The 144179-nt window shown below is 37.8% G+C and overlaps 10 protein-coding genes across 11 annotated transcripts in view; 6 read left to right on the top strand and 4 right to left on the bottom strand.

Moving 5' to 3' along the window:
* The window catches only part of LOC583435 (annexin-B12), a 41639-nt gene extending 34549 nt beyond the window's left edge, over positions 1 to 7090 (bottom strand). The window contains exons 1-4 of one of the 2 annotated variants that reach the window (XM_030979724.1): positions 6960 to 7090; positions 3926 to 4150; positions 2900 to 3093; positions 1749 to 1832 (exon numbers count right to left, since the gene is read on the bottom strand). In XM_030979724.1, the coding sequence (XP_030835584.1) occupies positions 1749 to 1832; positions 2900 to 3093; positions 3926 to 4079 (432 nt within the window). In that variant the 5' untranslated portion in view covers positions 4080 to 4150; positions 6960 to 7090. The remainder of the gene's footprint in view (positions 1 to 1748; positions 1833 to 2899; positions 3094 to 3925; positions 4151 to 6959) is intronic. The other variant, XM_030979725.1, reaches the window with a different exon arrangement.
* A 7209-nt stretch (positions 7091 to 14299) lies between these two features.
* On the bottom strand, positions 14300 to 17934 carry LOC100890862. Its single transcript, XM_003725659.3, has 2 exons — positions 17112 to 17934; positions 14300 to 15297 (listed from the first exon to the last, which is right to left on the bottom strand). The coding sequence occupies exons 1-2, from the start codon at positions 17393 to 17395 to the stop codon at positions 14649 to 14651; spliced, it is 933 nt and encodes a 310-aa protein (XP_003725707.2). The 5' UTR covers positions 17396 to 17934; the 3' UTR covers positions 14300 to 14648.
* Positions 17935 to 26686: 8752 nt separating this feature from the next.
* On the top strand, positions 26687 to 30637 carry LOC586595 (surface protein). The gene is made up of 2 exons (XM_795307.5): positions 26687 to 26905; positions 28875 to 30637. Exons 1-2 carry the CDS (start codon positions 26843 to 26845, stop codon positions 29814 to 29816), a joined length of 1005 nt encoding a protein of 334 aa, XP_800400.1. The 5' UTR covers positions 26687 to 26842; the 3' UTR covers positions 29817 to 30637.
* Positions 30638 to 36541: 5904 nt separating this feature from the next.
* Positions 36542 to 37830, top strand: LOC100892260 (putative surface protein SACOL0050). The gene is made up of 2 exons (XM_003727764.3): positions 36542 to 36687; positions 37228 to 37830. The coding sequence occupies exons 1-2, from the start codon at positions 36625 to 36627 to the stop codon at positions 37828 to 37830; spliced, it is 666 nt and encodes a 221-aa protein (XP_003727812.2). The 5' UTR covers positions 36542 to 36624.
* Positions 37831 to 43055: 5225 nt separating this feature from the next.
* On the top strand, positions 43056 to 54233 carry LOC100892333 (RPE-retinal G protein-coupled receptor). The gene is made up of 6 exons (XM_030979723.1): positions 43056 to 43448; positions 46843 to 47013; positions 50744 to 50854; positions 51557 to 51736; positions 52264 to 52529; positions 53979 to 54233. The coding sequence occupies exons 2-6, from the start codon at positions 46938 to 46940 to the stop codon at positions 54195 to 54197; spliced, it is 852 nt and encodes a 283-aa protein (XP_030835583.1). The 5' UTR covers positions 43056 to 43448; positions 46843 to 46937; the 3' UTR covers positions 54198 to 54233.
* A 3435-nt stretch (positions 54234 to 57668) lies between these two features.
* Positions 57669 to 64772, top strand: LOC586672 (CDGSH iron-sulfur domain-containing protein 2 homolog A). Its single transcript, XM_003727766.3, has 3 exons — positions 57669 to 57821; positions 58857 to 59065; positions 61674 to 64772. The coding sequence occupies exons 1-3, from the start codon at positions 57725 to 57727 to the stop codon at positions 61767 to 61769; spliced, it is 402 nt and encodes a 133-aa protein (XP_003727814.2). The 5' UTR covers positions 57669 to 57724; the 3' UTR covers positions 61770 to 64772.
* A 14440-nt stretch (positions 64773 to 79212) lies between these two features.
* On the top strand, positions 79213 to 92979 carry LOC100892518 (prolyl 4-hydroxylase subunit alpha-1). Its single transcript, XM_011662139.2, has 14 exons — positions 79213 to 79321; positions 79909 to 80124; positions 81009 to 81163; positions 82185 to 82337; positions 83033 to 83208; positions 84067 to 84118; positions 84777 to 85015; positions 85929 to 86102; positions 89544 to 89693; positions 90260 to 90313; positions 90730 to 90780; positions 91383 to 91451; positions 91964 to 92060; positions 92779 to 92979. Exons 2-14 carry the CDS (start codon positions 79943 to 79945, stop codon positions 92847 to 92849), a joined length of 1623 nt encoding a protein of 540 aa, XP_011660441.2. The 5' UTR covers positions 79213 to 79321; positions 79909 to 79942; the 3' UTR covers positions 92850 to 92979.
* Positions 92980 to 96675: 3696 nt separating this feature from the next.
* LOC578205 (enkurin domain-containing protein 1) lies at positions 96676 to 104315 on the bottom strand. The gene is made up of 7 exons (XM_030979722.1): positions 104195 to 104315; positions 101268 to 101535; positions 100410 to 100582; positions 99764 to 99886; positions 99079 to 99245; positions 97878 to 98014; positions 96676 to 96877 (listed from the first exon to the last, which is right to left on the bottom strand). The coding sequence occupies exons 2-7, from the start codon at positions 101470 to 101472 to the stop codon at positions 96717 to 96719; spliced, it is 966 nt and encodes a 321-aa protein (XP_030835582.1). The 5' UTR covers positions 101473 to 101535; positions 104195 to 104315; the 3' UTR covers positions 96676 to 96716.
* Positions 104316 to 104334: 19 nt separating this feature from the next.
* Positions 104335 to 117968, top strand: LOC578284 (uncharacterized protein C2orf81 homolog). Its single transcript, XM_030979160.1, has 10 exons — positions 104335 to 104565; positions 105532 to 105783; positions 106314 to 106476; positions 106892 to 106961; positions 107610 to 107950; positions 108356 to 108613; positions 112612 to 112715; positions 116059 to 116237; positions 116996 to 117120; positions 117666 to 117968. The coding sequence occupies exons 2-10, from the start codon at positions 105647 to 105649 to the stop codon at positions 117945 to 117947; spliced, it is 1659 nt and encodes a 552-aa protein (XP_030835020.1). The 5' UTR covers positions 104335 to 104565; positions 105532 to 105646; the 3' UTR covers positions 117948 to 117968.
* A 3450-nt stretch (positions 117969 to 121418) lies between these two features.
* On the bottom strand, positions 121419 to 142784 carry LOC100892796. Its single transcript, XM_011662137.2, has 6 exons — positions 140145 to 142784; positions 126631 to 126772; positions 125966 to 126027; positions 125344 to 125446; positions 124639 to 124792; positions 121419 to 123489 (listed from the first exon to the last, which is right to left on the bottom strand). Exons 1-6 carry the CDS (start codon positions 140809 to 140811, stop codon positions 123313 to 123315), a joined length of 1305 nt encoding a protein of 434 aa, XP_011660439.2. The 5' UTR covers positions 140812 to 142784; the 3' UTR covers positions 121419 to 123312.
* Between the last annotated feature and the right edge of the window lie 1395 nt (positions 142785 to 144179).

Below are 144179 nucleotides of genomic sequence, written 5' to 3'. Positions count from 1 at the left end.
AAATTAATAAATTATAAACAAAACTTCACTGATGTGCATTGATCACAATGAACATTGTATTTTATTTTTTAATATTATTAAATAAAATATTGTTTTTAATAACAAAAATGCTTAAAACACCAATTAAAAAAACATCGCTGTCAGATATTAAATCACCATATACATCATATCTGATTTACATCACTTCTTGAGTATGCACTGATTCAGACCAGTAATTATCCAAGCTTAAGAGTGTTATTTTCTGGCCCAAATTACAAAATCTTGCTTTCCATTTATCCACGATTCTTGCACAAACGACACGCTCAATTGCTTTCACCAACAGTAGAATATTGACATACACCACTTTTCAACAAACAGACGTGAACCTTGTACCTGGTAAATCTCCATACACATGTAGCAATTAGTGGAATTAGTGTTTGCTACATGGGTAGCTGTATGATCAAGAGTAATATTTATATTTTTTTTAATTACATGTACAGAAAGGTTCACCGTTCACACAATGTTTCAGACTATATCATTTTAACAATCAAATATATTTCTGTAGTTAAATCCTTATAGGCAAGTTTTTTCTTATTTTATCTTACTCATCTGACTAAACAAAGATATCTTATTTTTATTTGCTTCAGAGTTTAAAATATGCTTTAACCACTTCTTCCAATGGATTGATTCAGCCATGGAAAGATTTGTGTACTGGTGTGAAAGTTCTTAACACAATTTCCATAGAGTAGAATTAACAGTGTAGGGACAAAAATGGAAAATTATTTTTGGCATACATTTGTTCTCAGTACACTCAATATACTTTTCTTATTTGTTTTGTCGAAGACGCAGTTGTATTCGGGAGCTTTTGAATAGCTTTTTTTAATTGTGCGTCTGTAAAGTAGCACTGTTATGAATATTGTTTTTCATGACAGCGCAGTAGACTAGTAGAGTATATTCATTATTAAAGTAGCTGCGCTATATCAATTGATCTAATAATTACTATTTTAATAATATGTGAACCAAAGAAATACAGAGTGTCGGCATTATTTCTTTCTTCTTCTTTTTTTTTTTTGGGGGGGGGGGGTAACTCTTTTCCAATTTGTATAACTTTTCACCCTATTTTACTGTATAACTGATGTCCTAAGGTACGCTGCTGAATCAGAAAGCCCTGATTGACACTGAGCAAGCAGTGATCTTTAAAAGCGACCGGTAATGTACATCTGATTAAATATGCATTAACTGCTGTACATCAAGACACACAGAACTGGGGCTAATCAACCACATTACTGCCAGTGTAATAACATCAATCCTAGGCAACATCTGTGTACCTGTTTGTAACCCAATGCATTACATGGGGGGTATATACTTACAGGCAGCATAAGCCCCCATATCAAAATGGAAAGGGAAAACAGACTGACCACCCTCCCATAACTGGATTAGTTTTAAACCACTGGAAGGACAAGTTTTTATCTGTATTAAACTCATGATTATTATTGTACTTTTTACTTGTTGAGAAAATCTACAAGAAAGAATATATTTAGAGAGATTCATCACATTATTTTAAGGCACAGAAAAGGCAAAGTCAAGTGAGAAAAAGTATTAAAAATTGGAGAAGAGGTGAGAGAAAGCAAGAAAGAGAGAGAGAGAGAGAGAGAGAGAGAGAGGGTAGAATCATAGCATCATAGATAAAAACAAACAGACAAACATTTTTTTTTTAAAGTGAGAGTACAAAATTCCACTTTTTCATGTAGAAAAAAAAAATTACTTACTGCAAATCCCATGTTTGGTTGAGCGCCATACGGTAAACCACCGCCGTGCATTGATCCATAGTCTGATGGCATAGGCATTCCGGCCTAGAATTGAGCAGTTATAATACAGTAACATGAATTTAGATTCCAAAAACAATTTTTCTAGGATACTAGCCTGAATGAATCTAGAGGCTATGTAACAATAATTAATCATATAGCACAATCAACATATATTTCAGTATGAATTAAACCAAAGAAAAACTTCAAATAATAAGGTTAAAGGTAATACAAAGTTTGGGGAAATTTTGAAAATTGGGTGGATAGTGAATCTTTACAATTTTGATAAATTTGGATGCCCCAGTGGATGTATTTTAAGCACTAAAAAAATTAACCCCTAAAACACTTCTGTTTTCGAGAAAAATTGAATATAAAAATTTACCGGTGCTCTCGGTAAATTTTGATAAATTTCAAATAGCGCCTACGGCCTTATAATGGTAGCTGCGACCATGAAAATCTCAGAACATGTAGTTGTGATATATAATTTCCAAACGGGAATAGCTAATCGGTCGATTTTAGTCAAGAAACATCGTTTCATAGCTAAATTAATATCTTGACCTTGAAAGGGAGCTATACAACATAAAGAGTTTATTATTTATAATTTCATAACTTTAGACTCGATTTCAACCGGGACAACGATCAATGAATATTGTAGGAACGCATATGCTTCCAATATGTTAATTTGAACCAAATTCATGACCCCATACCAAAACTTTGTAATACCTTTTACTAATGAATCCAACCTCTAAAAAAATGCCCTCTTGCAGGTCATACAACCTAAAATTGCAAAACTATTGACATCTTCCTGAACGTATAAACAGACATAAGTTCTCAAAGAATTTAATTCATATTTTGTTCAAAAAAATTTGGAGGACATTTACAGAAGCACTTTGGATGTGATTTCTTAAATGCAGTAATAATATGAGAAACATAATTTCTTTTTCACTGAAAGTGAGGCTTCATTTCACATGCTTCTTAATTCAATAATTATGACTAATTCAATCCAATCCAGTTAAATTCTTAAATGTCTCTATAATTTATCATGTTTGAGGGCCCTTGATATGTTTAATTGCATTTGTTTGTCAGAAAAGTCTTAAGGGTAATGAGTTGCCTACCTGTGGTGGTGCCCCGTAGCCAGGCTGTTGAGGGGGGTAACCTGGTTGTGGTGCTGGGGGATAGGAGGGTTGCTGTGGGGGGTAACCAACCCCTGGAGCCGGTGGGTAGCCTGGGGCAGGTGCAGGGGCGGGAGGGTAACCCCCTGCTCCAGCCGGGGGTGGGTATCCGCCTCCTGCTGCTGGTGGGTAACCCCCTTAGATCAAAAATTTATAATTGATTGATTAATTGATAATGGTTTTATTGAGAATAAAAGAACAACAATGCATCGCGGCCTAAAGGGCCGAATTGGGCAATGTTTTACAAATGTAAAATACAATATATAAAAACACTAATTCATATAAAAAAAACATCAAAATTAATGAACTGAACTTGAATGAGTCAATTGTTAAGAATAATATTTTACTTTGGAATTCTTATTTCTTATTATTTTATCTCCCTACCTCATTTTTATAGTAATATTAAAGCTCATCCTAACTAATGAATATTTTCATGGGCATCTGAGTGCTTCTTAAATGTCTTGAAATTTGTGCGATTTATGATTGTTTTTGTTTAATTGAAATTTGTGAGATTTATGATTTTTATTGTTTTATTGAATAACACTATTATAAAATGCCAAGTCTTACATGCAATTTCTCAAACTCTGAAAAATTTATTAATAAAATTAATAATTGGAGACAGATACGCAGAGCATTAATTATTCAATTTCTAATTAATTCTAAAAATCCACCCAATATTTGCTCATGCTTTTTCCAGTTGTCAATGGGTTGAATAACACTTAAATTTTTTATGGGTTAGTTTTTGCAACAAAAAATCATTTTTTTCTTCCCTTTATTATTAAATATTGATGAGTGAATTTTCATAAAAATTTGTTTCTACGGAAATGCAATGCGATGTAACTTTCTAAATATTTAACGAAAGGAAAAAATTGCACTCTGCTTTATAAACTTGTATTCCCTTTTTCATCAAAATCATATCAATAACAATAAAAACAACTCAAAATGTCATGGTGTCCCATTGTATCTTACCTGCTGCTGGGGGGTAACCTCCTTGTGGGGGATATCCAGCAGGTGCCGGAGCCTGAGGGTAGCCTCCTGGCTGAGGGTAGCCCCCTGCCTGGGGTGGGTAGCCGCCCCCTTGCTGGGGGTAGGGTGCCCCTCCGGTTGGGTATGGGTAGCTCATCTTTGGTGTGTGGTGGTCAACGAGCGATCAGTTGGGAAAATTTGAGATGCTGTTTTGTATGTGTTATGAACCTGTGGGAAGACAATGTACAAACTGTCAACAACAGGGAACTACACAAACTACATGTATAAATCATATTCAACATCTCCTGTGGCAATTTATGTTCTCAAATGTGCCTAGAGCAAGCCATTTGTAATGATAATAATACCATCTATTGTACCATACATGTATTTTTGTCTGGAAAAAATGTCCATCCCTAAATGTATCATTACGGCCAGGTATCGAGAATATAGGGACTCACCCATCCTTATCTTCAAATTTTTTGTCTTCATTCTACCCTGTTCTCTATTCTCCTAGCTCATTTCCTTTCAGTCTGAGTCTGTTTCCCTCCCTCTCTTAGTCTTTGGTTATTTTTTGTACTTTCTCCTCCTTCTCTTTCTCCCCCTCTCACCCCATCTCTTTTTCTCATTCACTCCCTTCCCCTCTCCCTTTCCCCCTCTCACCTCTCCCTACAAGTATTTAGCCTCTACATGTACCACCTAATTTGCATAACTCTTGATTATCCATTGTTACTCAGTCAAACACATTTTCACAAAGAGAAAATCAAAAAAATCACACTCCTCCTTGATACCAGACTAGTGTTTACATGGACCTGTTCCAGACAGCTTATAGGCCATCAATACCATTCTTGTCACAAATCAACAGTTTCCTGGATTGTATCTACTTAGCTACTGGTCTTGAGATATGATTGCCCACCTGTCTTCACATTACACCTGACTCATTCTAGTTTTATCACTATCATAATCATAATCATGATTCAGCTTGTTGAATTAAAGGTAACACTTTTCTATACAATCTACTAATGTAGGGTGACACAGGTTATATGATTTTCATAGTTATAAATACAGGGCAGTAAAAAAAAAAAACAGAATAGTATCCTTCCGAGTTCCAATATTTCAGAGTCAAATTCACTGGTACCAGGGGAAGGAGAATCTTTCACAAGGAAAATGATACCAACTTAGCGAGATTCACAAATTTAGTAGAAGGAATTTATTTTAGGGAACATTTTTGACATATTAAAGGTAAGAGCTCATATTTGTCCAGTATCAATGAAACAGCATTAAATTAAAATATAAAAACCATTGGTATATTTTTATGTCTGTGGTTAACAAGTTATTTCAAACTCCTGAAGAAAAGAAAAATATGTGTGAATATCATGTTTGTGTTCAATTTGACATTTGACCACACAATGATACATTATTCTGTAAGGAGCACTTACGGTGGACGTCTTAAACATTGTTTCACAAAAGAAATACTTGACCAATTTTGGCCAACTTGGTATCGCTTCTCTTACTAAAATAATTCCCCATTTTGTATAGGCCAGCCTGTATATCAGGCACGGCACATTTAGGTCTTACTCTTTGTTAAGGCCTTTCTATTGTAAAATGGTTCTTGGGATGAAACTAGATCATGGTATCATTAAAAGACAAGCTCAGAATCCCTTTCTCCAGGAGCTTTGCCTAGGGAATATTTAAAAGTGTCAAAGGCTCTTGACAACGTATTAATATGTATATTGCTTGATGTTTTAATAACTCAAGAAGACAAGAACATTAACAAATCTGAAAATACAAACATTCCATAACTTGCAGCAGAAGTAGCAGAATAAATAACTTTACATTCCCCAAAGAAAGGGTAATTTACATTTTGTTATGCTAAATCAAAGAAATATTATGATTATGATAAAAATATCAAAGACCAATCAAGAGATTGTTATATAAATATCTTTTTCACCTGATAAAAACTTAAATTTGTGCAGCTGACAGCAAAATCATACTATTCTTTCTATTTACTAAATTCTTTTAAAAAAATTATTAGTGCATTTAGCATTACAAAATATTTCAAATAGATGATTATACCAATCATAATTAAAGTGAAACACTTAAAGAGATTGGAAAATGACAAAAAGTGGTTTTTAAATCAATTTCTGTCTTCAACAATTTCATTCATTTTCTTTGCTTTTTGTTAAATCAATAATCATCAAACTAACAGTAGACATCTAGTCTTATTCTAGAGTTATGCAGTAATCTCAAAATGAGCATGTGAAAATAAAACGATTCCATGACATTTGCTCCGGCGACAATTGCTCCGCTGTAAATTTCATACACTAATCGAATGGCTAACTTCAACCCTGGATTCAACACTATACCCTACCCTAAACCTAACCCTAAACCTAACATAAAACCCTATTGAAACCCTAACCCTAACCCTACATCTTAGACGAAATAAAGCCCGGAGCAATTGTCGCAGGAGCTAATGTCGTGTCACCAATAAACCATCTATTTTTCTCATTTCAATGTCAACCAAAACCCAATGCTATATATGGGTAGTCATAAAAAGTAAAAAATTGTTATCATTTATTGTCTGTCATCATCATTTTTGTATATCACCATCATCCCCATCCTCCTCGTCCTCCTCATCACCATCCCGTGTCATCCTCCTCATCTTCATCAACATCAATTCACTATTGATTCATCCTGACCTTGATCCATTCAGTCACCATTTCATTTAATCCAAAACAACCCCAATTATGGCGGCAATAATGATCTATTTCTTTGTCTCTTTCTCACATATTTCTCCTCCTCTTCTTATTCTTTCTCATACCACTCTCGTTGGGTGTGAATATTGACAGCACTTTACGTGATAGGTAAAGCGAAATTTTTCGCTCGATTATTAATATTAGTCTACATTATTAGAACCGTTTTAAACACATAAAGAACTTACATAAATACAGGTATGTGGGACAACAGTAAGGTAAAACTGAGCCAGTATTACTCGTGCGTTTGTTCTATTAAACAACAACAAAAAATATCAAATACTTACCAAGTCAACCAAGAGATAGTCAATGTCTGATCCTAATGAGAAAAATGACAAGAACTACCAAAACTTTTTATTTGAAAATTATATATCACAGAAGTGAATTTCTGAGCATACGCCCTCGTCGAAGCTAACTTAATCTTATCGTTTTAGTTGACGTTTAGCGCGTGAGCGTTATGTTTGGCATTTAATCGTACGTACAACGCACGGCTACCTCTCGCACACAATATCCTGAAATATTCTATCTATACATGACAAACGGGCAAAGATTTAATAGCGCCTATACTCTATGGAAGATTTTGTTGGATTTATTTTTGTTTTCATGACTCATTTCTGCCACTGATAAACCGTTGACAGTTCTACGTCATACCACCGACAGATAGTACACACGACTCTTAGGTAGAGTTCGCTTTTGACGTCATACATGAGTTTCTTCGTATTTTGGGCCTACATTTTTCGAAATATATATATATCGATGACTGTTATATAAAAAGAATGAAAAGAATAGAAAAGATATGATTGGACAAAAATGACGTAGCTATAAAAGGCAACTTATGATCGTTAAAACCCCACACTACAGTGTCATGATAAAGGTAATCTTTATTTAGGCTTTATAATAGATCAACCATAAAATAACTTCCGCAAAATGCTTATGCTGATTAAATTTATCGAATTATATGAGTTTGATGTGTGTTTTTTTTTTTTTTTTCCTTCGGGGGGGGGGGGGGGGCACATACATGTAATTGATCGCCGGGTAAAAAAAAAAGGGGGGGGGTCTAAAAAAGTTCAACCGAACCCCCCCCCCCCCCCGTGGCTACGTACCTGATTATATTTAGACCTACTTATTAAACGAAGGCAAATAATAATAAGAAGAAGATGATGAAGAAGAATGAAGGAGATCGAGAAGACGAAGAAGACGAAGAAGAAGAAGAAGAGGAAGAAGAAGAAGAAGAAGAAGAAGAAGAAGAAGAAGAAGAAGAAGAAGAAGAAGAAGAAGAAGAAGAAGAAGGAGGAGGAGGAGAGAAGAAGAAGAAGAAGAAGAAGAAGAAGAAGAAGAAGAAGAAGAAGAAGAGGAGGAGGAGGAGGGGGAGAAGAAGAAGAAGAAGAAGAAGAAGAAGAAGAAGAAGAAGAAGAAGAAAAAGAAGAAAAAGTGTAGGAGACTGAGAGAGAATGGAGAAAGATACATCTGTGCCTTATCAAGTGACATTTGGGACTAGTGAATTTATTGTTGCCGTTTTTTTTTTGTGTGTGCTTTTGGCGTTATAATTCGTTAAGAATATTTACGCCTTTGATTTTTCTTTAAATTTTGTTTGATAAAATCAAGTGACATTTGGGGCTAGTGAATTTATTGTTGCCGTTTTTTTTTTTGTGTGCTTTTGGCGTTATAATTCGTTAAGAATATTTACGCCTTTGATTTTTCTTTAAATTTTGTTTGATAAAATTGTGGTTCATGCTCTTCGCAATTAATACATACATAACTCATAACTATATATATATTTATAATTTGGGGAGGATATACAATTAAAGAGAGTGAGATCTTAGATCCACAGTCTCTGCTAACTATTCTGTCGGACGGACCCCGGTTTGGTACTGAATCGTGTCTTTGGGTTGATGAAATGGAAAGGTCGGTCCTCAGAGACAGATCATATTTCTCCCGTTATTTCGCAGTCTCTCTCTCTCTCTCTCTCTCTCTCTCTCTCTCTCTCTCTCTCTCACTCTCTCTCTCTCTCTCTCTCTCTCTCTCTCTCTCTCTCTCTAGGCTTTCTATCTCTCTCTCTCTCTCTCTCTCTCTCTCTCTCTCTCTCTCTCTCTCTCTATCTCTATCTCTCTCCCTCTCCCTCTCTTCCCTGAGTTCCCTCTCCTTTTCTTTCCATACCCTTTAATGTCCCCTCTCCGATCTACGATTGTGTTCAATCCAATGAATTGACTTTATCGATCTTGTTTACGAATATGCCTAAAATCATATAAGAAACGCGTAGGCCTACAGGAAATAAGTGTTACCATGCATTTAAGAAGAGAAAAGAATTTATGAGACTTCTAAAACGTCTGATTTGTAACAACACAAATGGTTTACTGATGAAATGACTTGCGACTGGCAGTACGTATCTCCAAAACACAGATCACAGATATGGGTAATTCCATAAATTAAAGTAACCTACTATGTGACATTATTGGTGTCCCTTTACATAAGGAACCCACACTATTTGTGGCTCTGAGTAAAGACTTAAACAGTGGAGTTTGATTGTTAAGAAATTCTAGGTATGAGGATGCAATATTATGCTTAGAAATCATTTTACAATCTCACTCCACTATTTAGGTCTTTACTCAGAGCCACAAATAGGTGTGGGTTCCTTATGTAGCAGGGACACCAAAAATATCACAAAGTGGGTCCCTAATAATGGATTACCCATCGATGCGAGCCCATGGCTGGTCTTTAAAAAAAAAAATCGTCTCATGGTGGCGCTCTTCTCAAACCACTCTTCTGTATCATCAACAAATTACAAAAATAAACACTGTATTATCAGGGAACACACTTCACTTGGTTCTTTTCTGTGCTCGTATTTGGAATAACAGATGGTAAATTAGTAGCGTACCCGGAATTTGATCTATAGAAGGGGCTCAACATCCGAGCTACAATATTCTTGTACGATTGTCGTTCTGGTGAGGGGTGGGGCTTATATGGGAAGAATGAAAAACAAAGGATGACTGGAATAGGTGATTTGAAATATCATATATTTCTTTGCGACATGATAGTCTGAGAAGCAGAGGCGGCCCTCCCGGGAGAGCAGAGGGGGCACAGTGCCCTCCACTTTTTTAAGCACCCGAAATGTGCCCCTTTTTACATAGGAAAAGTGCCCCTTTAACTTTGTAAGAAGTGCCCATTTTAACATATGAATAGTGCCCCTTTTACATTGACAAGTGCCCCTATTAATTTTTAAAAGTGCCCTTCCTCTTTTCACCTCTGATAAGTGCCCATTTTTTTCACACGTGCCCCTTTTCCTTCAACAAGTTCCCATTTTCCTTTGCAAAAAGTGTTCATTTTCCATTCTCATAAGTGCCCTTCTTTATCTCTACAGTAAGTGCCTCTTTTCAGGTACGAGGAGTTACTCCTTTTCACTTCAGATAAGTGCCCCCTTCACCTCCGATAAATGCCCCTTTAAAATCTGATCGGTGCCTTTTTTCAGATAAAATAAGTGCCTCTTTTCAAATCTGATAATTTTCCTTTTAACAATGATACGTGCCCCTTTTCCTTTCTAATAAGGGACCTATCCCCTTTTCATAAATGTCCTTTTCACCTCTTATAAATGCCCCTATGAAAATCTGATGGGGGTCCCTTTTCCGTCGACAAATGCCCATTTCCTATTCTCATAACTGATTTCTTTCATCCCTGGTGAGTGCCTTTTTTTTGAGGGTGTAAGAAGTGCCAATTTTAACCTCTGATAATTAATCTTTGTACTTTGACACGTGCTCCTTTTCTTTTCTGATAAGTGTCCCCTTTTCTTCTCATCATTAAACGCGCCCCTCATTTCAAGCGACTAAGAGCAATTTCCCCAAAGCTCGCTCGCTACGCTCGCACGCAATTATAGATGATATACTTATGTTACTTATCAAAGGTCCTTTCGGTCTTCCGTTATGAGAATGTGCTTATAACCCCATCAGGATTGGGTTTTTCCTCTTTATGAGATGTAATTTTTCGCACTGCGACCTACCAAATCTTGAACTTTTTCCTCGCTCGCTTCACTCGCTCGCAAATAGATTTTCAGACCATCAAACCCAGCTGCAAAGTATAATGCTTAAGCAATATCTTGTATGGTGTATGAAGTGAAACAAATATTGAAATCATCCCTGATAATGTAATCACAATGTAGGGGTATATACCAATGTCTAAAAAACGTATATTTGTGGGTGCCTTTTTTTTCTTCCAGAAAGTGCCCTTTATTCTTGGTTCCCCCCCCCCCCCCCCCCCCCCCCACTTTGGGAGTCACTCAGCCGCCCCTGCTGAGAAGTATAATTCTGTTGTCATTAGGCTGAAGATGAAGACTCCAAACGTGTATCTCTCTTGTATATATGTAATGCTTTCATAACCAAACCTTTTCGGGATTCCTCTCACAAAAGAACATCTCTCTCAATTTCCCTACATCTATCCATACATTACCAAATAGTCCTCCATAATGACGAACCTGAAAAGAAAATAATACCCTTTCTCACTTTTTTTCTATATAGCCCCCTTTTAAACCCAACATTGCTTTTCATTACCATACTCACATGGTGAAACAGCAAACTTATGAATTTCATGTATCGTTCTTGTACATACAAAAATGCACTCTTGATGTACGTTCTGTGGCGCAGGGTAAGTAGGCCTATAGGGGGGGGGGGGGTGTACTGACATTATTGGCGGTCTTATTTAGTCGCCTTACAAGATACTCCGCTGTAGGGGAGTGATTGTATGGCTATCATCTCCACCCCTCCCCCTTTTCGAATCTCTCTCTTTCCCTCTCTCTCTCTCTCTCTCTCTCTCTCTCTTTCTCCCTCAGTCTCTTTCCCTCCCCCCCCCCCCCTCTCTCTCTCTCTCTCTGTTGTATTATTCTTTCCACCATTCAATAGCTCTCATCCCTCGGATGTGTTGACTCTCCTTGATCTATAAAAAACAGGAATGACACATTTTTCTACCTCAATAAAGACAGCTTTATTTATGATACATGTGTTAAAATAAGACCCTCTAAAAACATAATACAACACGTTTTAAGGGCACAATATGGCACACAAAAATGAAAAGCAGATTATAATCGACCCAACACCAATCCCGGTGTTCATTCAGCATTACAATAAATCACGATTGTTCGAGGGTGCAAAATTAGCCCCTTTTAGGTGGACAATTAAAATTGAGCAATAATATTATTATTATATTGAACGTGAAGACGAGAAAATAATGATTTAAACAAAATATATATATACATATACATAATTTTATAGAATTTCCAGAGAGGCATGATAAGGAACCCGTATTATTGGAGCATAATATACACCTATATACTCTTTTATTTTATTTTTAAAAACTTGCAAAACATGAACATTAATAGCATCACCAAACATCTTACAAAACGCTTTTAACCAACATACTCTCACTGAGAGATCTGGTGGGGCAATCAAGTGGGTTACTGCATCTCAGAATGGGTAAATGATTACAATACAGGCAATAAAAAAGAACAAACTAATACCGAAACGATATAAAAGCAAAAACAAAATTATATTTCACATCAAGGAGGTATCCATGTTTTCAGATTCAGATGATCTTAACTAGAAGAGCAATTTTGACATGATATTTCAGAATTTCGTTCCATACCAAATGAATGTAGTCACAAAAATAGATAACAAATTAGGACACTTTGCTTCACATCAATATTATTAGATTGATTTATAATAATAATAATAATAATAATAATAATAATAATAATAATAGGCATTTATATAGCGCCGTCTATCTAGACAGTTCTATTCCGAGGCGCACAAGAAAAATAGAAAGAATGAGAAAGTTTGGATGAGTGTCATAATGCCAAGTACAGGTATTGTAAAAAAAAACATAAGATTTCAGCTTTGATTTAAAGGAAGTTAAGATTCTCAAATTAAATGGTAAATTAGTCCAAAGACAAGGTTCTGCAGATGAAAAAGCCGTTTCACCGCAGGCTACTCGTGTCTTGGGGATATTTAGAAGATGCTGGTGTGATGACCTTAGGCTACGAGCTGGTGTATAAAACAAGGTTTTGTAAATAATTTGGTGCTAATTCATTTACAGCCTTCCACGTGAGGAGAAGGATTTTGAATTCTATGCGCTTGCGGATTGGCAACCAGTGCAGCTTTTTGAGAACAGGAGAATTGTGATCATATTTAGATGTCCCTGATAAAACACTGGCAGCTGCATTCTGAGCATGTTGAAGTTTGTCAAGATTGCGTGAAGTAATATTGAAAAGAAGAGCATTGCCAATATCTAATCGAGATAAAAACAAATGCATGTATAAGCAAAGCAGCAGACTTATGGTCAAGGACTTTTCGAATGCTATTAACATTATGGATGTTATGATACACTGATTGACAGATCTTCTCCACGTGTGCATCCATGCACATGTTCTCTTCAAATATAACGCCGAGATTTCAAACTGTGATTGTCAACATCAGGGTCGGCGATCCCTGTATACCATTAACAAGACCACTATTTCGTAACATTCGAATTCGCGGATTTTGTTACAAAATTAGTTTCGACAGTCGCGTCTGTGGAATTCATGACACAGTAATCATACATAAATTGCGCATTGTTATACTAGGTGAACACATCGGGATAAATATACCAGAACAATGAAATAACACAATTCGTATAATAGGTAAATAAGAATAAATATTTAATGTGTTTGTATAACTTTCATTCTTTCTCCTACATTGTCAATACAGCAATGTCTATCAAACCAATGAGTCCTTGATCAAACATAACTGTTCAATGGTTCAGTAGAGGCAAAGAAATATTTGTTTGTGCAAATTTAATGTTCTTTTATGACAGAGTAAATAAAATTGACACAATGATTGGCAGCAATGACTAACTGCATAACCGTAAAATTCCCATAAACGTTATAAAATAAAACAATGGCGAGAGATACGTGGTAGTATGGGAAGATACGCGTCAGTGTGACATTAAAATATGCAATTGTCAGGATGATGATATCAACATTTTCATTGAATACATCTGAGAGTTGTATATCATAATATTCTCTTTAAAATGGGAGCACCATCATTTTTATAGCTGTACATTACGAAAATAGGCAAAAAAGTACACAATGCAATACATCAACGTATAGACTATAGACATACCAAAGGAATAGTGGAACCTATATTCGATAGACGGCTGCAAAGTGTCTCTCACCAAGTTTGTTTTATTTTCCAACTTAAAATAACATGGAAGGTTTCCGTCAAGAGTGTAGTGGCAGGCGCGTACGCAGGGGGGGGGGGGGGGGGGGGGGGGGGGGTGTTTGGGGGTTTAAACCCCCTTTGGTATTTTTATGTGTATAAACCCTGCTAAAAAAACCCAACCCCCCCCCCCCTTTGGTTTTTTTTTGGTTTTTTGGCTGACCTAAAAAAGGTGACCTTACCCCCCCCCCCCCCCCCAGCGGAGCAAAATGTCAAATTTTCAAATTTCGAGACCAAAAAAAAAAAGTGTCCTCCTACCCCCCCCCCCCCCCCCCCCCCCCCCCGCTTATTCAGCGGCTGGCTGAGTCGAGTGCGAAATTATCGGCCCGATTTGAAAATGTTAAACCCCCCCCCCCCCTTGAAAAAATCCTGCGTACGCGCCTGTGTAGTGGTGTTTGCAGAATTTGATAAATAAACAACGAAAATAGGCTTTAATCATGGAGATTTTCTATAAAATAAAGGATGAAAATATGGTTTCATCATGGTATTCATCACACACTTCCTCCCTATAAACTGAGGCAAATGATTGCTTTGGTCACCAACGAAAAGACTAGACCTCAATCTAATGTTGTGGGTTAATGTATATTTTCCTGGAAATGCAATGGGGCGGGGCGGCGGTGTATTGTGATATGAAAGTTTTACAAAGTAACCACACTAACCCTTGAAAGACACTAAGTCGTAATCCCACATCATCATCTTTCCCAAATATTCCATCCTCATATAAGACAGTATAAACGTAATTTAAGTAATTCGCGCTGCATACATTTCTTCGTAACATGCCATAGAGGCGTCCGAAGCTTTAATGACGTCACTGGTCAGTTCATCACGTGACGGTATTTCAGATGGCGGCATGAAACCCGTCGTTTTCATCAAAGTCCCTACGAAGTTCTCCGCGTTGTCCATGATGTTGTCACCTGCGAGTTTCCATGTGTGGTACGAATCCGCCGTCGCCTCCCACGTCAAAAGCGAGTCCGAATACGGCAATCCAACGGCGTCACAGTACTTCGACATGATCCGGGCAGGGTTTTGAAGGAGATCGCTGGAGTCAACGACGACGGGATTCGGATCTATGTTCTCGCGGACGTACTTCCACATTTCGTGGTTCTTCAGGAAATAGTCCTCGACCAACGCACCGGGAGCCGCTCCCATGAGTGCGAGGTCGCAGTTCTCGTCGTCCTCCCCGCTCAGACGTCCGATTGCAACCATTTGCGCGCATAGTGCCTTGCGGTAGGACCGGTAGGCGAGGTACGGATGCCGGATGAGGAATGTGTGCTTGTAGCCGACAGGCAGATACTGGCGGAGGACCTCGGAGTTCACCGCAAGGCCGAAATCTTTGACGAATACTTGTTTACTGGTTGAATGCTCCAGAGAACTCTTCACAGCGGCATACCTGTCAAGATAGGAGAAACGGAAACTATTTATTACTTTATTACGGATTTAATTAGGAGTAATTTAAATAGGCCCGATACCCCACCCGATGTGACCGGACGATTCCATGGATTCCATGACATTTGCTCCGGCGACAATTGCTCCGCTGTAAATTTCATACACTAATCGAATGGCTAACTTCAACCCTGGATTCAACACTATACCCTACCCTAAACCTAACCCTAAACCTAACATAAAACCCTATTGAAACCCTAACCCTAACCCTACATCTTAGACGAAATAAAGCCCGGAGCAATTGTCGCAGGAGCAAATGTCGTGTCACCGACCGGACCATACAAAGTCATACAAGACATTAGTTACGACTCACGGAATAAATAGCACCGAGTCCGAATGACACGAATCGGTCAGTTTTGGTGACGGTATGGAGTCGATTTGACCGTGTCACACCGCCAAACCGATTCCACAAAGACCTCGATCTTTGGCCAAACGGGTCACAAGTGTTCGGTCTGTAGGAGGTCTGGTGTCGACCTCTTTAGTGTGACTGATGTCCAAATCTTCCCTTGGCTTGCCCCCGCCCCCCCCCCCCCCACTCAGTGTTATTTAGGGTACGCATATGCTCGTACCCTCTTTTTGAAAGCACCCCCTATCTGAGGATTGAAAGCACCCCCTATCTGAGGACTGCCAACATTTCCAAACCCCCCTTTCGCGGGCTTTTCACAGGCTTTTCCTGCCTTGGAGAACCCCCTAAATCAGGAAAATGCTCAATGTACCCCCCTAAATTCGGAATATTTTCTCAGGAGTCCAAAGAGATGAGAGAAAAAAAGAAAAACACCCCCTTTTTAAAGAAATTTCAGGGTGGAAAGTCAAATACACCCCTTTTTTTACAATTCTCGGGCCGGACTTTGTCGCACGAAAAATACCCCTTTACCGGACATTTTGGCAACACGCATGCGGTCATTCCGACCTCTGAGTGGGGGGGGGGGGGGGCGGGGGCTTGCCTCATAATTCTGAACAATCTTTTTTTTCTCGGCAATTGTGATGATTGCCGATATAATTCTATTAAAACCCTGAAGGCTGTTTTCCATGGCTATTTCTGACAATTTTGATTAACCTGTAGAATCAAATTCCAGAATGTCATCAAACCAATATAAAATTGAAAGAGTTCTGTTAAATAATACCGAATGCATCTTTTCCCCAACAATATTTACCCCCAACAGACAGACATAGTGTATTAGTTTACTTTAGCCCTCTCTCTCTCTCTCTCTCTCTCTCTCTCGAATTGGGAAAATTAACAGGATAACAATTTCAGGGCATTTCACTTGTTATAGTTATTATACTTGCAAAACAGTTATTAAACTTCCTTAGTGTAATTTAACTACCCTCTAAGAAGCCAAGGAGTCTGTTTTAAAAACCTTGTTCCGAATTCCTCTGCAAAAAAAGCCCCAATTCCAAGCCTAATCATATTGTCACGCTGCTAAAGCAACATCTGACCGAACAAACCGACAAGAAAGTATTGTTTCACCAGACTGTCGTAAGCACAAGTCTGCCGACAACCCATTGCAATGTGTACATTTAACACGCGTTTCAATGGGATGTCGGTGAAATTGTACTTATTACGGTTGCGTGGAACGATTCCCTGGTGTCCGTTTTGTTGTCGACTGGGGTATTAACCTCATTGAATCCCGATCAATACCAAAACGAAAACTCTAAAGAACATTTTCATCATTGCTATGAATTCAATTTATAAGCAGAAACTCTCCGTATTGTTGTATTTTTATTCGAAATTGAGAAGCGGGCTTATATCCCTATTCTTACGGCAGACGTTGTGGCTTTATCTCGGAGCCTAGGAACTGGGCGATGCCTCCAGCGGCCTTCTCGAATAGATCCTCGTTGTCTTCATACGAGTACGGCAGAGGCCCGTCCGACTCGATCAGTCCCATACGTTTCATTTCGTTGTGGGCAAACTGCGAGTACTGGAAGGGTTCAATCCATACTTCGTTCCCCGGGATAGCCGTGACACATTTCGCGAAGAGGTTGGATGTACAGCGAGGGGCACACCACAAGATGACCCTAGCAGACGATATATTGTTCTTCTCCATAATTACGTTACACAAACAAACCGTATACGCACGCCCCCTGGCCCTGCTAAGTATCCACGACCGTGCTCCAAAACAAAGCACACTGTCTCTTCTTGGATTAATATCTAGAAATTAAACCAATGACAACATAAGTATCACTGCATTATAAATTGCCGACATCAAGATGCGACTGGTTCACAATAGCGCTGAAAACATCGAGTTACCCTTCAAAACAAATCATTCATCTCGAGGAAATATTATGTTCAAAGCCTAGATCACCATTGTTTTCTACGTGTGATTCAATCACTCGTATCGTCTGCGCAGCGCGAAGTCACCGAGTTCCTCTGAAATATACCGCTCCTCATAACCTTCCTGAACCCATTCTGTGCCATCAAAATAAATCAATTCTGACTAGTCGATGACAAATCCAAGTTGGAAGTAAACTCAGCATCCGTGGGAAATTCAGGATTTCTTTCCATGCACCTCGATCTACACAGCCCGCGGTTTCCCAAAGCAGTACAACTAAACAGGGACAATGACGTTCAAGCCAGCATCGCTTGCCGCACTTTGCTATGGTCGAAATACGGGTCAATGCCCCACGTCCATTCTTGTTTACGACCAGTAGTCTGCTGATTCAGTCACCTTTCCGCATTCAGTTAAACAGCCTGTAATTCCTGAAATTGGTAGGCTTATATTCAGTGGCGGATCCAGGAATTTCTTACCGGGGGGGGGGGGGGGCACACAATCGCATAGATAGATAGATAAATGGTATTTTATTGCATCTTTCATAAATGGCAGTTTCACAACTGAATTGCACATGAATTACACGAATTGGATATATACATTGTAAAAAACTTACATAACATTTAGTTAATGGGGTGAAATATATGAAAAACGATGAAACGAGGCGTCAGCGGCGAGGAAGCGGAGCGACCAAGCGGGGGTGGGTCTGGGAGGGGGTCAGAACCCCCTCTTTGAGTAGGAAGCATTTGCAATTTTAGAACCACATTAGGTGCATTTTCAGGCACTTCCTGGAGTAATATGACGTAAAATTGCTTTCTCCTACCCCCTCAAAGAGTAGGGATCCAGGGGCGGATGATGGAATCTGGCTTTTTGCTAAGGGGGGGGGGGTGTTGACCCAATGACGACACGGAGCATCGTCCACGAGCCGCGAAGCGGCGAGGCGAATTTTGTTGTTGTTGCTATTTTGAACCCCCGTAAGTGATGTTTTCCTGGCATCTACTGACACAATGGAGACCATAAAAAGCAGTGCATGATAATTACGTTTTTTTTTAATCAAGTAACAGTTTGAGGGGGGTTCGACCCAATGACGATCGTGCACGAGCCGCAAGGTCCGAGCCGCGTAGCGGCGAGGCGATTTTTTTAAATTTTCCTTGGGGGGGGGGGGGGCTATTTTGAACCCCCGTAAGTGATGTTTTCCCTGGCATCTACTAACAAAATGGGGACCATGAACAGCATTTCACGATAACGTCTTTTTAAATCAAGTAACAGTTGGAGGGGGGTTCGACCAAATGACGATGCGGAGCATCGTCCACGAGCCGCGAAGTCCGAGCCGCGTAGCGGCGAGGCGATTTGGGGGGGGGGGGGGCTATTTTGAACTCCCGTAAGTGATGTTTTCCTGGCATCTATTAACACAATGGAGACCATAAATAGCATTTCACGATAACGTCTTTTAAAATCAAGTAACAGTTGGAGGGGGTTCGACCCAATGACGATGCGGAGCATCGTCCACGAGCCTCAAAGTCCGAGCCGCGTAGCGGTGAGGCGATTTTTTGTTGTTGCTATTTTTTACCTTCGTAAGTGATGTTTTCCTGGCATCTACTAACACAATGGAGACCATAAAAGCAGTGCACGATAACGTCTTTTTAAATCAAGTAACAGTTTAAGGGTGGGGGGGGGGGGGGGTTGACCCGATGACGATGCGGATACTGTGTGGGTCTGAACACAATGGCGTTTTTCTATTCACATCACATTTTCACTTGGCAGCCCAAGGTGGGGGGGGGGGGGGTGTTAAACCCCAAACCCCTCCCCCCCCCCCCCCCCAGAGATCCGCCAAAGAGATCTTTTGCAAACTGGAAGCATTACAAGTCATGTAGGCGATGGAAAAAAGTGCTTGCGAAACGGATAGAAACTTCGCGGCCACAGGGATGACAGAAAATAATATGACAATGAAACCAGCAACTGTGGCAGGATTAATGGCGGGGACAATCTGCATGCTGAAAGAGCACTTAGAATAGGTATATCAGAAAATTAATCAACACTAAGTTATAAGTATAAGTTAGAAGTTATAAAGGAGATAAAATCGTTGGTAATAGTCATATGTTCGACTTAAAATTGCATGCCCCCCCTGCCCCTTACCCGGTAAAAAAAACACCTTCTTATAATATCGTCCCCCTTTCTTTCTTTTCCCTTCTCATTATTCTCTTTTTCCGCCTTTTCTCTCCTCTCTCTGTCCCTTTCCCCTCCTTTTTCTCATCTCCCCTTTTCTTTCCTCCCTCTTTTCTTCTTCTTTCTCTCTTCCTTTTTTCTTTTTCCTCTCCTTTTTCTTTCCCCCTCCTTTTTCTCCTTTTCTTTTTTTTTGGGGGGGGGGGGGGGCACGTGCCCCCTGTGCCCCCTGGATCCGCCACTGTATATAGCAAACATACACAATCAAAGCAGACTCACCTCCCTGGTTACTGTTATATATATCTGAATGTATATGTTTCGGCACATGACCGACCTGGGAAATTATGCCAGTAGGCTAATAATTTATTCTATACAACAGACATTGAAAAGTATGATAGAATCGAACAGATCAAAGTAACTATTGTATCATTATCATAAATATTGAAATGACTATAGGCTTTTTATTAATACGCACTCGAAATAGGGCAATTTTATAACTCATTCATAGTCTCTACTACTCCAGGCCTATTCTGTTACTTGGTTTCTATGAAATAACATATCATTACCGCTCTGCATTCAAAATCAAATGTCTTGCATTATGAGTCCCGGCCAACGACTCTGTCATAAAGTAACATATTGTTGGTTAAAGGTACTATGTCCCTTTTGCAGCCAACCTCAAATTCTGTAGAACTTTGCAGGAATTATGAATATGTCATGTAAGTCCTATCTGTGAAATTTAAACGTTAGCAGTGTCCTCATATTCAAATTATGCAAGGAAACCCGTTTACTTGCTAGACTTCACTGTCAGACACTATTGAGTGACTGACTGGCCTTTTTTCTTCATTGGTAATAACATACATGAAAAGAGTTGTAAAGGGTACATTAGCATTTGTCTACATCAATAACTCGCTTCTTGTGATGGCCAAGGTTAAACTGATTGAATCTTTGCGCAGCATAAAACGTATGACCATTCGGTACAATTGTCTGAAAATCAAGACTATTACTTTTGGGCTCTATAGCCCTAAAGTCCTCAAGCAGGTTCATCCAGATACCGGCATCTCCAGTCGGGCCATGGTCATCATGGTCATCATGAACATTTATTCTATACTTGTGAATTTGCACAATCAGTGTGGGGAATGTGCACGAGATTTTTAGACTTTGAAATACACAACTGTAGTTTGGAGGAAATTCTGTATGGGAAAGAGGAGAGTAATAAAGGAAAATATCAATTAATGAATCATGTTTTAATTCTTGTTAAATATCTGATTTATAGAAATAGAGAACTTAAAAACCACCCTCTTTTAATGAAATAAAGAATAGTATAATAGGGGATAAAGTAGAAGAAAGGAAATTGGCTGCAATGAGGGGAACTCTCACTATTCATTTTTCGAAATGGGAAAACCTGAGTATTAGACAAACAATTGGAACCCAGAGCCAGTCGTCCACCGGTTAAGAGGGGGGGGGGGGGGGGGGAGGGGGATAAGGGAGAGGTCGGGTAGGGTAGAGTTAACAAAAAGAGAAAACTTTTTTCTCAGGACAACAGTATAAAAGAAGTATAAGTTGCTACATTGTTAAAACAAACATTTTGGATTATATAACTGCATATGTTTTCTTTGAAAATATGAATTTTTGTGTCGAATATGATGTATAGGAACTAACTATGTAAGTTTTCTTTGAAGTCGTTTGTAAGACAAAAATTTATACTGATTTATAATGTCATCACATTTGCAGTGAGTGTTACATATGATGATTGTAATTTGTACTATGATTATAATTTGTTTCAAGAGAGAAAAGAATAAAAACTGACCATAAAAAAAAAAAAAAATGAACAGCTTCGTCAACTAATAGTCGTTATTTTCCCACTTGAAGACATTTTCAAGCCCTACCTTTTTTTAGGGAAGTTCTAAATTAGTATTATCTTTCAAATGCAGTTGGAATTTAACTTTTTCATATTTTTGGCCTGCAAATGGGACATAGTACCTTCAATGTAGAGATGTTTGTTCTCGGTCCTTTTTAATTTTTCGAGGTGTGCATGGGTTAACAGGATAGACTATTTTACTGCCCCGACCCATATTTTCGAGATTTTCTTTGTGCTTTTGTCATACATTGGAGGGGCTCATATTTTCTGTTTGTATTGAATGATGAATAAAGCTGTTTCACAATCATAAAATACAATATTCGTCAGTATAATATTCCAGTGGACCGACAGCATCATAACTATGAAAGAGTATACACACACACACACACACACACACACACACACACACACACGCATTCTCACACGCACACCCAAATACGTTTTAGATATACACCCACACAAGGCCCACATAATTATATACATTGAAACAAGTATCTAATTGTTTGAAACGGAATTGTTAATCAAAGTGAAGAGTGAAAATAAAATTAACCTACATTTTGTTTCTCTTGTCATTGGAAGAAAAGAAAATACTCATTAAAATATTGCCTTTTTCATCGTGATACTATGTGCTGCGTTATAAACAAATACGTTTCAAAATCTGTATGAATCGAAATGAGGTCGTGTTTTTACACAAAAGAAGGAGTAGCTGCAAGAATAATATTGTTTTGAACCTCACAACTTGCCCTATATTAATTATCGACCTATTTTTCTCTGTACCGGTATGTTCGCTCGTAGCAAGTCACGAGATTGCTTACATAGTTTACGTAGCTACACAGTTGCCCTCAGAATTCTGAATGAAATTTTACTTCTTTTAAAGAAATGATTGTGACAATGTGATTTATTCTTGCTTTCCTAACACCAGGGGGAAAGTGAGAAATTTATATCATCAATAGAAAAAAACAATAACAGGATAGTGAGGCAATGACGTCAGGCGCGGATCCAGGGGCCGAGCGGGCCTTGCCCCCCCCCGCAACAACAACAACAAAAGAGAGAGAGAGAGAGAGAGAGAGAGAGAGAGAAGGAAAAAAAAGGGAAAGAGGAGAGAAAGGGCCCTTGCCTCCCCCCCCCCTAAAAGGAGAGAGAGAGAAGGAAGGAAAAGGGAAAGAGGAGAGCTAAAAGGGAACAAAAAAGAGGAAGAAGAAAAGAAAAGGGTGAATAGAAGGGAAGATCAGTTGCTGTAAATCCCGCCAACAACGTGCGGAGCGGGGTGGGGGCCAAAAGGCCCTTTCCCCCTCCCCAGCCAACTTAAAAGAGAGAGAAGGAAGGGAAGGGAAAGGGATAGAGGAGAGAAAGGGAAAGAAAAAATGAGAAAGAAGAAAGGTAGGGGAGATCAGTTGCGATTTTTTCCCGCCAACAAGGTGTAATTGGGGGGGGGGGGGGTGGGCACTGGCGTACTGATAGAAGGGGGGGGTGGCTTGGGGAAATAAAATTCAGACGTGGTTTATTTCTAATTCCATTACGGTGGTTTACAAGTAATGCTAAAATTACATAATTTTCCGAAATTTGTCCTCACTTTTTAGTAAATTAATTACACTTTTGTATGCGTTTGTTGGAAAATGACAAATTCCTAAATTTACAGCCAGGCAAGAAATATGCTTCTTGAGATGCCTACATGTCAGGGCCCGCAGAACGGTGGGGATCGGGAGCCTCGAGCCCCCACCCCCTCCCACTTAAAAAAATTATATTAAAGAGAAATAGAAAGAAAGAGAGCAAGAAAGAACGAATAGCGCCTGAATGACGGCACAGACTCATGAGTGAGTTGCAAATTTGTGTTGTGATTTTTTTCATGTTATTACAAATTCAAAACTTTCTTATTAGTTATCCGATTTTGCAAACTTTTAGTTTGATTGGTTTGTTATTGATTTTTGGAGTGGACTTGCCCTTCAAGTCCCTACAACCCCTCTCTGTCGATTCCTTCCTTTGCTGTGGGTTAGGAACATGAAACATCAGCCCCTAAGATTGAATTGAATTGAATTTTGAATTTATTAACAACAACACATCACAATAATGACAGTACTTATGAACAATCATATAATGCAAAGAATAATACTGATACATGTATACATAACATGAGAGTAATGTCGATTGAACAGTAATGGTTTTAAAACGATATTTTTTAGACATACATCTGCATACTATTAAATGTACAAAAGATATATACGTAAATATGTATATTACTATGTTTAGGTGAAGTTGTTAATGGGAACTAGCAGTTAGCACAAGTGCTAGTCGAGCCTAGTTCCATTCTTTGGCAAGATTTTTTTTCTGTTAATTTGTTTTTACATATGAATGTAAAACTTGTTTGTTTTGTATTTACATATATACAATAAAATAATACAATATCTTGTAACTTTTTTCTTTACTAAAGTGAAAGAATAAAAATAAAAAAGCTTAAGCGTAAAAGCATTATAATGAAAGAAGACAAATCTTTGAAGAAATAAAATCATCAATGTGTTCATAAAAATGAAAAGGATGTATTAATAAAAATAATCATACACATGTACGTACATGCACAAATCCTGTAAAAGCTTAAGGCCGCTATAATCGTTAACAAGGAAGTGTTTACATATATAAAAGGAAGACAAGGAAGAGCCCACGTCATTTACATAGAAGGTAGGTGGAAAGATGTCTCCGAAAAGATAACCTTGATGTTTTTAATCTAATTTCATCTGGCAGATGGCAACGCTGTTACACCCCGCCGCCCCCCCCCCCCCCCCCCGTGAAACACACACAGGCTACGCCATCTGAACTACTGTCGGTAATATGTACTTGCACTAAGGGAATACTGCAGGGAGGGTCGGCCGAATGGCGCAGCGTGGTCAGACTGATTGGGGGGGGGGGGGGTGGGCCCGGGATGCGCATATTTTTTTTTTACACAACTGTTTAGCCAGTTCAGTCAAGTATACTGTGTGAATGACTGGAGACAGAGTCTAACATTACTCTTCTCGGTATTTTTTGGATTGCTGGAGCTGTACATACTCGGGCGTGTAGCTAGCAGCGGCTGTGATTAGCTACATTAATTGTAGGCAGGGGGCGGCGATCCTAGAGGGACGGGGGACACGTCCCCCCGGAAAATTTGAAAAAGTGCAAACAATGAATAGCAAATACTGACTAAAGACTGCAACACACTTATAAATACATTAACAAGACAGAACCTATAGTCTGGCAAGAGACCGAACAAAAAATTACAATTTCCCGAATGGCCAAGATTCGGGCGGTTTAGAGATTTACCGGAATGCACCCCAGGGAGTGAAGAATGTCCAGACATTGTGTGCAGGGGGTGTGGGCAAGCCTGAATCCGATGAACGGGGTAATAATGTATGTATTTCTGTAAAGCGCTTATAGATATCGTGGATGTATATATAAACCCAGAATACTCTCCTGAACACAACTAATTAATAAAATAACATTGATCCTGACTATGATTATTATTATGTTTTTTGCCTGCAGTATTTCACATGCCTTCCCTCAGTTTTTAAAGACACAATTCCTATAAGCTAGCTAATTGTTGGTGTATGAAAGGAGTTCCCTTGTCTCGTGTGGATTGGGAGTAAATTATTGTGATAAACAAATGCTTTTTGTGTTCAAAAGATGGGAGATAGTTACTGAGAAAGCTCATAAATTTTCCTGTTTTAAAGCCATGCTGTCCCCTCGAGCGCCATCTCAGGTCAGCTGTAGCAGTATGGTTGTCCTGTAATCGTAACAGAAAAAAAAGGAAATCGGATGATCAGGGACATGATAGAGATACAGTCAAACCTGCTTTAGTGACCACCTGTCTACAAAGACCACCTGTCTACAAAGGCCACATTTGTTGTTTCCCTTGAAAATGATTTCTCATTGAATCATGTACTAAAGGAACCAGTCTACAAAGACCACCTGTCTACAAAGGCCACTTTTTGTGTTTCCCTTGGGCGGTCGCTATAGACAGGTTTGACTGTAATAGAGTGGGGTGAAGATGCTGTGAATAAATAAGGACCCAAGCAAAACACACGCCTCACCAACATTCCCCGTCACACCGCAAAACTAATTCCACCCATTTCGAGGTAGTGTAATTATTTCTTCGGTCTGTAAAATTAATGTGGGTGAGGAGTCGATCTTGTCAGATTGACTGAAATGTATGAAGTGTCGAGAATCGAGCGGATTCGGATTTGGTGTGCATGAGTCTCTATTGAGGCTAATAGGGACTTTTAGATTTGCGTGGACTAATACGTGTGACGTCCATTCAAGGCAGTGCTTTAAAAGGACGTCGAGCGTTGCATAGACCCATTGTCTTCGTGCGAATCTAAAAGTCCCTATTAGTGCGGTATGGTACGTATAAATCCCGTAGCATATTTTTGCCAAAGATGATTTTGTTGTTGTTGTTTTGGCTTCAAAAGGGTCCCAATGGGCCCAAAATGATGGGGTTCAAACTTTCAGACCCCTCCTTCATTTCCTGGGGGGTTCCATACTGGGCGCCAAAATGGCTTATATAACGCGCAATAGGGAAATTTGGTGTCTTCGGGAAAATTTGAACCCCATCAATTTCTGATAGCTTGGACCCAATGAATCCAAAAATGCACCCCCCCCCCAAAAAAAAAATCAACTTTGATCAAAAAATCAAACAGTCCTACGGGAGCTGTTTCAGTGACATAACGTACCACACTATAAGAGGAATTATTCCTTTCTACCTTTCTTTCTTTCTCTCCCTTCCCACTCAGTACTCAATCACGACCACCCCTTTCTATTCAGTACACCTACAGGTTTTTAACCCCCCCCCTGTCTAGTCGACTTTCGTACAATCACAGTAAACCTACGACACACCTGAATGGGCAACAATGGAACCCACTTTTAGTCACAGTGAAGGAAACAAATCTGAAAACATCATGTACAAAAGTACGTAGGTGGGTAGAGAATATTTCTTCCACCATTCATAGCGATTTCTTTTATTTTCGTTGGTTATGTGCATTCATCTAGAAAAGGAGAATAAAAAGGGCACCATACCGTGAAGGTCCCTGTTTGGTTGTCTATAGCTTCCATTGCAGTGACGCTGCCATTTTGATTTTGGATATTACAGAGTCAGGACACGGTACAAGCTGACTTCGTCACCTAACTGAAATCTCTCACTTTTAACTGTAATTACAAAAGTCGAGGGAAATTTCGTCAAAATGGCTCGACTACTTTGCCTTGTCGTTTTTGTCACTATTGTTGCCGCCACACTAGCAGCACCGGTAAGTTTTTTATGATTAAATTATGTCGTTTAACTATTACATTTTGAGAAATATTTAGGTGATTATAAACAATCAATATTTTTGACGAGTGTCTTTTTGATGTCTGAGACTTGCTAAGAACTTGAAATCAAATTGCGTTACGTTTTTTCATAAACCCTTTCCTGTAGGAGTGAATAGGAAATATATGTATATATAGTTTTTATTTATTTATTTATTTATTTATATTTATTTGTTTTTATTCGATTTTATTTATTTATTTATTTATTTTTTATTTTTTAAATTATTTTTAAAATGTATTTTATTTTTTTTATTTATTATTTTTTTTTTTTTGGGGGGGGGGGGGCGGGGAGGGGATGATTTTCAGAGTGATTTGATGATATACACTGCATTGACCAAAGGGGGAAAAAGGTGCTAATAAGAGCAAAATATTGAGCAATCTCTGTCAGGTCATCTCATTTTGGTATAATGAAAACATAGACGTACACATACATGCACTAACTGACCGCACTGAGACCTTACCAGACCACCCCCCCCCCTCCCCGCTATGACCTGACTGATGGATCCTGTAAATTACCAACACAGCAGCAGATATACAAGGAGAAGGATATGATATATTTATACATATATATATTATGTATGTAAGGAAATTACATATGCAACAGCTTTGGCAAATCTCGTGGAAGTAAATGTAGCACAAAAGGCAAGTCTACTCCAAAATTTAACTTTCTTTCAATAGAAGCAGAAAAATGAGACAAACCAATCAAAAAAAGTTTGAGCAAAATCGGATGACTAATAAGAAAGCGATGAAAAACTTTGAAAAATCACAAGACGTATTGGCAACTCCCTCGTGAATCTGTGACTTTATTGCCTCACTATATATTCACTAATTGTTTTCTTCATATTGATAATACAAATTTCCAACTTTCCGCCTAAAAATCTTATTTCCTCACACCAACATCCAAATGAAAATGAAAATGAACTTTCTAGACATGGGATTTTCTTTCTGAAATTCAGATACCGCCCGCCAAATGACTTTTTGATATCCTTTCTTCAAATTGTTTTTAATCACTCATGCGTGTAATATGCATCATATGAGTTCCTTCAAATGAAAGAGGATGGTCTAAGCTTTACATACATGTGTCATTTATTAATTATAATTGTGATTAAGTTATGATAAAACATTGGTAATTCTCGGTTTCGTTTTTTCTGGGACGCACTGTAAAGTAATTTTTCAGATAAATCATGGAAAATGTGAATTTTGATAAACTATTTATATAAAAATCAATGATTATGAATATACAATATTCAGAAATAGTATCGATTCTTCAAACTTCATCAACGATTTTGTGAAATGTCATGCACGCAATATGATACAAAACATATAACCTGAGCAAAGGCATGGGGAACATCAAGGTTTGGGGATAAAAAGGGAAATTAATGGGCTAAAATATATATATATAAAGCAGTTGATAAATAGTGAGTGAATGATGCCCCAAATTGCAATTTGGTAGTGATTTTCTAAGTTCCATAGTTTTTCATAGTTTAACTTTTGGAGTGGACTAAGCCTTTAAATCGGAGTTAACCATTTGCTTTCTTCTCGTATAGTTCGTTTGCAAAGGTTGAAAATGTCTCTGCCATTAGAGAATTATTGAGTTCACTATTGCCATCTTCCATTGTAAATATATATAGATTATCTGATAGTAAGTCCACGTGCTAGCATATAAGATGACACAAAACAATGATAAAGAAGAGAAGTTTCATGCTTAATTTGGTCATGAATTTTCAACGTACATTACGGGTTTTTTACGTCAAAATCCGAGACCTTATCAAACATGAAACTTCTCTATTTCGTCAGATATATATACATAAATTAAAACACATCTCGAATCCAAAGCTTATTTACAAAATTTTAAGAGACATGAATATCGTGTAGTCATACGCTGTGTTATTTCTCTTATTTCATGTACAGATGCGAGAGATGTCGGAAAAGGAAGCTATTCTCAGAGAGTTGTTGGAAGATAAGAAGATTTGGGATTGGTTATATGGCGATGAAGAAACCACTGCCGCAATGACCACAGCACAACCAACAACAGAAGCACCACAACCACTCCCAATAATCTCCGTTGGCGAAGCATCAAGTCTCACGTCCAATCGGATTTGCGGCGCGGCACAAACCCTGTTCCCTGTCCGGAACGAAAAGGTGGAGTCCAAACGCGACCTGGTGATCAACATGATCTACGATATCTGTCTGCCATCGGTCGGAATCGAGGATCTTGAAGCCTTTGGAATGATCCTGGACTTCCTCCGTATCGGAGAAGAAGAGGACATCGAACGCTTGGTTCCAACGACGCCCGAGCCGGAGCTCGAGACGTTGTCGTCGGCTTGGAATACGCTGATCGATAACCTAGCCGAAGCTCAGAACAACGGGGAAACATTAGAAGACGAGGAAGATGTCCAAGAAATTATAGTTGTACCTCCTCCTGCAGCTGGCGAGAATATTGCGGACACTGATGCTGACGCTGATGCTGGTGCTCCTGCTGACGCTAATGGTGATACTGGTGCTAACGCTGGTGCTGATGCTAATGCTGACGCTGGAGCTGACACCAATGCTGACGCTGGAGCCGACACCGATGCTGACGCTGGTGCTGATGCCAATGCTGACGCTGGTGCTGACGCTAATGCTGACGCTGGTGCTGACGCTAATGCTGACGCTGGAGCTGACACCAATGCTGACGCTGGTGCTGACACTAATGCTGACGCTGGTGGTGACGCCGTTGCCGACACTGGCGCAGAGGCTGGAACTGGTGCTGACGGAGCTGATACTAACCCTGCACCGGCTAAGCGCCTCGAGGACGCAGAACTTCTGAGTATGCTTCTGAAAGCCATCGAAGTGAACCAAGGCGGGCTTTAGAATGAACATTACTAGAACTTCCTTAGATATCCAACCTTTTTAAATAATTTTGAAAGATAATCGTTAAATACAAAACCACAAAATTAATGCTTCGTGGATTAATTACTTGCAATAGTGATGTTATTCAACTCTTCCATAACTTGTCATTTTCTTGTGGGGGGGGGGGGGCATATTTTGTACTACAAGTACACACCGTGTAGATTAATGTCCTGCAAAGGACAGTAGTACCGCGGCAGAACTCGAACCGCAAACCGTGAATTGTGATTCGCAGTCCGGTAATGTATCCACAAAACCTCTGACTAATAATATCATCGAAAACTATTTTTGTTTTTTCGTTGAGTACCCAATGTTTTACTTTTGCTACAAGACAATCAACTGGACTGGTAAACTTCGAATAATTCGCTTTATTTGGGTCTTTTATATGTGTGTGAATCAATCAATAACTCATGACAGGATCTAATCATATAGTGCCATATTGTTAAACTGTTAAACTCGATATAATTATGCACATTTTTGGAGGGAGCGTTTCACCTTCGATATTGGAACATGTTCGTTTATACGATTTTAGAATGTAGAAAGATTAGAATGTATTGTAAATCATATCAATAACGATTGAATAATCTACTGCGTTGTTTTTGCTTACAATGAGATATAATGTCTTTTAAATTCAATCATTATATGTTTTTTTTTTAATATATCTATCAAAAGCACGAGATAGGGAAGCAATATATTCAGTACTAATAAGGTGTTTTCAAGGTTTTCTCAATTTCATTTGTTTTTATTGAAATAAAACGAGACGAAAATAATCTTTTTGAACTAAATATGATTCGATTTTGCTGTGTTTGAATACAAATCCAAGTTACATTGGCGTAGGCCTTCAAGTAGGAACTGATAAACTAGGAATATTGAGAAGGAGAGCGATAGGTAGCCCTTCAAAACATTGCTAGGGGCTGTCGGGGGGGAGGGGTCATTTCCCCTTAGAATGTGAAATATCTAAGCCATTTCTTTACATAAAAGTGGGTTTATTAATTAGTTTATATAGATTTGCAAATAGTTTGGGGCGGGAGGGGGGCTAAGCCACAACCCCCTGCTAAAATTGGATACGCCATTTGCAGAATGTGACGCGTAATTGTGTAAACTTTAACTCGTTTACCTATTGAAGTTTCAAAAGGTCACAAGTCAGTGCTTGTTGTGCCATTATTTGTTCTATTCATTTACACATAGAGCAGTTAAACTCAGGCTTGAATAATGAAAAGGATTTCTTTTTAAGTATAGACCCAGCATGGAGGTTTTTGCATCAAAGGGTGTTATTGAGTACAACATGAATACAATCACAGTAGTGCAAATAGTGGGTTGGTTCTAAACAGAAAGAGCTGAGCACTCATTGTTAAAAAGAGTTTAGGCAGAACGATTGGCAGAGATTGGAAGAAGGTTAAAGTCAATGATACAGATAGAACAAGCTGATGTAGAAAAAAAAACACACAGATATATTACGCGGGGTATAGATACGAGGCCGCAAAGAGAGAGAGAGAGAGAAAGAGAGAGAGAGAGAGAGGGAGAGAGAGAGAGAGAGAGAGAGAGAGAGAGAGAATGTCCCGAGTGGCCAAGATTCGCGCCGTTAGGAGAATGGCTGGAATGCTCCCAAGGGAGTGGAGAATGCTCATGTATTTCTGTAAAGCACTTAGAGGCGGTGTCGATGTATGAAGCGCGATATAAACCAAAAATACTATCCTGAACTTTGATCCTGACTATGATTAATATTGCATGCTTCTGCTTGCAGAATTATATTTTACATACCTTCCCTCAGTTTTGGAAAAAAATGTCAAGACACCATATAAGCTTATAATAAAGGGGCCTGTTGGGGGGTATGAGAGGAATTCTCTTGTATCCTGTGTATTGCAAGAAATTACTGTGATAAACAAATACGTTTTGTGTTCAGAAGATAGAAGGGTATAGTTACTGAGAAAGTTCATTCATCATGATTAAATCCTACGGTCCCCTCGAGCGCCATCTCAGGTCAACTGCAGCCGTAGGTTCTAGGACACCTACCCCCTGGACATCAAACCCCGGATAACCACCCCCAGACAACTACCCCCTAGGACAACTACTTCTAGGGAAACCACCATCTAGGACGACTAGCCCACAGGACAACTACCCCCGACAACTACCCCTAGGACAACTAGCCCCGGACAACTAACCCCTTGAAAACTACCCCCTAGGAAAACTACCGACGGACAACTACCCCTAGACAACTACCACCTACGACAACCATCCTCTAGGACAACTACCCACGGGACAACTTTCCTAGGGAGTAGTTTTCCGGGGGTTAGTTGTCCGGGGGTCGTTGTCCGGAGGTAGTTGTCTTAGGGGTAGTTGTCTGGGGGTAGTTGTCCTGGGGGTAGTCCTCCTAGAGGATGGTTGCCCTAAGGGGTAGTCGTCTTGGAAGTATTCGTCCGGGGGTATAGTTGTCTTATGGGGTAGTTGACTGGGGTGGTTATCCTGGGGGTGTAGGTCCAGGGGATAGGTGTCCGGATACGGCAGCAGTATGGTCCTGTAACTGTTACAGAAACAAAAAGAGTAAATAAGATAAGAGAGTGGGGTGAAGATGCTGTGAATAAAAAAGGACCCAAACAAAACACACACCTCACCAACATTCCCCGTCACAACGAAAAACTAATTCCACACCGAAGTCGAAACTGGCCGATACTTGGCTATTTGGGGTAATGTTTTTTTTTTCGTTTGGTATAGCTGTAGAAGTGGTGTCGTCTCGTTGGCCTTCCTGAAATATGACGTGTCGAAAATCGGGCGGGTTCGGTTTTGGTGCGCATGCGTCTCTCTTGCGGTGTGGCTATGAGGAATTATTCCTTTCTATCTTTCTTTCTCTCTCTCTTAAAGGTACTATGTCCCATTTGCAGGCCAAAAGAATAAAAAGGTAAAATTCCAACGGCATTTGAAAGATAATACTAATTTAGAACTTCCCTAAAAAAAAAGGGGGGGGGGGGGGGGCTCGAAAATGTCTTTAAGTGGGAAAATAACGACTTTAGTTGTCAAATCGACTTAGGAGCTATAGAGCCAGTAAGTAATAGTCTGATTTTCAGACCATTGTACCGAATGGTCGTAGGTTTTATGCTGTGCAAAGATTCAATCAGTTTAATTTTGGCCATCACAAGAAGTGGGTTATTGATGTAGACAAATGCTCATGTACCCTTTACAGCTCATGTTATGTATGTTAGTACCAAAGAAGAAAAAAGCCAGTCAGTCACTCAATTGTGTCTGACAGTGAAGTCTAGCAAGTAAACGGGTTTCCTTGCATAATCTGAATATTAGGACACTGCTAACATTTAAATTTCACAGATAGGACATACATGACATATTGATAATTCCTGCAAAGTTCTACAGAATTTGATGTTGGCTGCAAAAGGGACATAGTATCTTTAATTCCCACTCAGCACTCAATCATGGCCACCCCTTTCTGTTCAATTTGTTTAACCCACTCTGTCTGATACAAACCGCATCCCAGTCGACTTTCGTGCAATCACAGTAAACCTATGACACACCTGAATGGGCAACAAATGGAACCCAAACACACTAAAGAAAACATAAATCTGAAAACATCATGTACAAAAGGACGTAGGTAGATAGAGAATATTTTCCACCATTCATCGCCATTTCTTCATTTTCGTTGATTATGTGTATTTTATTTTATTTATTTATCTATAAGTATTTCGCATCTGTAGAGTATCATGTTCAGCTACATAATCATTACGAAACATTGTTAAAACATTAAAATAGGCTGGTTTACAACAGGGCTCTGTTTAAAAACAACATAAATATGACAATGAACAAATAATATATAGAAATAGCAAGGGTAACGAAGGCTAACACACACACGCACACCCGCACACACATCATCATCATCATCACAATCACGCCTACTTCACATGCACTCAGGTATAGCTACTTTTCCTGTTTACCACCTGTTTACAAAATACAAATTACATTAAAATCAAGCATAACATAAATTTGACCTCACTGCAACCCCCTCCTCCACCTTCATAAAAATGAGCTATCAATTGCCAGGTTTGATGAGATGTTTAAAAACGGCTAAGGACTGGCAGATCGGCATTCATCAGACAAACAATTCCATTCATTTATACTAACAGATACGAATGTCCTCTGATAATATTGAGTTTTACATTAAGTAAAAATAATCTGTTAGTGCTTCGTGTTACACGTGTAGAAACATTGTCATTAAGAGCAAATTTACTACATAACTGGGATGGTGCTATCCCACTTACACATTTATACACCATGCATAATATTGACTTTTTAAACAGTTCTTTCAGAGTAGGCCAGGCTGGTATTCAAAAAACTGTTTCCGATTAAGTTTCCCAAGTATATCCACTTACAATATATGCTGCTCGCTTGCGTAGCGTGTTTAATATTTTGTAGTTTGATTCAGATGAAGATGACCAGACGGCTGAACAATATAATGCATGGGGGAGAACAAATCCCCAGTATAATCTCTTAAGTTGATCAACATTAAATACATACTTATTTCTTCTAATCAAGCCAAGTTATTGTTTCATGACTTTTGCAACAGAAGTACCATGGGATTTGAATGTCAGAGTATCACCAGTCGTCACACCCAGACACTTATATTCAGATATACATTTTAATAAAGTACCATTAATTATAAGAGATATTTTTGTTATCCTGCAAGGTATATCAATCGTTTTCGAGAACCAAGAAGCATCACTTTCGTTTTTTAATCATTTTAATACCAATCTATTCCTAGATGTCCACTTGTAAACTTCATTCATTGCAGAATTTAGTTGACTTTCAACCGATTCTAGATTACTACCGCTAACATACTGGGTTGTATCGTTAGCAAACATGACAACTTTTCCTGACTTTATACTAGAAACCAAATCGTTAATATGAACAGGGGCCCTAAAACCGAGCCTTGTGGTACCCCAGAGATAGTTAACCTTGTATTGGATAATTTACCCCCTATTTCTGTCAATTGATCCCTATTATAAAGCAAAAGTAAGATTTAAACCATGCCAATGCATTCTTAGAGCATCATATTATAGAAAGTTTGTTAAGTAATACATCTTAATAGTTAACAGAATCAAAGGCTTTACGCATCTCAATAAACGCTACTTTAGTTGCCTAGTCATCAACCATACACAATACCGTGCGTCCCAAAAAACTATACACTTAATTTGAAATGGCTGCCGAATAAGAAACATATGATTCTGGGGGGAAAATGTTATATGTATGGAAAGCTCATAAACTCAACTTTCATATGACACCAAAAAGTCCGAAAATAATTCATGCTTGGGTGAGCACTGCTCACTTTTGTAAAGGGTATTGACATTAGGTTGCGCAGGAATTAGCCTTCCAATTTGTGAGAGGTAAATCCTTTGGAGCTTACAAAATTGAGGATGATATGATACATTCATGATTTGCTGAGTGAATTTCATGGTTTATTAAACCAAAACTGTATGCATGAGTGAACAGGAATTGCGTTTTTATTGTAGCATTGTAACTTTCCCTGGTAGACTCAGTGGTGTGTTCATGGGAGTCAGGATGGGGTGATGGTGCATGTTGTAATTTCCATGTTACAAACTGTTATTTGTTTACATCTGTGACTTTGAAAAAACCTTCACCCCACATTTCAGTTATTAAAAGATTAGTTGAACATCTCATTGATATACTTAATACCCAGGTAGGGATTATGTAGATTGATTATTCAAATACGGTTTGTTGAAAAAAGGAATGTCACAGATGTTGGCAACTTATTCTTCAGGTTACCCATTTACCCATCAACAATTTCAGGCTGATAAATTTCAACATCATTAATATTCAATTTAATTTATGGAAAGCTGACCAGTGCCAGAGGACAGTTGCTTTAAAATTGACCATAATGCACCAGGATCACCAGACTTATCTTGCAATAAACCCTGTATATACTTTTGTTTAGATTGTTTAGTTAAACTTGTTACCATGTTTTTTATTCTTCGAAATTCATTCCATAAACTTGAGGAGTTAAACTTTAAAGCCTTGTAATGGAGATACTTTCTTTTGTTTATCAATGTATTTATTTCACCTGTAATCCAATGAGAGGGTTTTTTCCTCATTCTTTTGCGTTTATAAGGCATATGTTTATTAATTACTGACATTACTTGACTGTAACACAATTTCCAAGCTGAAGAGATAAGTTGAATAGATCGTTGACAACATTCTTGCTGCTTAAATTCTTTTAAGTTTCTGAATTTGATATCGTCAACAAATGATCACTAATGTGTGTTTTTATGACACCTGAAATACTGTGATCATCCGGACATGTTGCATAAATAAGGTCAATAAGGGTTTTAGAATGCTGGGTCACACGAACCTTAATCAACTGTGACAAAAGTGATCCCTGCATTACAGATAAAAGAGATTGTGACGATGAATCGACATTGTCAGAAAGTTGGTAAGAGTTAAGGTCCCCCTATACAATCAGTTCACAATCAAAATCAAGAGCCTTACCATGCCTACTGGCTACTTCTATCTTTCCTTAGTAAATCATAACCATAAATAGGCACCTGGAAGTAGGATAAAACGAGCACCATACCGTGAAGGTCCCTGATTGGTTGTATATAGCTTCCATTGGCACAGCATTTTGCTATTGCAGTGGCGCTGCCATTTTGATTTTGGATATCACAGAGTCAGGACAGGGTGCAAGCTAATTTCGTCACCTGACTAAAATCTCTGACTTTTAACTTTAATTACAAAAGTCGAGGGAAGTTTCGTCAAAATGGCTCGTTTATTTTGCCTTTTCGTTTTAGTCACTATTGTTGCCGCTACACTAGCAGCCCCGGTAAGTATTAATATTAGATATATTATGTCTCTTAACTATTACATTTTGAGAAATATATATGGGATCATAAACAATCCATATTTTTGACTGAATCTATTAAAAGCAAATTATTTTTGGAATGGACTTAGCCTTTAAATCGAGGCTCCCCATGTACTATCTTCTCTTTCAACTTGTTTGCAAAGGTTGAAAATGTCTCCGCCATCAGAGAATTATTGAGTTCACTATTGCCTTCTTCCAATGTAAATATATATAGATTATCTGATAGTAAGTCCACGTGCTGGCATATAAGATGACCAAAAAATGATAAAGAAGTTTCATGCTTTATTTGGTCGTGAATTTTCTACGTACATTACGGGTTTTTTACGTCAAAATCCGAGACCTTATAAAACATAAAACTTCTCTCTTTCGTCAGTTTTATATATAGATATATATATAGGTCAATTAACACATATCTCGAATCAAAAGCTTATTAACAATCTTTTAAGAGACATGAATATCGTGTAGTCATGCACTGTGTTATTTCTCTTATTTCATGTACAGATGCGAGAGATGTCGGAAAAGGAAGCTATGCTCAAAGAGTTGTTGAAAGATAAGAAGATTTGGGATTGGTTATATGGCGATGAAGAAACAACTGACGCAATTACCACAGCACAACCAACAACAGAAGCACCACAACCGCTCCCAATAATCTCCCTTGGCGAAGCATCACGTCTCACGTCCAATCGGATTTGCGGCGCGGCACAAACCCTATTCCCTGTCCGGAACGAAAAGGTGGAGTCCAAACGCGACCTGGTGATCAACATGATCTACGATATCTGTCTGCCATCGGTCGGAATCGAGGATCTTGAAGCCTTTAGAAAGATCCTGGACTTCCTCCGCAACGGAGAAGAAGAGGACAGCGCTGATGCTAATGTTGACGCAGGTACTGACACCAATGCTGACGCTGGTGCAGACACCAATGGTAACGCTGGTGCTGACGCTGGTGCAGACACCAATGATAACGCTAATGTTGACGCTGGAGCTGACACCAATGATAACGCTGGTGCTGACGCTGATGCTGACGCTGATGCTGACGCTGACGCTGGTGCTGACGCTGATGCTGGCGCTGGTGCTGACGCTGATGCTGGCAATGGCTGGTGGTGACGGAGCTGATAATATCGTCACGGCTTCCAACGATGCGGGTGGGTCAGAGACAAACCCTGCACCGGCGAAGCGCCTCGCGGACGCAAAACGTCTGAGTCTTCTTCTGAAAGCCATCGAATTGAACCAAGGCCTGTATTAGGATTAACATTACTAGAACTTCCCTAGATATCCAACCTTTTAATGATTTTGAAAGATAATCGTTAAATGCCCTCTTCTTCTAATGCCACTGATCACTAATCCTTACTACAATCCGCTTCTGTGTAGACCATAACAATAAGTGAGTCTTATGATATTACAAATGAAATATAGTATGCAGCACCAGAGAATGCCAAACTTTTACTGGAAAGAATTTTAGGAAAGGCTTTGTTAACATAACACGGTGTATGTATGTGAACTACATGCTTACCAAAAGAAATGTGATTGATGTAAATTACAAAACCACAACGTTAATGCTTCGAATGCTTTAAAGCCTCGAACCGTGAATTGTGGTTCACAGTCCGGTGTCCACAAAATCTCTGACCAATATCGTCGCAAACGATTTTTGATGTTTCGTTTAGTACCCGATGTTTTACTTTTGCTACAAGGCAATCAACAGGACTGTTAAACTTCGAATAATGTGCCTGATTTGATTTATTGATTTCTATATTATATTTCAAACATACATATTTTAAACATACATAATGTCCATCAGTGTGATATAATTTAGGTTTCAAAGTACATTACATGATACTTATACTGTAAAGAACAATGTGCCTGATTTGGGTATTTCATATGTCTTATGTCTTATATATTGTTAAACTGTTAAACTCGATATAATCATGCGCGTTTTTGGAATTTGGAAGGACCGTTTGAGCTTTGATATTGGAACATGTTTGTTTATACGATTTTAAAAATGTAGAAAGATTAGAATGTATTGTAAATCATATCGATAAAGATTGAATAATTTACTGCATCGTTTTTGCTTACAATGAGATATTATGTATTTCAAATTCAATCAATATACATTTTGTATATGTTTTTTTTTTTTTTCAATAGGCCTATATCTATCAAAAGCACGAGATAGGGAAGCAATATATTCAGTACTACTAAGGTGTTTTCAAGGTTTTTCTTAATTTCATTTGTTTTTATTGAAATGAAATGAGACGAAATCTATAATAAAGCTTCTAAAAAAAAATATGATTCGTTTTTGCTGTGTTTGAATAAAAATCCAAGTTACATTGACGTAGGCCTACAAGCAGGAACAGATAAACTAGGAATATTGGGGAGGGGCGCTTCAAACCATCGCTAGGATCTTTCGGGGGGAGGGGTCAAATACCAGGGCTCCCCTTGCAATGTGAAATATCCAAGCCATTTCTTTACCTAGAAGTTTGTTTCGTTCAAGTTTTATTACTTGTTTTTGTATATATATATATATATATTTTTTTTTTTATAGATTTGCAAACAGTTTTGACAGGGGCGGTGGGGGGGGAGGGGGGGGGGATACGCCACAACTACTGCTTAAACTGGATATGCCATGTGCAGTATGTGTGGCGTAATTGTGTAAAATGTCAACCTAACGGCCCGAATTCACAAAGGAGGTTTGTCGACAAACCGAGGTTTATGTACGTCATATGACGCGTTTTGACGCGTTTTTTTTTACAAACCTGGTTTGTAAATAACAAAAAGAGGTTTGTCGACAAACCTCCTTTGTGAATTCGGGCTATTGAGTCTAAAGGTCACAGGTCAGTGCTTTTTGTGCCATTGTGTGCCATGGCGCTATTCAGGTACATTTAGAGCAGTTCAACTCGGACTTCAATTATACAAATTATTTCTTTTTAATCATCGATCGACCCAGCATGGAGGTTTTTTTTTTTTTTTTTTTTACATCAAAGAGTGTTATTGAGTAAAAAATGAATACAATGACCGGCGTAGCGCAAACAGTGAGTTGGTTCTATACGGAAAGAGCTGAGCACTCATTGTTAAAGAGAGTTAAGGCAGAACGATTGGCAGAGATTGGAAGAAGGTTAAAGTCAATGATACAGATAGAAAAAGCTGATGTAGAAAAATATATAATGAAAAGCAGAATGAAAAACGGGTATTAAAAAAAATTGATATATTACGCGGGGTATATAGATAAGAGGCCGTCAAAGAGAGAGAGAGAGAGAGAGAGAGAGAGGGAGGGAGAGAGCGTCAAATCCATCGAAAAAAAAAACACACACACACACTCTCTCTCTCTCTCTTTTACTTTCCCTCTCTCCCCTCTCCACTCCTCCTCCATATGTTCTTCTTCTTCGTCTTCTTTTTGTGTTCGTTTTATGAAAAATTGGTATTTCGAGATAAGTTTTAAGATGAAGAATATTTTCCTCTTCACGTAATCCTTCATAATTACGCAAGTAATCACGAAGATGTATAATTTAAAGACAAGTATTGGAAACGCCCCATTTCAAAAAATGAAATGGAAGTTCTTATTACCAATCATGTGAAAGAATATGTTTCGACTAATACATGATCATAACAATTTTGCCGGGAAACCGCCTACTAATTGATATATTTGGTAAATTAGTTTATCTATATTGGGATGTGAGAGATATTACGCACGTGCGCGCACGCACGTGTGCGTAGTCCCATATACATCTTTCTGTGTACAGTGCTTGTAACTTTACTAAGACTGGGCCAAATTTCTTATCATTTTGATGTTTCCAGAACCTTGCAGTACACACCAATACTTATATGCTAGATGATCAACCTTTTCTGATCGATTCCACAACGTTTCTTTCACAATGCAATCGCATGACCAGAACTGATCTTTATCTTTAAACATACATTTAACATATAATAACACCTGGCACCAGAGAAATACTGCAAATGATGAAACAACGAGACACAATATGGAATTTTAATGCAGAAAATTGTATTCATCAGTCACGCAGCGAGGCGTTGGTATGAATGACTTTTTTAATGGGGGAAAATCCATACAGCTTATGCTCCATCGAGTACGAAAAATGTCTGAATACATAGAAGTGCAAATATTATTCTTTTACACTGATAACAAGCATGACATGAGAGAGAAGGAGTGATAGAGATAAAGAGAGAGAGAGAGAGAGAGAGAGAGAGGGGAAAGAGAGAGAGAGAGAGAAAGAGAGAGAGAGAGAGAGAGAGAGAGAGAGAGACAGATGTAGAAAAAATCTCCATGACTATAAAATGAATACATAAATGCATATTGGCATTGCGAACAAATATGAAGGGGGCGGGGTGGGGGAGAGGGGAAAGACGTGCGAGAAGGTAAACGAGAGAGGCTGGGATAAGTAAGGTGGTGATATTGGGAGGGAGAGAGAGGTATAGGAGAGAGAGAGAGAGAGAGAGATAATATATATGAGAGATAGAGAGATAAAGTGACAGAGAGAGGGAGAGAGTGTGTCTGTGTCAGAAGAGAATATAGAGGGAGAAAAAAGTAGACAGATAGCTACAGCGAGAGAAAGAGAGAAAAAAAAAAGGAAGAGAAAGACGGAGACAGAATGCTAGAGAAGATACTCCCTATTTTTTTTTTACGTTTGTGTACTTGTTCTTCTTTTCATGTTTTCTTGAATGAATTTAACAATTCATTACTATGATAGAACCACATAGCTTGATAAAATTCAGAACAGTTTTATCCTGACAACGAAATGCATGCTCATAATGTAAGGTGAATAAATGGCCCGATAAATGGGCACCTGGCAGGAATTAATTCCTTGAAATGATAGAGCGCCGTAATGGCAGCCATGCTATAAAGCCGGGTTAATAATGCGGAGCGCCAGGATTTCCAAGTCTGACAGACATGAGCGCTTTATTATCGTTATCATTATGAATTATATATGATTTTTTTTCTTCATGGGAAAAAAAATTAGTATAGGATTTCCCTTTCATTATAACACGGATTAAAATTAATCTGTGTGCACTTCAATTTCGAGTAAGATTAGGAAGTTTAGGGACGACATTGAAGGAAAAAAGTGTGAAATTGAATGGAAAAAAGGGGGAAATTGAATGGAGCAAATGGTAAAAATGAACGAGATACCTATACAAAGAACAAACGCTTTGCATGGTTTTACTGCATTTCCTTGTACACCCTTTTAACCACTGCTGGTATTTTTCTGGAATGAATAGGCGCATACAAATCCTGCAAAGATTTCATCATGGACCATTGGGGCAAGGATACACAGACGGACAGAGAGAGAAAGAGAGAGAGAGAGAGACAGAGATTAAGACAGACAGATAGAGGGTGCACTATAACTCTGTGAGTAATTAATGTCTCGGTGGTAGATCAGAGTTGTGGTCTCATTAACCGGTAGGTTCGGGGTTCGAAACCGTGTTCATGCGTTCGAGTCTAATAAGCCAGTTCACAGTTGCAGTCTGAGCATGAGCAGATAAAGATCATTGCAGACCAAATTGTAATAATACACAGAGACAAAATACCGTAAAAAGTGTTCATGAAAGTTATATAATCATTATTCATTTATGCACAAGCAGTGCGCTCCATGGAAGTATTCTTTGAAAAGGGGAAACAAAGGCTATTTACGTAGCACCTCCATCGCTGTAGGATTGATTATTTTAAAAGTGGGACCTCTTCATGTTTTGAAGATCTGTGGATATTTGGGGTAATTTGGGACATTTTGCTAACCGTGAACTGGTCTATTGGTATAGCATTAGTGCTCACTTATCAAGTCCCCTGGACAGGATTTAAAGCTGAAGGTCCACTATAGCTGCTCAGCTTACAAACATCTTTCTTTCATAACGATCATGAATGTTAATTTCTCTCCCTCCTCTCTGGACACTCTCTTCCTCTTTCAATCTTTCTTTCTTCCTAACCAAATTATCATGCATCGTTTGTATTCTTATTTTCATTCTTGAAAAGACTTCACTTCAAGCTGATACTGAAGACGATCCCTTTTCTGTGTATACCACGTCATTATCATAATATCTAGATTTATAATATTGTTAATGTAAATAATGTTGATGTATATGGAATAAATAAATATCAAATCAAATCAAGTACGGATAACAGTCAGGGAAATATTAGTTATAATATCAAGAGAGGGAGGGACAAGGAGGTAGAGAGAGAGAGAGAGAGAGAGAGAGAGAGAGAGAGAGAGAGAAGAGAGAGAGGGCGAGAACGAAAGAAAGAGAAGGGAGAGAGAAGGATGAAGTGAGAAGGAGGGAGATCGAGGGGAGAGAGAGATCTTATGCAGACGACATCGTCGATGCATTTTCGATCCTACAATCGGCGCAGTTGGATGCCGCACTCTGATAACAATCGCTAATGCGTTATTATTCGCTTATCTGTTCACCGCCGCCTTTCCCCCTTTCTTTCCTCCCGTCGCTAATATAATCTTATGCTCATTACCAACATAATTTATGAGCGTTGGAGATTAAAGAGAGAAAGAACAAGTAAAAAGTCCCTCGCAATATCAACATAGAGTATCGCACTTCAATTTAGGCAAAGAGGCTTGTGCATGCACACGTGATGTTCTAACGCATCATTTTTCTCGACCGCGATGCTCAGCTAGTTCTCACACAAGTAACGTGGAGCTCTCAAAATTAGCGACGAAGAAAGCATCACCTAATATCCCGCTTAATATCCATCTCGAGACCTATCAATACTTACGGTAAGTGCATTTACTCTAAAATTGTGCATCTTAATATGCTTCTTAACATCTGTCCGCCGTCTGTCCGTAACGCTATGTACACATTTGTTTTTCCTTCTGAAATCGCCATTGTTGTATATCTTCTTGCGAAGACGTAGAGTCACACACAGACGGCGTCGATTATCAAAGGTAAAGCATTTAGGTAAGACATTTTGAAGTGTGCGGGTGGAAATGGAGTGTCTAGACGGTGAATTGTGGTTTGTATTGACTTTTTATCGTTAGCGTCGCGGGAGCGGTCATGTTTTCATTATTATACACGGGTTGTGTCAACTTGTGTGTATCGTAATCATCACAATCCGTAGTATTTACATCAACCGATATTCCTAGCATCATGCCTGGTTCATGCTTGCATGATCAATTGAACATCATTTCACGTCTTCGCGAATCATCTGCGCGAGTATAATTTATCCACTCATGGTAACATCTCTTTTACAATAGCATAAACACATTCACGAATGAATACATTTCCACCAGTCCGAAAGAAAAAGATTTTGCAAGTTGCCGCAAAGGTCACTTCCCGGCAAATGCCCCAAATTGTTATCTATGTAAATCATGTGATCGGACAAAAACGTATCAATTTGATGCTTAAAAGAGTTATAAATATCAACTGAACCAAAGAGAACTTGATATCATTGTCAAATCATCGGCAAGTAAATAAATGAAAACGAACTGTTGAATTTGTATAAGTCATTAACAAGTTAAAATCGTTTTCCTAAAGTGAATAAACTGATCCTGAATTTAATATATATATATACATATATGACCTTTAATGCGTCTCTTCTCCACTTTTTACCTTAATGCATTCATAGAATATCTCCCCATGATCAAAGCAAAAACACATTATTAATTACGTATAATGTGCTGGTACCACTGAACGATTATACTCTTACGCATATCAAACAAGACCAAAACAACATGAATCGGGGCCCTGTTTCACAAAATGTGTTATCAATAACAAACGCAAAATTTCCAAGACAAATTTGCTCTCAGCCAATCACATGCCACGGTTTCAGTAGCTTATAACAGATCTTGTAACTTGTCATTGATAACATGTTTTATGAAACCAAGCTCTGATATTGTATATCACACGACCTTCCATTTTGCTGCCCACATTATCTACGTCATGAAGCCTTAAAGTGATCAACTGATTTAGTATGGTTTGAATTTGATTTGAATTCATTCAGGCAATATTAGAACGTGTCTTAGGGGGGAGGGGGGGGGGGGTAAAGAAAAGATGTAATAAAAACCCGTAGTCTGCTTCCCAGATATAAAAACAGACACAAAAACAATGCAGTTAATAAATATCGTATTGAGAGTAAAAGAGAGTGTTGCGAATAAAAAAAAAAAAAAGATAGCTTTTGAGGCAGCCATTATCGCCTCCTTGTGCCCTAAAACATATTCAATTCGTCGGTTAAAGTTTAGTTTCTTGATAATTATCCAAAAGACATCCAGTTTCTGATTTGTTTTTAATCAACCACAAACACAGAAACAGAAGAAAGGGTCCATGGACTGCAATTGTCTTAATATGCAAAAGATCAGCTTCCGATTTTAATATCGGCCTACAAAAAGAAGAAAACTCAGACTATAAGATGCATCTTTTATCAATCTTTAGTAAATTGATAATACGGACTTATTCTCGTATTGCACGATTATAATCTTTAATGTATTCCCAATTTCTCGTTTAAAAAAATATAAAATAAAAACTCTTATCATTTTGTCTTGTTAAGGAGACCCTATATTCAATGTTCAATGTGTTTATTTGCCCAATGTCATTCAACATGGATATTGGGTTTGTTCACATGTAAAATTCAGGCTCAGACAAGGTTTACAAAGAACAGAAATATGATACGAAAGATGGATACATTTTGGTGATGACAAAATAACAGTCATACATAATAATGATTCTCGTTTGGTTATGGCTTCTTTAGTTTCCGTAAGTTACGTAATTTAAATGTCTTCATGCATATTTATAATTATAATGGTCTGTTTTTGACTTTTTGTGTGTATGACGACCTTCTTATCATGGTCATCTTAACATTTGATAACATTTTTTTTTTTAAATAAATGTAATGCTTCCTGGGAGAAATTTCAATAGTTTGAATATACTTGTGGCTTACAATCGATCTTATTTACTGGGTGTAAGCCACAAATATGTTCAAAGTTGATAACATGTTTTTTTCAAATTGCTAGGAATTTTTCGGTTGAATTGCTTATTATTCAGTGGTGTTTCCGGCAACGCGAGCAACGCCCCCTGAAGAAAACACAGACTTAGATGAATCTGTAAAGAATTGATACTGAACAACATATCTTTTGGATGCTGCTTATAAGTAGGCTTACGATTGCACCATGTGAGAGGGGGAGGGAGAGCTTGGGGGGGAGGATAGAGGAGTCATTAAAGGGAGTGTCGGTAATCTTACTTTCTCGAGTGTGTGCGCTGTATAGTTTTCTTTAGAACTACATGTATAATGCTCAAGAGAGATTACCAACAGGTTTTTTCAGAACTACACACATATAATACTCAAGAAAGAAACAGTCCTTTTCAGGACTCCCCAATCCACCCCTCTCCCACAGGGTGCAACCGTAAGCCTACTGCATAACATAATATATTTTATCCTCCTGGCAGTAAATATCATGAAGCCATATAGGTTCAGCTGAACCGCCTATATACGATCAGGCGCAGGCTACTTTGCAGTAGGCATGAAGCTCTGGGGTCTCAAATGAATCTGACCTGTGTCCATGTGGTCATACTCAGACCGTTGAGTATGTTCTGAATGAGTGTGCTGCTGTAACAGGGCCCCATGCCCCTTCACTAATAATACTTTAACAACAGTGTCTGTTTGAAATATAAAATAAAAATAACATATCTTTCAGGGCTTACTGTTTTCTAAAGGTGGTGTTGAATAATGATTTAGGGGCGTATCCAACTGAAGGTTGATACGGGAAACGCCCCTCTTATTAAAAGGCCTTGGAAAGAAGCAATACAAATTGCAGTGGGTCTTTGACACGGTGGGTTACATTCCACCTCCCCCTTCTTCAGGAGAGTATCCCCCCCCCCTCTCTCTCTCCTCTCAGCATATGGATAAGCCACAGCATATTTCCTCTATTCTTCAATTTTTCTCAAATGAGTGCTTATCCACGCACATTTTAGATATATTTTATTATTCTAAATTATATTGCACAACCATTTGTTTAGTACATCTTTATCCCCAGACAGGGGCCCCTAATTACAGCGCCCTTGTTCATTTTTAACACTCTCCGCTCCCACGTCTCTGCCGCAATCTGACCTCAGGTAATGAATTATTCAGCTCTTGCATCCGATTAAGATCTATGCACATTGTATGTTTCTTTTCTACAGATTCGTTCGCTACTGTTATCGGGTGTGTTCACGGAATATATCAAAATCTGTCTGGGTTCTCACTATAGCAGAGAGATTCGATTTATTCATCCAGTATGGCTTCACCTAAAGGAAATGGAGGCCTGACGCCTTTTGAACACCAGGCGATGGGAGTTGTGCTTTCAATCGAAGGTGAGATACTTTTCTGAATATTGTTTGCGTCCATTTTGAAAGGCTTCGTTTCATTGTTATCTTCGAATAATGACTTGTAATGTCTTTCTTGTTCTGGAGAAAGAAAAGTAATCCCTCTTTATACCCCGCTCTCTCTCTCTCTCTCTCTCTCTCTCCCTCCTTCCCCTCCCTCCCCTGTCTGTCTGTCCCACTCTCCCCCTCCCACAGTCACTGCCACTGTATCTCTCTCTCTCTCTCTCTCTCTCTCCCTCCGTTTGTCTGTCTGTCTCTGTCTCTGTCTCTCTCTTCTTCTTCTTAGTTCTTCTTCTTCATCATCTCTTTCTTCTCTTCTTTTCATACATATATTCTCTTCTTTTTCTTCTTTCTCTCTGTTTTTGTCTCGTTCTGTATCTCCTTTTCTATGTATTAATTTCACTGTCTCTCTATCTCAGTCTGCCATCTCTCTCTCTCTTTCTTTCTCTCTCTCTCTCTCTCTCTCTCTCTCTCTCTCTCTCTCTCTCAATATTATATATTTTCTTGTTTACCGCTAAGAGTAACACGCCCACTTCCCTCTTTGCATCTCCGACATCACATCCAGTAATATTTAGGCAGAATATATTAATAATTCAGATGCAAAATCGATCAAAACTAATCTCTGCAAGCCCTTATATCCGTATCTGCTATTAAAGTCAACCAATGAGGAAAATGTATATTATGAATTGTAAATGAAGCTTTTTAGATCCCTTACCTGATTACAGTCGATGCATGTTTAGAGGTTGTAGCCATGTTTCGGCGGATCTCAACCACAAAATTAGGGAAGATTAATATGTTTGTTGCCGTTACCTGACTAATGAAAATCGGAATAAAATGCTCGTAATCTTGATAAGCTATGTTTGCTATTCCATTTCCGCTTTTTCAGAAGTGGGATTATGTTAATTGGCATAGTCAGCTCTATCATATCGGGGCGGGGGCGGCCAATATTCCGACAATCTAAACATGGATAAAAAAGCGTCATGCGTTGATTTTGCAGAAAGAACGTACCCACCCTCCAAAGCTACGATAATGATTAGCGGGGTTAGAAGATTAGGGCTAAGATTGATAACATAAATTATAAGTCCATTAAAAGGAAATACACGGTGAAGAAAATGGGCGTATTTGCATCCATTATGGAAATGCAGAACAATATCTCTACATTTATCAAACAATATTGAACATGTTGAAATAAGAGCTGAGGTTTCAATGAATATAGGCTCGATGTATAATATTGTGGAGCGTCTAGACAATATCCATGTTGTGAAAGATCTTATTGACTAAATGTGTTGCATTTTAGTATCTCGAAAACATCTGAGTTAGTTCCATGCAATTATTTATTTAGTTATAAGTTAGTTAGTCTTTGGGGGAGCAAGACAGCTCCTCAAAAATAAAAAGACAATTCCACAGATTATTCCACGACATAATTAATATAGACAAATCATATAAAAGTGAAGGAGATGTAAACAAGAATGGGAAATGAGAAATTGAATAAAAATAAAAATAAGGAATAGATAAATCGGATCAGGATAATGATAACAAGAGATTAATGAAAAGTAGTTGCAGAGGGGATGAAGAAGGAGAAGATTGAAGTAGAAGAAAAAAGATTAGGAGGAGGAGGAGACAGTAGAGGGGAAAGAAGAAGAAGAAGAAGGAGGATAAGAAGAAGGAGGAAGAAGAGGAAAGTGAGAAAATAGAGTCAAACACAACATAAAAAGAATCATTAAGACTCTATTAACCTTTAAATGGATAAAATTACACAATTTGCAAGACCGTACATTATTATCTAGCTTTAAGCAATTATCAGCCTTTACATCAATACACGAACTGCTGAATTTTCTTTTCAAACATTCTCCTTGCAAAAGGTTATTACGTCCCATTATTAACGATCTTATTTAATGGTTAATCTTTAAAAGCAATTGATTCTCAACTTAGACAGAAGTTTATTATTTAAAAAACAAGCTCACAAAATCTTCAACAACAAAGACCGTCCAATTACGTATAAATGTCATAAAAGGTGACGATTATCTTTAGCGATTGAAACCTTAAGTTTTACGCATTTGTCCAATACCGTCTGTCTTAATTAACTTGGATTTCCTTGAAAATGAAAACGAATCAACCACAACAATATGGCTGCGGGCAACAGGACTATTATTTTCGAGAGGTTGGAGTTCATAGTTTTCAGGACATCAATTTGAAACGTGATTACCAGAGAGAGAGAGAGAGTATGCCACAGGCGAAATTTCGCAAAATGGTTAAAAAAATTGGAGATCACCACCCCCTCCCCCCCCCCCCCCCCCCCATTTTAATGTGACTTGCTTAGTTTTTTAAAGATTTTTCTCTTCGTGTGCATGGGTTTTTGTCGAATTTGGATTCGAAATACCATGCAGGAGTTCTCTTGTTCATTGCAGTCCCCGGAATAATTTCTCATTACATGCAGATTTGTCTTTTGTGTCCGACTGCTTTTTAGACATTTTGTGAAAAACATACGGCATAACATAATATAAGTAGGACAAACGCAAATTAAATTATTATTGAAAAATAATAATTTAATTTCATAATTTATCTTGGAAATTTAAAGATGATTTAATTTGTATCTAGGTTATTCTATTTTCTACATCTCATTAGAATAATGCATTGAATTATATGATATTTGATATAAGTATTTCCCAGCAAAGTATAATAATTCAATTTTGTGTTCTTTCTACCGTAATATAAATCTCGAAATAAAGTCGATATTGCAGGATCCAGATGAACTACATGTATAATAATATTACCTGAGCCTTCAGAAGATATCTTGATTTAGAAATTTGGTGCATTCTAAAATCCAGGTTAGAAATAGGCAAAAACAAAGTAATGACAACGCCTATTAAATTCATTACTGCTATCATTCTTTAATATGCAGGTATATTTGTTAGTTTGTTTCTTTAATTATTCTCGTTGTTCAGAATGATCACTAATTTTCTGTGTATTCATTTTCAAACCTTTATACCTTTTTCATGACTTAATTATATCTTAATAATTTTCTTTTCTTAACAATAAGTTACATGATTTATGAAACTAACATTGTCATGATGATGATGTTGATGATTATGGAAATATTGATGATAATTTCGACGACGGCGAAGCTTCTGATGATTACGTCATTGAGGATGACGATTTGATGATGTCGACCAAAATATGGATGATATGTGATGACGACAACGATTACGACGATGGTGATGATGATGAGGCAGCGTCGACGGATAAGGAGGAGGAGGGTGAAGACGGTGATAAAAATGATGGTGGTGATAGTGTTGATTGTGGTGGTGGTGGTGGTGGTGGTGGTGGTGGTATACTGCTGCTGATGATGATAATAATGCTGATAATAATGATGATAGTGGTGGTGATTGGGTTGTTGTGCCAATGGTGATGATGGTGGCGATACTGTTGCTTATGTTGCTGATAATGATGATAATAGTGATTATGATGATGATGACGGTGGTGCTGGTGATCTTGGTGGCTGTGGCGATAACGAGATGATGGTGCCTCCCCCAGTTAAGAGCAATACCCATGGAGTATTGGTAGCTGGTATAATATAATCTTTAATAATGATGATGTTGATGATAATGATAAGTAAGGATGATGATTATGACGACGAGAAAGGTGACGATAATAATTGTATTATAATTGAGTGGATATTATCAATGTTCCTCCTCTTTGCTTCCATATTCTCTTGTAGGGGTATTGGGAATCACAGCTTCAATCTACATCTTGATATCACTGTTCAACAGCAAAGGGCGTGACCCTACCCAAAAGTCCATTCGAACCAGCTTGGCCCTCGGCGACCTGGGTAAGTATTTAAAACGCATTTTGAAGTTGTCACGGAGTGATTCCACCTCAAAACATTAGCCATGGGGAAAGTGGGTAAGTTTACCCCCTAAAATGAATATTAGAAAGTTTGCATCATCTCCACTTCCTGGGAATATTCCTATTTCAAGTCACTGAGGAATAAACCACCAGACTACACACTTTTCTTTCTATTATGCCCCATTTTGAAGAAAAAAGTCACGTCTCATTCGTTAGAAATGTAAATACTGAACAGTCAAATATCCACAAGTATTTGTTAATTGAGTGGAGGTGTCGTGGTGTATTTATTCTTTGACTTGTCTATATGTCCAAGGGCTGATGGTTCGAATCCCAGCTCGGCACTAACGTCCTTTGGCACTCCCCACCAAAGTGTAAATGGATACCTGACAATTGTTGCAGGGCCATCAAGAAGAACAGTATCGAAGCTGATGAGGCTACCCTGGGTAAACGAAAATACAGTCAAACCTGCCTATAGCGACCGCCCAAGCGAAACACAAAAAGTGGCCTTTGTATAGACAGGTGGTCTTTGTAGACAGATTTCTTTAGTACATGATTCAATGAGGAACCATTTTCAAGGGAAACAACAAATGTGGCCTTTGTAGACAGGTGGTCACTAAAGCAGGTTTGACTGTAGTAGTATTAGTACAATCCTTTCTTTTGTTTTCTTTCTTTCTATGTAATACAGCAATTGGCATCATGAGTCCTGTGGTTGCCGTGTCAAGTTTCTCCGAGGAGTGGGTTTATGGTTCAAGCGGGTGCCAGACCTATGGTTTTGTGGCCAACTTTTTTGGGTTGATCAGCATCTGGAGTTTGGTTGCCATGGTGCTCCATCACTACCAGAGCTCCAAGATAGGGGCGAAGAGAGGTATGGTGGGGGTAGGGTCTATTCTATAGACAGAGAAGACAAAGAAAAAATCGTCTGCTTAGAGGAGTTTTAAAATTTTGTATGCGAAATAAGCTAGTGAGACAATATATTTTACATTTACTGAAAATGTAATGCTGTCATCGAAATATGCTTTATAAGATATGAAAACTCAGAATATACACCTCACTTTGACTAAAATGAAACATTTGGCTAATACGGTGATGGAAAGTATTGCTCACAGAAAATCTTTGTCTCAGTAGCTGATTCACTGCCAATCTTTTCTATACAATACATGGTATAACCTTATTACAGTAATATTGATAAAACTCTATACGCAATGTTGTTTATACATCCATCTCTATTTCTTTTTCTCGTTGTCCTTCTCCTCATCGTCATCATCATCATCATCATCATCATCAACTCCATCACCACTACCACCACCATCACTATCATCATCACCATCACCACCACCATCGACATCAACACCATCACCACTACCACCACTACCACCATCATCATCACCAAAGATGACATCAGCAGCCGATACTCCATGACCATCGCCCTTATTTGGGGCGGGGCGTTCTTCTGGTCGGCCACTCCCCTCCCGTTCATCGGAGTGGGGCGGTACGTGGTCGAGCCCTTTGGCACCGGATGCCTCCTCGACTTCGCCGACCGCAGCCCAAGTTATTTCATCTACCTAGTCGGGTTTTCGACACTCGGGCTCGCCTTCCCCATCGCCCTTCTCATCTCTCGGGGGCTCAACTACGAGAAGGTCCCGATTGAATCAGTGATTGTGAGTATCGATGATGAAATTTGGATGGTTTTATGAAATCCAGTAAGAAAACAAAAGCAAACGTACAAAATAGGTATATTTCAAGTTAGGTAGTATTCTTTATAATGCAAGTCATTCCAAACCAACTTCTATATTAAGGATATATTGACTGCTTTGAGAGGCATAGTGGTTTCTATAGGGTCAAGGGAAACTCACAACCTGCTATGACCCCAAGGCGCTTGCGCCGCGGGGTCATAGCAGGTTGTGAGTTTCCCGAGACCCTATAGAAACAACTATGCCTCGAATATTAAAAGCAGTCAATATATATTTTATATACCAAAAAAAAGGAAAATGTTGACTCACCCATTTAGGTTTCCATCTCTTTGAAGTCATGAATATTAACACCAACAATAACTTGTGTACAGTATGAAATCCAACAAGCTGTGCTCCAGTAGAACAGGGAATACCAAACACGTTTACACGAACAGTAACTTTTGTACAGGATGATATCACCAACAAGCTGTGCTCCAGTAGAACAGTAGAACATGAACAGTAACTTTATAAAAAAATTGGAAACAAAAAACCCCAGTATTTTGCGATCGAGACTAGTACACAAAATGGCGATCGGTCGTCTGCGCTGCGTGGATTGGTAGATTCGTCGCCTGAATGCAGCGACCAAAATCGAATTGCACTCAAACACCGTTAACGGTATTGCGCATCGGTCATCGCACAAAAGAAACTTATACGGTAACACGTAAACCAAAATGGGGATCGCAGCAAAATGACGTCACGTTTCACAGCCATGGAAAAAGTGCTATGAAAAATGGATATAAACCGGTAGAGCCGGGAAAAATGACTATGAATTTCAATTAGCGGGCATGGTTAAGAACATGACTGCATTTTCAACCAATCAGAAGACAGGATTAGTAAAGAATCTTAAAATGAGGTATATAATGTCCAATACTGCGTTATAAGAAATGACGCCACTTGACAATTTTGAGTAGTAGCGGGTGTCAGACCAAATTGTTCTACAAGCTTGCCGGAATATCTTCGACAGGCAAACAAAGAATAACTGCTTTTAGATATACGATCTGTCGGCAGACATTTGATTTTGAAATATTACATGCAAGATGCAACTGGGGTCAAAACTTACACCGAGCCCCGAGCAACGCCCTTGAATTTACAGTTGTCAACGCTTTATTGAATATGCCACTCTCTAAAAAAAAATCTTCCATATCATTTAAACATTTCCAAAAAAGGTGCCATGAATAAAGGTCTTACTATATTAAAGTGGTGTGGGTGTGACCAAAATATTAACACATTTCGAATTTGATTTCAAACTGAATGGAATATTTGCCATATTTACCGAGAGAAAATATTTACCGAGAGAAAAAGAGAGGGTATAAAGAATTTTCTAAAGAGTCACTAAAATTTGTAATTATTGTTTAAATTACGATGTCTCATTGATAGGCTTGCTGGAAGGCAGTACTGGTCCTCTGTTTCTACTGGGGTTGCTACGGGCTCGTGGCCATCGCGACTGCCCTGTCTGGGCCCGGTCGTGTCTCCGTTCGTCTCTTCGCCATCGCCCCGCTCCTCGCCAAGACTTGCCCCATCGTCAACGCGGTCATCTTCGGGGATACGATGTCGTTGGACGAGCCTACGACAACCAAAGAGCAGAAGAAACACTGAACAACACGATGGTGTCGTTGTTCATATTTGTTTCTGTAGCGGCCGTGTTCAGACACATGATTATACAAGGGCTCATGCGGTTGTAATACGACACATGCTCCTGTGGTAATAGCACCGCGTTCAATCATGGTGCTAGGTCCATGGTTCAATATCCTACACTAACCAAATCGTTTACGTCATTCCGAGACCGAACTCCAAAAAACCTTGATCCTAAAACTAAACCATTAACCTAAAAAGTAAAAACCTAACCTAAAACTCAATTGCACCCTAACCTAAAACACTGAACAAGGACTCTGGCTATTCATTGTTACCTAATATCACTCCAGTGATCTCTAAGCAGCAGAAAGCAAGAAATTGTATGAATAATCAGTTGGCTTGAGAAATTCTGAAGGAGTGGGCGAAAGCTTTCTTATTAAATTGTAAGGTTGGCAGAAACTACATCGTACGATTACCCCAACAAATTAAAGTATTTTGTACTAACCCAAACCCTGCATAAAGCCCGGAGCATGTGTCGGAACACCGTTCATGAATGCCATTGGTTGCTGTTGATGTTGTTGCAATTGATGTAATCGTTGTTGATGTTGTTGGTGTTGCTTGAAGGCTTATGAATGTCTCTGCCCAAAGGGGTGGATATGGGACATCTCCCGTTAGACTGACAGACCACGTCGTTCTCATGAACCATCAGAAGGGTTGTCCGATCGGCCGCGAGACTGGCATTTCAGGGGCTGTCGAATTCATGTCTCGTAGGCTGGCGTTGGTCTCGTTGGCTGAAGCTAATGAATTTATGCCATTTTGTAGCGTATCGCCAAATGGTTATTGTTTGATGTTTGATGACTAACTACAATCAAACCTGTCGTAGTGGCCACCTCTGTATAAATGTGTCTAAAGTGGTCATCCATATTGCCTCCCCTGTATAGAAGGAAATGTGTGTTGAAGAACCTGTCTACAGTGGTTACTTCCTCTGTTTCCCTTGGGCGACCTTAATAGACAGGTTTGACTGTACCTACAAAAAATTATTGTGCCTCAGTATTATTGTAACACAGTATTACACAGTATTTTTCATTGTGCGTTGAACAGTGTATATCTTGAGCATGGACTTATATAATAAATGTATTGTGAACTTATTTAAACGATTCTAAGAATCATGATAATATTCGCTTTGTGTAATAACATGATTGTCATTTTCCAAATCATTTTAAACAGGGAATAAATGCTTATAAGAATTAAAGGAAAATTGAAGTAAAATATACAGATGATGAGTCAATCGAAATTGGATATGAAGATCAGATGTATTATACGGTAAATTTGCCCTCTAAAAATTATTCGCAATTCGAGTCCCGCCGCGACGCTAATGACCTTTGGCAAGACATTAATCTACATTTTGCCCCTCTCCACCCAGGTGAAGTAAATTAGTACCCGGTAGGAAAAAAAATCATTGAATGCTTTAGCGCCTTATTAATGGCAGCTCAGCTACATCCGGGAATTATGATGCTTCGTATGCAGTAAAGTATTATGGTATAGCTGCGCTATATAAATTGACCTATATTATTATATATTAATTGAAGGATAGCCTATCATTCTATAGGTTTTGATAGGATACCAAAAACAACAACAATCAAAGGACTAGTTGAACAATTAGGCCTATGCACATTTTGTCATAGGCTAAGTGTTAGTTTCAAATATAAAATGCAGATCAAAAGTATAAAGCATAATTATGATGAAATTCATTACAAATAATACAATGCTGTTATAAGATTTGATACTTAGCACACTCTAACATATTTGTATTTCTTGTAAAATATGTTAAAACTATTGCCTTGTAAGCGGTTATATAAAGTGAGCTTAATGTTATTGTCGTATGATATTGTTGTTATCGCCATTACATGTAACATCATCATGTCAGACTACTGTCGTTATTATCAGGTGGCATCATTATACTGAAGAAGACCATTAGTTAGAAGTAGTGTAATTAAAAGGTTATATCGTCTAGTCCTGTAGTTTTATCGACGTAATTAAAAAAAATAGTGCTATAGTCGTAGCGTGATATACCCAAGACGCGTCCATACAATCTTTAATTTGTTTTTATTCAGTCAGCTTAACTGGATCATGTCTCGCAAACAATAGTGTTATTAGATGATGTCGCGTTTCTGCGAGATATACCATAGCCGGACTGGAAGATTTCATTTTAGGTTGCTGGTTATAATCAATAAACGGTTTAAACAAACTTAGATAATAGAATTTCGTAAATGTGTTCCATTGTACGAGAAATTGCTTAATTTGATTTGTTTTCAGTACCAAAGCCCTGAAGAAAATGAAAGGAAATATGTTTGAAATGAAGAGGTGGAACAGTGATGTATTATTGTCGTTAAAGAAAACCCAAACAAATATTTTCCTCACATTTTCATGCTTCATGTAACAAAGATCAAATTATTCTAAAATGATTTAGAATTGAGAATGAATTCCACAATTGCATTTTTTACAATTTAAATGTACCTGGTGTTCTTGTAGCTAGGATGTTTTCACACGTTGACATTACTTCGCACAAAGTATAAGAAATGAGATTTAAGCCGGCTGTGTCTTTTCATTAAAAAGAAGAAAGTTGTTGAATTTGCATTTTTTTTCTTGCCCTTTTGTGTGTAATAAATTGTCAAACATTGTCAGTTGATAATGGCTTGTATACAACTAATATTCGTGTCAACAAGGGAATATACTGTATTTTATACCGTGCAAGCTACCCGCATATTTTGAGCATCTATCGTGCACTAGCCTATATATTGTGGACCCTTTTTTATATATATTTTTTTTATTTCAGCTTGCCATAGAGTATCGCTGAATGATCTTATTTTGGATGTGAATTGGGTTTGAAAACATTTTCTCTCTGCGGAGTTAAATTGGGGGCGGAAACGGGCGTGCAGTCATATAGGAGCAGGCTGATAGACACCACCTTCTTCAACAAAAAGTTATGCTGGATGATCAAAAGAGAGAGGAGAGAGAAATAGAAAGAGAGAGAGACACAGAGAGAGAGAGAGAGAGAGAGAGAGAGAGAGAGAGAGAGAGAGAGAGAGAGAGAGAGAGAGGGGGAGAGAGAGGGAGAGAGAGAGGGGGGGGGGGGGGGGGGAGAGGCAAAGGAGAGAGAGAGAGAGGGGTGAGCCGGTGAGGGGTACATGGGGATGAAATTTGATCAATAAATAAAAGAGCTGACGGTAAAGTTAGATACAATATGGGCATAATGCTAAAGGAACAGGGGGAGACACAGTAATAAGCTCCCAAAAAAGCGCCTGGTACCTCCTTTCCCTTTAAATCGAGATTGCGGTAGCACCAATGTCATTACCAACCCTGCAATTCTGGTAACCAACTACTGAATAACGACAATGTGGTGTTGCTTGATGGGGGCGTGTCGTTTGTTTACATGTGTGACCCTGAGCATTTCGTAACATACTTAGATTTAGAAGCTTTTGTGTAACTTAAGATAGCCAAGCAATCCCAAAACTTGCACTTCTCCACCTGAAGGCGAACAACTATCAAACATGGAGGCCATTGCTATTTTCTTTAAAGTGACTCTACCCAGCTACTTCGAGAGTCTACCCATTCCAGAGACTTTTGGAGGCCTTTTACAATTAACAGGTATGATTTTATCACGACGAAATACCATAATGTCGAATTAGTGGGACCGTTGATTGTATATCTCACGCACAGAGCATGCGCAAACCTAATTACGCCATTTTCACTCATCACACAACATAACGGTGAACAGTTACGCGGTGCCGAGTCTGGTCCCGAGCTGTAAACCCCTCTTTAAACATACTCAACTTTGTATTTTCTCTTCAAATTCACTTCTTTAGAAACCATGGTCATGGAAGGTAAGAGGCTACTTTCCATGTCATATTTAGTTAGTGTTTTTCATCATTTTCGAGCGATGTGTTTTGCTGCGTTGCAATGTTGATGTTGGATTGTTGGTCGTGCGCAATTTCAATGCCATTGGCATTGATGCAGCCACACTGCCATTTCCAGGGCAGTGGTAAAAAAGCGCCAGGGAACTCCAGAACCGGCCTATGTATTCAAACAGGGGTTGGGTCACATTTTTTCAAAATGTAAAGAAAGAGGTTATAATTACAATTTTGACTTGCAATGTTTTCGACTCATCTGGGCATTCGTTCAACTAGACTAGACTCTAGACCCCCTACTTGAAATTATAATTTGAAGAAGTTGTTGATAAGAAAAAGGGTGATTCTTCATCCTACATGTAGATCTAACCCAATTTATCCCATGCCCATGGCCGTGTATATCAATTGTCATCAATTCAACATGGCGAAGAGAAAGTATGCATGCGTGGTAGCGGCGCAGCACATGTGTGTGTGTGTGTATTGGGTTACAGACATGTATTGGTCAGATATGATTATTTACGTCTGAGGACCGCCCTTTATTAAACGTCACCATCCGAAAGACTTGACTCGGTATCGAACCTATACATCCTCGGCTGGATTACAGGCGCACGCTACAACGCCTAGTATAGCCTTAATTCTAGGAAAAGAGTCAATTTTTTCAGATGAAGAAGGAGAAGAAATAGATAAAATAAAGTGATTTTATCGTTAAGTAGAATATTCATTCATTAGGCTTACTACATTCAACATATTCTTTTGAAAATCTTTGCTTTTGCAGGTGCTGATTGGCTACGCATGGTGCCCCTCGTTGGGACTCTTGGAGCGGTCATCGTTCTCACCGTGATGCAGATCCGCAGAGGAAAGTGTTCTGGAAACGGCCAGGTCAACCAGTCTGTTGAGAAGGACAAGGCCAAGGTCGTACATGCCTTCGACATTGAAGACCTTGGTGACAAAGAAGCCTTCTGCCGCTGCTGGCGATCCAAGACGGTAAGGCCCTTCTGCAGCTATAACAATGTTGAATACTACCTATTCTTTTGTTGAAGGTTGCATGTGCAGACCTCTTTGATTAAATGGGTTACCCTTGTTAAAGTTTAAATTGAGGAAATATGGTTAGTAGGGGGAAGGGGGGGGGGGGGGGGGGTAGAGGAGATGAATCCAAGAATGTCTTTCTGCAGCTAATAATGTCAAGTAGACTACCATTTCTTTTGTTAAAGATTGTATTTAGGCCTCTCGGCAATTTTTTTCTTCTAGCCTTTGATCTGAATTGAAGAAATATGGTTTTGCATCGTTGTGTGTCATGTCGGGGCAGGGGGAGGGGATTAGAGGAGATCTGGGTAATCAAGTTCTGTCCGAAGCTGACAAAGTAAAAAATATCTCCTTTTCTTTTGGTGCAGGCCCCTCAGCAGAAAATTGTTAAAAGCTCTTGATTCTTAGCGAAGAATTTTGGCTTTGCAAAACTGGTGGGGGGGAGGGGGTTGAGAGGAGATAGATCCAAGATGGTATGGCTCTCTGCAGAAAACAATGTCCAATTTTACTATGTTTTCTCTTGTTGAAGGTTGTATACAGGCCTCTCAGCAGAAATATTGTTTAGATTGGTCCACTTCAAAAGAAATGTCACTGTGCAGCATGAGGGGGGGGGGGGGGGGGGGGGTGATTTGAGTGAACCATAACAATTTTGTGGGAAGAAAAGTATGCATCGTCTTATTCATTACTCCGAATTGAGTCAAATATTGCCTTCTGGCATATCTTATCAGAGGAGGTATTATGTAGTTTGGGAGGACAGCAACTATTTAGGAAATTTGAAAGTATGCATTGATGATGAGTGTGAAAATTGACCCACATTAGCCTACCAGGTGAATTTTGAAAATACCAGCATTTGTTCAAACCAAGTTAGAAGCTAACAGAGAGGTCAGCCTTGGTTTTTGGTACTAAAATCTATTTTAGTCGAGGTAGGAGCCCAATGTTATCATTTAAAAGAGAAATTTGAGCTCTTAACTTCTGATGAAGGTGCAAAATGTTTTGTGACCTTTTTTTCTTCTCCATCCTATTTAAGAGCATGTGGAAAATATCACAGTTGCTGCAAGTAGCACTGTCACATGATAATGATTGCTTTATCATCAAATTCTTTTCAAGTCAAAATAGGATTATTTAAACTCTTCAGAGCAAATCTAGGGCACCATTCCACAAAGCCTTTTTTTTCAATGACAAATGACAACAGTCAGTGACAAATCTGCTGATAACCAATCAGAAGCAGCAATTTCCCTAGCTTATAACAAAAACTGTCATTTGTCACCGATGAAATGGGGCTTTTTTGTGTCTACAGTTCCATTTACTGGTTAGCCGAAACTAATTAGCCATTGACACGTATCTGTGTGCCATTCTTGTTTATTGTTTGTGATTGTTTGGTCAATTCCAGTCTAATCCATGATATACACCTGTTCTTATTTTCTACATGATCAACTACCGGTGATCAGAATAACTTCTAGGCCTTCTTTTTCACAGTGACTTTGCATGACCAGTAGTCCAGTACACTCTCTTACCCAAGTGTATTTATCTTTAGTACAGGTCTAATTCCCACTAGGCTCTCTGAAGATAAATTGCATATCTGCCACACAATAGAATAATATTGTACTGCTAGTGCAAACTGCAAAATCCTTTGATCATTGTTCGAGACCATTGAGCAAAAGCAGTTTTATTATGGTACTGTGATTTTATTTTATTGTTGTCATCTGTGATGCATGCAAATGGTTCTTCAAGGGTCACTTGCTAACCTTGCTTTAATGAAAGAAAATGAAATGGAATTGAAAATTAGGTCAGTGATCTTGTGAGCATTTCTTTTATAACCCCCTATTGGAACTAGTCACATCTAAACTTACAGATAGATTATAGATATCTGCAGGAAATAAATGTAGGTCATTTTGGTGGAGAAGGAATGTTAGTTAGGCTTCTAATCAGAGTTGCATTCAGGGGCACTTGATGATAACACCAAACATTTCAAACAATCTTGATCCAAAATCTGAAATAAATAGATTTAAAAAAAAAATTGTTTATTTGTAAGTATGTTCTATATGGCTAAGAGTTTTCCTCAGGACCTACAATGTATATTATTGTATTGGCCAAGAACAGCCTACGGTACTTCATAACTTTAACATTTTAGTAGTCTAATGCCTAATGGTAAATATTCCCATTCCTCATCCATGTAGATGTATCTCCTGTCTACTGTGTTCAGCGAAACTGATGATCCATATAAAGTAGGGTTCCCATGCTCTCTGAAAATCCTGGAAAGTCACAGAAAAATAAATCTCCCAAAGTCATGAAAAGTCATGGAAATCAATCTTGTGTCCGGGCTGTGTGTGGCTATGGCAGACTTCCGATTGGAACTGAAAATGGGCGTGATACTTGTGTGCTGCTTGGATGCCACAACCCATACCAAAATGGTACTCATCTGGTCATGGAAAAAAAAAAGGCAAAAATGGGTCATTGTAAGACAAGTCATGGAATTGGTTCTGTGAGAACCCTGCATTTAATCATATCCATGTTTCATCGTAATACATAAAAATGATGATCATATTTCTCTTGTTTTATATTTCTGCAGTTCCCAAAGTGCGATGGTTCACATGTCGGCCACAACAAGGCGACCGGCGACAACGTTGGACCCCTCTGCCTGTCCAGAAAGTCTGCATCATCTTAAATATCGAGAAAATATCGCAAACCCCACCTGAAGTTTCTTTCGTTTTACGTGCACTCGCTACTCATAAATTGTCTTCATGATGTTCCCTCATTAAACAGCTGAGTAGCTACGTGTTCTCTGCTGAAAGCCAGATGGGTATTAACTCTTTGGGTTGCTATGGATTAAAACCCTGAACAGCCACAATGTTGGGAGTACATGTATATTATACACATATGCTTACAAAATATGTGTGACAAAGGTCAACTATAGTAGTCCACTGGTTGCTGCTTTGGTCGACCGAAGCTGGCAAAGAGTTTACCCTTTCGGGACAATAATTCCATATTTTGGGGTTAGGCTCCATAACTTTTGATCCGGAGCCCTACAAAAGATTCCAGATTTATGAGTAGAAAATCAGACAAAAAAGTTCTGCATATTTTCATAACCATATTGCGTTTGATGCCAGGAATTTAAAGAAGAAAAATAAGCTTTGACATCCTTAAATTGCAACAAATCGAGAGGTTCTGAATCATCAGTTCTTTGAATTGGCAACTTTTTCAACCTTTGGACAAAGGCTGTACACATACAAATATATTGTTCTTAAACTATAGACATTATATTTGTATTAGAACAATGTAGCAATAAACAAATATTATTGTTGCCAATTTGAAGAAAATACATGTGATCAATCCTTCTTAAAAGGTTAACTCATATACTTTTTAATAGAGTTAACACCCTTCTGGCTCTCAACAGATGTTCTATGGATATAAAGGTTTACAGAGTTACAGAGTCCTTATTGTAATGATCTGGTGCTTTTAGTGCATTACATTTAACTGGAATCTTCCATATTGAATAGAGTCTGCATCAACATGATCAATAATAACATTTGGGATTGTGAAACATCATCATCACCACTTCAATTCTAACACGCAAGTCCCTCGACTTCTATGCAGTCATCGTCTGGTTTAATAGCTAGGTTAATAGAAGGCAATAAAGTACTAGTAGGTTTGTTCAGGTTATACATACAACTGTAGTACTTGGTCAGGTGTTTACCAAATTCATGAGTGTCAGAATTGCCTTGTGTCCATGAAGTTGAAATAATTACAATTAATTAAAACACCATTGTCCCTGTATGCACTCATATAATTGTCTTTCTAATTATCACTACTATAGACTGCGTCTGTTCATGAACAGTTGTTCACAAGGTCGCTCCAATAATGTTTGCGGTTCTCTTGTTCACACTTTGTACTTACTTGGTCGGGTGTTTACCCAAATTCATGTAACTAGAATCAACATTGTCTTGTCTCCATGAAGTCTACAGTATTAATTAAAATACTTTTATCCCTGAATGCACTTCTATTATTGTCCTTCTAATTATCACTGCTTGATTGCTTCTGTTCATAAACAGTTCTTTGCAAGGTCGCTCTGATAATGTTTGCTGTGCTCTTGTTTACACTTTGTACTTATAGAGTAAAATTTGGATGCATTGGATGAAATTTTATAGGAATCTCTTGAGATTGAAGAACAATTGTACAATTATATTCAGAGATCTTCCCTTTCATTTCTTTATGTAGTGGTTGACTGTGTTTAACTTGTATCAATTTAGATTGCTTAACAATTGCTAACAGTTCAGCACTATATTATCACTATTTCTCTAAAGTATTACTGCTTTTCAAAATGCAAAAAATATTTGTTTATTCGCAAATGTGCAAAGAATGACATTTATTCATTATGACATCTTCACTTGAATTTAAAAGCACGGCATGTTTATTTGAAATGAGGTTGCAATGTGATTATAAAGCAGATTTTTAAAATGTTGTTGTGTAAATGTATGTCCGATTGTATGTGTATATACCAGGTCCTGGTTTATTTAGCGTGTTTTCACAATTTAATTGCTAGAAGAGATATATTGTGGTGTGTGTGGTTTCAAAGATGTGTATTCGGATTATGGTACATGGTACAAAATTAGCAATATTGTGCATTTTCATGGTTTAACTAAAGAGTCTACGACACTATAAAATACACCAACAGATATGTTAGAGTACTACAAGTATTCAAATGTTTTCTAAACTTGAAATTTCTACATCTTGTGTATTAAAGCACTATAAATTAACCAATATGCTTGCCCAGGACAACCTAGATTTGCTGAATAACAAGTACATGTGCATGAAACAATACATAAAATAGTCTGTATTTGTGGAAATTTAGGCAACTCCAGAAAATGTTGGACAACTGGAATAACTTTGTTTCTCATTCTTGCAAAGACAACATCACATATTTTTGTAAGCATCATTTAAAACTCTTTCTTGGGAGACAAGTTTTGTGTGAAAAAGGCTGAGATTATGAATATTGCCTGAATTGTAATGTGATTCGTTACTCTTTAAATTTTGTAGTTGTTTGAGTTCCTATGTAGTCCATCATTGTGTTTTATACATGTATGTATGGTGTCGAGTTGTGGGAAATGGCTGATAAATGCAAACATGTTCAATAGTTATGAGGAATACATGTAATTACAAGTGATGAAGTACAGAAGTTCCTGAAAAAAGATGATTTTTCAATAATATCTTGAGACATCTGTCTTCTTTGGGAGAACTATGATTCAAGGTTTCATACCAGTGGAGAGCTTTAATTGGTGCAAAATATTTTATAAAAATTCTCTGATCTTGAAATTTAGACTTCTATACTTGTTTCTCTCTCCAAGATGTCTGTGATGGCTATAAGTCAAGAGAATGTGTAAAGTTTCATCATTCTTACAAACTGATGTAATCACCATCTTTGAAGGCAATTCTATTTAGATTCAGTTGTCCTTCATTGAAACTAATAGGAAGACTGGTCGTTACCACTTCTCTAGACAGATGGATGCTCATTTCCCTATGTATTCATTGACTGCAATAAATCAGAGATGGGATAAATGGTCAACAATCTTGGATTGTAATGAACATATGCAAACTGAAGATGAAACAAATTGTTATTCCTGAAACGGGTAACACAATACAACGCTTGGTTAAACCAAGTCTGAAAAAGAAAGTAATTGTTGCATTTTTTTGTTATTTACTTGATATAATGTTTTGGGTGTTTCTAGTATAATGATTTGCCTGTATGTAAAAAGGGAGAGTGGGTTAAGAGGAATTATCATCTTTCATAAAAAAATCTTAGTTCGTGAAAGAAAATGTGAAAAACTGGTCAGTGTATAAGCATGAGTAAAATGAGACATTTTGATCGTGAATATTTGTACATTTAAAAAAAAAAAAATTGAAACTTCAGACCATGTGCAAAATTAAGGAATCCCTTTAATTGATTCATATGTCCTGACGTGATTTTTCTGAATAAGAACATATAATTGATTTAACCTCCATTGGAAATCTCAGTTAACATGGGGGGGGGGGGGGGGGTATTATGAGTGATTTTTTTCTCAAGAAAACAGAATTGGTAATTTTACCCCTGTATGACATCTTTATTTTGATCCAGAACATGGAACTTTTGCATTTTGAGTAAGCTTTCTTTTGTTTTTACAGAAAATTCATCAAGCTGTGCTTGCAAATGTTCAACTAGCCATGAGCAATGAAGAATAACATGCTTTTGTATGCACTACTAACAAAAAATGAAACGGCTGAATTATTCAGACGCATCTGTGACGTAGATTGCTTATAAACAGGACAAGAAAATACGCAAGGGGGCGCTTTACCGTAAAACCTGTTTATCAATAACAATTTCCACAGATCTATGACAGATCTGCTGATAGCCAAATCAAATATGAGGATGGCGGCCTTATAAAATGGAAATGGGGGGGGGGGGGGGGGGGAGAATTATGGAAGGAAAAATGAGAAAAGAAAGAGAAAATAATCTACAAGAGAAGAAGATAGAGAGTGGTGGAAAAGGAGAGAGAGAGAGAGAGAGAGAGAATGGAAGAAAAAGAAGGAAAATGAAACTTAAATTTACACTTACAGATTACAATTCCGATGAGTTGGCTCGACATGTGCTAAAGAAGTATGCGGACGAAAGTGCAATACGAGAAAAAAAAAGTTCTATAAAAAACACTCTTTAATGAAGGATTAATCGTTTGCATCCAAATGGATTTTTTTACCTTTCTGAGAGCTCTCGGGGGTTTTGACTCCTGAATCCCTGGTGGGGGGACTGTTCCTACAGCCCACCAGGACCCCTAACACGGACCCCCTGGACCCCATTAGTAAAGATAGAAGTGCTCCCAAGAAAACCCGCTGCTGTATACAATTGTCCTTAGGAGAGAGTGAGCGTTTATACAGCTCAAGACGGTCATCTTTGAGGTTCTGAAATGCTAAAACTCGAGAGCGCGTCCTGGGGCTCCGCCCCGGCAAGCGCGTAGCCAGGATTTCATTTTAGGGGGGGGGGCGGTAGTGAGCACGCGAAGCGTGCGAATCACTTAAAGAGCGCGCGAAGCGCGCTCCCTAGGGGGGTGGGTGCAGGGAGGGGGGAGCTTTGAAAGAAGACGATTCGTTGTACCTTTCTCGACTCATAATCCTTGTCTGAATTCAGTCCCTCCCCTCTCTCGCGCGAAGCTTTGACGTTTCATTAAATTATTAGAGAAAGAAGACGATTCGTTGTACCTCTCTCGACTCTTAATCCTTGTCTGAATTCTGTTCCCCCCCTCTCTCACGCGAAGCTTTGACGTTTCATTAAATTATTAGAGAAAGAAGACGATTCGTTGTACCTTTCTCGACTCTTAATCCTTGTCTGAATTCTGTTCCCCCCCCCCCTCTCGCGCGAAGCTTTGACGTTTCATTAAATTTTTAGAGAAAGAAGACGATTCGTTGTACCTTTCTCGACTCTTAATCCTTGTCTGAATTCTGTTCCCCCCCCCCCCTCTCGCGCGAAGCTTTGACGTTTCATTAAATTGTTAGAGAAAGAAGACGATTCGTTGTACCTTTCCCGACTCATATTTCTTAATTTGAACTCAGTTTCCCCTTCCCGCGCGAAGCGCGGAAGCTTTGACGATTCATTGTACCGTTCTCGACTCCTTTTCCCTTTTTCTTCCTACGTCCTCTTTCTTTCTTTTTTCTTCTCTTTCTCTCTCTTTTTTTTTTTTGGCCGGCGTTTGGGGGGGGGGGGGGGCGACCGCCCCCACCGCCCCCCTGGCTACGCGCCTGCGCCCCGGAACCGCCTGAGGCCCTCAAGCTCTGCCATACTGTACGGATCCATTATGAGGCAAAATAGGCCCCACTTAATAATTCATATAAATAAATGTTGAAAAAAAGTATATGTACCAAATCACGAGAATTAGGTTTGAAAATTAATTTTTTCTTTGTGGCCCCCTCAGACACCCCCTGTCCGCGCACCGCTTCTGTCTGTCTTCATTGTGCCCCCCCCCCTTCAAAAATTCCTTGGTCCGCGCCTGAATGTGTGAACCTCATGAGTAGTAGACTAGAATGCTGGTTGAATGTAAGCTGGAAGCCATAATTATGTATGCTTTAATGATGGAAAATGATGGTGAGACAGAAACAGGATGTTAGAAGGAACCTATGGACTGAGAGAGAGAGAGAGAGAGAGAGAGAGAGAGAGAGAGAGAGAGATAGGGTGGAATTGGAAGGAAAAAAGGGGGGGGGGGGTCAAATAATCAAAGAATATGGGGGAAGGGGACGGGAGATATGGCGAGAGAAAGAGAAGGGGTGTCGCAGAGAAAGGGAAAAGACGAGAATGTATAACGAGAATGCTATCTCGACGAAGGGTGGGGTACTGGAGGTGGACAGGAGGGAAGGGCGATGATGATACATTTAGGGCAGATCATCTCGAATAGAAAATGCCATCTAAAACGCACAATATAGAACTTCTCCATACATAGTAGAAAGTTTGGCGTTATGTGCCTTGTTGGGGGAGGGGGGGGGGGGGGGGACTAAATCAATGTTAGCCTATTGTACATCAATATTATTATAAGAATGTAAATTGTATACATCTTAAATTGTACATTTTATGCTTCCATTCACTTTTGTAACACCTTTTAAAAATCTATAAATAAATATTGAATAGTGATAAGGTTTGTAGCAATCATGATATGGCAATTCAGATCTGCCGGGGGGGGGGGGGGGGGGGGGGCGTTTCATCAAACAATTAGCCGGTGGTTTTCACTGACTAATTTCCATCCTATATCCATGGAAATTAGTCGGTGATGAGTGTCGGTGAAAATGATATTAGTCGGTGAAAACCACCGACTAAATAGTTTGATGAAACGCCCCCTAGATGGTGTCCAAGGTTTTTAATTAATGTACTTATAATGTGTCCCAATGTACGAAGGTCGGGAGGGGAGCTTTTTTGTTTTTTGTTGTTTAAATTTTGAAATACCAATTACTTCTTGACACAAGAGAAGTCCAGGGGTGGGCGAGCGGACCTTATATAATGGGTGTGTGAATGGGAGTGTGTGAATGTGAGTGTTTATGAGAGTGTCCATGGTACAGGAGTGAGAATAGGAGCGTGCATATGAGTGAGAGTGTGTAAAAGCAAATTTAAGGGTCCGCGCGCTTGCTCTTAATTTGACCCACTCTTGTGTCACCTCACAAATTATATTTTAAAACTAATTTAATTTTGTCTGTTATTGCCTTAGTCATATTGGTTATGAATTTTGTTATAAACTGTATATTATATTTCGTGAGAATGCTCATAATTTGACCCACTCTTGTGTCACCTCACAAAATATATTGTAAAACTAATTTAATTTTGTCTGTTATTGCCTTAGTCATATTGGTTATGAATTTTGTTATAAACTGTATATTATATTTCGTGAGAATGCTCATAATTTGACCCACTCTTGTGTCACCTCACAAAATATATTGTAAAACTAATTTAATTTTGTCTGTTATTGCCTTAGTCATATTGGTTATGAATTTTGTTATAAACTGTATATTATATTTCGTGAGAATGCTCATAATTTGACCCATTCTTGTGTCACCTCACAAAATATATTGTAAAACTAATTTAATTTTGTCTGTTATTGCCTTAGTCATATTGGTTATGAATTTTGTTATATACTGTATAATATTATACTTTGTGTGAATTTCAAACCTTTGTATGTATTATTGCCAATGTAAATACATAATTCAGCCATTTTGGCTGCGAAGTGCAATTATAATAAAACCTTTTCAATCAATCGTTATGGCTTGTCATTTGGCTTGCCCAACACGTAATATATGCAATTTGCATTCCAACTCTTGGCATAGAATCATTCATAACGGGTAGATTGAATTATTCGTAAAGGCACTATGAATATAACAGACAAAGAAAGCGGACAAAATATACAGCTCCTGAGGTAGATAAAGGAACATCCCTTCACTGCTATTATGTAAAAAGGTGAATATGCATGTGACACCTGTTCTACACATTTTCACATAATAGCAGTGAAGGGGTGTTCCTTTGTGTACCTGAGGAACTGTATATTTTGTCCGCTTTCTTTGTCAGTCATATTCATAGTGAGGGTCACCTTAAAAACCTTCCAGTTATTTCTTGTCATATTGCGTAAATGAGGGTATTTTTCGATCGACCCTTTTTCAGGAGACATTTCTTCTAGGGTTATTTCAAAATGAGAATTGAGAAATTTCACGATTCAGTTTCCATCTTTACCAGAACTCATGCAGTCTTCTCCTTGAATTCACTGACAAGAAATAATACAAAAGAAGCCAATAATACCGTCGCTGGTGTCTTTTATTTGTTATAGCACGTAACAAACACTCATTATATTGTTACTTTGTGAAATCTTTAGTAGAAGATACTTTGTCTGGTTGGGAAGACCCTTTGGCAAAAGACGTTTGAAAGCGAAATCATTCATGATTTCATGTTGTTGACGAGATGGTGATAATTGAGATCTCCCATTTGTAAGAGTAGTAGATTGATTATCTTGCAGAGAGAGAAGGAAAGGGGGGGGGGGCACATGGTCCAAAAACTGTCTGAAAAGCGGGCTCTCTTATTTTCAGCCGATTGTAAGCATTACTTCCCCATTTATCAGAATCTTGAATCTTTGAATTTGTCCCTGGGTGTAGACATGTTCATCAAAAATTAATGCACAATTCTGATATGAATAGAAATGAGCTTGTAGTTTGTGTGTATAGTGCATTCACACATACGAGACCGACACCAGACCGAGCAAACAATAATACAAATGGCAAAAAGGCAGTCGGTTTGGAGTCGGCAATTGTTTTGCGGTATGACTGATTTGTAATTTGAATTCCTGTCTGTTATTCACACAAATAAGACTGACACGAGACGAACAAAAAAACTCGTCAAAAATCAATATACCAAACCAGTGAAACCACTGATTATTTAATGAACTACGGTGTCAGTCAATGACTTTCGCCTCGCTATGTGATATTTGTTCGGGCTGTTCTCGGTATAAAATTAACGGTGTCGGGCGAAAGTCATTACCTAATCCACTACCACTAAATAAACAATTAGTGGTTTGGCTATCAATCGATTTTTTTTTCTTTTCTTTCTTCAATTCATTGTTTTCTACCAAACAATATTACGTAAATCTATACAAACGCAAATGTATATTGAATCCAGAGTTTCATCCAAACGGTATGTACATGGAATCAGTGTTGTAGATCCATTTGACCAAAGCATGTTTCACTTCCATTTAAGTTAAATTCAGCCATACTTCAATCTATTTCTACATAAATCGATAATTTGCCTTACGATGATTACCATAGTTGAATTATATCTCTAAGATGCCCGTTGTGTAACAGAAGTTACCATGAATTTACATGAAGAATAATTAATCATCTTTTCATAATAACTATGGCATTTCAAAGCTGATATTCATCATCGAAGCATGACAACCAATTTTTGTGTTTTATATAACTGTGAATCTTCTTTGACAACAAAAAATGCATTATTAAAAGACTTACGGTGATGTTTACCTAATGAAGTGAATGGAAAATATATTGTTATACTATCAATGAGTTATGTTTCCAGTAGAAATACCTTAGATTATCATAAATTTTAATGTATTATCAATTTGTTTTAATTTTATGCTTCATTTATTGATAAAATCTTTCTGATTTGTACTTTGAAAGGTAGGCCTAGCATTAATGTACCGTATATAGGCCTACATAATTACTGACTGGCACAAAAGTGGATGTTTTATTATTGCTATTATTTTTTTTTTTGAGCATTAACTGTCAAGTGGATTTGGCGCCTTATAAATCTTATGTATTATTATTATTATTAAGGTGGTCTCATTTTACGCCTATTTCTTGACCTGCTCTACTAGAGAGCCCTGCATTCAGATAAAAACATGAATTCAAAACATACATACAAAGGTAAAAATATCCATGGCATATACAGTAATTAAACTCAAACTGATATCAATAAGAAAAACGGGAAAAAGAACATTAAATATAGATAACATAAAAACACACATTAACATTTATAAGAAGAAAAATACAAACTTTAATTTGTTTATCAGGTACACCATGGTTACCAGGTTTGTATACAGCACAACAAATAACTATATGTGACTAATGAGGGAACATTAATCAAGGTGTACATCTATGCATTTTCCTGAACAAAAAATGGGCAAACAAGTCTTCGTCTGGTATTTTTAGAGCTTCTCTGTTTTGGGCTGCTTTGTTGGTTTCTATTTTTGCTTCATGGTTTCTTTCATTATTTCACTGGACCAGCTTACCGTACTGATACCAGAGGGCAATCAGGAGAGTGAACACATACAAACATGATGAACAATCCCCTTTATTTCATCCCATTGTCACCATCTATTTGTTTGGTCTCGAGAAGGATGACTCTAAATTTGTTACGTCACACGGCTCTCACTGTGACTCTCAAATTCAGACGTAGGCAACTTTATTTTTGGAGGTAGAATCGTACTGTTTTCGTCCAATTCTCTCAAATGTTGTATACTTTATTGTAGAGCACCGTAGATGTAACATTTTAAAGTGATTTCTTTTCCTCCATCTGTATTTTCAGTGAGAATGATTTGCGTCGTTGTCAAATAACTTTTGATGGAATATACTGATTTGCCTTGGAATTAGGCTATGATTATTTCTCCTTTACTGACATGCCTAGCATAATCGTCATTGCAGGTGATCAAATGGAACTAGCGTTGGTTTGTTAAGCAGCTCGTTGCTGGTTTAGTATACCGACTCGACAATCCTGAGCTCATGGCATGCCTGGTATAATCCAAGGAGATGAGAGCTTTTAGTTGTAAAGTGGTGATATAGTTTTAGAAGCAGTCATCATCGATATCATAAAAGGTGTATAGACAAAAGTTACGAAATGAGGCAGAATCAAACCTTATTAAATATCCGGACTCGCTCACATTCCTGCAGCAATTTGTGATTACAAATATGAAACATTTTTGGAGGAAAGATAGTTTCGAGTGAATTCTTCTGTACCAGAACAAAGAGCCTTTAAAAGAAGGAAGGAACGAATGTACTTTCGATTTATGACGCTGCCCAGGGACGCAGCAAGCGGTTACTATAGTAACGAAATGGCGGTACATCAACTTTATAAGTGAATATCTCGCTTGTGAATTTCATGATGGACTTAAGAGATCAGGATTTTCAACTGATGGAGTGGCATTATATTCTTTCCCGGGGAAGCAGAATGAACCATGTTCTCATTCGGAAATTCAAAGGACTAATTACGATCGAGAGTCGCTATTGTGAAAATAAGGCGAGGTATTTATGAAGCACATTTAATTAGGTCAGTACAAACACATCTGCAAGAGAAAACAGCAATAATTATTAATGTGCTAACTCAGGTGAACAATGATACTGATATAATGCCACCATATTCATGGGGGGTCGCGAAAAAAACCCAACAAATCTTCATGCAGAAAATATCAATCATAGAGGAAAATAATCGACGAAAATTCTGCGGAATGTATACTGAAATTATAACTAGTAGTTATTAATCTCTTCGCTGGCATATTCGATAAAACTTAAAAGCAAAATTCGAAACGTCAGCCATGGTACTACCTAAGAAGAGATGCCTCCGAAAAATCTGGAGACGCCATCTTATAGGAATTACATACCACATAGGTTTAACCGTATTTGTGACTATTGCAGTCCTGAAGTTGACCGGTGTCTCGCAGTTTCCTGATGCAGATGACACAGGGGTTGAATTCTTGAAGAGGGAAGTTGTTGTTCCCAAGGTTACCAGACACACTGCGGCCATGGTTGAGATAGAAAACGAAAGGTCGTTTCTTCAAAGAGAAGATGAACCTCAAGACGATGACTGGATGCAGTTGGCGAAGCAGAAGGTGATAGGGTCCGGGGATGATGATGGTTTGTTGCCATTAAAGATCAACCATCATCTGAGGGATTCGATGGACTCTCTGGAGGTTCTTGGGGAAGGAGGGTTCCCCCGCGATTTGTCCAGAAAAGACGATGTCCTGAAGAATCAGAACCTGAAAATTGCAAATCAGCCAGAACTACCAGACGCCCGTGATCTACGAATTTCAAAGGAACTTCAACGACGAATTAAGGAGAAAAGTAAAAGGAATAAGCCGAAGGTGGATTCCGACGCAAGAAAATTAAATCCTTCCGAACAAATAGATCATAAATTTCAAAATAATTCCATAAATCAGAAACAATTACAAGATCAATCAAAACAGACAGGCATGAAAGCAGAAATTGAAGTGCAAAAAGAAACACCAAAGGCTCTTTCAGACAAACATTTTGTGACAACGGTGCCCTCTGTTAGATTATCCAATGGCCAACAAGTTCTTGGTAATCAAACGAAATCAAAGAGATTTAATGTCCTCATTGTTGCAGCTATGCGGACAGGTTCGTCCTTTCTTGGGGAGATGTTTCAACAACGCAAAGATTTCTTCTACATGTTTGAACCTGGAAGGCTACTTATGCAGAAACTCGACGATTTGGGTCTGACGCGAAGTGTCATGGTCTCCAAGCTCCTTCAAATGCTTGACAAATTCTACAGCTGCAATTTTCAAGATATGCAATTCTTTGTTGATCGCTTAAATGCAGACACGTTGCGAGGTCGTAAGCAAGCAGTTCCGGCGTTGGTCACGGATCAATTCTGCACTCTGCACGAGATTAATCGCATCAAGTTTCATCGTCCAAAGGATGTGTGCAAAGCAGTTACCGAAGGCATCCTTGAGACAGCTTGTACCGGGAGAGCGCACACAGCCATCAAGTCTATCCGTATCCTTGATATTAACCTGATGCTTCAAGCAGTAGAAGAACCTGAAACTGATCTGATGCTGATCCATCTCGTGCGTGATCCCAGGAGCATGATCTTGTCACGCCTCAAAATAGCCATGCCTCGGATCAAGGTGTTCAACGTAACCGAGTTGACGGACACCTATCGGAACATCCTGCTGAAGTACTGCTCTAGCTGGCACCAGAACTACGAGATCGGACACTATGTGCCTTTCATGAGGAAGAACTACCTGATGGTGCGATACGAAGACGTAGCCAGGGACCCTTACAGATCTGCGCGGAAGATCTACAAATTTGTTGGGCTCGGGACGTCGATCCCGAGCTCGGTTAGGACTTGGATCGGTCAAAACACCAACGCCAATGACCAAAGCAAGAAGAAGTCCGCGTCGTTTTCCACCAAGAGGGATTCCAAATCTGTCTTGGTCAGTTGGAAGAGTCGACTAACTCTGCAAATGGCGAAAGCTATTGAAGATGTCGGGGAATGCACCCGACTGATGAAAGCCACAGGGTACAAAATCATCGGCAATGATCCGCTGATGCTGTCCAATTCAGATACCTTAGTTGGGTCCTTGCCTCCACCCAAATTCAATGTCACAGCATTCAGCTTCAAATGATATTAAAAATATTTTGTAAATGCTGGGCACGTTGAGCAATTTCGTGGAACAATTATCTACTGATAATAATATTGCATATCTGGCAATATGGGATACGGACCATTATCAACCGTGCTTGGTAGTTTTTACTTTTGAATGTGGTTAATCTAATGTTATTAATGCTAAAATCTTTTTTTAATTCTGAACTTGTCTTTAGATCAAGTGTAACCATAATTACGTTTCTGATTGGAGTGTTATATATTATTTTTGTTTTTATTTTTAACAATTAATTATTGTCTTTTGTTCAAGTCTATTACAATATTTTGAGACTATCATGAATCTATTAACCATGCATTCGGACAACCATTTAAATCATTCAGAAAGAAGAGTATAATTGTGACTGTATTTTGTCATCGACATGTTATATATATTGTTCCTGTGCAGCTTAGAATGATACATTTCTAAATTTTTGAAGATCTGCTTGTATATTGTGAATCAAACATGTCAAATGTGTTCTAACGATCATTTTGACACATTAAGGGTAAAAGCAAGGCATCTATTCGGGTACAAAACTCATCACTAAACCCGGCACCCAACCCGGCACCCAACCCGGTACCTTACCCGTCAACCCCCCCCCCCTCTCCCAGGGTACTGCTAGGCATTTTCTGGAACCCCTTTCGCGGGCTTTTCCTGCCATGGAGACCCCCTAAATCCGGAACACTGCTAAATGTACCCCCTGTCTATGATATTCAAGATATTTTATAACCCGGCCCTTTAAAAAATTCTCAGGAGTCCTAAGAGAGAGAGAGAGAGAGAAGAAAAAAAAAATCCCCTTTCAATATTTTATAACCCCCTTTGGAAATTTCTCAGGAATCCAAGGAGAGAGAGAGAGAAGAAAAAAAAACCCCACTTTTTAAAGAAATCTCCCGGTGAAAAGTCCCTCATCCTCTTTAAAATACAATACAATTCTCGGGCCGGACTTTGTCGCGTGAAATAGAGGGGGGGGGGGGGGGGGGGGTAAGGTGACCTTTTTTAGGTCAGCCATGGGAATAATTTTTTTTTTATTTATTTTTTTAATTATTATTCAAAAAAAAAAAAAATAAATAAATAAACCAAGGGGGGGGGGGGGGGTTTATACACATAAAAATACCAAAGGGGGGGGGGGGTTAACCCCCAAACACCCCCCCCCCCCCTGCGTACGCGCCTGTCTCTTTGTAAGACAGGGCTCTGATTGGGAATGGAGTTTGATATCGGATCGGGTGTTCAGAAATGACAGAAGGACTGCGAGCTCGCTCGGCACAACTCGGTCTAGCTCGAGCTCGACATACTTAAATGCAATGTCGTATTCTTACCGATTCAATCATTCTTTTCTTGAACACAAAACAAAACTTGCAGAGACGAGCTTTTACAGAAGCATTCAAAGCTTCAGAGCAAGGGATGGATCAACAATCAAGCCGGCAAAGTAATGTGACTCGCTTTCAATAATAAGTTATTTGGCTTTTGTATATTCAAAAAACCAAATTGAATTTACAATTTATTTTCTTAATATCTTAATTCATATTGGTTTTTTATTGGAGCTTTATATCGTTTCTTGCGTACACTTTCTAAGGAAAGATATATTACGGATTTACGAGTGTACCAACGACAATTACTATTGTCGTTATTATGATGAATATTATGATTACTGTAGTTGAATTTCGCTTTCCTACTTTTCACTAAAAGAAATTCGGATTCTAATAACTCATGTTTTATAGAACTGGTCTCCACAAGAACGATTACATATTATTGTTTACGAATGCCAATACTTACTTTATCCACAGTTTTTGAGTTATTACTATCATGATTATTCAACGATTGGGAGAAAAATGCATAGATCGAAGCGAGAGGAGGAGGGGAGAGGAGAGAGAGAGAGAGAGAGAGAGAGAGAAGGAGAGAGAAGGGGGAAGAAAGAGAGAGAGAGAGAGAGATAGAGAGAGAGATTTTGGTTATAATTATGAGAAAAGGATACATGTATGCAAATTATTGAGTACCAGAGGGGGGGGGGGGGGCACGTGGTCTTTAATTGTACCATGTCTCCATGCAAGCGGTGAGTGAAAACATAAATGTCAATTAACCCACACGCTTTTGATATTTACTATGGCCATAATCAAATGGATCATTATACTTAGGCCTACCTCTCATGTTAAGGCTGTACATGGTGTCACAAATACCTGAAATATTGGTGATGGAAAACCGGGGGGGGGGGGGTACTAACATATTAGGACATACGAAGGTGTGCCACTCTAATGGGTCACTTTTTCGCAAAAAAATCCCTAAACATGGGTCCCACTTTTTACAAAAATACCATTAAAAATGGGTTTCTTTTTCGAGACAAATGACCCCAAATGACCCCTAACTTAATTGGTAGGGGTTTCGAGGCTTGAGCGGCACACCCCCGCCCAAACCAAATCTGTGTACCCCCTCCCCCCCCCCCCCGATAGAAAGAGGGGGTGTCAAACGCCCCATGTGCCCCTGTAAGCCCCACGCCACGGGATACGGGTCAGCGAAATTGGCTATTTAATGTGATATGCGGGCTGTTAATATCTTGGATTTCTTTCGTTATAAGTTGTTACATTTTGATGACAATCAAGATTGTTGGGCTTATAATTAGCCTGACTTCATGCAACGCCTTCAGGGGTTTCTTTTTTTTTTTCGAAGCAAAAACTTAGCTATAATATCCACACGAATTATGAAATGAAATGTAAATTGGAAAGAAATGAAAATCTTCAAATCATTTTTTCTTTCTTGTTCAATACAATTTGGATCACTTTAAAGAAGAATAAACCATTTATTACGCCCCGGAACTTCGAAATATCGTCGTCAAGTACAAGTTCACGACATCCCCGCCAGCGAATTTTTTTTCCGTACTCGAGAGAGCAAAAATCCCATGTGCGCATGCGCGTGGACTTATGATTTCTCTGCTACTTCCCATACGAAATGTACATGTATTCGCATGTACTGTGCACGATTCGCGTTCTACGAGTAAACGATGGCATAGTAGTCTTCAAACACAGACTCTGATTTGCCAGTTTGACAAATCAATATGCGTATGTGTCGCGATGTGCTTATTCAAGTCTGTGTAGTTGTATGATTCAGACCCAGTAGTGCATATGGAAATACATTGCAACTTGTATAGAATGGTATAGTAGTCTGCAAGCACAGACGCTAATCTGACAGTTTGACAACATACTAGTAGTGTGCTGAGAAGTACTTTATTCAAGTCGCCAACTTGTATAGAATGGTATAGTAGTCTGCAAGCACAGACGCTAATCTGACAGTTTGACAACATACTAGTAGTGTGCTGAGAAGTACTTTATTCAAGTCTGCGTAGATGTATGATTCAGACCCTACTGGTGCGTGCGTTAGAAATGCATCTCAATGTGTAGAGTGTAGTATAGTAGTCTGCAAGGACATAATAATATATTGTGTATTGATGAGTAGTGATTTTATGCAAGTTTGTGTAGTTTAATGATTCCAGACCCAGGCCTACTATCGTTTGTTCAGAGCCAGAAGGGCATTCGTTGTGTTAAGAGTTAACATCCTTCTGGCTCTCAGCAGACCATGATTATAAATAAAAGTAATACAGAGAGTGCGAGCATACTGGAGGGAGAGCTAGAGAGAGAGAAAGAGAGAGAGATAGAGAGAGAGAGAGAGAGAGAGAGTGAGAGAGCAGTGGCACAACACAGAAAACTACGAAAACTTGAATAAAAGCACTACTCAATACACAATAGGCCTATATTATTCTGTCAAACTGTCAAAGGAGAGTTTGTGCTTGCATACTACTATGCCACTCTATAAGTTGAGGTGCATTTCCAATACACGCACCAGTAGGGTCTGAATCATAAAACTACTCAGACTTGAATAACACTATTTTGTCAAACTGTCAGATTAGCGTCTGTGCTTGCAGACTACTATGCCACTCTGCAAGTTGAGATGCCTTTCCAATACACGCACCAGTAGGGTCTGAATCATAAAACTACACATATTTGAATATAAAGCACTACTCAAGACACTATGTTGTCAAACTGTCCGATTAGCGTCTGTGCTTGCAGACTACTATACCATGCTATTCAATTTGGGATGCATTTCTGTAAGCACTAAAATGTCTGAATCATACAACTACTCAGACTTGAATACTAGTACTATTGCTACGCACGATATATGCGTAATTGTTTTGTCAAACTGGCAAATCAGAGTCTGTGTTTGAAGACTACTATGCCATCGTTTACTCGTAGAACGCGAATCGTGCACAGTACATACGAATACACATTTCGTATGGGAAGTAGCAGAGAAATCACAAGTCCACGCGCATGCGCACATGGGGTATTTGCCCTCTCGAGTACGGAAAAAAAATTCGCTCCCCGCCATTGTTAAACTTAATACACGCATTTCAATGGGATGTCGGTGAACTTGTACTTATGACGGTTTCCTGAGACGACAGATAAATGTTAGTCTCTTTTCAGTAAATATGTGAATATTATGTGGCCGAATATATTTTTAAATAAAATAAAAGGAATGTTTAAAAAACTAAATAAAAATAACATAAAAATTAATGTCATATGAATATTTAAAAAATAAAAAATTGTATTATTTATTTCGAAACGAGCACGAATCCTACCACCCATTTGTTATACAATAATCAACTTTGCCTTAATAAAGACTAGGTAGTTAATAACATTGTACACGTGTACGAAAATCAAAAGTAAGAGTTCTGACCGGGAGTTCTGACAACTCAGCTAGTTTTCAAGAGGAAGTTCACCATCCCTTAGTAGCTGAAGTTAGATTGGTAAGCTTAGTGTTCTTTTATTCTACTAATGTAGTGAGTATATGAGTGCATTTTAAAGTATATTGTGAAGGGAAATTATCGTGAATTATTTATTTGATCAGCTGAATTCTGGTCAAAATCAAGGGTGCATTGCATTCCCATTAGTGACGTGCCTCGCTCCCCTGGCTCTGGCGGGATCGAGGCTCTAGCTCTGATGGTCGCGTTTCTTGTCCCTCGAATCCTTGTAACGTCGTTAAACTTTGAAGTTGTATGAGTGCGAAGTTGTATGACTGATGTGAGGCTAATTATTACCTCTTTGTTTGGCAAAACAGGAACAGTAAAATCTATAATAGACTTTAATATTCATTCATGCCACGAAATGACGGATCAACTCACTCTGTCTGATGATCATCTGACAGACTTCTTATGTGTTACTGTACATCTGTACAGTTTTTTTAATTTCCAAGTCCATATACAATGTCCTCTCTGTGCACAATCAATTTTAGTCCATACTATTTGTTTTAATTGTCTGGGAAATTCTACCACCTTGAAGGCTTGATTGACAATTTTGCAACTTCAAAGTACAATATATTTTTCTTTCTTTTCAGTTTTAAATTCAAGTTCACAAGATAAATCTTCAAGATGCTGAAGATTGTAGGATCCATCCTCCTGCTGAGCCTCGTCGGTCTTTTGACCGTCAGGTGCTCGGACCTCTACACTGCCATGTCGGACCTGGAGGGCATCTTTAAGACGGAGGGAAGGATGATCAAGGCCGTTGAGGAGTACCTTCGACAGGAGAGAGACAGACTTGAAAAGATTGAGACGTAAGATGACACCCAAAATGGGAAAGGAGGGGGGGGGGGGGGGTGGTTCTGGAGGTAGAATGCCAATTTCAACTTGTGATGTTAATGAGAGGGTTTTGCTCGTGCCACATGGGGCTTTTTTCCTGATAGCACTGATGTCCAAAATAGTCAATATTCATCCACTGATTAGGATAATAGTTGTTTATCCTTGAGCCCCGATGAGATAATCCCTGAAGCAGCTTTTCCAAGCTAAACTGGGATGGGATGTGTTGTGTCAGCAGGTTATGGTGCAGATATGAAACAATATTATGAAGCAATTCGATCAATTATCATTGAAATTGTAATTTAGAAAGGCAATAATTTGTTTCCATCCCCCCCCCCCCCCTGAAAAAAAAGGAGGGGGGTGGGGAGAATGTGTGAGGTTTGAAGCATGTTTGCATTACATTCTTGTTGTAAAGTTTGTGCATAATAGAATAACTCGAGCTAAAGCCAAGCTAACAATACCACCAAAGTGCAGAGAGATGCTTTGGCTTTTCTGGATCTGAATATTGTGGTGACAAAAATGCAAGTATGTCTTCTCAGGTCATTTTGACACTCTCCAGTATAGTAAATGGGTACCTGGTGGTAGGAAGACATACCCTGAATGCTTGAGTGCCTGATCATGGTATAGCTTGGCTAAAGCCGGGTAATGATGTGATTGCAGAGCCCTCAGGGATTGATATTGATGAGACTACCCTGAAGTAACAAAACCTTAATTTTTATTCAGTGCTTAAGTTATGAATTGATGCCCTTATGCAATGTGTAAACATTCATCTTTGCTCATGGGAGCTCTTTTAGAATGACTTCCCTCACATTGTTTCATTATTTGGCATAAAATCAATCTTCTTTAAAAACTCTCTTTGCAGCAAATTGGCAAACCTGAGGCGTCTGAACCAGGAGGGGCAAGAAGACGTGGATGCTTATCTGAGCCACCCTTTCAATGCGTTCCTGCTCACCAAGAGGTTTTTGTGGGAGTGGGTCGACCTTGAAAACTGGATCAAGATCAGTATGCCTTCGAGAGGTCAGTAGTGTCCATCACTTTTCAAATTGGCAACACCAATAATAAACTAAATTTGATAATTTTAATAATTAACTTGAACTTGAACTTGAATGTCACCAATATAATTTACCTACCCTTTTTTTCATTACAGCCTCATTCCGTGAAAAGGAATTGTAAAGTAAATACGCTGTGTAGCCTAGCAGTTTAAATGTTTTTGATTTAGGAGAATGGATAATAAATTGGCAGAAAGACAAAAGAAAAGTATATATTTTTGCAAATTGTGAGATTTCAATTATGAAGACGAATTGTTCTTCATTTGATCATCTATCCTGAGTTCTGACTTGTCAGTTGTCTGACAACAGTCCATTGTGGCTAGGTACTCTAGGCAACAAATGCAACCATGCTCTAACATATTTTCTGGCAGCAAGTGCTCTGTTTGGGGCTATAGTTTGTTAATGTAAAGATAAAGGTTTTAGGTTGGTCTCGGGTGTTATGGTAGGTTTAGGGTTGGGGGTTAGGTAAAGTGTTTGGTACAATATTGAAATTAAAGAGATTATCATTGGGTATCTTTGTCTCAGATTCTGAAAAAAAATCCTGGATGTAGATCATGCTGCAATCATAATTATAAACCTTTAGGTCAGTCAGGAACCCCACGACTTTTACAAGCCGATCGCCTGTCAGATTATCAAGATATTTATGATTGGACATCGAAATTTCAAAAATCGTTTTTATAACACTACAGTCTATTGGGGAAAATGAGTATGGTAAAACTGGTCACTCAAAGATTTTTTACTTTTTTGAGGATCTTCCTCATCATTTTGAAGCACAATTTTTTTAGGGCTTCAATATTTTATCATATCACAGACACTGATAACACGAAGAGCCATCTCATATTCTCATATTCAACATTGTTAAACAATTTCATTTCGTGGAGGATGTTGACCTCGGAGCAAGTGTCAACGAAGCATGTGTCGTACAAACCCTGCATACAGAAAACTGAGCAATGTGTATTGTGTATCGCTGTTTTTATACTGATGCGCAGAATACATCTTCAATACCACTGGTCTACGGAGTAAAGGACCTCAACAAAGCGATTTAGACGGAGCTGCGGAGGCTCTGTGGCGTCTGCAGGACACCTATAAATTTACACCTGCTGAGTTGGTGGAGGGAGCCAAGACGGAGGATGCTCTCAAAGGTATTAAAAACATTTTGCATTAGGGGAGTGTTTCACAAAGACTAAGATCGACTTTAGGTTGGACTTAACTATGGCAGGCTGTCATCCCACCAGTTCCTCTAACTTGGATTCCTGGCATTGGTTTTTCAAGGGACTTACAAATTGTGGCCACAAATCAGAATTTACATATTTTGATGGTTCATCATTGAATGAAAAATTATCTAAAGATCATAATTGAGAGACCAATGGTGAGAGCAACCAGTGGCACGTAGTTAAATCCAACCTAAAGTTGCTCTTTGTCTTTGTAAACCACTCCCCTGGATAAAAAGGTGTACCAATCACCTAAAGATGTTTACAGCTAGAATTATTTGAAAATCGACCTCAAAATCTTAACCCAGCATTCTAAGGGTTAATAATAATGATAATAATAATAATAATAATAATAATAATAACAATAATAATAATAGCCTAATAGTCCTCTCCAAATTTTATTAATTTTATTAATGGCTAAGAAGTATGAAGAAAATAAAGAACAAGATAAAACAGTGCGTACGCAACCCAAGTCGGATTTCGGTTCTCTGCCTGCCCTTTTCTACCGAGAGCACATATGGGTGTTATCAACTAGTCTACATATGGGTGTTTCAACTAGTCTACTCACTAGTAGATGCTATACAAGTGTGACTATTATTAATACACCTTAATTCGTTTTCTTTCAGCTCATCATTGCTTTGAAGTAGGCCGCCTTGCCTATCATGTCGCCAACGATAAATACCATGCCATTCCCTGGATGGAGGAAGCCCATAGACTGCTCAACAATGAGACGATGGAAGGAGACTTCTTCACGATGAACGAGACAGAGATCTTGGACCATCTCGCTTTCGCAAGCTTCTCTGTAAGTTCTTGATCAAATCAAATGTTTCATCTTACGTTGTCTGTAGTAACTGTATGTGTGGAAGCATGTCTCTCTGTATTTGTTTGTGTATTTATGTAGGGGTGTATGTATGGATAGATCTCGCTTTCGCAAGCCTCTTTGTAAGTTCTTGATTAAATCAAACATTTGATCTGAAGTTGTTTGTAGTAACTGTATGAATGGATTCATGTCTCTATGAGGCTGTTCACACCGGCAGAGATAGCACGCGCTAGACCGCGCTATCTCTACGGTTTGGAAGGTACAACGTCGTTTCGGTCCGCCCAACAGCGAGCCACGGCGAGCCAAAACGGCGTGCCACTGGAGCACCTCTTGGGGGTGGTCCACGAGAGATAGCGCGGTCTGGCGCGCGCTAGAAAAAAGGGGGTGCTACGATAGACCGCGCTATCTCATTGCGGTGTGAACAGCCTCTTAGAATGTGTTTTTGTTTGTATGTAGTTATGTAGTACTTACATGCATAACTTTGTGTGTACTGGTATGTACATGATTTTATGTCTAAATTGCTTTTTACAGATGATGTTAATCTATTAAATCAGATTTTTTCATGTAGGGACCAACCCTATTGTTATTATTCACGAGACCCATACGTCTATTAAATCTTGTTGTAAATGCAGACCATAGACCCCCTCCCCCCATCTGAAAAAAATTAGTAAAATAAAAATAAATAAATATTATTGACCCCAATTTTAGAGATACGCAATTGCATTTAAGTTCTAATCCAATTGTGCAATTGACAATATAAAATGAAAGTTATTAGATAAAGGAAGGACTGAGTCGGTAGGAATGTGACCTTCGTATAACCCACATTTATTTTTCTTTCAGGAGGAGAGGTTAGATGATGCTATTGCATTCACAAATAAGCTGATTGCACTAGGTAAGCCATATCTGAATTTCTTCATTCCCCCATAGAATTGTATTGCCTGAGTGACTGTTGTATTCAAGACAAATATTGTACTCTCATTGTAAGGTCCTTGGTTTCATTAGCCAATCACTTCTCTAGTTATTAAGATAAAATATCACCAACCGTTACCTGCAATGGTCATTATCTTTCTGGGTCACACATATAGTATCCTAGACAAGTCAGTGCAATATGTGTACTGCATTGCCCATTGCACCTTGTGTGTACTGTGTGTGCAACGTGCAGCTTTGATCATTATCGATATGTCCATTCTCTGGCAGCGACATGAAGTGTTGATTCAGTTATACTTGGGTTTCAAATGTCACAACCACTGTTGAAAGTGGAAGGGTTTTTAGTCTCTGTTACACACTAAATATCTGTATCTATCCTTTAAACATTTTAATTCTACTTTTCATAGAATTATAGAAAAGCTGTACCTTGTGTGCATGATGGGACTACTCTGGCTGATTTTGTCTTTCAGGTTACTATGTTTTCAAATACCTTCAAGATAAGTTTGGAAGGTTTTTTTTGTGTGTATCATTCCTCTGTGACTCAAGAGGCAAATTGTTGCTCACTTTTGTTTTTCATTATTTTCTTTCAAAAAAACAATGTGCTCTCTTTCGATTATCTTTAGTCCCTGACTCTATACGTTACACTGACAATAAAGCCTACTACCAGTACCTACTCGACAAGAAATACAGACCGCGGGGAGAAACGGGAGACCTTAAAAAATTGTCTTTAGATGACGTTGAGGAGGAGGAGGAGGAGGAGGAGATAGCAGAAGAGGATATGGATGAGGACGATCTAAGGAAAGTTCACCCCGATATTCGTCAGTATAGAGCTCTGTGTAGAGGAGACGAAGGAGTTGTCAAGGTATTTCCTTCTTAGGCAACTACCCTTCTTGGGGGTGTTTCACAAAGATCTAAGTCAAACTTTTCTCTAAGTTGGACTTAAAAATTATGGAAAGATGTTAGCATCATTGAAAATATTTTGTAAAATTTATTTCAAAAGGCATAAAATGTTGATTTAAATTATTCATATTTTCTATTATCAAGGATATTTCATGTTTTTGATGTGGAATTAATGGAAAGTCTAAAATACTTGAAATTTCGCTTTTGAATATATTTAATTTTAAGGCTACAAATGGCTCTCCATAATATTTAATTCCAACTTAAAATTAAGTTCATCCTAGGATCTTTGTGAAACACCCCCAGATCATTTACCCCTCAAAGTACTTGTATTCTCCAAGTAGAGGGATTGGGGTCATGTATACTTTTAGTTAGAAAGTTGATTTTAGATTATGAACAGCAAGCTGCTATCAATACTAAGCTACTGTGAAGTTTTTTTTCTCCTCACAATAAATAGTAAAAAAAGAAGAGGTAAAAATGATTTAGATACCCATGCCGAGATGTTAATTCCAACAACAACCTGCACTACACATGTTTAAATCCTATTAGAACTGTTGGTATGTACATTAAGGTCTACATAAACACTATCTCCAGACAAAGCGCTGAGATTGTTGTACAGGGAGCCATTGGGGTGAAAGGGCCGTAGCGTAGGGGAGTGTAAGGCAATCAGCTCACATTCCTTGTAGATATTTACATTAAAATTCACTGGCTATTCTTGATAGAATGTCAACAAAGTGTTTAACATTGATTAATTTTAAACATGCATGTAGGAATCTCAAATTGGCATCTTTGGCCACATGACTGATTAGTTTATTTGACCTATAATCGAAATTTCATCATATTGATTAATCTCTTTGTAAAATAAAAATCCTTTGTAGTCCATGCCAAAGCCGGCTCTCCGGACATGTAGCTACCAGCATTACGACCAGCCCCAGCTGATACTGCAACCGGCGAAAGAAGAGATAGCGTTCGTCAAACCGAGAATCGTCGTCTATCACGACATCCTCAGCAACGAGGAGATCGCGGCCCTCAAGGACATTGCCAAACCTAGGGTAGGGTGTCTCGTGACCTCTGCACTTTGATCCCAAATGTGGGAGGGGCCCAGTTTGTACCATGTGCACAAGGGTGCTGTGAATAGTTGAACTATCTGAGATGGTATTCTGAAAATAATATTGAGTCTCATGTTAATGCCAAGTCAGTTAATTGTCACATTAAACTTAGATTGCGCTGGCTGCATACATTTTCTTTTACAAATTTGCTCAGATGTTCTTGTGAACTATGGAACCTACATAGCCCACATTGCACAACTGTAGGGCAATTTTGTTTCTGTATTCTGTGTGGAATAAGTCTTTGGTCAATCTATTTTAACCGAATATTGTAAATCTTCTGGTGTGACCGTTGACTATTGGTTCTTTGTGGTACATGTATCACTTCTATAGGTCAGTGGTCGTATTAAGAGGGTTTTTTGTGGATGAAGTCATTGGATAACAGACTTCTGTTACATTTTGGAAATCATACATTTCATAGCATTGCTCATTAGCTCATTGCAACGTAAAGTTTGTTCTGACAATTATGCCTTTTTCTGACTTGAAACTTTTGGCATGAAATTTCAATTTTGTTTCAGAATAGTCCTAGCATTTATTGTGTTTGACTATTTACTGTACCCCTAGCCGAATCCAGACATTGAAGATTTCTCTCTTGAAAATTCGAAGAGGGATTTTGTGAACAAGTCTGGATTTTGATAAGATATCATTTGCTGAGAACAAGAAGGGCGTTATCAATCTATCACTCAATGTTGAGAGAAAGGAATTGTGCCCTTCTAGTTCTAAGCAGATGGTATGTCCATGGTATATAACTGGGGACAGTGGTACTAAGTCTAGATGGTCAGAAGTTGCGTATGGTCATCTCTTGATGTACTTATCAGTAGAACAGTGGTATTCAGTTAGCAGCAGACTTTGGGTCCACGGGTCATGAGTTTAAATCCGAAAAAGAACATTTTGCAAAAGTAGTTATCTTGCAATTCTCTTTGTAAAAGTATAACAATTAATAGAAAGAGAAATAGAAAATCAAAGAGAACTTAAATATATCAGTCTGGGAATTAGTTTGCTTATAACTCTATCAAGGAAAACATATCTTTACAGCTGTCAACAATTATGGGTAGACTACTATAGACTGTATTTTATCATCTTAAGAGTAATCTTAAAATGAAAGGCTGTTCAAAGGCTGTTAAAATAGTAAATAAGTATTTTTGCCCATTGATTCAGAAAAACAAAAACAGAAATAAAGTGAAATATAAGCAAATGATAATAAGGGGCAGAGCGATTCTGTTTGATAAATAACCCACAGAATTTCCTTATAAACAGAATTTACTAGTGAATTTGTTAAGCCATAGTCCACTACTGACCATCAGGACTTACCATCCCTTCAACACAGTGGTCAATAATCTTAGCCTGATGTTTGAGTCCCAAATGTGGGTCTCGTTCAAGAAAACCATTAAGCTGCAACTAATAGCATGTAAATCCAACCCTGGCCTGTGCATGATGCATGCTTTTGAACAATGAGCAGGGGGTGTTTCACAAAGATATTAAGTAAAACTTAACTCTAAGTTGGACTTAAATATTATGGAGAGCCATTTGTAGCCTTAAAATAAAGTATATTCAAAAGTGAAAATTGAAGTATTTTAGACTTTTTATAAATTCCACATCAAGAACATGAAATCTCCTTAATAATAGAAAATGTGAATGGTTTGAATCATCATTTTATGCCTTTAAAAATAACTTTTACAAAATATTTTCATAGATGCTAACGGCTTTCCATAATTTTAAAGTCCAACTAAGAGATAAGTTCAACTTAGGATCTTTGTGAAACACCCCCCTGGAGACTTCATTGTCTTGCTTCATACAGATGGAATGAGTCATTTTCTTTCCCTCATTGCAAATTAGTGGAATTGAGTCTGTTTCATATAGACTATTCCCCTTCTTTCACACTGTACCTCACTCAGATCGTGAGGCAGGTAATGGGTTAGTCTACCTGTAACAGACCCAAATTATTTAGAGGGGGTGAAATCATTCTGTTAAGAACCAGGCTAGCATTTAATTATGATTTAACCATTGCATGACTGTGGCATGATAAAGTAGAATTGAAGCCAATTTAAAAAAACAAATCTAAATTTTAGTAGGATGGTATCAAGATTTGTTATGCAATTTGCTCTCCTGCAATAAGCCAATCAAACTCTAGCATAAAGAAGAATCTTACTTTTCAAAATGTTCTGAACATTTACATAAGTATGAGGTTCTTTTGTCATGCAGGACAAGTCTAAAGTTATTCCTTTGCCACTTTAGCATGTTTTGTTGTCAATGGAATGTGGGAAAGTGATAGTGTGTACAGCCTTTCAGTGAGAACACAGTTTGTGTTCTGTGATCTATGTAGTTATCTGTACATCATGCGTGTATAAATTTGTATACATTTTTGCAATGAACAGATCAGATTTTGAATTGCTTGATTGCATGATTGAATATTTCATGACTTACTTAACTGTTCGCATGTTGCTTGCCCGTATTAACATGATATTTTGCATTAGCTTTCATGACATCATTACCAGTCTTATCTCAACTGAAACGATAGGATATATCTAGGTACAAATGTGCATGTCCAATTGTCCATTATGGTCTAACTTTATAATACTACAGTACTTGGTATTGTAAAACAAAAATCTTTAGTTCCAATGTGTTTTGTACACACAAAATAAACCTTTTTTATAATATTTTTTTATTTGGGTAAGAAAAGATATCATGTGGCTATACTCGATTTAAATTAAAGGTCATCTTAGTTATGCAGATCTAAAAAATAAAATAAACCCTTTCCTTTTGATGCATCATCAGTTTATCAGTGGGCATATTCAGCATGGATCGGAGAACAGTATCCAATGTAGAAGGGCAGTGTAAAGGAAGAAAGTGTTTATTGGTCTTATCTTTCGAAAAGAAACTAATATTTAAAAAAAATAATGCAGAGAAGTAGAGTTATTCAGGGGAAGGAATCCCTCCACCGTGCCTTGCAGTAGATATTCCAGTTAAACCGTCTAATATAATGTCCTAGATTTTGGCAACAGTAACCTATTACCCTCAAGCTAATTGTACATGTTTGTCCAACCCCTAATATCGTATCCGGACACCTACCCCCTGGACATCCACCCCCCCCCCCCCCCCCCCCCGGAATAACCACTCTCAGTCAACACCCCCTAGGACAACTAACCCCTAGGACAACTACCCCCAGACAACCAGCCCCAACTACAGTCCCAGGGGGTAGTCATCCTAGAAGGTGGTTGCCCTAGGGGATAGTTGACTGGGGGTGGTTATCCAGGGGGTGGATGTCCAGGGGGTAGGTGTCCGGATATGCTCTAATATATCCCAATGTATTAACAATCTAACATCACAACCAAAGCATGCATCCTCATTGATTCTAATCACTCACAGCTTGAGCGAGCCACCATTTAGAACTCGACGTCAGGCCATCTCGAGCAAACAAAGTTTAGAATCAGCAAGTGCGGTTGGGTGCAACACGATGAGGCTGAGGTCATCAGACGGCTCTATCGCAGGGTCGGGGCATACACCGGACTCTCAATGAACGCTACTGAGTTTCTACAGGTGAGTTTTGCTGAAATATTGATACATTTGATATGCAAATAATTTCTTGATGGGAGGTACTACAGGTTTGCTGTGTGCGAGACCTATACACCCATTAATGATATTTTCACCAAGTTTGGTGTCGGTGAAACTGATGACCATCTCCCTTTAATGTGGGAAATATGATTTGTATTACCTGTACTTGTTTCAAAATTGTTACTAGGATCCTTGTCGTTTGATAAATCACTGTTTCCTCATCTCCCGGGCATCAAGAATCAACTGACGAAGTTGGATCTGAAACATTAACTGGTCACTAGAAAATGATAATGACCAGTCAGTAGCATTTTCTAATGACCAAATTTTATTCTCAATAACTGTTAGCAAAAATGAATGCCTGGTCACATGACTTCTGTCGACCAATCATTTGATGGTAATCCACATCGGCATTTTATAAAGCTTATCAATGACCACCTGGACATGGATGTTACACTCTTTGCTTTGCTTCCCTTTAACATTGTTTTTCAATGATAAAATGATTTTGAATATTTTAGAGCTACAATTTTTTTCTTCTTTCTTTTCTCCTCCAGATAGCCAATTATGGATTAGGAGGTCATTATTTGCCTCATTTTGACTTTACAAGGGTGAGTTTTATCATTGTCTTGCATACTACAGTGAAACCTGCTTTAGCAAGTACCTGTAATTTCCACCAGTCTACAAAGACCACATAGTTTGTTTCATGTGGACGGCCTTTATACAGGTCTCGCTGTACATTGAATAAATGATATGTGTACTTAATACATATATGTATGAAAGAGATTTCGATGCTGTAGTGCATTTCCTTTAACAAATAACTTTAACTTTCAGAATACAGCCCAAGTTCATTTTAGGGACATATTCCAAATACTTCATTGTGATGTTTATCTAGCCAAGAAATTGAAATTGCATCAACTATGTTTAAATGTGAAACAGGCAGAGTATATATTTAACAGAGGAGCATTAGTTTTAAATAGTCTTATGTATTTTCATTGGGTTTTTCTTTTTTCTTGTGTTTTAACAGGATGTCGCAACACACAAAAATGGCAACCGAATAGCATCCATGTTATTCTATGTAAGTGATTTTCATATTCTTGTAATAGCAGTATATGGCTTATTTTAATGATTGTTCCTGGTGCCCTTTCTTTAGCATTTAGAATGGTTGTGTATTTGTTATACATTTTATTCCATAGATATTTTTTTTTTTTTTTTTTTTAAATATGATCCAGCAAGGTCCTGGGACATGACCCCTCCCCCCCCCCCCCCACGAGCAGAAAAAGAGACGATAAGAATAATAATAAGTAAAGAAGTAAAAAATAAGGTTAATAATTAAAGATTAGTTCCTAGATTTTCATAGCATGGAAAATTCACAACAGGTCACAAATCTTTGCTGTGTGGTTTTCTTTCCAGTGGACAGATTTTGCTCAATAAAATGACCCCAAAAAGAGGAAAATTGGGGGTAGGAATAATAGGTCATAACACTTAAAACAACTTGAACACAAAGTAACAGATATCTCTACTACTTGGCTTAATCACACAAGAAAATAAATGGACAAATCATGTTTTATTCTATGAGGTGACAAATTCCACTTACTGGTAGTTGGAATGTATCTAGTTAGATGCATATTTATTTTCAATTATTATGTGTCTTATGTATCTCTTTTTTCAATTTCATAGTTGAGTGATGTTGCAAAAGGAGGAGATACTGTGTTTATAGATGCTGGAGCAAAGATAAAACCAGAGAAGGTGATGTATATGTGGCTCAACTATGTCAGAATTTTAGAATACTTCTACTATGTTATGATTTTCTTCTGTCAGTTGCCAAGTCTTGCAAGCATTATTGAAGAAAATGTTTGTTTGTTTGTTTTAGCTGACTGCTAAGCATTTGTATGTTTGTAAGTAAGCAAAAAGTGGCCCGATGGCTTTAAGTCCTCTCTGAGGGACTTGGTAATAATCAAAGGGCACTAGCACATTTAGCGCATTGAATCGGTTTGAACCAAAGACCTTTGAGCCACTGAGCCATCGTGCCTCCGTAGTGAGATGACAGTACGTACTGTGGATAAAGCACTGTGATTCAGATTTCTCATTCTATTACCTTAATCCCTTCTTGAATACATTTCTGAACATTATTATTAACTGAAATTTCTAGAGTGAAAACTTTGATTGCAAGTGGATCTAAAGAAAGTTAATGGTATCAGTGTGTTCACAACAATATCCTTGCAGCCTCAAATAATGTACTGTTGTGTTTTTATTTGCAGGGGTCTGCAATATTTTGGTATAACCTTTTCAAGAACGGCAAGGTGGATGAGAGAACTAAACATGCATCCTGTCCAGTAATATCCGGTTCTAAATGGGGTAAGTTTTATAGAAAATTATATTCAAGTTAAAAAACAATTTGATTAATTAATTAATTTTTCTTCTTGAAATTAGCAACACTGATATTTTTCATGAACATTACATTTTTAAACAAAAACTTGTATTTTCAATTTAGAAGTGACTAAATTTTAAGAGAAATAAAAATTGAACTTTGGCCGACAAAACATGTATGTGTAACCAATATTTCAATGTGCCCTTTTTTATGAAAAAACAGTATATAATGCTATTAAAGAAACAGATTCTGTAGTCCAATGCATTACTCTATTTTATGGAATACTGTGCCCTAGTTTTTATTATATATTTAATATTTCATTCTATTTTCTAAACCTTTTTGTTGTTGCCTGTCTGTACTTTGAATCTATCTCTAATTCTTCTTTGTCTATTTATTTTTGCATTTCCATGTTCTTTCTCTGACTGATTTCTCTTTCTTTCTCTCGTTCTCTGTATCTGCTTGTTCTCTCCTGTCTGTTCCTTCACTGTTCTCTCTCTCTCTCTCTCTCTCCCTCCCTCGCTCCTTCATTCCCTCCCCCCTTCATTCCCTCCCCTCACCACTCTCTCTCTCTCTTGTTCTCCTCCCCTCCCTCTCCCATTGTCTCTCACTCTCTCCTCTCTTTTTATTTCTCCTCTTCTCTCTCTCTCTTTTTATTTCCCCTCATCTCTCTTTTATTTCTCCTCTTCCCTCTCTCTCATATCCCAGTTGCTAATATGTGGATGCACGAGCATGGTCAGGAGTTCAGACGGCCATGTTCGACTGGGAAGAGTGAGTGATAACTTGTGATATCTTCGGCTTCCCTTCCAGTCATCTTGCGAAGCCGTACTTGCCAAATTTACCAGCCATTTCTTCTAATACGCACAAAGACGCAAACCGTCAACTGGAAACTTTCCTGATATGAAACTTTGAACAATTATTAAGAACAGCTTATTTTGACGGCAAGTAACTTACGAATCGCAAAATGAAGAGTTATTTTCGTTGTTATTCATTGATTTCCCAACTTGAGCATTTCGCCATTTGTAACCATGTGGATAATTCCTGAAAATTGCATACAATATTACAATATTAAAGCTAGGTTTATTGAAAGTACCCTGTAAGATTTGATTAAAAACTGTAGGTAATGTTATGTTCGGTTCAAAGGAACAAGAAGAAAGAGTTGAAATCCAGTTTATGTTCCAGATTGAGCCAGGATACACATTATTTTTTTGTAAAGATTATGTTGCCAAAAATGAGTGTTTTACTACAATATCCTGCTTTTTGTAAATGAAATTTGTTTTGTTGATTAAAACCAAGATGCAATTTTCTTCAAGTTGGGAAGGGAAATGTCTGTATCAACTATTTAAGTAGTAGTGTTGTTAAAACGTCAGTGGACTGTAGTACAGCATTACAAAATGTGATTTCTTTACCAGCAAACGTTTATATGCTAAACTGTGAAGTCATAAAAAGCTCTCCCAAAATTGGTTAGAGATTAACACTCTTATTGTTGATACGTGTGGTCCACAATAATGCATAAAGTAACAAATGATAAACTAAATTGTGATTTTCTCAGGGAGACAAGTATTTCTAACGTAAACTCGACTAGGTTTGATTCTGTGGATGGATATAAAAATGAGAACCAGTCATTGGAACATATGTATGTTTTAGCAACTAGTGACAGTGGCTAAGATATGTTCTTTCTTGTCCGTCCTGTGTAGAAAATTGCAATGTTTCTTTCTTGTGTAGAAATTACTGTGTCATGCCTTTAATAGCGTTTTCTAAAACTTGCATAGTGATTTACATAGACAGTGTAGCACATATGATGTTCAGATATTAATGCCTTTAAATCATTGTCAATGTTTGTTTAGAAGTTTGTAGGTTTCAATAACTGCCAAGATATGCTGTCGATATGAAATAGGAAATCATGGAATGCCACCAGTGTAACTTCCAATATTTGAAAGGCATAGTTTGTATTAAGCAGATTTTTTGCGTGCAGTTGTTTTGTGCCTGTTTTGACGAGATAAAGTAGATGAAATGTGTAGAATTTTAGTTCAGGTTTGGACCTTGTTTTTGAAATATAGATACATTTGTACAGGGTTTGTAGAGTATAGTGTTGAATGAATTAGATTAGAGAGTGATAGAAATTTATTACATAATGAAGTACTATCCATTATCTCAATGGTTAAGCTTCATGTTGGCAGTCTTTTTTAAATTTGTGAATAGATTTAATTCATTTTAATTACACAAAGAGATATTTTCATACTTTCGAGTCAGTAGTTTTATTAGAAAATTGGTGCTGTTTTTATGGCCAGTATGCCTCATTGATTTAAAATGAGTGACTTGAAATTAAAGCTACCAATAAGACAAACTAATTCAGCACATAACTGTACGAGTATGTGTTTTTTATTCGTTGTGGGATTAAAGGAGAGAGAGAGAGAGAGGAAATGGGGTGGGGGGAATGAGTACAGGGAAAATAATTATTCAAAAGAGAGGAAGGGTTAAAAAACAGAATGAAGGGAAAGAGTAGAAGTAGAAGAGAGAATTTATGACAAGAGGAAAGGAAAGAGAACAAGAAAAAGAGGGAAAGAATTGAAAGAGGAGCAAGAGAGAGATATATATGGGTGATTACAAAGAAAATGAACATACATTGAGGGGGAAGAGAAGACATGAACAAAATCCTCTTTTTCAGTCATGAGCATGTCAGAGAGACATGAAATTATAAACAGTTTATTGTTAATATTTACACATTACTGCACAATCTTGACAACACTGTACACAATATACAAATATAAAAGTTAAATACACGTAGAAAAAACATCAAGACCATCACAGAGGCGTTTTTTTTAATGCATAGTATTGCTTTTGAAATTGAAAGCACATCACTTCATAAAATGTATGATGTAACAGGGCAATGCATGCAAGCTACTGAAACATCAGTACGATCACAGGCACATCAAAAATATTACGATGAAACACTTCACAAATTCACGAGTAATGTGCATGCACAAGCTTTATATTAAAAAGACAAATGTATAATTGGCATCAAAATACAACTTATTTATTCATACTAAACTTGCCACAGAGAATTTGTAATGCCCACTCTATACCAGAAAAAAGATAACTAGTAAGGCTTTACACCATGTAAATCTAGGCTTAATTGAAATAAGCAGTTGAGTTAGACATTCTTATAATAATAAATTTCAAAATTGTAAACAGAGCACAAATAGTACAATGCCATTATTCACACAGCATCAAATATCTTTTGATTGAAGGGAGAGAGAGCAGAATTCACTGTAAATGTTGATATTTTTTAAGGATGACCTACATGTAAAGTTACGCATTTGTGCAGAAGCTATGAAAAGTTTTGTAGATTTAGAGTTCGCATTTAACATGAACTAAACACTATTCAAGATAAAGCATTCATGTACGAAAGATCGCATGATTAAAAAGTGCATTTTAAGACAAAGATACATGTACAAAGAAAAAAACAATTTGTACATAGAGTTGCTGGAGAGAAAACATGTCAAATATACTAACCCTTTTTAATATCAAAATTCTTAATCTAAGTTTCGAACATGCAATTTGTATAATTCCTGTGCACTTTTAACAGTACAGCATAATATATTTTGTTGTTGACAAGTAAAAGGTTAGTTTTTGATTTCAAAATATTAACAGAGTACTGTTTTAATTATCAGTTCATAACTACAAAATTAATGCATGGTAATCTAGCTGCTTTAAAGTATAAAGAAATCTCTTTTCTTTTAAATTTAACAATACAAGGCCTTAATAAATCATAACTAAGGATAATTCACAGAATGTTCTTACAGTTGTTCATTCACATGTTCTTCTCTATACGATCCCTGATAATTTGAAAGATTTCAGGCATGTACACAGTGCATAATTAGATCTCTACTCCTTTCTGAATCTCCCATGCATGAAGGCCTCTAAATAATTGACAAATCTGCAGTATTTTACATTCAACATGGCAGCAACAGAGGACGGATGCCATGTGAAGATAATAATGCCACCACAAGAGAATAACTCACACTTGTAACTGCAATTTGTACAAACAGTTTTCACCAATCTATGTCTCTCCTAAGTTCTATTGTTGATGCTTTCTCTCTCTGAGTTCTTGTGTCCTCAAGTTGTTTCTCCTCATCCTTCCAAATGTAGCACATTTTGCTGCAAATGTAGCTAAACTGTGATTTCTCCTTTTTCCTGGATTTTGTAGCCATTCAACGAGTACGCTCCTCCTTGACATTCAAATTAGCTTGATGCATTTCAAGGTGTACATTATGTCTTCTTCAGACATCAAATATCCAAGCAGCTTTCGAAGCTACCTTAAAGAATGTTCACATTGTTGTTGACATCCCTGAATACATAAATCTTACAATTGTTGCTCCCTTAACAGATGCCGTGGACAATTCTTTCACAAAACATACACATGTCCTTTAATATACCCTCACTTTCTCTCTCTCTCTCTCTCTCACTCACTATGTTTGTCTGTCTCTCTGTCTCTCTCCCTATCTGTCTCACACACTCTCTCTCTCTGTCTCTCTCTCTGTCTCACTCTCTCTTTATCTCTCTCTCTCTCTCTCTCTTCCCCCCCCCCCTGTATTCACGCTCTTTCACAGTATACAGCATTAAATGTCTGTGTCTAGTTCTTTCTAGCTGTCCACTTTAACAAAGACTTTCCGCCTGGTGAAGATCTTGATGGCTTCTTCCACCTCTGACAACCGGTTCTCGATCTCCGCTTTCTGGTTCTTCGCTCGCAGGGTTTCAACCGACAGAGGAAACTTCCGCAGAGTGTTCTGGAGGTCTTTCTCCTCTATGGGGAGAAAATAAAAACAAACAAACACAGAAACAAATAAATAAACAGAGAATAGAGAATTGAATGGAGAAAATGTGTTAATATCATGTATATATGTTTTGTAGGATCTGTTTCTTCTATTTAATCATCTTTATAAAAAAAAGAAATTACAAACATCTTTTCCAACATATATAACCAACTAAAGGTGTATTGATAATGCATGCAAGGTTAGTTGTACAAGCACTCTGGACCCTTATCTGATAATTTCTGTGTTAATGACTTCAGAAGTCGAAATTGGATTGTCTTAATGAGGTCAGATCCTTCAACAGCAAATATCTTAAATTTTTCAGGCAAAAAGATAATCATTTAGAGCATTGGAGAAATTAGCATCTATTATTTCTTTATTTGCCAAGTGCATTTCAAATTTTTACTGCTAGCAAAATGGACATATACAGGTACAGTCAAACCTGCTTTAGTGACCACCTGCCTTCAAAGACCACCTGTCTACAAAGGCCACATTTGTTGTTTCCCTTGAAAATGGTTTCTCATTGAATCGTGTACTAAAGGAACCTGTCTATAAAGACCACCTGTCTACAAAGGCCACTTTCTGTGTTTCCCTTGGGTGGTCGCTATAGACAGGTTTGACTGTATATGTATACCAACATTGCGACAATCTCTTAAAAACAGTTCTATACAAGTTGTTTGGCTTTCTACTGGTAGTCTCCAGTCCAAAGTAATTTGAGCGAAACCTTCTATTACACATGTGGACTGATAGAAATGTAATACAGTCAAACCTGTTTTAGTGACCACCTGTATACAAAGATAACCTGTGTACAAAGACCACATTTGTTGTTTCCCTTGAAATGGTTTCACATTGAAACATGTAAAGGAAATTATACATAAAGACCACTTTTCATGTCTCTCTTGGGTGGTCTTTGAAGACAGATTTCACTGTAATATGTTGTACAAACAAATAAATAGAGCAGTATCTTCTTGCTAGACAACAACTGTCACTTACTCTCTTTGAGAATCTCCAATGTCTTAAGTCTCTCTTCCTCTGCCATTTTTCTATGACCAGGAGGCATGTCAGGATCAGGCATGTTTCTTATCCTCTCCTCTGACTCTCTCTGCCACTGGTTCTGTCTGCTTTGTAAGCTGGAGTTTGAAAGATATGAAAGATATGATGGAGCATTAACATCTAGCACAACAAGTTAATATTACTTATAAAGAGGAATAAATTCCCTATTTTTTGCCAAAAATTAACATTGTATATTTGTGGTTTCATGCAAGTATCCTACTGCTGGAAAAGGAGAGGCTGAAAAACCTAAGAATCATTTCACAAAAACGTTTGCTAACAACCCATTGAAATGTGTGTATTAAATTTATCACACGTTTCAATGTGTTGTCGGTAAACTTGTACTTATGATGGTTTCATGAAACGATGCCAAAATTTTTAACAAAACTACCAGCTTTAAACACTACTTCTGGAAAAGGAGACAAGGTAAAAACAGAATTTAACAACACAATTTAACAGTTAACAACTAAATTATTCATACCCAGAGCTGCCAACCTCCAGAACAGAAAATCAGTAATCACAAGGCTTAAAATCAGTAATTTCTTAAGTGGTGTTATGAATCTAAAAAAAAAAAAACGCATGTCAACACTGCGTGGATGCATCCCGCACATGACTGTTTGGAATTTTTTGGTGATTTTACTCACACAAAATTGCTAAATATTGATTATCAGGTCATGACAACACATCAGTTTTTCATGAAAAATTGGCTTCTATTAAGAGAATACCGCCATACTGCACAGCACACACAGCACACAGCATACGATAAATCATATTTACGCAGCAATTTTTTTTTTTTTTTTTTTTTTAAATCCATAATTTTAGACAACATTCTGTAATGATCGTTAATTTTCGTACCAATTACGGGAAATCCATACTACATGTAGTTGGCAGGTCTGCATACACTTACCAACTTTTTTCTTTTAAGTGTGTGAAAAATTGATGTGTCCCGATTCATGTTTCTTGAGAATGTGACACATTACAGCCTAATTCAACAAAGGCCCTAATTCTGCCAGTCTACATTTCATTCTTGCGTTACGAAAAACACAAAGCAGCTCAAAATTTACATGGGTTATGAATAATTCAGTTGTTTCCTGTATCTATGTTACAAATGTTTGGATGAAAAGAGAGATCAGTTTAGACTTACTACTTTGGTGTGTGGCCTCTCTTGTATCTCTCCATATCTCCCTCCTTTTTCTTTTGTAGCGACTCCAGGGCTTGCGCCGAAGGGGGTCTCTGGGGTTTGACCTTCTTGGCCAGCTTGGCGTTGTGTGCGATGAAGTTGGTTGCGCTTCCGTCTACATGAAGACTGACCTGATGATATCAAAGAAGTGCAAAGGTATGAGAGAATTTTACAGGCCTATTCTTATTATTTGATGTGAATTACAATAATATTAATAATAATAATAATAATAATAATTTGTTCATTAATATCAATGCTGTTCTTCCTGCTTTTACCCCAGAAATTGCCAGGTACCTATTTACACATGGGTGGTGTTAGGAACCTCATATATTCATGTCTGTTAATTATATGCATGAGCAGAAAGACTAGCGTGTGAAGGGGTGATTTTGATTAAAACCTATGACTGTGTTTGTCACAGGTATTATTTAATTTTGTTTTGTATCAATACTGTTGCTACTGTTGTGATGTGAAGTGCATGAAGATATGATATGATCATACAATCTAATGTCACCTTGTTGTGACAGTGGAGAGTGGTAAATGTGGATTGATGTCTTGGGCACTCATCTTTCTAAACCATAATCTAAGAAACCATAGCCTATCAAAACATAATGAACATGATATGATTGCTTAGATATGGTTAGGGTCATACCTCTGATGAAGCGCTACTAGGGCGGGGTGCGGGGCTTGGAGAGCGCCCTCTTGAGACTGCTCCTGTTCGACTGTGGGATCTTAAGTAGTTTGCTGAGGCCGGCCTGGGAGGAGGTGGGGATTTCTAACAGAGAGGAAAGAAAAAGTCCAAACAAACAGTGGTTGAGTGGAATATATCACTTCAAGTAAAACAAACTTCATGTAGACGCTGCTTGTAGTATTTGCACTAAACTGTACTGTCCTTATCTTGACATCAACCTACATCCATAACTTCCAAGTCAGAAATACAGGATTATTATGGCTTAATTAGAACAATTAAGAGACTGATTATTTGAAAATTTGTTCTGATAAGTAATTTGTAAATTGCAAAATACTGTACATACTAACTAATTTATTGAAAACACATGTCCGTGTAAACCCACAGCATGAAGACGTTTTTTGGTTGTTCTTTTTGTTGCTCAGACATTTTCTTATCTAATTAGAATTAGCACATCGATTAGAAAAAACATATTAACATGGATGTCTGGAATCTTGTAACAAACATAACCATGCTGAGTTGGCAGGAAACACAAACAGAGAATACATGCATCAATGCAAAATAATAAAATTGGAATAGAAATGTTATTGTACAAAGAAGACAGACTTACCTTGAGGTTTTCTGTGACCTTCGAAGCAACAACCTTGTATTTCTCAGACTGCGGTAGCACTTTCATAGGTTTATTCTTTTCAACGACCTCCTCCCTCTGTTTATTCCTGCTCTTTGACTGTATCTGTCTCATTCGCCTGACATTGTCTTTGCTGAAGTCCTTGGGCTGGGGTTCTGAAAACACATAAATGTACAAACAATTTTATAAGTACAGAACTACAGATACAGTGATTGATTCGCATGGTAGAAAATATATCAAAATCCAAATTCATTAACGACTTATTTTTAAAATGTAACATCTATTGCAATTCATATAAATTTGGAGAGAAAAAGAATATTCCAGATACTTATAACAGCACTGTTTAAAAAAAATTAAGATAAAGACAAATATAAAATGTACATGGAATGAAAATTATATCAGAAATAACAGATCCAGAGATCCAGAGCATCTTATGGGGCGTTTGCAAAATCCTATATATATAAAACTATTTTACCAGTAAATTTGTAAACTTTGTGCATGAGCCTAGCAATTTCTAACTAAGCTTGCCCTAGAAAGAACTACATGTATGTTTTTGTGTACATAGAGAAAGCAAAGGTCAATTTCTAATTCTAAACAACATGAAACAAAACCAATTTTTCAAGGTCTTCATCAACATAATAATTACACAAATATTCTGAAATGTAAAACTCCAACATGAGCAAAATGTTTTGTTGTGATTCAATTATGTCTGTTACCATAAATTTTAATCAAATCAACAGGAACAGGACACAGGTGCAATGTTTCATGTTCTGTACATTGTACATGCTGGTACTGAGCACCAAGAGATACACCATACATACAATCTACAGTTGTACATACTCTGCCTCGTTGGTGGTCTGTAGACGTTCTCCCCTGTAACAAGTAGATTGCCGACACTGCCTTGGGCCTTGGTAGCAATTTCATTGGCCTCTGGCCTCACTCTTGGGGCGGGTCGACTGGACTCGGCTGACCAACTTGACCGACGCTCATGCCCACCTGACCGGGAGTAGCCTGGATCGGTCGGAATTGGGCCTGAAAGCATCATCTTGATACTCTTTCAAGGGACTTCTATATGGAGATGATGCACCAGGAAATAACAAACTTCTTCCTGTAAACAAGATAAGATTGAAATTAGAAAATGAAAATGAGAAAATAGTACATCCACCTTTAAAGAGAAGGTTGAGTTCTGGGAAGAGGTGAAAAATAATTTGTGAGCGTTATCATTATTATTATGCAATATTAGATCGCGTAGTCCCATATACATCTATCTGTGTACAGTGCTTGTAACTTTACCAAGACTGGGCCGAATTTCTTATCATTTTGATGATTCCAGAACCTTGCAGTGGACATCAATACTTATATGCTAGATGATCAACCTTTTCTGATCAATTCCACAACGTTTCTTTTACAATGACCAGAACTCAACTTCAAATTAAAGGAGTAATGGAGACACTACGGTGAATGGAACTTCTCCTTTAAACCAAGAGTTTATTAAATTCATGAAAACAATTTGTAAAAAATAGGTTTCCTTATCTTACCAGAACCTGTAGATTGCTACGACACTGGAGCCCATGTTAGGTCTATGAATGGGTTAGAAGAAGGAAATTCTAAGAAATCTAGGGTCTGTTATGTGTTGTAAAACTTTTGCTGAATTTTAAAACATCATGATAGTTCAGGAATATTTTCACAAGCAAGGTATCACCTGATATGTACTTGTAAACCAGTACTCAGTAGCTCTATGAATTTTAAAAATAATTTATGGCCTGTTTCTTGTCATTTTGAAGGCCGTGACTGAGAAACAATCATGTCTTAATAATAATAATAATAATAACTATTTCTTATATGGCGCTTTTTCAAGAGGGCCCTATCAAAGCGCCTTACAGATATATATACTATTACTTGAGTTTGGGGATGGTCGAAGCACACTTTGTGTAGCCCATGAATGCATAGGTCTACCGGTACTAATTTTATACTGTAAATTGTGATTATGAAGCTTGCTGTCCCCTCTGGCTCTGCTACACACATTTTGAGAAATGTTGTCTTCTCTTCTTTACTTTAAGTTTCACCAGCGGACTTTTTTTGAAGAGTTTTTCTGAACCTCGAATCCACTTTGCGGATGATTTAAAAAATGAATGAAATAGAGCTAGAATAAGGATTAGATTTAGAGCCGGTCTAAAATCTAGACTCTAAATTTAATTGAATATCAACTAACTGGTATCATGTCTGTTTTGTCAGTTTATTTCATCAAAAATTGATATTATGTGATTTATGTCGACATTTTGAATCTTTCAGTCATATTATGATATTTTTTGGACATCTTTGTCAACAAATTGTTTTAGTTCTTGGTTTAGTTACTCTTAAATATTCTTCTTAATCTTAATTCTTATGATCAAATCAAAATACAGTTTTTCTTGACAAGCTTGTCAAAAGAAGGCCTGCTTCATGTATCGTACGTCACCATCGTCGATTAAAGATTAAAGATTAATCAAAATTGCCATGGCATACTTAATACAAAATATTATTAGTATCATGTCTGTTTTATCAGTTTATTTCATCAAAAATTGATATTATGTGATTTATGTCGACATTTTGAATCTTTCAGTCATATTATGATACTTTTTGGACATCTTTGTCAAAAAATTGTTTGTTCTTAGTTTAGTTACTCTTAAATATTCTTCTTAATATTAATTCTTATGTTCAAATCAAAATACAGTTTTTCTTGACAAGCTTGTCTACATATATTTTTTTGTCATGTGTAAATTTGCAATATTTGTTTGTTATATATTTGTAAAAATGCAAAAGAAAAAGAAAATCAAACAGAAATAAATAAATCCAAAAAAAATTTTAAAAAAAATAAAAAAAGAAGGCCTGCTTCATGTATCGTACGTCACCCTCGTCGATTAAAGATTAAAGATTAATCAAAATTGCCATGGCATACTTAATACAAAATATTATTAAATAATAGCTGCTACAAAGTACAAGGGCAACACGTAGACTAGAACTTTAGCTTACATTTAGCGCATGCGCAAATCTTTCATTCGATCTCGGCAAATCGCAGCCTCATTTTACTAAATTGGCGCCGACAAGGGCCCTTTTTATTGGCTATCGCTGTCTTCCATTCACTCGATGTTAGATCTAGGTCTAGATATAGGATATTTGTGCGAGGAGCAAGCTTAAGATTTTCTGTTGCGCTTAAGTTAAGTAGGCCCTCTCTCACTTAAATTTCTAAGCCACTCGAGCGTGTAAACTCAGTCTACAGTGCTCAATGCGCAAAGTTCTTTGGGGGCAAGGGCAAGGCGCTAGCCGTTAAAAACACGACCGTTAATTGGCGACTTCTCGGTCCAGATTGTTTCAACAATAAGTCAACATGTCTCTAGATCTAGACTAGTCTAGATCTATGCAGAACAAACTCAAAGACAAGCAAAGTCAATTATCATAAAATACTGAATTAGAGGACTATTAATAATACTATTAGCCTTTGAAAACCAAGGCAAGAGATTATATGCAATGCGATATGCGGATCAAAAAAAGTGTGTGGCTGCTAGCTACTGTCAGCGGACGCGGACAGAGGTCGTAGGCCGCTACCGACGGCGAATTATTTCATGCAAATCCCCTTCACACCGGGGTGCACTCCAGTTGAAGACTACGACTCGCCATTCATTTCGTAGTTTCACTAGCTTTGAAGCAAGTATCGATCCATAGACATTAATAATGACAATCAAATTGTTGTTATGATATCGAATAATGTGATTTAATTCATCATTTACCTTTTGTTATGGATGAAATTGGGCCATTTTGTCGTTATATTCTGTATGTTTTGAAGCTCTAGTTGTAGAATCGCATAGCTTTCTCACGCCGATTGGCCAATCAGCGATCGCGATGAAATGACACGGGTTCATTGAGCATGCTCAATAGCCTTAGCAACGACAGTTTAGTGAAGTTGATTGTACGTGCGCGTACGTGCTCCGTATACATCTCTGTGCAAAAGGAGCATTAACAATTCACCCTGGTCCCATATGCAAAAAACGAAGCTGGTGTGAAGCAGAATAACAGAAGTTTTAATTTCTCTTAACGTTTTTCGAGGAGTGTCAAAATGTAGACTTCAGGACATGTTGAATTCTAAAAGATTGTAAAAGTGGTAAGTAATATTAATGATAATAAACGGACGAAATAATAACAAGTTTGTAAAATAAAGACTCATTTGTTTTGTCGAGTCAAAAATATTGTCGTTCACTTTGTTTTCATTCAATTTAAATTTCAAACATAAACTTGAGAAAGGGATTATGCCCCCCCCCCCACCAGATCTCTAGATGTTTTTTCTGAAAGTCAGTTATTGAATATGTTAACATTCATTGACCAAACTGTCATGACGGCTTGGGTGATGGCACAAGGCAGGATTTGTCTTGTCTTTTTACTTTTGTTTTCAATTGATGTGATCGAGTTGAGAATGCATGAGAGAGACGGAGCTGAAAAAAGTTGAAACTGAATCATTCACCATTAGACTATCATTATAATTTAAATAACAGTCTATAGATCTATTTGTAGTAGTACTAGTAGTACATCTAGGTCAACATTAATGTTACGTTTAATTAACTGTGTTGGGCCTAATGATTATGTTTATAAATATGATTTGGTGTCCAAATTTCGGGGACATTAATGGCGCTAGTTCAGAAGTCTATCCAAAATTTGACCCGTAACTCCGGCGTGGAGATACCCTACTAAAACATACCCAAAATGAAGTAAGTATTCATCAAATGTCCAAATAAAGGTCATGATTTAAAAGTTGATATGTTTGTTACCTGTTTCATGTCAATTTTCTTATTCTTTTTGAGTGTTTTTCCTAAAAACAAGGCTTATGATATACACTTTCTCACAGGATTCACAGCAAACTGAAGCACAATACAGTTGCATACCATACCGACAGTCGGGTGCGGGTGCGCGCGTGAGTTCAGTTAGCAACCGTAAACTAAGATAACAGTCCCTAACTTAATAAATTCTATTTCCCCCCGTTTACTTTGTACGTGCAATAGATCTATACCTTTTCTTTATGCACTATGGATGCACATTCTTTGATGGAATAAACGTTTTTGTCTTTTTCCTGCAGGATTATAAAGTTAAAGGATAAGTGTGTGGACAATCAAACAAACAAATAAGCGTCTGTCAAACGAGCTGCTGTTAGAATTCTTTGAACAACTCTTTTGATACCGGGAAGCCCAAACATGTCTCGGGCGACGGTGTCCAAGTCCAGGGCTGAAAAGGCCAAGGACAAGGACAAAGACAGGGGAGGAAGTACATCGGTACCGGTACCACCGGTCAACTCAGACGTGATACCGGGAAGATTCACAGAAACTGATTGGTAAGATAATAACCCATTGCCAGCAGGACTAGGGGCCTGTTTCATAAAGCTTTTAATTAATAACAAATTCTGAAATTCGAAACAAATTCACACTTTAACAGAAAACATGAGAATTGATGCAACTTACAAACAATGGAATCAAGATCTTATAGAACAGAAAAGTTATTTGCCATTTACACTTACAATAGGATAAGAAATTGCAGACTCAGAAATACATATCAATGTTGTCTCATCTTGCCCTTCATTTTCTATCCATTCTGTATCTCTATCCTTAATTCTGTCTGTTTATTGTTTTATAATCTCTATCCCCTTCCTGGAATTTTTCTTATTTCTACCTTCTCTCTTGCTCTCTATCTCTCTCTCTTTTTCTCTCTCCCTCTCCCTTCCCCTCTTTCTTCTCTCTACTGTACATCTTTTTTATATTATTCATTCCAATTACTTCTCCCTTATCCATAAATTGATAAATTGATAAATTTTCCCCTCATCTTATTTCTCCTAATTTTTTCATTTGTGTTCCTTTCTTTTTTCAGGAATTCTATGCTTGATAAAGAGGATGGGGAGGATTTCGTTATTGATATTGTTTCAAACATTGTCGACTCTGCCCTGACTGTTATCTACGACAACTATATACAGAAACAGCTCCACCCCTATGTAGTTACACAGGCCAGAGATGCGATACTTCAAATCATTGAGGTAAGTATAAGGAGGATAGAAAACTGTCAGTGAAGATGAATTATGGTACATGTTGTCTGGCCGCTATTAACCAGTTGCATCCTTTTGGTGGGCACATAACAATATTATTGAAGTTAGTTACTTTGTCGCAGGGATGATGATTTATTTTCAAATGACCAACATGATGCTTTTAGATCAGGAACATTAAAATACATCAATTGGAATCAGTGACCCCCCCCCCCCCCCCTGAAAAAAAAAAGAAGCATGTCTTTCATAGTGATTCGATTCTGCATCTATTTCAAACATTAAACTTGTTTTATTGAGTTTATGCAGTCTCCACGCTTCACTATTTTTTATTAAGTATGCATTCTTAAATAGTTTTAAATGTACTTTAAGATATTGAATTATTTTGTTGTTGTTGAATATTTGTCTTCAGTGGCAGTTTCTTGCTCGAGATGAAGGAGAGACACAACCAGAGAATGATGCAACATGGCTAGAAGAAGATGGTGAGTTGATACAGTCCAGTTGACCTCTTTTCAATATACAGTTACCTTTGCATAACTCATGCAAGTTAAATAAATTTTTGACCAAACCTATGCAAAACATGTGTTCTTCACACTTGGTCAAACCATTTTTGCGGTCCCAACAGATTCAACCTATGCAGAGTTAATTGTATTTGAACAACTACATATATTTTGATATATCAATCCTGTCACACTAAAAAGTCTTTTCTTCTCATTTTCAATTTGAAGCTGTTTCTATACTTCTCATTTTCAATTTGAATCTTTGTCCCTTTCTACCTTCTAGAGAAGAGAATTGTTTGTAATCTAGCCAAGACAGGATGAAATGCATAATTGTATAAATGTCACAAGAGACTCAGGATATATTGAAGTACTTTGTGTAATCTGTTCTTGTAGTGTTTTTTTTAGAAAGAGATACATCGTATTTTAGTAAGATGATTATTTGCTCAGTGTATTTGAGAATGCAAATGTATAAGTAGAATTTGTACTATAATGTTGCACAAGTGCAACCAACGTTTTGTAGTACACATGTGGATACATCAGAAGTTCTAGTTGAATTTTGATGATTACACAACAAATCATGAATTATTTCTTACACACTTTTTGATGGTTTGTTTTACCATCCTCATGCAGAGCCCATGCCCTGCGTACCCGATGCCTGGGCCCAGGGTTCCGTTCCCCAGAAGAACCGACCACTCATGTCCCCTCTGCTCTCGGAGCCAGGCACGGACATCACCGACGTGACCGGCATGTCCCACCATGTCATCCTTGAGGACGTTGTCTGCGAGTCGCACGCCGATATCGAGCTTGCAGATGGAGAGGAGGAAGGAGGAGAGGAAGATAAGGAAGTGGATGGGGAGGAGGAGAAGGAAGAGGGAGGGGATCAGACCGAAGATGTGTCAGAGAGATTGGCAAACGCAGAGCAAGAGGAAGCGGAACCAAAGAGTGAAGAGGTCATCATAGAGGAGACTAAGGTAGGGATTGTAGCATTGTTCAATTTTCCGTTAGTTTCACAGTCACAGCAATCATCAACACAAAAAAGGATTTTTGTCTGAAAATTCATTAATATAAATGTCCATTTGCGTGCTTAAAGAAAGAAAAAAGATTAGCATACATGTACTTGTAGGTAAATGCCTGTTTTTGCTCTGTTGAATTTAGCCAATAATTATTTTTCCTCTTCTCATCTTATGAACATATCAATGTCATTCCTTTTGGTTAGATATTTGCCCACATTTAGCTTTGAGCAGCTCTGTTCGTTTTCTTTCAAACATCCAGGAGGTTTTCCTTTCAAGACAGTGATATTTGCAAGCCTTTAAAATATCCTCATGTATTTTATCATGTTTGAGGTTTATTTTGTTCTCAAGATTGTGTTCATGCAGGTATTGAACCGGATCTTCTTCTCAATTTTTATTTTCTTCCCGCATATCCAGGCGAAACAAGAGGCCCACCGTCCACGTAAGCCAAAGTTCAAACCCCACAAGGGCCGGGTACGCTCGGCAGGGCTGAGAGACATGCACAAGTCCTTGGACGAGATGGAGAGGGAGGTGCTGGAGGCAGAACGGAAGGCCAGCGAGCCCAAAGTCGTCAGGGACTCCATCTTGGATCACATGCCATCATCATGCCATTCGATACTCAAGGTTAGGGTCAGAGGCAATTTATTTGTGGTTCAGTACTTTTTATGATTTGAGTGTAAGCTTATAGTTCATGTCAATCAAATAATTAGATACATGTTTGCATATTGTTTGAACCGTTTCTCTAATCGTCAGAGGCGCAATGGCTCAGTGGTAGAATAGTGGTCTCATAACCAGGAGGTCGTATGGATAAAGGATCAACATATGCCTCCCCTCCCCCACCCCTGTAATTTGTAGTTCTATTATCAACTGAACTATTTGGTAACTTCATGATACTATAGGAGGGGATGGTATTTTGACAATTGTTTGATAAAGTGAAGTGAAAAAGAAAGAAGATTACATTAGATTATTAAAAATCTAAGTAAAATGGGACCGATTTAATGTTCTATAGACACATTCACTTATTGAACACATTAGTAAAGATCATATACACTAATAGGTCCCCATTTCAATGTATTTTAATGACCCTTTGCATGAAGTTCTAAGTGTACAATTATAAATAAAATTAATTTACAGCGTGGCAAGCTGTTGTAAAGTATGTTCTCTTTAAAAATGCTTACATGTATTTCCTCCACTGTAGAAGAAAAAAGCATTGCCGGGGTTTAGACTAGTGAGTATTCATTGAATGATTCACTGAAAGATATCTCACACATCTACTTGTGGGGTTTAGCAGTTGAGCAATTTTGAAAGGAATTCTCACTTTCTTATAAGAGTGAGGACATTTTGGTATCACAACACAACTTTTTAGATTTCAGATGTGAAAATCTTCTCGGGAGGGGCAAGGGAGCCCCTCTCACACCACCCCTGGGGTACAGTGTCATGTTCTTCCCTATCGTTTTATAACTTCTTCTTCGTTGCTCACATGCAGTGTTCATACCATTAGCAAGAGTGAGAACATTTGGTATCTGGTATCTTTTTATACTTTAGAATTCATCATATTCTTAGGATTGTAAAGGGGCAATTCCTCCTACCCATCACACACAGGTCACCTTCATCTATACACTTCTGTTGTATTTCTGTTTTTCTCTGTTCACTGACTATATCTTTGGAAAGTGAAGACATTAGCCTATCTGTGCACACATAAATGTAGGAAAGAATTAACATATTGGATATTGGAGGGGAGCAAATTTCTCTCCAATTTCACTTTGCCTATTCCATTACTTTTGCATGTTTTGGCAGTAGGCATTGCATGAGATGAGATATGAGATAGTAGAAAAAAGATTTACTCCTTTTGCACTTTAACAGAATGGTAAATTGACACTACGCAAGACGTTTGTTCCTTCCATTTCTTTTTTATGCCTCCGCCACCGAAGGTGGTGCCGGAGGCATCATGTTTTCGGGTTGTCCGTCCGTACGTCCGTCCCGTTTGACCGTTATCACAATATCTCAAGAACCATTTAAGATTTAAACTTAAGACTCGGGAATAGTATTTATCACCATAGGAAGACGATCTGATTAGATTTTGGAGTACGTAGGTCAAAGGTCACAGGTCACAGAGGTCAACTTATGAAATTCCTTGTATTGAGTTTGTTAGCGCGATATCTCAAGAACCATTTGAGATTTAAACTTCAAACTTAAGGATAGTATGTATCACCATAGGAAGACGATCTGATTAGATTTTGGAGCACGTATGTCAAAGGTCAAGGGTCACAGAGGTCAACTTATGAAATTCCATACATTGAGATTGTTATCATGATATCTCAAGAACCACTGGAGATTTAAACTTCAAACTTAGTGATAGTGTGTATCACTATAGGAAAACAATCTGATTACATTTTGGAGCACGTAGGTCAAAGGTCAAGGGTCATAGAGGTCAACTTATGAAATTCCATACATTGAGATTGTTTTCATGATATCTCAAGAACCACTGGAGATGTAAAAACTTCAAACTTAAGGATAGTATGTATCACCATAGGAAGACGATCTGATTAGATTTTGGAGCACGTAGGTCAAAGGTCAAGGGTCACAGAGGTCAACTTATGAAATTCCATACATTGAGATTGTTATCATAATATCTCAAGAACCACTGGAGATTTAAACTTCAAACTTAATGATAGTGTGTATCACCATAGGAAGACGATCTGATTAGATTTTGGAGTACGTAGGTCAAAGGTCACAGGTCACAGAGGTCAACTTATGAAATTCCTTGTATTGAGTTTGTTAGCGCGATATCTCAAGAACCATTTGAGATTTAAACTTCAAACTTAAGGATAGTATGTATCACCATAGGAAGACGATCTGATTAGATTTTGGAGCACGTATGTCAAAGGTCAAGGGTCACAGAGGTCAACATATGAAATTCCATACATTGAGATTGTTATCATGATATCTCAAGAACCACTGGAGATTTAAACTTCAAACTTAGTGATAGTGTGTATCACTATAGGAAAACAATCTGATTACATTTTGGAGCACGTAGGTCAAAGGTCAAGGGTCATAGAGGTCAACTTATGAAATTCCATACATTGAGATTGTTTTCATGATATCTCAAGAACCACTGGAGATGTAAAAACTTCAAACTTAAGGATAGTATGTATCACCATAGGAAGACGATCTGAGTAGATTTTGGAGCACGTAGGTCAAAGGTCAAGGGTCACAGAGGTCAACATATGAAATTCCATACATTGAGATTGTTATCATAATATCTCAAGAACCACTGGAGATTTAAACTTCAAACTTAATGATAGTGTGTATCACCATAGGAAGACAATCTGATTAGATTTTGGAGCACGTAGGTCAAAGGTCAAGGGTCACAGAGGTCAACTTATGAAATTCCATACATTGAGATCGTTATCGCGATATCTCAAGAACCACTGGAGAATTTTCACTTCAAACTTAATGATAGTATGTATCACCATATCATAATATCTCAAGAACCACTGGAGATTTAAACTTCAAACTTAATGATAGTGTGTATCACCATAGGAAGACAATCTGATTAGATTTTGGAGCACGTAGGTCAAAGGTCAAGGGTCACAGAGGTCAACTTATGAAATTCCATACATTGAGATTGTTATCATGATATCTCAAGAACCACTGGAGATTTAAACTCCAAACTTGTTTAAATTGCTCTATGGCGGAGGCATCATTTTCGACTGCGCGCAGTCAAAATTCCATCTAGTTTCTCTCTCCATGACTTTCTCTCATAAGGAGATGGTTTATGTTCCATATTTCAGCATATTCATCAGGTCTTCGGGGATCACACTCACAGAGACACTTCCATGTTTTATGTTTGTGGTGTCATATTTAGTTTTCATTCAAGTATTAGATGGTTGTTAACGGTAAAGTGTTAGACCAAGGACTACTGTGAACACATTAGTAAGACTAACTGTTATATCGCAACTATATTTTTACAACTGGACTATAGTGCTTGCTCACAACCTTGGTATCTCTCATTGCAAAAGTATGAAAGATAAAACCTTTCAAATTTCGGGAATTTTGTGCAGGGGTGCATTTTTTAAATATTTCAGAATGCCAACACACCTCATACACACTTTATACAAAAAGTAGTGGAGATCAAATTTTGAAATGTGTGTACCGGTAGTCAATCACTATGGCTGTGGATATTGCAGTATCAGTTTCAAGACCGATTCTATGTTCAATTCACCTTTTAGTAATACATGTACACTGATATATATATCATGATGTTCTCCCCCTGGAAAGGTCTGTCAGCCATAGGTCCCGGTGTGCTTACCTTCAGGCATATACTTGCTAAATCCCATAGCTCTGCAAAAGCATTCAAACAAACAAATTTGTGCTATGTATTGAGGTTTTAGAAAGTACCATACCAATTCATTTCGATTGGGGTGGGGAAAAGGAGACCACTATATGTGTGACACAATGAAGCGTCACTGTGCAAAGCGAATGGCGGTATACAAAAAGTAAGACCTGTTTCCTGTTTCACGATAATGCCAACATTTCTATATAGGTACCCAGCTGCAGGTACCCAGGCCATGTCTGACCGCAGTCACTATAATCCATTTTGTAATTGTCTTTGTGTGCAGGTTCAAGCTGGCAGACCACCAGGTAGCAAAGATGTCAGTTATGATGACAGGGGCAACGTTATATCGGTCGTTCGACTGGACCCTGACAAGCTGCCGTCACACAGGTAAGAATGTCCGCTGAACCTACACCTGTCGAAAGGGCACCTGTGATAATAATAATAATAATAACAATATTTCTTGTTTACCCAGGGTAGCTTCATTAGTATTCATACTGTTCTCCCTGAGGGCCCTGCAATCATATTATTACCCCAGTCATCGGATTCAGGCTTACCCGCACACAATGTATGCACATTCTCCACTCCCTGGGGAGCATTTCAGCCAGGCGTCATTTTTACAAGCGCACACTTGCCTATCTAAGCACATTAGCTTTCGCATCCTACCGGGTACCCATTTAACACCTGGGTGGAGAGTGGCAAATGTAGATCAATGTCTTGCCAAAGGACATTAGTGTCTGCAGGAATCACTTGATAATTTGTTGTACCACCAAATTGCTAATGGTTAGACTTTCTGTGCACAAAGCCTCACAGTTAGCTCAAATTGGGGTTGGTAGAATTCAAACGTAATTTGCTTGCAAATCCTGCATGGTGCAAAACATACTGTCTATCCACAATCCATTACATTTCACTTAACATTGTACTCGGTAAGATTCCAAAGTAGTGTGTGTCCAAATCCTGAATGCAGCTAAAACAAGTTTATATGCGCAGTGCGTCGCAGATCACCCACACTATATTTTGTGAAATTCCAAAGTTATGCTTGTTGAAATATTGTGCACACCAAAAATATTATACAATTATTGACTGGCAGGGGGTGTAATATAACATTATTTGGACCGCTGAAGGGAGTTATATTTCCCAAGTGGTTATATTTTCCTGAAGCGCGCAGCGCTGAGGGAAAATATGGTCACGAGGGGAAATATAACTCCCTTTGGGTCCAAAGAATGTTATATACCCCTGCCAGTCAATAACTGTTATATTAGATAGCCCTTTTTTGTGGGGGGGGGGGGGGGGGGGTCCAAAAATTGTTTGCCCGAAAAAAAAAATTCCCCTTTTTTTTCGGAAATTACGGAAAAATAATCTGTCGAGATAGTTCAAGAAAGAAAAAAAAACCTTACAAAAAAAAAAATTATAAAAAAAAATTGGGGAAAAAAAAAAAAAATCGAAAAAAAAAAATTTCTTACCTAAAAAAGGATTTTTTCGGGAAAAAAAAAAAATACCCAAAAAAGCATTTTTTGGGGAAAAAAAGAAAATGTGGAAAAAATAATTTCAATGGAAAAAAAAATTCATGAAAAAAAAATATTGAAAAAATTAAATGACCCTCGGTAATGGTGTAATGTGTGTAATTGGTGACATACAGTCCTCAAGAGGGCGACATGCATTGATTAAAAATATATTCATTTCACCAGCTGGTTAATATAACACCGAAAAGTGACCGGCCAGGAAAATATAACAATTTGGATCCTCACAATTGATATCACGTGACGAGCTCTGGACCAATCACATCTCGGTATCTGTCTAAGCTATCTAATATAAGAAAATAGTCCTGAGACATCTTCTCAGTTGGGACATCAGAGAATATGGATAGCTTTATTGTGTTCCAAGGACAATCATCTCCAGTGATAAGTACCCCCTGGAAACTACACCTAGGATAGACTCTCCCGCGAAAGTGAATCTCCAGACAAATAATCTCAGGACAGTACTTACATTTACCAGTTGACTGCAGATTTTATTTTTTGTTCTTAATGTCAAAGTTTAAACAAATATTGATAAATTACAAAATTAAGCATGAAAAGACATCTAATTTCTTGGCATTTACTGCGAGGCAGAGCTGAATGCTTCAAGATGATTCTTCATTAGAACGGCCTTTGTCGGCGACATTCTCCTGTTTGACCTTTCTATACAAGTACATGGTTCCGCATGTCTATTGTCATGATTCATATTAAAAAACAAGTTTGTGTTCATTTTTTGACATTTTCTCATAAGAAATTGTCGAAAGTTGGATTTGAGGGACAAAAAAAGATTTATGAGAAGGTAAGATTGAATGTTGTCACTCCCTGTTCGAAAACAAACTTCAAGCTTCTGTGTAAAACTGAATGTTTGTGTTTACACCGCAGTGCACAAGATGTGTCAACACAAAGCACATTGTATACAATAATTGACCGTGGACTGTTAGTATATGTTGGGGTAGGATAGAATTTCCATGTATATTTTCATTTGATTTTTTGTACCACCTTCTGTTAATTTCTATCACAACATTTGGTCTACCTAAAATAGAAATTACGTACTTAGTAAAGAAAGCATTTATAGCCATGTGAACCTCCAGTAGTTGCCTATGTGTAGCTGTCTTAGGAGCTAGTTGCAGGTTGTTTCTCTTGTAAAGCTGTGTAGGTATTGCATGGGGAATTGTCTGAATAGTCATCTAGTGTGGGGGTGGGGAAGGGGTGGCTAGTTCTTTGTTTTTGTTAATCATAAGAGGTACAGTTTCTTGGTAAACCTGTACTCCTATATTATGTTGGAAGGATAATTAGGTCATAATATTTCTTTGTTAATCCAAGGATAGGTGGATGTATAGAATTATTGTTTTTTAAGCTTTTTGAATTTGATTGCAGGTCATTTTTGTTTTATTTATTTATTTATTTATTTATTTATTTATTTATTTATTTATTTATTTATTTATTTATTTATTTTATTTATTTATTTATTTATTTTATTTATTTATTTATTTATTTTATTTATTTTTTATTTTTTATTTTTTTTTTTGGGGGGGGTGAGCGGTAATGGTGAGAATGTTTATTCATGTTCTCAAAGTTGCATAATATGTACAAAATATGAAGCAACTTGTAATGCTGTTATTGGCAAGATATTGTACAGGCTATGCACTTATTTTTGTAAAAGCTGTGGTCAGAGGAGCACTTCAGTGGTTTGAGCAGTGGTCCTTTGACCATGCAGAGCATAGCGTTTGCAAAACCACTTCAGTAGATCCATTCATTTTTGTAAGCAACCTCCCACTTGCCTAATTAGCATTTTTAAGCAATATAAAGTTTCATTGGTCTGCCTCTAGGTAGCTCATCTGCAAGTAGGTCTCATTGCTTGCTTACTCAAAGCCTATACTTGCTTTGTCTGTGGTCAGTCTACTCCCAATTCAGGGCTCAAATTCAGCAGTTGCCCACATGCTATTGGACACCTAAAATCCCTCCAGGCAACCAAAATTTTCTGTCTAAGTCGTCCAATTGAAAATATTTCCATTTTTATTCACATATTGTGCTTTTCTCTGTGAAGGTCATGAAAATTAGTGACCGATACAATCACCTGCAGTGTACATGCAGGTTGCTTGGCTATAGCAACCAAAACAAACTGTGACACATGAGTTCTGCTTAGTATAGACCTATGGTATACTTTAGGTCAATCGACACACAAAGATATTATTACATGATTCTTTTCTTGTTTGCAGAGTGAGGACGCAGTATGCAGTGGTGGACCCTGCGGTGGAGGCGGCCCACGCCCGTCTGGTCGCCATGAGAACGGGTCGCTACATCTCCCAACAGAAGACCGAGATGGCCAAGCAACAGGCAGAGGTCAGAGCCATGACAAAGAGCCGTGGTATACCTACATCGGACGGCACTAAGACTGGTTAGTTACAGATCCATATAGGACCCCTTCGACAATGTTTAATTAGCAATGTCTTTAAAATGCATCCATGCTTCACATTTTTTATATGCACACTTTGAAGATTATCTTCAGTTATGGTATAGTCGAACCTGTCTTTAGCGACTGCCCAAGGGAAACACAAAAAGTGGTTTCTGTAGACAGGTGGTCTTTGTAGACAGGTTCCTTTAGTACATGTTTCAATGAAAAAACATTTTCAAGGGAAACTAAAAAGGTGGCCATTGTAGACAGGTGGTCACTAAAGCAGGTTTGACTGTGAGCTATAAAAGAAAACTGGGTATGGGCTCAATTGCGATTGTCTGTTAGGTTAGGTTAGTTACAAAGTAGTTTTGCTCTTTTCAGTCGATATATGTTCTGGAGTTCAAATAAAACTAGTAAATGCAGTTAAAAGATGTTAATTTACATTTGCCACACTCCACCCAGGTGAGGTAAATGGGCTCCTGGTAGGAAGAAATTGCTTCAATGCTTTAGCACCTTTTCGTGGTAGCTCGTCTAAAATCGGGTTAATGATGTGATTGCAGGGCCCTCGGGAAAACAGTAAAATACTGATAGGGCTACCCTGGGTAAATAAGACATATTATTATTATTATTATTATTATTATTATCATTATTATCATTAATGCTGAATGGACATCACTGTACCTCTAGTGAATCTGAACACGGTGACCAGTTCTAACACTTCAATTAATTTCACTGTCCCACTCTATTCATTTCCATGTTAGGTGTAAAACCTTTGAAGACAGCAGCAAGCCTCGCTACTTTAGCCAGCAGTCACCACTCACATGGCACCAAACACATGGATTACGCGGCAGTACCCGGCGGCATCTCACCACTTCCTCCACCCCTGGTAAGTTATCATGGATAATAGTTCTATGCATACAAGCAAGATCAAATATTTTTGTAGTGAAGTATTTCTCATTTAGCAAATTTTAATGGATGAGGTGTCATGCAAAGTTAAAGAAATCTCGAATATTACAAGGTGAAATAACTCTAGCTAGTCTGAAATACAGTGATAGTTCAAAATTATCATATTAACAAAATCAACAAAATATGAAAATGAATGTGCAATATAATTTTACATTACTTAGTATAACTACATTCAGAATTACTTTTGGGTGGTCCATTAGTTTTTGAAAATCAAATCTTCAGAAACAAAGTCATTTAATGGTTTCCTCTTTCTGATCTTTAGTTTAGAAATGAGCTTTGAGGGCAGTGGAAAGGATCTACAACATTAATTGCATGTTTTGCTTTCCCTTACTGCTTTCTTGGACACACTCAAAGCAAATCTTTTTAAATAGTCGAAATAGATTCCTAGATTTGATTTACCTTGCATAATTCTAACTGACCGCAATTTTGACCCATCATGCCCATTTTTTTTCTCTCTCAACCCAGATTGAATCCATGGAGCTATCACCGGGCGTGGTCGTGAAGGAGGGCAACCGGGTCAAGCGAGGCCCCAAGCCCCAGGCACGCTACCACGACTCCATCACCTCGGCCAAACTCCGCTCACTCCGCCCCGTCCACCAGTTAGACATGAGGGACGCCCAGCTGGCCGTGGCCGATATCATCAATGCAAAGGGCCCCCTGCTCCGCGCACTTCCAGTCAACGAACCCATCCCGCCCATAGCAACCCGTCCGACCCCGCCCCCTCCCAAGTCCTTACAAATGGCTTGATCGAAATGAACAATTATGGGACTGTGGTAGAATCAGATGACATAAGCATGTATTCCATTCATGACATGGGGAGAGTAAGTTTTCTTCATTGGGGTCGAACATTGCCAATTTGAATATTAAGGGAAAAGAGAGTTTGATGAAGTATTCTCAAGATTATAAGTAAATAACAGCATATGTTTATGAATATTATTCTCATCATTCAGAGATATAAGTTTTGTTTGAATTTATGCAAAGTTTTCGTAATATTCTGCAAAGATTTAAGCGTGACTGGATATGTCAGGGATCATCCTCATTATCATCATCATCATCACCATTATCATCGTCATCACCATCACCATCATCATCATCATCATCAACATCAACACCAACACAGCCTTCAATATTACAATGATATTTCCCAGTTTGATTAGAAAGTCAGGGAGGAGATCAAAAGTCCTTTTTTTTAAAATTAAAGGTACTATTTAACATCATCAAGCCATTGAATGCGATAGAAAGAAGAAGGGAAAATTGATATTTACAAGCAATATGACTATTTTCTAGTGATTTTAAGGGTACTACTGTTAATATTTTGCTTTGTACTTCAATCTTGCAGACACCTATTCATATATTGGTACAGTAAAACCTGTATATAAAGACCGCTCAACGGAAACATGAATAGTGGTCTTTATAGGCAGGTGAACAGTGGACTTTATGTACAGGTTTCAATGAGAAACCATATTAAAGGGAAAACGAAAAATGCTGTCTTCATAGACAGGTAGTTGCTAAAGCATGCTTGACTGAATAATTTTCTACAAATTTGATTTTGAGAATAATTACTTTGCATATGATAATGGAAATGGATTGATGACCAAAACATATGCTGGCTTTGTTTTCAAATGTATTCAAACAGTCATCAAGGCTAGAATTTTTTGCTCTTTTCTCATTCACAAGAGGTCAAGGTTCAAATGAACATGATTGTTGTGCAAAGCAGTTTGACCTCTATCTCATTCCTAAACAATACCATGGTTCCTATAGGACTATACATATAACACCATGACAAAGACTTTCAAAAATTTATCAAAAATTTACCAAAAGCCAATTTCCATAGTCTAGCGCATCATCTTCGCCTATGCCATGGTTTCCAAAAGCAATACAACAATTTTGATACTTTTTTTTTTATTTCTTGTAAGTCTTTGTGATTATGTTATTTGCAGTAATAATATATCTTCACCAAAACCTGGATATATATTATACAAATAATGAATGGTTATGAGTTCAATAGTGCGAATATTTTCATGAGTTGAAAGATTAACATTCTATTCAACGAGGCGTCAGCCGAGTTGAATAGAATTAATGTTAATCTTTCAACGAATGAAAATATTTGCACTATTGAACGAATGAAAAACATTCATTATTTGTTTTATACAACATCGAAGAAGATCTAATAGAACGTTAATCAACAAATTATGCTTTACTCCTTATTTAAAGATAAATTCAAGTTGGATTCAAGCCTTCTCGATTACATTCAGATTGCCTTCGCGTCAGATACACGCAGGGATACGCGCGCGCACGGCAGAGAGGTACGCAGTCTGCATATAACCAAAAATGCACGGCGCATATAACCAAAAATGCACGACCGTGCAATATACCATCTATTGAATATCATGTGACCAACAATCCTCCAATCAAATGACAGGGATCCACGTAGGTGTTGTATAAACTATTATATTGATGATATGAAATTTTGTATAAAGGCTAATATACCAGTTTATATGGATGTGCATATTTGTAAATATTATATGTGTGTATAAACTTTATCATTCCTTTGTATATGCACAACTAATCATATTTTTTCCAGGCAAATATGGCACTTATGTATATAGATTTGATAATTGTATAATGTATTCCTCATTCACTAGCATTGCTTGTGTGTGCAAGAGAGGCATTAAAAGATGTACATATATCACTAAATACGATCCGTAAAGATGTCTTCATTGTTCATTGGTTTGTGAAGCCAGGATGTAAGCGATATTATTTTGGGGCTCCTTTCTTAGAATGAAGGAAGTTTATAGGATGCTCCAAGTGTATATGATTTGCGCTCGCCCTTTAGCCCACTAAAGACCTGTTCATATATGAAGCGGTAAATCGTGGCAGTTTTTTGTAAGGTGTAAAATGAATGGCCCTGTCGTATTCACTGAGGTCTGTGTTATAGTACACAGAAATGTGAACTGTATTACACTTGTGTCGTCATAAAAATAAAAAATCGCTGCGGGTAACTGCGTCATATGTAAACAAGGCAAAGGCAGCAGTATCTTGTAGAATGCTCCAAAAATATAATTACTCTTGCCCTTTAGCCCACTAGGTAGGTAGCAGTATACCTGCCCAAATGCTTGCTCAAGAAGGAAAGATAGAAAGATAGAAGGATGGAAAATGTAGCAGTGGGAGGAGGGAGAGTAGCAAAGATTGATTCAAGAGAATGAATAGTGTGTGACACTGAGAGAGAGGGAAAGTTATAAATAATGAAAGATTAACAAACATGGAGAGAAAGAAGGGAGAGGGAGAGGAGAAAAGAGACAGAGAGAAAGAGAGAAATAGCAAGAGAGATTAAATGCCAGAGAGAAAGAAGAGAAAGCAAGATAAAAGGGGAAAGAGGAATAAAAAAGAGAGAAAAAAAGATGAGTAGATGAAGGAGAAAGAGAGACAGAAAAAGAGGGATGGACAAAGGGCAAGAGAGATATAAAAGAGAAAGGAAGAGAGAGAGAAGGGGGTGATGGAGAAAGAGCAAGAGAGATTAAAAGCTAGAGAGATAGAGAAGAGAAAGAAAGAGAAGGAAGGGGAGAGTGAGAAAAAAGAAGAAGAAACAATGAGGAGATTGAGAAAGAGAGAGAGAGAGAGAGAGAGAGAGAGAGAGAGAAGGGGGGGGGGGGGCAAGACTCTTTTTTCCAGCATCCCTTCAGCTTATTCTTCTTATCGAAGGCGTTTCAAAGAAAATGTGTTTTATGATTTGCAATTTCACCTGTCTACTAGGAATAACGAAATACTCTGGCGTCCTGTTTTTTCTCTGTTCTTTGTGAAACCAGTTCAGGTAATATGTATAATTGACATACAGCTTATCATTGGTTTAATTGGTGTAAAACATCGAGTTTACAACGTGACATAGTGGTCTGTGTGAAGGGCTAAGCCAGTGAGGTCAGAGGTTCGTATCTTCAAACATGAATTATGTTTCGTTTTAATGCAGGTATTGACCGTATTTAGTGTTCTCATTAAGTAAAATAGCTCAGATTATAACCCCTTCTTTCTCACCTCTTCAGCTTTTGCTCATTCCCCTTTTGGTGATGCAACCCCCCCCCCCCCCCCCACTTTGAAAAAAAAAGCATTTTCTCCATTTGAAGAATGTTCATTCACCCATGTGTGTAACTCATGCAGAAAAATATTTTTATAAGGTACTGTAACACTCCGACACATAAAGCATAACAGCCGAGTCCATTTGAATTGCATTGTAACAATTGCAGCAACAAAATAATTTATTTATAACTGATTTCGATGAAATTCTATAAAAAGTCGTTTCATATTAGGGTACAGTCATCGTTTTATCAAGTCAAATCATACTTTGCTTTGCAAAAACAAAATATCATATTTTTTTTACGAATACATACGCTACGAGCACAATATATAACTTACTATATATATAAAGATATCCCTCATAGATTTCAATTCGGTTAAGTTCAGCCTGTAAACTGCATACACACCAATGGCATAATAATTAATTAATATGTTCCCAGTCTTAGAAATTATTGCGATTGATTCAAATTGATCACAGCTTACAATCAGTCGCAAGTCTGTACCACAGAGATAATAGTTGGGAAGTTTGCGATTGATTGGAGGACTTGCGACCAATGTGGATCAATCGCAAATTTTTATAAGACAGGACCCTCTTTTCACGAAGATTTTAACAGGACTGCATACTTTCAGATATGCCTGATTCAATTCATGAACATAATTGTACATCCATTCTTTAGTGACATATTTTGGAATGATAATGAATAAGTTTATTGTTTAGACTGTCTTTTCAGGTCTCATTATGAATTCGAATCTTCAATAGACTTATAGTGATTCGTCATGACAGGGGAAAAAGAAATATTCTCAAGATATCGAGAAAATTGCTTTTAAACTACGCACCTCAACACGTTAATAGGCATGGACAATCAGATATCATTACACAAAATGTATTTTAGTACTGTTTCCATTACAAAACACGAAAAGCTTTCAAAATTCTTGTTATAATCACAAATGTAGATGAATTGTTGGTTATACATGTATCACACAAAACGAACACAAAAAACACTATTCGATTTCAAATTTTAAAAATGTAGTCAGATAACTCCTTTTCTGGGTAAAAACGTGAATATTATCTTGCATCTAAAAATGCATACCTTATATTTCATTATGAAACTTCACAGGGTTACAGTTATGATTACGCTGAAAATGCGTCGAAAACACGTACATGTATATATATATATTCAGATGTAAAACGCCTCTTTTTAAAGGAAAAGTTCTCAAGATTACCACCAAATAATGCAATAAACATGGAAGTGAGAACTGGAATATATTAGGCAATAATGTATATATAAATTACTAAAGATATATATTTTCTACTATACCTCGAAAATTCAAAACTATAGACAGGATTATCAATCTAATCGATGAAATAATAATGATGCTGACTTTTATGATAGATTTCCTTTAAAATCGCCTCACTTGTAAAAAAACAAATTTTTATACACCGCTATATATTTATTTCAAAAATACAAAATATAGCCATTGTACAAACGTTTTACGGATAAAATACACAATATACAAGTACAGTTGATGTAATAGACAATAAATTAAGTATACACAGCATTTCTTTACAACATGTCAAAGGCCATACGTTGGCTTTGATTTGGCGGTATTAATAAATTCTTCTCCTCTCACTTCAACAGAAAGTTTTCCGTTGCTTCTATCAAACATACATAATTCATATGATGTCTAAAAATGGGTAGAAGTTGTATTTTTTTTCTTCAAATAAACAAATCACTTTTGTTTCTTTAAAAAAAGAAAAAAAGGAAAGAAAAAAAGATATCTTTATAAAATATTATGTGCCTGATCCCATAATAACGGTGATATTACGCTCCAAACTGGTACCATAAAAATACCAAACCTTTCAAAGTGCAATAACAGTTCAAACTTTTTTGCATTTTCAGTCACTTTCACCTTCTGCAAAATAGGCAACTCAGAGCCGTTCGGCTCTTGTGTAAAATTAATGAAAGAGATATAAAGTGTGAGAGACAGAAGATGGTGAATATGAAAGGAATTATTCCCGGCTTGTTCTCCGCGTTTCGATCTATCATACCGTGCTTTCTTTTGATGTTGAAACGGTTGAATGGTTGGAGCCTTTCCTGAAGGGAGGGTCCTGGAGTCTGAACGAACCCGAGCTGGGATGCGAGTTGCCGAAGTTTGTTATAGGAAGGGTCTCACTGTCGACCGCCGTCTCTACGATCGGATACCGCTCGTTGGTAGGTAACTATTGGAGAGAAAAAACATGATAGAAAGAAAAGAAATTAGTAATCAATAATATTCATCATATATATTTTTGAAAAGTGAGGATGATACAAAGAAGAACAAGTAACAGAATGGTGAACATTATTGAGAAGAAACTAAACGAAAATTCATCGGAGAGGAGTGAAGAAGAGGAACCATTGGATAAACTATCAAAGATGAAAAATAACGACTCTATTTTGATGATGACGAAACATCAAAATAAATGGGTAGGAGAAGGAAAATGAAAAGTGCAAGAGTATTGATACACACTATGAATATGACGGACAAAGAAAGCGGACAAAATATACAGTTCCTCAGGTAGATAAAGGAACATCCCTTCACTGCTATTATGTAAAAATGTGTAGAACAGGTGTCACATGCATATTCACCTGTTCTACACATTTTTACATAATAGCAGTGAAGGGATGTTCCTTTGTCTACCTGAGGAACTGTATATTTTGTCCGCTTTCTTTGTCAGTCATGTTCATAGTGACAGGAAGAAGCTTAAGATTAATCAACAGGGAAAGAGTAGAAGAATTAGAAAACGAAATTAGTGGAGGACGAAACAAGTAGAGGAATATAAGAAGAGAAAAACAAAAGGATGAAGAAATTTTCCTTGCCGGTTGGCGTAATATTTTTTCGAGCCTAAATGGGGGCAACTTATCCTCTTCAGGACTACTTAACAACCCCCGAATAATTAATTACCTTTGGGGCAATACAACAAGGGTTACTGTATTTGGGGTTAGGTCTCCTGGTGCCGATGAGGGTGAGTGGTTCTGTGGCTTTCCGGTGGTGGTGGTGGGAGGGGGGGGGGGGGGAATTTGTCGAGGGCGATAGTCTAGGGGGCAGTAATCCTATAACAATTCATTGAAATAATAATATATGACTCTACCTACCCTAATGTATCTGTCTGCTGCTTTGTTTTGATTATCATCAGGTTGTTGCTGTTGTTGTTCTAAGGGGTACTGTATTTGGGGTTTGGTCTCCTGTGCGTATGAGGGTGAGGGTTCTGTGACTCTTTGGTAGAGGTGGTGAGGGGGGGGGGGGGGGGATTTGTCGAGGGCGATAGTCTAGGAGGCAGTAATCCTATAACAATTATTCATTTAACATAATAATATCTGACTCTACCTACCCTAATGTATCTGTCTGCTGCTTTGTTTTGATTGTCATCAGGTTGTTGTTGTTGTTGTTGTTGTTCTACGTCATCACTAGGTTGGAAGTTAGTTTGGATGAAAGCATCCGCCGCCTCCTCCTGTGTCTGCCTCCTCGTCTGCGACTCTTTTCTTCTGTTCAAGAAAGATATAAAGATGAAGAATATGAAAGGCAATGATAATAACCAAAGTCACATTTTGTGTAGCGCTTAACACTTCGTTACTAAGTGCTTTACATTGCAATTATTATTATCCCAGTTGCTAATCCGCTCCTTCGGGGGTATTCCCGCCAGGCGCCATTTTACAAGTGCAGCACTTGCCAATCCATCCACAGTAACGTCCGCATCCTACTGGGTACCCATTCAAAACCAGGATGGAGAGTGGCAATTCAGAATTAATGCCTTACTAAAGTGCATTTTGATCTCTCTGTGCAGGGAGTCTTTATCGTTTTCCTAAGTTTAACCCCGCATGAGTATATAAAATGAAATTTATGATAGAGATTATTATAGAGATATAACACAGTACATTTGTTAACATACATTTTCCTTAGTAATCAATATAATCACGTAATTTTATCTTGTAATTAGTAAAGCTGAAAAGCGAAAAAGAAATGAATACAAGTTGGTTGTGATTTGACCAATGAATGAATAATGAAAACGAAATAATAAAAATGGGTTTGCACTTACTTCCGTACCACGTATACAATTGCCCCGATCAGAGTTAAGAGAATCACTATTCCAAATATTGTTCCAATGATGAAAACTTCCCAATAATCTCCAAAAAGTCGTTCTATGGACACACAAAGAATAATGAAATAAAACAGAAAATGAAAATGAGGCAATGAGAATATTTGAATAGTTAAATGTTGGATAAATGTTTATTTCATGCAAGCTGCAATTAAGAAAAGAGCAAAATACTCTTGATCTATTTTGAATGATCAAAAATCCTTTTGAAATATCAAAAAAATAGGCGCCATCTCTCAGGCGTCGCTAGTTTAACAGAATTATCAAAAATATTGTCAATATTAATATTCATTCCCAACCTCAGCAGTTTTAAATTTCAATTTGATTTCGAGGTGATTTGTTTTTATATTTAAACGATTTTAACAGGTATTCGAAATTAAAACTTTTAAAAAAAAATTCATTCAAAAGAAACTTTGTTAAAAGTTTATAGAAACTGGGATGTAAACTACATATCAGCACTGTGGGTTCATCCGTTCATGCAAATAAAAAACCGTCGTAAAAGCATGCAATGTAACTCAAAGAGGTATGATATGTAAAAAGAAAATAATCTTTAAATCAGTCTTACCTTTACTATCTGTTTCAAGAACTCTATATTGACATCGTTCCCCTCTGTAACCGTTAACACACCTGTAATTTCCGGAGAGAAAGGGAAAAGGATACGGAAATCGTTAGAAAATAGGTTCAAATAATGCAGGTTAATTGTTTTGCCACGTTTCCTTTCTAAAAAATTAAATACGGAATCGTTGTTTGAAGTTTATTACATGAACAATATGTATTAATGCAAACTTCCATCGCTCTTTTATGACTTTTTTTCCCCTCTGAAGGTAGCAAAAGGTATCAGTACATTGGGAGACTTTTCAAGATAATGTTTGCCCTGTAGAATCACTGTGTTTACAGTGGAATTAATATTTTCACAGTGTTTACGCATTATGTCCACAGTTTTTTCACACTATGTCCACAGTTTTTCACACAATGTCCACAATCTTTTCACACTATGTCCACAGTTTTTTCACAGTTTATGTTTTCCACAGTTTGATACAGTGTGTTCAAATATTGAACACGTGTGCATATTATGAATACTACTTAGATAAAGCGAATATTGTGTGTGTGGGTATGTGTGGTGTGGTGAGAGAGAAAGAGGGATAAAATAAAGAAAGACAAAAATAGAGAGGAAAAGAAGAGAGAGGTGGGGGGGGGGGGGGGGGAGAGAGAGAGAGAGGGATTACTTACTCGCATGACGGTTGGCTGATACCCGAAACCCACTGGCACATTCCCTTATTGAAGCAGTAAGATTCGTATCCGGTCGGACATGGCTCGAAGTGTGATTCGGAAGTTTTCGGAATGTAATCGGTATTCGTCCTGCCGGCATCGTCTGCAGAAGGGAGTAAAGAGAAAAGGGGAACAAAATAGAGACATTTGATAATAATAATGTCAACGAACTAATTTTGTTCAAATTCACAATTTCATGGACAAGACTGAAGTATTTTAAATTCACTCATTCAAATTTCCTTAGAAAATAGTATGGTTTAAAGATGGATCGTTGAAGTACATGTATATTGGAAATATTAAAAGAACCCCCCAAATCACATCTTTGGTAATATGTTAAACATTGAGAAGTGCCTTATGACTAATGATATGTCTTGGTTTTTAATAAATCGCTGATTACGAAGGCGGTATTACAATTGGGAGAATTTAATACACGCTGTTGTAGATCATTCCGTACAAAAACAAGTCGAGAAGGAAACCTTCAATACATTCCATTGCACACATTTTCCTTTAACTGATTGTTATTTCCGAATCAAATCATCTTCTCAGTCTGTCTGTCCCGTGTCTTATCTCATCATTTATACTTCCCAAGCATTGTTCTTGCTGTGGATGTTATATTTGGTACAGAGGGTTTTATTGCGGCTCATAACCAACCCCTCAACAATAAACTCCAAGAAAAGAAAGGGGGCACACCAGGAATCTAACGCAACAATCATCGGCAGAGCTGGACACCAGCCGCCTAATAGACACCATATAGGGGTGCAAAAACCACTACCAATAAAGGGTCAAATTCAACACCCGGTGTGTCAAAATTCGGTCGCAATTAACCTGTAATTGGGGTTAGGAGCGTCACATCTGTGCGGTACACCATTCTTAAGCTCCTAAATTTATTTATTATTTATTATTATAGAACTTCAGGATTCACATTATATAAACAAATTTTATAACTACATTATATTTTTTTTTCTTTGTTCAATGATATACATTTACTTCTCGAAAAGTTGATGAATTGTTGAAAATGTTATTGTCGTTGTAATAATCATTTCTTTATTTGAAAGAAAGGCAAGATGTAATTTAACACAATGTTATGGAATAAAAACCAGGACCTAGAATGTATTCTGATTCATTTATATACTTCATATACTGGACCATTAGTCAGTGAATTTTTCAAATGTTTTTTGTTATCATATATTCGAGACAAATAACAAATATGACTCGTTTCTGTTTTATTTTTGTGTCATTTCCGACCAAAAGGTTGTAAAAACCTCAATGAACCTGGAGACCAACTTTGCCATCAATACTTCACAATCAATACTTCACAATGTTGTGTTCATGTCACTGACTGGTTGATAATATATATGTAGGAGTATTCTTTCGACTTTACGCGCAATTAATGGCACCCCGCCTCGTTTTAATGCACTAGTTCAGATTACCACCCCGCCTCTTTTTAATGAAAAAGGGTTCGGTTTTTTAAGTGAGTTTGGCAACTGGAAGATTGACATATTCTATCAATGGACTCAATTTCAACGGTTCATGGTCAGCGTCTGTCTAGCACAACCTGGTACATAAACACTAATTTAAGTAAATATATATATCTCTATAAAATATAAATAAACAAGGCGTTTCCTTAAAGAAACCATGTGGCGATGACTTGGCCACGCATAAGAAGGTAGAGTGCCAACATGTTTATATTTACTATTCACTTGTACTATATCTTGTATATTCTATATCTATGTATATTCCTTACTATGTGGTCAGCGACACTTTACACTTTGAGGAGCTTGCCATTTGTACCGCGGGATAACCAAAAATATTCACTTCCTATACCAGGCCTTAAGTAGTAAACATTTCAGGAAGTATATTACTAAATTTGCTGATTACCCAGTTTCAATTCGAAGTCAATATTTGATTACAAAACAATCATGTTTATATTTGTCGATATCATTATTTACTTAATGTTAATAATCACTATATAGGGTTGACCTGTGGTATATTACCATCATGCAAATTTACAATTGCCAGTGATTACAGTATGAGCTAAGCTATGGGGAAGCTCATTCAGATAATACTGGAGACATATTTCCATAAAGGTTTGGTGGAATTTCAACCTTTTGTACCACCACTGTCGCATATTTTGAATTCCTTGCAACCACGGGTCATTGTGCCCTAAGTCGGTTATGGGATATTAATATCCTACATGCTTCTGATAGTATGCAAATAATGATAGCCGGGTGAGCGTCTGGAAAAACAAACAAAAAAGCGAAAATCCCAAACATACCAAAGGTCGCCCACTCGCAAGCATACCAGAAATATTATATGAGGAGTGGGGGAATTACACGGTTAATTAAAGAAACTTGTCGTCATGTTATACATTGGTGTGTTGGTTGCGGCGAGACAGTAATTATAATGGTATAAGAAGTGGTATCAAGATGTTAAATGGATGTGGTTGTGGGTGTGGTGCCAGTGAGGACTTGATGATGAGAGGGGGTGTGAAAGACTGAGGAGAGAACGGAACTGGTATCGTTTCATTGTGTCAAGAATGCATGCATGAATTACGAAGTTCCTTTAATTCAAGTACAGAAGATTAAACCATGATAACTATTTTGGTTCCATACACAAGAAATGATTTATAAGGACTTTTGTAAGAGTATGACAATCACGGGGGAAGAATGTTATAGGAATGAAATTGAATAATGGGACACAAGAATAAAATACCCTTTTTTGCAAAACTACCATAGTGAGGCAGAAAAATGAATAAAAACGCATGTATTGTATTTCACAAAGTTAGATTTCTGTATAGCATCGAAACTTACGTTATTGCCCGTGTCATGCATGATGACATATCCAAGCAGGTTAAGATCTTAGTTCATAATATTCCCATGCCAATTTTTACAAATCAGATGTTTCTCCTTTCGGGCCTGATATCTCAGTCTAGTTAACGATTTTGGGGGTATTAATGTCCCTTTCATGTACGTTTGTATTATGTACCCTGTGTCTCAAAATTATGTCATCACGACTACAGTAGATAAACGTACACATGGGAACCGAGGACCTATGTTTGAACTAAGCAAACATTGTCAAAGACACACCTCGACCTGATATCATATGTTCACACGTACGTGTGTAACATGAGGTCCAATTAAAAAGAAAGATGTACATAATCATCACGTTAAAACTGAGGACATGTGACGATATGAAGGAATTATCATTACGTTAGTTTAGCGCCAAAAGGGCGCTGAAGAATCGGAGGTACCACCCTTCTAGTTCTCAGCAGAAGATTATACAGTTTGGAACCATTTATACAACGCTATAATAGTCTGCTTAGAAATAAGACATTTTAATTTCTTTTGCAACAAAGCTATATACCTCAGTGAACTAGTTCTATGGTTTGATGGCCCGAATGACCTTGTGACGTCACGACCGGAAAGTCACAGATGAGGAGCGGAACTATATTCCCGATACCACAACAAACGGTACAACTAAATAAACACCAATAACTAGGTGAGAAGAGGAGAAAAAGGGATTTTTGTTTCATCTTTGTATTTGTTTTGGTATTTCCGGTCACTTTTGAACCATCTAACAAAAGACAAAGTTGACTTTTAAGTTCAGCTAAACCGATTCTGAAAGAGATTTTGTTCCATTTCCTTTCTCAGCGATCAGGACTGATAATCTGACATTATGAGAATCTACACTGAAGAATTATTTTACACGGTTTTGCAGGCATGGGGTGCCAAGCGATCAGTGGTTTTTTGAGGAAATTGTTCAGCTTTGTAGGTTTTCTTTTGTTGAAATTACCACCCATTTTGCTCTGTACAATCAATGGAAACCGCAATTTTTTGTCAAAGAAAATGACGGGTGCATATTGAACGCATACATTGTCGGACAGCTGTATTATGAATGAAAAAACTGCGGCATCCTCGAATCAAAATGGTACATGCAAAAACAATTTCCATCGTAATATAATTACGTTAATTAATGTATACATGGATATATATATGATAGTGCGAGCTTACGCTTCCAGAATGAATTTATCTTTTAATTTGTTTCCTACTTCCCATTATCGGAAAGAGAGGCTCTGCTAGTTTTCATTCATCAAAATATTGATTATGATGATCATCTAATGAACCATTCAGTTCAACGGGCGAATTAATTAATTTCATTTTTACCCCTCATCTGAAAGAGCTTAAAATAGATTGTTGGTGGACTCCTCTGTGTAAGGTAGTTGCCAGGGAAACGCGAAAACATGAGTGCCTGTACTTAGCAGAAGCGTCCACGGACAACCGGAAACGGAGTTTTAGTGATTAAATGTACAGGAGTAAACCTGAACTCTTTTAAGAGTCATATTAGAAATGGCTTCATTTGGAGGGAAAATCCTTCTTTTTAGGAATCAGTAACTATTAGGAATGGCTCCGTTTTGGAATGAAAGTCCACTCTTAACAGTCATGCTACTTGCGAGTCATGTTAGCAGCTCTTCATTTGGAATGAAAAGCCATCTTTTTAGGAGCCATATAATCAGGGATTTCTTCATTTTTAAGTGGAAATCCACGCTCCAAACAGACTGAATCCACCATCAAAAGAGTGATTCAAACCTCCACTTTGGAGTGGATTTCGTTATAATTTGGAATGGATTCAACGCCACAACAAAGTGATGTCTAATATTTCTAAAATAAAAGAGCGACTTTCGACACCCCCCCTTTAAGACAGTATGATGAGTGAAACCATAGCGTGGTTATAGATGAGCGGTCCGCAAACGGAAGTCAACTAACATAAATGTGTATTACTATCAGCTAATTGCATTCTACTCCCCATCCAACCGCAGCAGACCACAAATTAAAAAGTAAGGACAGTCTCTCACACTAATGATGTCATTTTATAATGGGCCGATGTGATGACGTATTGCTAAATATCCTTCACTATATGTTCCGACCAATATTCTTTATTATACCGCGCAAATCCACATTTTTACCATAATAAATCCAAATATGGTTTATCCGAACTGCATGTCTAAAACCGTAAAACCCAAATATTTTGTGGGAAAAACATCTTTCATGTGGTAATGGTATTTGTTTTGAATTATATGCGTGGGTTACGTTATTAAAACAGACAATAGTGTTATTTTCAGAAAGACTGCAAGTATTAACACAATAATAACATGCATTGTGTAGGCATTGGCTAAAAATAGCTCAACTCATTAACATAAACATTGGAATAAGAGACTTGGGTGTTTTCTGTCTTTGCCTTGAAATATTTCACATTTCTAAAAATCAACAATCATAAACAAGATGTAAATAATTAAAAGTCCCGTTAACGTTTTAAAAAAGAGGATATTATCAAAAACAATGCTTAATTAATAGAGCAGGCAAAGCAGTAAACCTCTTGGCTGTGTGTACGTCATTCTAGAAACATCGAAACATTTATTTTTGACGTTGCTATCCGGTCCTGAAATAAACTAAACATTCAAGTCAACTGAATGTACGTTCACATAAAGTGACCGACTCCGTGGTCACCACACGTGCTACGCTAGCACGAATACGTCTGGAAATGTGGCGCCACGTGTAAACGGCGCCTTTTCCCTACTCATTCTGCTAATTCATTGCTTCTGTTTCCGAAGGTGTGTGAAAACATACAGACATACAGATAATGCAACACGTGGTCTGTGTTTGTAAACCTTTGCCCAAACACAGCCAGTTTGATCGTCAATGGCATCTATTGATTACATACCTAGAGGATGACACATGTTACGTTTCTAAATATTTGATCAGGAGATATATTCTTTACTATTGTTGCCTGTGCAAAGAGCTGCCGTCTCAATAGGCCTATCGCCGTGAAGTACATATTGCATGCGTATGACGAAATAACCTATGAGATTTCAAATGTGAACTAAGTATGTCAGGGGAAAGAAAAGTTTGGAGATATATATAGATTATTACTTGTGTTAGATACACATTGCAATATTTCAGATTAAAATCTAGGGTCGAATAAATCGCCTTCTTTTAGTCGTGATAAATTAGAAATAGGACTCCGGATATGAAGTTGTAGAAATATTCATGCTGAAGAAATCAATTTTACTTTTTATAGTTTCGATACGTCTTGTATTTAAGTAGTTCGATAAAACCATAATTTACTAGCATTAACTAACAAACAAAATAGCTGCTTAGTATACTATAGAGACATCACATTGAATGTACCTGGTATGACCTGACGAACCATATACTAAACTTCTTGAGGATCTCTTCGGTTATCAGAAAAAGTGGGAGGTGGTTGAAAAAAGTTAACAAATTAAACTTAGTTTGCCTCGCATCATAATATATTTAGCAAAAAAAAAATGCATTTTATGCCTACGTTTTATGTTTTAAAATGAATCAAGGGTATGATATGAGCTTACGATTAAAAAAAATTGCATGGGGGTGGATAGGGATACTGGTCTATAAAATCGTTAAGAGAAATAAGACGGACAACTCATGTATATAGAAATGAACAATATGCATTTATTTTAAAACTTTGCCTTGTCAGTTCCCCCACAACTTGTCATCTTCTACCCTAGGTTTATGACATGCTATGAAAAGCAGAATGTAATATTTAAGATAAATCCATTACATCTTTTTGATGTAGGGTGAAATTGTTTTTTTAATAATTTAAATCAATGCAACGCGTCATTATAATTTTTGCGCTCCAAGTAAATTGCTCAATGAATATAGATAGATTTTCAGATTAATTGGATTTTTACATAAATTAAAAGAACTATGTCTGATATCCACAACCTGAACATATTATATCATGAATATATCGTTCATCATATACTAATAACCCTCCATATTATATATATATATATATATACTTAGTACTTTAAGTCATTTAGTAATATTTATATATATTCATTGAGTTGGTATTTCAATCTCCATATAATTTAAAGTTCAGCTAACTCCTACGCCGCCTGCAAGGGGAAAATAAGGCTTTACGAAGCTTAGTTGAGCTTTCGTGTCTGATGAAGATAAATGTACGTCGTATGAGTCTAAAGATGGACCGAGCTTTACGAATTGAGAAAATGAAAGGAAATCCTCTTTTATTGTGGGGGTTGAATAGTATTTTGAAAACACCTTTAAAGTTTATTCACAGGATGACTGCCTTCATATTTGATTGGAAGGCAATGTGCCCTGATACTTAATAAAATAAGTGGCTAAAGGCCGCAGACAGGTTAGGGCAGGTCCTCTCCTTTTGTGCCACTTTCCGCCGCAATGTCAAACGCGAAGCTTTTCAAGCGCCGCAGATTAACAATATAACACCAAAAGAATGACGTGTACAGCAAAACTTCATCTGACACTATCTGTCTCGGTGATGTCTCTATTTTATAGGCGACAGAGTGTGAGCAACAAAGGGACTTATGAATGCATGACCAGAGGTGAAAAGAGCGAGGAATTCCTGACAAATCGGTACAAGGACCCGTGGAGCCAGTGAAAACTCGTCTCTAACTTTTTGACGTGCATCGAGTAAGGTTAGTGCCGCTTTGTGGCCTGGTAACACAAATCGATTTGACTTTAAATCATTTCTGTTTTGATAAACGGATTCCCAATATTTTCTAAGAATGCATCAATAATGACACACTTGGGACATTCCTCATGAGATTTAGGTAGAAGGAACAAACAGTTATCCTTTCCAATCCATAATCATTTTGTAGACAAAAAGCCTTGGCCATTTCACCTGAAAAATTATGTGGTTAGGGCATTTTATCCTTGATCAATACAAATTTCACTCGTATATACCAAAGGTTGGAATTTAAACGTCCATTTATAATCTTTCTTTAAAACTGATGCGAAGGTCGGGCACAATTGGAACTTCTGTTTGGTCACCCTATAAAACCATAATTACAGTTCAATAAACCTGTTCTATTTTCCTTTGACTTTACCTGACCGACAAGTGAGAGAAAACTAACAAATTTTTGGCAAATTAAGATGTATGCTTTTAACCCGCCACGGACAGAAGACAGGAAACAAAGAAGTGGATGAGAAAACGAAAGTGCTGACGGGATCTAAAAGAAGCGAACAGCTATCAAAGTATTTGAGCAAACTATAATTATGAACCCTTTATTGAGCACTGTGTTTAACACTGACCTTGATCTGTAAATATGTCGTCGCTGCAGGAGAAAATGGTGTAAAGAGAATTTCTTTGTTTAGAAAACAAACATAACCCCCAATAAAATGGCATTTGAAAGCTATTTTGGCTCTATTGTGCTCAGTAATGCATTTTGTATTAAATACTTTGGAGAGTCATCAGGAATAATGTTGTACTTTGACCGAGAGCAGTATAAGCATGGAAGTTCGTGAGACAGTATGCCGGTAACGTTCTGATTTTATTAATACTTTCTTAAAGATAGGTCTCTTTCTTATTTACAGTGTATCTGAGTTTTTTCTTAGATTTTACGATTCTGTATTTGGAAGCACGCCATCCGAAATGGAAATGTAGAAATGCAACACTTTCTAGTGATGACGGATCTCCACTATGTTGATGTTGTGACTTTTATGACTTAAGGAATATATGGTAATGGAAAGCACAGAGGAAGTTACGATGGGAGAAAAGGCAATACATGACAGAGAACAAATAAGACAGGGGACATTTACGTAATGGAAAATAGAGAGTTACACTATCACAAATCTTCATCCTCATCTCTAAAAATAACCAATCAACAACGAATCATCCATTTCTTCTTACGAGACCTTAGCGAAGTCATCCACCAGCCCTCTCACCAACCAACCAACATCTTCTTGCGCAGTAACCAAGCAGTGAATGACGTTATGCCGCCTACAGATAAAGCTGTAGACAAGAATGTAACTACGTAAGCATCTGCAAGAATCTTCAGTATTGAAGGAGGCAGATTATCTTGAAGAAGAAGAAGTACTTGTAGCACCTACTTATAATATATATCACAATAAAGTTAATTTCCGATGCTCAATATTTTTTTCTTTCTCACACTTTCGCACATGAAGAAGTTCGTCTCCTCGAATCTTTTTTCTTCTCAAAAGACCAAATCGATTCAGTGTCTTCCTTGAAACATTAAGTATTATTCTAAGTGATGACATCGTGTCTATCGGGAGCATGCGTGCTGATCAACTGTAAATCAAATTGAAAGAGGTGACAATTGTTTACAGCAAACTTCAGATGACCCGAAGACAGAGGATCTCACCGAGCTCTCTGTCAGGTAAATAAACGACTGGTTCAAGGTTTCTGGTAAATTTTTAATAGGTTGAAGAAGTTGACAAAACATTAAAAAGCACCTTTGATTTATGAAAGGTTCTTGCTTCGATTCCAAGTGGTTGTGATGATAACCCACATTTCGGAGTAGTTGATACTTTATTTCTTGGGAAACATCTTGAATCCAGTTCATAATTTGGTTTGATCAAGGTTTCGATTCAAGGAATCAATGGTAGAAGAACAAAAACCTCTAGGTCTACCTACTGGTTACCTCATTAAGCGATTGCTCTGACAGGTAACCACAATTTGGGGAGAAAAACAGACTTTTTCATGAAACCATGATGAATTATATGATAAGACCACATATTCCTACTTAAGGCGAAGAAGTTAACACTATCCAATAAATCTTCATAATGTATTCATGCAAAACATTATTTTTAAAGCAGTTAGAATAAGTTTGGGCGTATCATCATCAGTTTATATATATTGCATTTGGTATAATTGTATTCTGAACGTTATAATGCTGTAAGTTTTTTATTGGATGTGAAATAAACTGAACTTGAACTTGAGTTTCATTACTATTATCATCATAATCATCATGCTCTGAATTTGTTTTGTTTTAAATATTTTATACACATCTGACATCTCATTAAATTTCTTTCTGCTAGAGAAGGATTTGTACCGTATGAACATATTGTTATGTAGAAAGTTTTCCTTCATAATCGTGACCCTTTCATTTCGTAATGTTACCTTACAATGTCATTTTGACGTCCAATCTTCTTCCGACCATCGGACCGCTATATAGCTATTTGCATAGGATCGCAAATACCAATATCGACCCGAACTCCAAATATGCATGTTAATGATGTCAAGAACTTAGAACTATTGTACTTTGGCATGTACGGCAAGATGTATTTCATCGTGTACCAATCAATCACCACTACCAAGCCCTCGAAAGAATATTATACGAAATATTTTGGTAAATAAGCAAGATCTTAAGAATTGCTGACATTACAATAGGAGGAGTGCTGTGGTACTGGTAGAAGATATTGAAACAAAATATCAGTTGGGCTTTTTTTCGTAGGTGGTTGCAAGACAGTGTGCACACCAGCTTCGCTTTTACAGGACTCGATATCGTTTACCTATGATGTTTGCTAACATTGTAGACTTTGTTCGAGTGTCACACAGGTATTTCGTCAGAAGATGACCCAATTGGTACTCTTTTTTTCTCTCAGCTGACATGGTAAAGCAATAAATATCACACGATTTGGTCGTTAAAACATACTAAATGCTTCCCAGTCTGTGCTTAGAATAACATTCAATGATTGTTTAGTTAATATACTCTGTTTAATATTCACGCCGTTTTAGGCTTCATGTTTCCGTCAAAGTTAAGCAATATTACCAAATTACCAGAAGGATCCGGGTCATGATCACGTATATCTATCGAGTTATAATTATGGGTTATCGTGAGTATGATGATCAAATTATTAAGGTGATCATCTATTTAGCGTGAAGGAACGTTATCAAAACCGGTCGATACTTTATAATTTGGGTTTAACTATTCTCACACTCTGTGATAGAATTTCTCTATATTCAGTTGCGACCCCCCTTAAATGATTTCGTTTCGATTCATACCATACCAACGGATGGCTCGAGTTGAATATACCACGCTTTCATGCCTGGTAAATTTTATTTGCATGTCAGAACTCGTGAAGTACAAAGTTCTTTCATTTCTTTTGTATGACGTCGGGTGAATGGAATCGTCATGCTATCTATATTTCCTTTTCCCACCGCCGAGCGGTGCACTCAATCAAAGAGGATCCCATTTCAGGCTTTTCAAAAAAGGAATGCGATCCTTTCAGAGCTTAGATGATATTAAGGCCCTAAGAATACTTCATCTAAATATAAATTGCTAACTATGCTTTTCAAGTCATACGAAATCGGGTCTGATAGTGGTATAATCTATAACATTAGTCTATTAAAGCGTTCCTGAAGTCCAAGACAGTGAGCTATTTAAAAATGATTGCCAGGCCATGTGAGCCGGGTAATACCGGAAACTATTGATATTTCGCAATGGTCGGTGTGGCTTTTGTACCTTCGCTCGTACAATGAACAAAGTATTGATTATTGATCTGTTGGGAGTTATTTAGCTGTAGCTCATTCATAGGTAGACCTTCCCAAGGCAGGTTGGCATGTGACAACCAAAAACGAATGCCAAACAATATGACAGGCCGTCAGCTGAGACCACTGCAACAGGAGAATGTCCTCTTGCGGATATCTTCAAAGCAGATGCATGCATTGTTGCAGTAGTGCGTCAGTGGTGCCTCTAGATCACCATTAGATTCTAGAGGCATGCCAGAAATCTATAGGCCATTGTCTACCCAGTTCACGCATAATACAACGATCTATAACAATTACTATTAAGACTCAATGCATACCATGAAGGTAATAGACAGTAAATCCCGGATTAACAGAAGCCAGAATGACCACTAAGCGGATTTCCAGTCTTTAGTATGGGCTTTTACTTCTAGAAGTAACATTGGGTTAACAGTTATGTTTATAAAATATCCATCATATTGTCTCAATCATCTTCACTTATGCATGAGGAGAAAGCTTGACTGAATTTTAAACTCAATATTTGTCCCCTTACACAAATGTGTAATATAGCCAACTTTTCATTTCTTTAGATTATAATTGTATAGTTTATTACCAAAGTATGAAATGTTATCCCATTGATCATTGTTCACGAATCCCGGACATCTGATTAGTTTTTAAAATAGTAAAAGAATATTAAGAAAGGAAAATTTCTATTACAGCAAGACAATAGAACCTGTTTTTTCTTTCTAAAAAGCGCCTACAGGATAATTACCCCTGTCATTGAATTCAATAACTATTCTGCTTATTACAGTGTACACTGTATAAAGCAAAATTGATTATTCTTTCTGCTTGCACAGACTTTGTCAATAAATACATTTTACAAGCAGCAGCATCAACTCATATTCATAAATAAATAAGTAAATGTAAAACAACTCAAGTTGAAGAATAACGGATGTCAAAGAAAATTGCAAAGAGAATGAGATAGAAGGAACGGGCATTTAAACGTTGCTATGTCAGGCAGTACACATTTTCAAACAAACAAAATGTGGGTCGTCTTGGTAGCGGTATCATTGACATTGACCGCAGATGAGCCACTATTTAGAATTTTTGAACTGCCCTAAGTAACCATGCTATACAGCTGACTTCGGTATAATTTCGTTCAGAACTTACAGGTTGCTAGTTATTAATAAGAAGTGCTTACCTGGCGTTTCTATCGTGTAAGTTGGTGTTAAATTAAGATTATTTGTCTCCTGACCCGCCATCACAGTTAAAGTTTGGAACTGAATACTTGAAGTTAAATAGTACTGAAGATAAATGAAAGGCAGAGGCAAAGTCCTCTCCACCGCCAAAAAATCCCAATCTTAACGTCACAAGTGCGGCACCGGTTTGTAATTCGCCGCTAAATTGCAGAATAAGTTACTTGCCGGCGAAAAATACTTCTGAACTATTGAAGTGAAGCTGCTGAATGCTGGAATGGTTACGAAGGGGGAGGTACCGAAAGCTGAAAGCAGACGATCAGGAAAAAAAACCGGTGTCTGTTCCACACGTGTGCGATTCGTAGTATGCCGTTTTACGTGAATGAATGAAACACGATCGATTTGCAGCCTATATATATATATTTACGCGCGCGTGGTGGTACGCTGTGTGCGTGGGAACAATGTGCGTGTGTTTGATTGTCCATCAATGTACTCTCTCTTCCTCTCTCTCTCTCTCCCTCTCTCTCTCCCTCTCTCTCTCTCTCTCTCTTCTCACTCTTTTCCTGTTTAAACGTTCAAAAGTGTTGAAACTAGTTGAAATAGTCAATAAATCTAATATTCCACCCTCTCTGTTCCACGGAAATGTGTAGGAGAGTAATTAAAGAGTAAATGAATTTGAAAAGAAAAATATCTTTTATATATGTAACGATTTAGAGAGGGTTTGCCAATACATATTCCACACGATAGCGACTACTTTCGAAAAAACAACGCCAAGGACAATTTCAATACACTATTGTATATCTCATAGAAATCATGTTTGGGTTACATTATACGTCTTCGTCATGTTCACACATTTTAATAGACGCACAAGGTTGTTGAAAATGCCTTTGGCTTTGGTTGAATTTACAAAAGTTGTTGCAATCGAGTTGATCTCATATCATACTCCACTATCTGAAATTTAAATGATTGGGTTTAATGATATTGCTCTTAAAATCTTACCTCGTGAGTCTTCTGGGTTAGTAGACTGGTGATTGTCACTCGTTGTGAATTCATCTTCTTCCATCGCCTGGGTCGATACGGTGGACGAGACACGAATGGGCGTGGTCATCCTGGTTGTGACTTCTTCTTCGATTGCGACTTTGATCCTCTTGATTGCTTTCTTCGACTGAGGGACTCCATCGGACAGGAGCTCGAACATCCTCCGGCTAGACCCTAACCTCTGCACGAACACAATATACCTCTCACCCAAGACAGCTCCACCCAGGCAACGCGGGGACAGAGGCGTTGGTATCGTCATAGCAACGGGATACGCCCTGGTAGACGGTGGTATCGGTGGCGCCATTTCACTCGCATCAAGTGATGATGGCGACGCGGTGGCGTCAGAAACTCTTATTTTTATTTTCTTCTTGTAGAGCTCTCCGTCCCCTTTAATAACTTGGAATACTTTGAACAAAAAGGTACTATCACCGTCAAGCTTTAATAATGTTCCTGCCAACACTATTTCGGCGCTTTTCGTCCTATCCGCGAGACTGAGAGATGGATCGGCGTTGCAGCTTGCCAAAGTGGATGTTAGCGTAGCACGAGAGAGTGTGATGAGAAGGGTGACAGTCATGAGAAAATGCACCGTTCCGCTAGTGTGGTGCCGGCAATGCGCTTCGTTGCCCATGCTTGCTAAATTAAATTCCACTTACTCGGTAAATTTAAAGGCACTGTTTAATGGAAGCAATTGAAAATCGATCACAACGACACCGTGTATATAAATTATGTTTCTGTAGTAACTGGTTCTTCAGAGTAGTAAACGAATGTATAAATTTTACTTCAAATTTAACGCTCGCTTATATACTGTTGATATTGCCTCACATTTACAGCGTGTACTTGCTTGCATTCAATGGAAATCCACGTGTCTTTTTTCACAGTGGGGTTTTTCTCTCCAATATTTCACAACCCCAGATTCACAGTTTGAAAGCAATTTCCAAGGTTAATCGATCGATGCAGATGTAATTTCTATCACCGTTGTCTATCGGACGCGTGTCGATGGAGCTACAGGTTCTTTCCGCCGAAGATGACCATAGAGATGAGGGTTCGGAAGCGATCAGATATAACCCAAATCACTTTCCGCCGTCCAAGCGATATAACAGTATCTGATATAGCATGAAATAGTATAACAGTTTGAAATAGTACCTGGTAGATTAATCAATATATATTTCAAATCGGAAATAGTATGACGATAACAATCACTGGGTTGAGGAGACCTCCTGTAGATCGAGATTCGGAAACCAGAAATAATCACATAATCCTAATTCAGGAATAGATTGCCCACGATCCGATTTAAGGAGAAACAAATGATTTCGTTTCCACAGTAGTAACCACCGAAGCACTGTATTGATCCAGCAGACGATTGAGCGTGGTCGTCATGCAAGGCACTCAAATCAATGAATGAGCGATGTGATGGTAGTCCCTTGCTTTTGTATCAGGCAACCTTTCTGGTCAGGAAACCCTTATCATAGGAAGAAAACAGGACAATTAGTGCAAGCCACACAAGAACAAAATTAATAGAGCCAAGGCTAACTATCCATTCAAGCTTTGTTTTTCTTCCGTTTGATAACGAAATTGCAACTATATACGCAACACGCTTCTAACCAATGTTTACCTGTCACAGACGGTATTTAATTTTAGCAATGAGTGTTTCCGAGCCTAGAACATTGCTCACTTATTCTCAAATACCACAGACATTGGATGACACCCCCGGAAAAAAAGTTTGGTAGGCGGACGTCCGACTGTATCTATCAATGGCGCTGTTTGGAAAGGCCAACAACTGACGAAACTTCCTCAGGTATGTCTATACATGTAGGTCAGCCTGGAGTCAGAGGAGAGAGACAGAGAAGGACACTGTATGAATCATGACCTTTTTAATCCCTTTTCGTCTAAAAATGCGTCTATCGTAGCTCTCTATTGGTAAACATCAGCGCAGCAGGAGGCTTAATATCGGTGATGTTTTTGTAGACTTTGAGAGGTGGAGATGGTCGTGAACGTATGACTCACAGCTCAAGCGACGCTTTTAAGAATCCCGATCTTTCACGGCTGCTTTTATGGACTGTCATCCGCCAGCTAGCCTCGTGAGAATGTCGGGCAGAGAAAGAGAGAGGGGGAGAGATGGAGATGGAGACAGAGACACTGATTTGAACTCATAGCCCATTCCATCGAAATAAATTTGATAAAGAGTAGGCATTTTGTATCGCGCGGTAAGCACCTTCGCGCGGGTGCGTTGAAAACGAGCGAAGACGACAAATTGGTTGTTCCCACTTGACGCATCTTCCGGCTGATGCCCAATTAGAGGCCACGACCCCGTACATCGGAGCTCCTTTCTCAGAATTGGTTTCCAGGGATGCATGCAGGCTGCTCCTACGCCAGGGTTAATACCATGTTCAAGCAAGTACCACAGGGCATCAAAGGGTGTCTTTGTATGTTAAGCATCCCCCTGCCATACGGAGATTCGCTTGCACTTTTCTCCGCGAGGAACACTCGCTTCCAGGTCGTATAGGTGTTTAATGCAGCTATAAAAGACAAATCGATTCGCTTACCTTAGACACTGTTAGAGAAGATAAACACTGAAAAGGGTATTGTTGGGGTCATTGGTCTGGATAAAAAGGGACTGTAGTCAAGCAGACGTCTACCGGAGGACATCACTTAAGAGCTGAAAAGTTATGATTAGCAGAGCTTAAAAGGCTTTTGTCAAATAACTCGTGATGGCGCCTGGTAGATCTGGTGTTAATTATTGATTAAGACGATTCTTAATCTTAATGTCCCTTAGAAAATGAACGGACAGTAAAATTTGCCAGAGACTTCCGGTATTTGACTTTCGTTTTCATTTAATGAAAACTGATGGAATGATAATTGCATTATTTGCAAAATACCATCGACAATTTATCATACATATTTAATGAGACGTATACTTACTCATATATTACTACTAGAGAGGACGTTTTAGAACACCTTAATATGATTCACCCGAAAACATTAGCACAGAGAGCAAAATACTAAGCAAATAAATGAAAAATAAACACAAAATTAGGTTTGTCAACTTAAGCAAAAGAAGTTTTTTTTTTTAAATACAAATAAATTAGCATGCTTTGTAATGTATTGAGTTATGCGATTAAAAGATGTGCTCCCCTCTTCTTCTTATTTCTTCCAATGACCCTTACCTTCTTAGGGTTTGAAACAATATTAGATATTAACGAACCAAAATAAAGATTGAATCCCATATAAAGGGGAAAAATAATTTGCTATTAATTGGTAGTTCCGATTTGTTTTACCACCTCATACATCCTATTCACAATGCGATTAATGTCTATATTTCAGAAAGTAGTAGTCATATTTGATATGGCCCGATTCGTAGAAAAAATGTACACCAAAGGAATGCATAGAACGATGCCCCATACTCTCTTGTTATAAAACAGACATATTCCAATTGAGGGCAACTTTGACGAGTTTAATTTCGCAGTTTGAATTTTCGATTTCTTGTTTGAAATTTCTTGCTGCATTTCTTTCTCATTTATTCAACGTATTCTCCTGCCTCTTATTACTATTACTATTATATTATTCTTTTTCTTCTTCTTCTTCTCCTTCTAGTTTACTTTTTTTCTTCTTCTTATTCCCCTCCTGCTCCTACTTCCCCTTCTTCTTCTTCTTCTTCTTCTTCTTCTTCTTCTTCTTTTTCTTCTTCTTCTTCTTATCAACAAAACTGTAACTGATTTTGTGTTTGCTTGATGGCAATATATCAACATGTGTCAACGTTAAAAAAATGCTGACGAAATCGCATCATTTTGCTGAATTGATTATTATCAACAGCTTATTAAAATATCTTAGTTGTGGTTTCCTCGATTTCAGGTAATAAATGACAGCGCCCTCATTGGTTTACTTCTGTGAAGATTTTGATTAGCGTTTTTTAAATACTCTATTAATATATTCTATTTTAATATCGATCTTCACATCTTGGTCCAATATCTGTATAAAGAAACCTGGTTAAAGGGCTCT

The sequence above is a fragment of the Strongylocentrotus purpuratus genome, unplaced genomic scaffold (genome assembly GCF_000002235.5).
Source record: "Strongylocentrotus purpuratus isolate Spur 01 unplaced genomic scaffold, Spur_5.0 spur5_scaffold_10, whole genome shotgun sequence".
NCBI classification, from domain to species: Eukaryota; Metazoa; Echinodermata; class Echinoidea; order Camarodonta; family Strongylocentrotidae; genus Strongylocentrotus; species Strongylocentrotus purpuratus.
This window is presented reverse-complemented; position numbering and strand designations above follow the sequence as displayed.

What these genes read in the sequence shown, in the direction of transcription:
- LOC100890862 (XM_003725659.3), bottom strand. Translation starts at nt 17,395, where the DNA reads ATGGAGAAGAACAATATATCGTCTGCTAGGGTCATCTTGTGGTGTGCC. An exon ending in ATAAAGCCACAACGTCTGCC is followed by an intron (nt 15,298 to 17,111) that starts GTAAGAATAGGG and finishes CTATCTTGACAG; the next exon opens with GTATGCCGCTGTGAAGAGTT.
- LOC586595 (XM_795307.5), top strand. Translation starts at nt 26,843, where the DNA reads ATGGCTCGACTACTTTGCCTTGTCGTTTTTGTCACTATTGTTGCCGCC. An exon ending in CCGCCACACTAGCAGCACCG is followed by an intron (nt 26,906 to 28,874) that starts GTAAGTTTTTTA and finishes TTTCATGTACAG; the next exon opens with ATGCGAGAGATGTCGGAAAA.
- LOC100892260 (XM_003727764.3), top strand. Translation starts at nt 36,625, where the DNA reads ATGGCTCGTTTATTTTGCCTTTTCGTTTTAGTCACTATTGTTGCCGCT. An exon ending in CCGCTACACTAGCAGCCCCG is followed by an intron (nt 36,688 to 37,227) that starts GTAAGTATTAAT and finishes TTTCATGTACAG; the next exon opens with ATGCGAGAGATGTCGGAAAA.
- LOC100892333 (XM_030979723.1), top strand. Translation starts at nt 46,938, where the DNA reads ATGGCTTCACCTAAAGGAAATGGAGGCCTGACGCCTTTTGAACACCAG. An exon ending in CTTGGCCCTCGGCGACCTGG is followed by an intron (nt 50,855 to 51,556) that starts GTAAGTATTTAA and finishes TATGTAATACAG; the next exon opens with CAATTGGCATCATGAGTCCT. An exon ending in CAAGATAGGGGCGAAGAGAG is followed by an intron (nt 51,737 to 52,263) that starts GTATGGTGGGGG and finishes TCATCACCAAAG; the next exon opens with ATGACATCAGCAGCCGATAC.
- LOC586672 (XM_003727766.3), top strand. Translation starts at nt 57,725, where the DNA reads ATGGAGGCCATTGCTATTTTCTTTAAAGTGACTCTACCCAGCTACTTC. An exon ending in AGGCCTTTTACAATTAACAG is followed by an intron (nt 57,822 to 58,856) that starts GTATGATTTTAT and finishes TTGCTTTTGCAG; the next exon opens with GTGCTGATTGGCTACGCATG. An exon ending in GCTGCTGGCGATCCAAGACG is followed by an intron (nt 59,066 to 61,673) that starts GTAAGGCCCTTC and finishes ATATTTCTGCAG; the next exon opens with TTCCCAAAGTGCGATGGTTC.
- LOC100892518 (XM_011662139.2), top strand. Translation starts at nt 79,943, where the DNA reads ATGCTGAAGATTGTAGGATCCATCCTCCTGCTGAGCCTCGTCGGTCTT. An exon ending in GACGGAGGATGCTCTCAAAG is followed by an intron (nt 82,338 to 83,032) that starts GTATTAAAAACA and finishes GTTTTCTTTCAG; the next exon opens with CTCATCATTGCTTTGAAGTA. An exon ending in TAGCATCCATGTTATTCTAT is followed by an intron (nt 90,781 to 91,382) that starts GTAAGTGATTTT and finishes TCAATTTCATAG; the next exon opens with TTGAGTGATGTTGCAAAAGG.
- LOC578205 (XM_030979722.1), bottom strand. Translation starts at nt 101,472, where the DNA reads ATGATGCTTTCAGGCCCAATTCCGACCGATCCAGGCTACTCCCGGTCA. An exon ending in AGGTCACAGAAAACCTCAAG is followed by an intron (nt 99,887 to 100,409) that starts GTAAGTCTGTCT and finishes CCTCTCTGTTAG; the next exon opens with AAATCCCCACCTCCTCCCAG. An exon ending in ATTGGAGATTCTCAAAGAGA is followed by an intron (nt 96,878 to 97,877) that starts GTAAGTGACAGT and finishes TTCTCCCCATAG; the next exon opens with AGGAGAAAGACCTCCAGAAC.
- LOC578284 (XM_030979160.1), top strand. Translation starts at nt 105,647, where the DNA reads ATGTCTCGGGCGACGGTGTCCAAGTCCAGGGCTGAAAAGGCCAAGGAC. An exon ending in TCATCATAGAGGAGACTAAG is followed by an intron (nt 107,951 to 108,355) that starts GTAGGGATTGTA and finishes GTGTTCATGCAG; the next exon opens with GTATTGAACCGGATCTTCTT. An exon ending in GACAAGCTGCCGTCACACAG is followed by an intron (nt 112,716 to 116,058) that starts GTAAGAATGTCC and finishes TCTTGTTTGCAG; the next exon opens with AGTGAGGACGCAGTATGCAG.
- LOC100892796 (XM_011662137.2), bottom strand. Translation starts at nt 140,811, where the DNA reads ATGGGCAACGAAGCGCATTGCCGGCACCACACTAGCGGAACGGTGCAT. An exon ending in TCTTGAAACAGATAGTAAAG is followed by an intron (nt 125,447 to 125,965) that starts GTAAGACTGATT and finishes GTGTGTCCATAG; the next exon opens with AACGACTTTTTGGAGATTAT. An exon ending in ATTGTATACGTGGTACGGAA is followed by an intron (nt 124,793 to 125,343) that starts GTAAGTGCAAAC and finishes TTTCTTGAACAG; the next exon opens with AAGAAAAGAGTCGCAGACGA.